This window comes from Pristis pectinata, chromosome 5 (genome assembly GCF_009764475.1).
Source record: "Pristis pectinata isolate sPriPec2 chromosome 5, sPriPec2.1.pri, whole genome shotgun sequence".
Lineage (NCBI taxonomy): Eukaryota > Metazoa > Chordata > Chondrichthyes > Rhinopristiformes > Pristidae > Pristis > Pristis pectinata.
Window position 1 is genome coordinate 77714000 of NC_067409.1, and position 144179 is coordinate 77858178.

The 144179-nt window shown below is 42.7% G+C and overlaps 1 protein-coding gene and 1 pseudogene across 3 annotated transcripts; one reads left to right on the forward strand and one right to left on the reverse strand.

The window, feature by feature from the left end:
• Window positions 1-22199: 22199 nt before the first annotated feature.
• ripor2 (RHO family interacting cell polarization regulator 2) lies at window positions 22200-98745 on the reverse strand. 3 transcript variants are annotated; one of them, XM_052016875.1, is made up of 22 exons: window positions 98686-98745; window positions 77013-77136; window positions 73775-73930; window positions 73294-73372; window positions 69692-69715; window positions 68462-68515; window positions 62351-62500; window positions 60288-60351; window positions 58768-58811; window positions 58298-58423; window positions 55517-55665; window positions 49227-49356; window positions 43127-43819; window positions 42157-42329; window positions 36618-36780; window positions 35198-35333; window positions 31949-32110; window positions 31225-31380; window positions 28387-28589; window positions 25414-25497; window positions 24365-24455; window positions 22200-23298 (listed from the first exon to the last, which is right to left on the reverse strand). In XM_052016875.1, exons 1-22 carry the CDS (start codon window positions 98699-98701, stop codon window positions 23198-23200), a joined length of 3078 nt encoding a protein of 1025 aa, XP_051872835.1. In that variant the 5' UTR covers window positions 98702-98745; the 3' UTR covers window positions 22200-23197. The 3 variants fall into 3 exon arrangements, with proteins under 3 accessions (XP_051872835.1, XP_051872833.1, XP_051872834.1); XM_052016873.1 differs by having other exon boundaries at window positions 42157-42389; XM_052016874.1 differs by lacking the exon at window positions 98686-98745 and adding an exon at window positions 87538-87558 and having other exon boundaries at window positions 42157-42389.
• LOC127571068 (uncharacterized) lies at window positions 62856-62964 on the forward strand (annotated as a pseudogene).
• Window positions 98746-144179: the final 45434 nt, after the last annotated feature.

Below are 144179 nucleotides of genomic sequence, written 5' to 3' on the forward strand. Positions count from 1 at the left end.
TTAAACACAATTCAGTGAACAGTTGAAAGCAGATTTCTTCCCGATACACCTGCCCCAGCTAAATCTAACAAAGTCTGTTCCTGACACGAGGGATCTATCTAACCTTTGTGTTACTGTAATGAGATTTATGTAGAAAGGAACAAAAACTGCAGTCGGCCTACTTGGCAATCAGTTAAGAATGCCCTAAATCTTGAAAGGTGTTGCATGTAGCCCCAAACGTTTTTTTATAACTGGTTGATTCTCCGCATGGAGTTACTTCCTTCCAGTGAGTGTGACAGCTGAAGGGAAATAATGAAAGTCTGAAGCATGCACTCATTACTGGAGGTGGTGCCAGTCTGCAGAGTTGAGCAATGTATGTGCAGACTGCAGCTTGACTAGTGTGTGTGATGCTGCATTAGTCTTTACCTCAGCTCTTGTCTCTCAGAGGTCCTGCTTTAAGGGCTTTATGTTTATTCATCTACTTGGCCCAATTGGCTTTGGTCTGGCAAACCACAGCAACCATCATTATTCCAAAGGCCGTCACAAGCTGTGATGAAGCAGCTGTTAATATATTCTGCTTTACTGCCGTTTCTGCTGTTCACATAACGAGGCAGATGGAGTCTGTTTGAAGAGATTTTTCTTGTACTTGTTTTTTCATCTTCTTCCCTTATTCTTACCCTCTTTCTTCTCAGTTATTTGAAGCAGATAACCCTTGCCAAATGACGAGCTGCTGCTGAATTTAATTTATTGTCCTCTAGTAGACTGTTTGCAGTGTACTGTCTCCCGTTACCAGCAGACGTTCTAAATCCCTGTGTCTGTCTATCCTATGTAGCAAATTTAATAACCATCTAAGAAAACATGAAGATCACCTTGATACCTGTGTCACAGTCAGACCCTGTCACCATGTTCTTAAGACAGGTTTGTTCAAAATATATCCATGACTTTGACTTGCCCATTATTTGCCTAAATCCATGAACACTTTGCGCTTCTGATAGCTTATCATGGGGCCAACATCACTCTTACATAATAAGCAAATAACAAATTAATGGGGGGGGGGGAACAGTAGTATTTGCAAGAAGCATGCTTACACATTCAGGAAAGAATCAAGTTGAAAGGTGAGGTCTTGCCCATAAGGGCTGTAGACGTTCAGTCACTGAGTGTAACCAAAAGAGAGATTGATGGATTATTAAATATTCAGGGAATCAAGGGATATGGTGTTAGTGCTGAGGTAAATAACCAGTCAAGATCTTATTGAATGCTGAAAGAATCAGGAGGGTCTAAATGGAAAACACGATGATGCTGGAGGAACTCAGCAGGCCAGGCAGCATTTGTGGAGAAAAGCAGGCGGTCAACGTTTTGGGTCAGGACCCTTCTTTGGGACTGAAGATAGGAAAAGGGGAAGCCCAATATGTAGGAGGGAAAAGCAGAGCAGTGATAGATGGACAAAAGAGGGGAGGCAGGTGGGCACAAGATGGTGATAGGTAGATGCAGTTAAGAGATAGTGATAGGCAAGTGCAAGAGAGAGCAGAGTCAAAGTTAAGGAGAGAAAGGGGAAAAAGGGGGGTTGAAAATAATAGAGGCTAGGAAAGGGAAGAGAAGAAGCATGGTGGGGGGATGACTTAAAGTGGGAGAATTCAATGTTCACGCCGTTAGGCTGCAAGGTTCAATATGGGAAATGAGGTGCTGTTCCTCCAGTTTGCACTTGGAATTCTCCTGCCAGTGGAGGAGGCCGAGGACTGATGTATCAGTGATAGTGTGGGAGGAGGAGTTGAAGTGACTGGTGACGGGGAGATGCAGATCGCAGTTACAGACAGAGAGCTTATCTCTCTTTTTTTCTATCTCCCTTTTTTTCCTCTCTCTCCTCACCTTTGACCCATTCCCTGATGGGTCTGCTCTCCCCACCTCCCCCGCACTGGGCAAACAAAGGTTTTAAATCATAATCAAAATTCCCCAGTGAAAACAATTTAAAAGGGAAATAGTCCTGGTTTGGAGGAGTGGAATGGTAAAGGATTGGCCATTGCATGATGCATGTGATATATTGCCATCTCACTTGAAGCGTCAGGGTTGATATTCTGTGTAATAATGTGCAGTCACATCCAATGGGAGCACATTGGTAACCAGAAGGTGCAGACCTATGTCGCTAGTTAAGAACCTGAAGGAATGAGAGGCCACTATCCATACAATGAGCTGTTGTGAATGCATTGCTGAAAGACTGATAGAAGCAAATTCCCTATTAACTTTCAAAATAGAATTGGATCGATACTTTTAGAGGAAAACATGTGCAATAGGGAGAGAATGGTGGAATGAGGAAAGAATGGATAGCTTTTTCAAAGATCCAGGAAATAAAAGATGGGCCAAATGCTTTACCACTGTTAGGCCATCTGATTCCACCCTAATGTCACAAGGAAGCATTGGATAATCATGAACTAGTATTTTCCAATTTAGGTTGTGATGGGTAAGCCCACAAATCTCTCCTAATAGCTTCTCAATGAGACACAAATGATGTCGTTGTGGTAAATGCATAGTGCAGTATAACAGATGACAGTGCCTCTATTATTTGTATATTTCATTAAGAATTAATCAATTAAACTTTGAAGCTACCTCTATATTCTAAGTTTTAAAATGAACTGTAACAAATCTCCCAATCTTATGGAGAATCATGTGAGAAGATTGCGCTGGAAACACTGACAATAGTTCAGTGTTAATACATAGGGCCACAGAGTCATACAACATGGAAACAGGCCCTTCAGCCCAACTCATCCATGCTGGCCAAGGAAGGAAAATATATGTGCACTAGGGAGGGAATGGTGGAATGAGGGAAAAATGGATAGCTTTTTCAAAGATCCAGGAAAGGAAGGATGAGCCATATGCTTTAGCACTGTGGGCTCTTCTGATTCCATCCTACCTGAGCTAGTCCCACTTGACTGCATTTGGCCCATATCCTTTAAACCTTTCCTATTCATGTACCTGTCCAACTGTCTGTTGAATGTCATAATTGTACCCACTTCTATCATTTCCTCTGGCAGCTCATTCCATATACCCGCCACCCCCTGTGTGGAAAAACTTGCCCCTCAGGTCCCCTTTAAGTCATTCCCCTCTCTCCTTAAACCTATGCCCTCTGGTTTCAGACTCTCTTACCCCAGGAAAAAGACAGTGGCCATCCACCTTATCTATGGGACCTCATGCTTTTATAAACGTCTCTAAGGTCATCCCTCGGCCTCCTACGGTCCAGGGAAAACAGTCCCAGCTTATCCAGTCTCTCCTTGTAACTCAAGGCCTCAAGTCCTGGCAACATCCTTGTGGATATTTTCTGCACCCTTTCTAGCTTAATCACATCCTTCCTGTATTAAGGCAAGCTGAACTTCACACAGAACTCCAAGTGTAGCCTCACCAGTTTATACGCTGCAACATGATATCCCAACTCTTGTACTCAATGTCATGGCCAACGAAGGGAAGTATGCCATACGCTGCCTTCACCACTGTGTCTACCCGTGCTGCCACTTTCAGAAACAATGTACTTATATCACTAGATTTCTACTGTACAACACTCCCTAAGGCACTGCCACTCACTGCGTATGTCCAGCCCTGGTTTAACTTCCCAAAATGCATCACTTCACATTTGTCCAAGTTAAATTCTGTCTACCATTCCTTCCGCTTTCCCAGACCTAGCTTTAGATCCTGCTGTAACCTCAGACAACCTTCTTCACTGTCAACTACACCACCAATTTTGGTGTCATCTGCAAAGTTACGAACCGTGCCACCTACATTCTCATCCAAATTGTTAATATAGATGAAAAACAACATGGGACCCAGCACTAGTATCTGTGGTACACCAATGGTTACAGGATCCCAATCTGAAAAACAACTCTTCACTACCTGAAACTGTGACCCAGTGTATTTGAGTACTGGGCGTGTACCTCTGGAACTTCATTTTGAATGGCTCAAAGAGTTGATGATGATATTTTCTCTCTAACAGCTGCTACGGGTCCTGTCTGCTAAATTCAGGCAATATCAATTTAGTCATTGGCAAACATACAAAAGAAATTTGCTTTAAAATTCAGTACTTGACTAACTTGGTGCATATTTGACTTTTACACTCACTGAGGATACGGATATACTGGGAGTGTCAGAGACTAACAGACCATCTTGATCATATGTGGGTGGCTAGGAATGTTTAATGAGCCGCATTCAGAGATTAAACCCGAGTCTGCGTGAGCTTGGTGTCTGAATTTCAAGCCATTGTCCACTGTTTACTGAAGCTTACAAGAGTTGGGCCTTGCATTCAATATGCACAATACCAACATCCTCTACCAGTCTGTCCCCACTGCACCACACAATATAGGTTCACAGCAAGATCCTAGAAAATCTGGACCCCTTCCTACATCACAGGAGCCACCTCTCAGTAGCATCAAACATCCACCAGCATAGCCTTTGGTGCATTGAGGAGAAGTGTGTTTAATGATCAAGAATTTGCTTAAGAGTTACCATCAGTGATGCCTGCCCTCCATTCTGCTTCCCTTTCCATTCCCACTGTGGCCTCTCAGTCTTTGGCATCCAATAATGCATAAAGAAAGCACAAGGTGCAGGACCTCATTTTCTGATTAGGTACATTAGACTCTTCTGGCCTCACTGTACTGTAAATGCTTTAGTATAAACAAATTTCTCCAGACTGCAGGTGATGGGAATGAATCTTTTGTGATTTACTCCTCTTCGGGAGCCACCTTTTATTTCTCTATGTATTTCATCATCACTCACTATTGTCTTGTAACATCATCCCTTCTGTTATTTGATCACTCGTGGTCTCCATACGATCTTCTCCCTCCACTCACTTTCCCTGATTCTGCACTTGCTTAAAAACATCTTGTTTTGATTTCTGCTGAAGGAATGTCGATCAAAAACTTGCTGCCTTGGTAGAGAGCCCTCCCACCCTGGACATTCTCTCTTCTCCCCCCTCCCATCTGGCAAAAGATAAATAAGCCTGAAAGCTCATAACACCAGGCTCAAGGACAGCTTCTATCCTGCTGTTATAAGATTATTGACCGGACCTTTTGTATTATAAAATGGACTCTTAATCTCTCAATCTGCCTCGTTATGGCCTTGCACCTTATTGTCTGCCTGCACTGCACTTTCTATGTAACTAACACTATAATTTGCATTCTGTATTGCTTTTCCCTTGTATTACCTCAATGTACTGATGCAATGAAATGATCTGTATGAATGGCATGCAAAACAGTTCTTCACTGTACTTCAGTACATGTGACAATAATTAACCAATTTACCAATTATTCTCTTCATGGATGTTGCCTGGCATGCTAAATGATACAATTGCTTCCTATTAGAATTGTGATCCTGGCTTTGCGCACATTTCCCTTCTGTTGTCTGTGCATCAGCGCAAGTATCTTTATTGATCCATTAACTTTGACAGAGCTTACATGCCGCTGGGTTCAACCTGAGTTGCCACGGGCCACAGAGGGTGAACCTTCACATGAGGGCATCATTCTTAATAGTTGTTCATTTGACCGTTACAGACTCACAAGATATGACTTTTCTTCCCTTGATAAAGGCTGGTAGCTGAATTCATTTATCATACTCTGCTGCCCTCTTGTGGTTCCATTAATTTCTTGGGAACCACAGGAATAGGAGCTTATGTTCTCAACCAGTTACAATGGTCTGAGGGTGGAAATTGGAGCAAAAAAAACTGCAAGTTCTAGAAATCCTGAGCAAAAACACAATGCTGAAGGAACACCACAGATCAAGAGGCATTGTTGGAGAGAGAAATCGAGTCAACATTTCGGGTCAAGGACACTTTGCCAAACACATCCATTCAGTCAACAGGGTGATTGTGACTCCCAGTCATCTACCACTTTGTTACTCCACCCCACCACCACTTTGACACTTCTGTCCTCTACACTGTTCCAAGTATGCCTTGTATAAGCTTAAAGAATAGCACCTCATCTTTTGATTAGGCATAGTACAAACCTCAGGATTGGATTAATAAATTCAGGTAAAAATCCCCCCTTTTTTCCAAGATGTGGTCGCATCTTCCAGTTTCAATTTGTTTTGTTTCAAATTGTTTCTCGATCATTTTATTCCAAGGGCCAGTTTTTAAAGTAATTGTTACCTTGGCAACTTTGGTCCAAACTGAGTCTTAGACAATCCCCCTCTCAGCAGCTTAAATCACACCATCTTCTCATTTTCCCAGTTCAAAAGGAGGGTCGTTGACCTGAAACACCAACTCTATTTCTCTCCCTATGGATGCTGCCTGTTGCTGAACATTTCCACCATTCTCTGTTTTGGTGTGAGGACAGTGTCGCTAAGGTGGACTGGGAAAACAGATTAAAGAGCAAAATGTTAGATCAGTAGTGGCAGGCATTTAAGGAGATTTCTAAAACTTTATTTATACAGCATGGTAACAGGCCCTTCCGGCCCAACAAGTCCGCACCGTCCATTTTAAACCCATGTTAACCTACCTGTACATCTTTAGAATGTGGGAGGAAACCGGAGCAACCAGAGGAAACCCACACAGACACGGGCAGAACATACAAACTCCTTACAAACAGCAACAGGAATTGAACCCCGATCGCTGGCTCTATAGTAACGTTGCGCTAACCGCTATGCTACAGTGCTGCCCCAATATTTCATAAATCATTGCAAAGGTATATTCCAGTGAAAAAAGAATGGTACAATGGGAAGGATGCATCATCTGTGACTAACTAAGGATGGTAACAAATAGAAATAAAATGCAATGAAAAAACACTGTGATGCTGGAGGAACTCAGCAGGCCAGGCAGCATCCGTGGAGAAAAGCAGGCAGTCAACGTTTAGGGTCAGAACCCTTCTTCAGGACTGACCCGAAACATTGACCACCTGCTTTTCTCCACGGATGCTGCCTGGCCTGCCGAGTTCCTCCAGCATCATAGTGTTTTTCATCTAGATTCCAGCATCTGCAGTCCTTTGCTTCTCTAGAAATAAAAGGCAAACGATGTTGTGAAGATTGTTGATAAACTAGAGGATTGGGACATTTTTAGAGATAGTAAAGGATGACTGAAAAGTAGCAAAGAAGGAGAAGACAGATTATGAGAGTAAACTCGCAAATGAGATAAATACAGATATAGGATCTTCTACGGGTATGCAAAAAGGAAACAAGTATCTAAAGTAAACATTGGTCCCTTCGAGGATGAGACTGGGGAAATAATAAATGAGGAACGGAGAACTGGTGGAGATTCTAAATAAATAATTTGGATAAATCCTCATTGTAGAAGACAATAAAATATCCCAATAATAATAGATAATCAAGGGGCTATGGGGAGGGATGATGAACCTAAAACAATCTCTATCAATAGAGAAAAAGTACCAGGCAAACTAATGGGACTAACAAACAAGAAGTCTTTAGGACCTGATGGCCTGCTTCCTTGGGTCTTAAAGAAAGTGGTGCAGAGATAGTAGATGCTTTGGTTGTAATCCAGCAAATTTCCCTGGATTCTGGGTAACTTCCAGAGGACTGGAAAACTGCAAATGTAATTGGCACTATTCAAGAAAGGAGGGAGTCATAAAGCAGAAAAATCCAGGCCTGTTAGCCTAACATCTGTAATTGGGACATTGCTGGAAATCATCATTGAGGAGGCAGTAGCAGGACATTTAGAAAATCATAATGCAATCAAAGAGAGTCAACATGGTTTTATGGAAGGGTAATTATGTTTGACAGATTTTCTGGAGTAACAAAAAGGCTGGATACAGGTGAACGAGGAGATGTAATGTAAGATAACCCACCAGTGCCTCCACTTCCTCAGGAGGCATGTCCCCATTGACTCTCACCAGTTTTTTATAAATGCACCATAGAAAGCATCCTATCCGGATGGATCACGGCTTGGTATGGCAACTGCTCTGCCCAGGACCGCAAGAAATTGCAGAGTTGTGAACACAGCCCAGTCCATCACGAAAACCACCCTCCCCTCCATGGACTTCGTCTACACGTCCTGCTGCCTCAGGAAAGCAGCCAACATAATCGAGAGCCCTCCCACCCCGGTCATTCTCTTTTCCCTCCCTTCCATCGGGCAGAAGATACAAAAACTTGAAAACACGCACCACCAGGCTCAAAGACAGCTTCTATCCTGCTGTTATAAGACTCTTGAGTGGACCTCTTGCATGATAAAGATAAACTCTTGATCTCTCAATCTACCTCGTCAAGGCCCTTGCGCCTTATTGTTTAACTGCACTGCACTTTCTCCATAACAATAACTGTAACACTATATTCTACATTCTGTTATTGCTTTTTCCTTTGTAATACCTCCATGTAATTATGTTTTGGAATGATCTGTATGGATGGCATGCAGATCACTGTATCTCAGTACATGTGACAACAATAAACTAATTACCAACGTATGTGGATTTCCAGAAAGCTTTCAACAAGGTGCCACATAAAAGGTTACTGCACAAGAGTGCACAGGGCTGGGGTCTATATGTTGGCATGGAAGGGGAAGCAGCTAACTACAGAAAACAGAGTTGGAATAATGTATCATTACTCATAACTCTATCATTGGCAATCAGTACCTTGTGGGGTGCCACAGGGATCAGAGCCGGGGCCTCAGGGTTTTGCAATCTATATTAATGACTTTCATGAAGGGACCCAGTATACTGTGGCCAGATTCGCTGATAATGTTAAATAGGTGGGTTGGCAAGTTATGAGGACACAAAGAGCTTATAAAGGTATATAGATAGATTAAGTGAGTGGGCATTGAAGCTGACAGACTGGGTATAGCATGGGGAAAAGTGAGGTCATCCACTTTGGGAGGAAGAATATAGAAGCAAGTTATTATTTAAACAGCGTAAGACCAGAATATGTGGTAGAAAGAGATCTGGGAATCCCAATACCCGAAAACAAAAGATTAGCATGTCAGTACAGCAAGTAGTTAGGAAAGGTAATGGAAAGTTAGCCTTTATAACATGGAAGAAGGTGTATAAGAACTTCTCATGCAATCTCACAAGATGTTGGTAAGACCACACTTGGAGTACTGCATTTAATCTCCATTTTCAACAAAGGATAAACTTGTGTTGGTGGCAGTGCAGAGGAGGTTCACTTGGTTGATCCCTGAAAAGAGGAGGTCGATGAAAAGAGTTTGAGAAGGTTGGACCTATACTCATTGGAGTTCAGAAGCATAAGAGGTGACCTTATTGAAACATATAAGATTCTGAGGGTGATCGACAGGGTGGACACTGAAAGGATGTTTCCCCTAGTGGGGGAATCTAGAACTATGGGGCACAGTTTCAGAATTGGGAGGGGGGGGGTGCCCAGTTAATATGATGAGGAGTTGTGAATTTTAAGCTTTCTTTACCTAGAGAATCGTGAAGGTGGAGTCATTTCTAAACTTTTTATGTCCAGAGTGGATAATCTCACATTGAAATATATTTGCCTTATTGTTTAATCTATTAATAAGTCTTTGTAACTAATATTAGCAACCTCAACTTGTGCAGGTGACAGAGTTGGATATGTAGATATCTATCCTGCTATCTGGTGTTTAGAAATTTAGCAAATAGCTGAGACCCCAACACAGATCCTGTGGACACTACTGGTCACATCCTGTGGATTCAAACACCTGTCCGCTTTCTCTGCTTTCTGTTACTTGCCACTCAGCCAACTTCTTAAGCAGGTCAATAACTTACCTTCAGTTCCATAACTTTACTTTATGTACCTGTTTGTTATGAAGAACTTGATCAAGGGCTTTCAAGGAGTCCATATCAATAACATCCCTATACGTAGAAGCATAGAAAAGAGGAGCAGGAGTAGGTAATTTGGTTCTTTAAGACTGTTCCACCATTCAGTATGACCACAGCTGATGCTCTATCTCTTGGTGCCTTTGTATCTAAAATTCTGTCTACTTCCACTCTAAATATCCCTTCCACTCTCCTCTAAGTGAAGATGTTTCTCCTCATCAGTCCTCTTAAAAATATCCCTTCCACTCTCCTCTAAGTGAAGATGTTTCTCCTCATCAGTCCTCTTTGTCATAACCTGTGTCCTGAGACAATCCCTCATTCACTAGTTTTGTCTCTTCTTCACACTATGTCAGATTCATCAGGTGTGAGCTGACCTTTAAAAACCCAACCTGCCTTTCCCCAAGCAGCTGAATGTCTTCAAAGCACTCAGACACTCTGTCCTTAATTAGCAACACTGGTAATTTCCCAACCACAGATGTTAGGCTACTTGCTCCATAATTCCCTGGTTTCCTGCTCTCACTTAAGTAGCAAATTCTGGTCATTTCATACTGAGCCCCTTCCTGTGACGACTGAAACACAGTGGAAATGAAATGTAAAAGTACATAGGGATTTCGTCTTGCAGAACAACAAGGTCAGTCATTTAAAGAGGATTTTTTTCCTTCAGATTCTGCTAATTCTGGTTCATCAAGTGCCAATGTATAATTTGGGTACTGTGTTGGTCACTTGTTTAGGGTGTTCATGAATCCACTGTGGGATACACCTGTGGGCGGTTGTGGAGATATCAATGAGGAAATGCCAGTTTGGACACGTTAGTTGGTGGTGAGAAAGACCCACCATGTCAGATCTTTCACGTATGCTTGGCATATTGCCCACATCACAGATGCCCTCTTGACAGCTGCACTGGATAGAAGGCTGTTGCCAATTTCCTTCTTGGAGGAGGAAGAACTCGGAAGAGATGCAAGGGTATTTGTCAAGGTTTGTTCTGAGCAGCTGCATTACACAGAACTCTGTGCTGTACGGGCTATTACCAGGGATGCATGCAGAGACAGATATCATCTACAGCCTGAGAACCATCAGCACAGTGATAGAAACCCTTTGACCTACCCAAAACTCACTGGTATTCCAGAGCAAGGTGTTGTCCATGATCAAGTGCTGCACTCTAAGGTTCAGGATCACATACATCACTACAAGAAGCAGCTGTACACTTTCAATTGCTACCTTTTGCCATTCAAATTACAAATCATTATCTTTTATCAAGGAAGAAATACTGCAAACTAACTGGCTTGCAGGTTTAGTTTCACTTTTAATACAAGAGACGTGCAGTGAGACCAACAGACTGCAGGCCAGACAACTTAAGGGGTCAATAACAATTTATTAACAGTATCGAAAATTGTATTCTTAATTCAGTTTTTAGTAAGAGGATGAATTATGCAAATGATATTAACGTCGACGGGCCTATTTCTGTACTGTACAACTCCATAACTTACTGAGTAATTAAGTGCAGTCATTAAGAAGGTTTTGTGGGGAAGAGCCACAGTTTAAGGTCCTCCTGTCCTTACACACAAATTAGTTGGAAACTGTTAAACCCTATGAGCTGTTTGCTCAAGCGTTGTACCTAAACGATAACTGATATTGTGCTAATGATAAGTAATTGGAATAATATGACTTGTGATGAAAATGTTGACTTAAATGTTCTGCAATGAACACATTTGAATTTTTTAATGAATAACATATATCTAAAGATATATAGTAAATTAGAATGTCTGTGTATCACACAGATAGCTCAGCAACAAAGCAGCCTGGAAATCTGAAACATTGCATGTAAGTTATGTTTAGCATTAGGATGTGCACTACACTCGTAGTGTTTCCAAAACTCCCATAGGAGGCCCTCCATAGCCCAAAGGGGGGCTTAATTTTAATTTTCCCTATTGAAAATTGATGAGATTATTTTTAGATCTATGTTTGAGGGACTAAGGGTTTGGATGGACCTGACCTTAGTACTTTTGGTCTACTTGAACAAAGAGAAACTGAACATTTGTGCACCGAGTTTCTACAGGAGACCAGCTACAATTTAAACCAATTAGACGAATATATATGAGAGAATGAACCAAGTTTAGCGAGATACCAAAGAAATGTCTTAGACACTATTACAGAGGCTGTTTACAATGAACCATTTTTCTTTGGGTGCTTCTGGTGGAATGGGAAAAACTTTCCTTATTAATCTACTTTTGGCTGACATTCAAAGACAAAACATGATTGCCCTGGCCCATTGCATCATCAGGCATCGCTTCAACACTCTTGTCAGGGGGAAAAAACTGCACATTTGGCTTTTAAACTCTCTTTAAGTTTGACAAATGTGGAAACGCCAACATGTAGCATTGGTCAGGGAACTGCAAAGGAAAACATTTGAAAAGATTGTAAACTTGCTCTCTGGTATGAATATGCAATGGCTCACAAAGCAGCCATTGAAGGATTAGATCGAATGTTGCAAGATCTAGACAAAATAATAAATTAATGGGAGGTGTTACTTTAGTCTAGCTGAAGATGTTTGTCAAATGCTGCCACGAGTTACTGAAGCAGGTGAATTGAAAGCCTGTATTAAGGCATCATAGAGTTAAGAGAGTGTTAAATGCTTGAAAAACAATAAGCTGGTGCATTTATCAGGCAATCTATCTACGAGAGAGCTTGTTTCGAAATTAATCATTAGGAAATGGGGAAATTAAGCACAAATACTAAACAGGAATGATTTTGATAAAAAATTTGGGCTGAATTTCATGATCTGATGCAAGTTGTTTTCCCAAATGTATTTGAATTACCAATGATTGCTTGAAAGATCAATTTTAGCACCAACAAATGACTCAGTGCAGGACATGAATAAAATCCTTCAAAAGCTTCCCAGACAACCTGTACAATATAGATCTATTGACAATGTGACAGACATTGATAAGGCCGTACATTTTTCTCTTGAATTTTTAAACTCTGTCACCACCTGGTGTGGCATCACATAACCTTGAACTAATTGTGCTTCTCAGGAATTTCAATCCTTGGAGAGACAGAGGATGAGGGGGGACCTGATAGAGGTGTATAAGATGATGAGAGGTATTGATAGGATAGTCAGAGGCTTTTCCCCAGGGCTGAATTGGTGGCCACAAGAGGACACCGGTTTAAGGTGCTGGGGAGTAGATATAGAGGAGATGTCAGGGGTAAGTTTTTTACTCAGAGAGTGGTGAGTGCATGGAATGGGCTGCCGGAAATGGTGGTGGAGGCTGATACGATAGGGTCTTTCAGGATAGACCGGTATATGGAGCTGAGTAAAATAGAGGGCTATGGGTAAGCCTAGTAATTTCTAGGGTAGGGACATGTTCGGCACAGCTTTGTGGGCCGAAGGGCCTGAATTGTGCTGTAGTTGTTCTATGTTCTATGTTCTATCTGCTACTATTATGAAATGGCACAAGATTATCAGTTCAAAAATGACCACCAGATGAAATTGCGGTTACAATGACTGGTAATGCTGTTGACAAAAATGTCTTTATCCCCTCGGAAACCAATTATCCCATCTGATCTACCATTTTACTCCCTGTTCAACTTAGTTTTGATATGAGCATTAACAAGGCATAAGGATAATCACTTGTTGGTCTTGATCTCGAAACTCATTGCTTTTCCCATGGTTAGCTACGTGTTGGTTGCTCCAGAGTCAGAGATAAAAATAATCTATACTTTTTTTACACTGGATTCAAAGAGAAGAAATAAAGTGTATTCTGAGGCACTTCAACATTGAAATCAAGTAAACTGACACAGTGTGCATAGTTACATAACTACTTAAAGAGAACTATATTAAATTCAATTTTCATATACATATTTATTTTCAGTGTCTGTTTTTATTGTTAGTCTATAAAATGTTAAGCCCTTAATTATATTATTCATGGAATATTTATTTTTTTAATTTAGATGTTATTTCATTTACAAGGAGTGTTATAAAGCCCAATCACATGGAAATAAACACAAACATCATGAATACCAGCATAATAAACTGAGCAAAACTGGGTATAGCAGCTAGTTTTGAAATAAAAAGAGGGAGAGCTAACCTCTTTCCTTGCACCACAGCGAGGAAGCAGAGAGGGCGTAACAGTGTGTGGGATGGTGGATTCTTTCCAAGAGGCAGACACAATTGTTAAGAGCAAATTGATAATTTTATTTATGAAAAACATTGCACTTCTCAGAAACAAACAGAAGTTTGAGATGTTAGTGACTTAATAGACCTTTTGTACATAATTATAAAGCTCTGTTTTGCTTTTCAAACCCTAAAAGATAGATCAGCACTTGAGCATAATTTTTTGGCCACCCAAACCATGAGATCTCTGATAAATGTATTAGGCTGGTGTGAAGATGTTTAGCTTTATTGAGACGTCTAATTACAGGAATGTTGTTGCAACACAGTACATTCAGCAAGTAACATGTCCAAAATTTGACCTTGATGCTCATGTGGTGAGTGTTTCTGGTGTTGAGGATAGCAACCAGTGTAATCAGTATTTGCAAATCTACTACCAGGCTTTGGTTGCTGGGATTATTGTAGCAGATCCCAGCCAAGCTCTGCAGGACAGTGATCTTGTCCTTTTCTGTGAACAATGTTCGATTCAGGAAACGAAGGAGATCTTCAATGTAGGCCTGTGCACAGTTCGCTGCTTCGGGTCCACCTAGCGGAGATAAGAAATTGATGTGATCTAAATGATGCCTCTTTCCAACAGCAATCAAGAAGCACATAAAGGAGGAAAACCACATCCTGCAGTTCATTATCTTATTTCATCTGGGTTTTGGGGTTCCTGATTGCAATACAGGCAGGATTCAAAGCAGGGAAGAAAGAATGCATGCCAATGGGCAGCCCACTTACACATCTAACAAAAATTGGTCATAATCACAGGAACATTGTTTCAGTGCAGTGCATTCTTAGAAGGCTGAGGAAATTTGGCATGTCCTCAGTGACTCTTACTAATTTTTATCGGTCCACTATAGAAAGCTTGGTATGGCAATTGCTCTGCCCAAGACCGCAAGAAATTGCAGAGAGTTGTGATTGCAGCCCCAGTCTACCATGAAAACCAGCCGCCCCTCTGCTGAGTCTGTCTACAATTCCCGCTGCCTCGGGAGAGCAGCCAACATAATCAAGAACCCTCCCACCCTGGTCATTCTCCCTTCTCTCCTCTCCTGTTGGGCAGAAGACACAGAAGCTTGAGAACATGCACCACCAGGCTCAGGGACAGATTCTATCCTGCTGTTATCAGACTCTTGAAAGGAACTCTCATACGCTATATGATAGAACATAGAACATTGAACATTACAGAGCAGTACAGGCCCTTCGGCCCACAATGTTGTGCAGACATTTTATCCTGCTCTATCTATCTAACCCTTCCTTACCACATAGCCCTCCATTTCTCTATCATTCATATGTTATCTAAGAGTCTCTTAAACATCCCTAATATATCTGCCCCCACAACCTTTGCTGGCAATGCATTCCACGCACCCACCACAGTCTGTGTAAAAAATGTACCCCTGACATCCCCCTTATATCTTACTCCAATCACCTTAAAATTATGACCCCTCGTGTTAGCCATTGTCGCCCTGGGAAGAAGTCTATGACTGTCCACTCGATCTATGCCTCTTATCATCTTGTACACCTTGAACACTTGAACTGTTGAGGTAGATTGGGAAATCTACCAGTCTACCTCATCTTGGCCCCTGCACATTTATCTAGCTGCACTGCACTTTCTCTGTAACTAACAATATACTCTGCATTCTGTTTTCCTTTTTACTACCTCAATGGATGGCATGATCTGTCTGAATGGCATGCAAACAAAAGCTTTTCACTGTATCTTGGTACATGTGACAATAATAAACCGATGCCAATAAACCAATACCGATACCATTCAGCAAGTAACATGTCCAAACTTTACAGGGAAGAAAACTGGGCCAATCTGTCTAGAGCCCCACCTTCTCACCTTCCTTGCATGCTTTGTGTTTCAGAAGGCCGATAAATCCAAGTGCTATGAATTAAAGCATTCACTGAGTAAACTTTGTTGCACTATTGTGTTCTTGCTTTAGGTTTTAGAGTTATGAGTATGATGTCTTGTCATCACTATCTTGAGCCAATACTTGTTGATCCATTCATAAACACACCACATTGTTAATCATCTGGGCTTCCACTCACTTGTAAACTGCCTGGTGTAATATTACATTGTCTTTGAATGTTGGTCTAGTGACCTCACCTCATTTTCTGGCATCAACCTCATTCACTTAATGTGGTCTTAGACATCAGTATTGCCCATCACTGGGTGCTCAGCCTTCAATGAATAGCAAAGCTGCATGGCTGCTGCTGGTTCAGCAGGTTGAAGAACAATTGCTGGTTCTGCACCTAAGAGGTCTAATACAGACATTTCCAGGAATACTGACAGGTGGCTATGTGTGCAATAGGATGTTCCTATTTTTGGATGGGGATATGGAGATGTGTAAGTGCACTTGAAGTGGGAGAGTTTACCAGAGACTAAATAAGCAGTGCCTTACTAGGGGGACCCATCATGGTTGCGCCAACTGTATCACTCAGCAGATTTACAGACTTATTGTACCAGACTGATAGCTAACTCCAACAATACACAACATATATAATTGCCCAACACCCAAAGTTTTAAGTTCTAGACATTAATCTGCCCCATTAACAATAAGCTAAAGGGTACTTCTCGGCATGCCCACAGCCATTTTGGTTATGGTTTCACCACTGCAGAAGTTAGTGGGAGCCAGTGACCTGGGCAATATTCTTTGCCTGCTGGATTTATTCCTATACACACTGTAATATTCACCCATAGTAAGTATATCCCACACAGAAGATTGCAGCACACTCCCTAACATTCTCTCTGCAACAATGCAACAGCAACTGTTGATCATTACAATTCTCCTCTGGTGTCATCTGACAGTGACACCTCATTACCCAGATAAGCCCTTCGATTTTGGGGCATGCAGCACAGTGGCAGAGCTGGTAGAGCTGCTGCCTCACAGCTCCAACAACCCCAGGTTCGATCCTGACCTCCAGTGCAGTCTGTGTGGCACTTGCCCGTTCTCCCTGTGACTGCATGGGTTTCCTCCAGCTGCTTAGCTTCCTCCCACATCCCGAAGATGTGAGAGTTGGTATGATAATTGGCCATTGTAAATTTCCCCTTGTGTAGGTGAATGGTAGAACCTAGGAGAAATTGATGAGAATGTGGGGAGAATAATATAGGTTTCGTGTTTAATGGTTTGTTCCTTGAAAATCAGGATGCATGGTAACCCTAGCTAATTGATCTGAATTCTCACTGTTGAGAATGTTTTGCATTGGTGGTTGAGTGACCGTGTTAAATTTTACGAAGTCCTCTTTGATAGAATGACTTAATTTCAGTTGCATTGGGAAAGTTTTTGCTGTCAACGGGGAGTGTGTTAGACTCAGACACCAGGCAGCTTGAGAACCCAGAGAACAATAATGGGCACATGAATGAGAGGAAAATGGAGGGATATGGGCGTTCTGTAGGTAGGAGGGATTAGCTATGTCGGCACAACATTGTGGACCGAAGGGCCTGTTCTGTGCTGTACTGTACTGTTCTATGTCCTATGTAATAATCATCTTCAAGTGGAAAAATTACATGAACTCAGGAAACATTAATGGATCTATTCAACAAGAACTAAGAATCTATGACATTGGCATCAGAAGGACAGTAGCAGTAAGTTGACAGACCTGTAAAGCTCATTATGCCTAAAGATGCTGCAGCCTGGAGCCTGATGCTCAACGGTAAATGGGTTTTCTGTAACGCCTCGCCATAGCTCCTAATCTGTTTGATATGAATATTGTCTTCCCGCAAGGTCTCTTCATTTTCCTCCGAGTTGACGAACATATGGTGCCTGACGTCCTTTCGTTGAAATACTCCAAACCACTTGAACATTTTACACAGCTGCCCTTACAGTGGCTGTTAAAAGTGTCAAAACAGTGGGGTTCAAAGCAGATTGTCTCAGACAATGCTAATGGAATTCAATCCAGGAAGAATATGATACAGACAGAGAAATAATAAAGGTCGGCTGTGATGTCTCTCTTTGTAGTGCAATTGCATTCTATTATAAGAATGGTTGCGTTTCTTAAATCACCAATTACATAGTAATGGTAAATTCTGTTACCTCACACTACAAAGGGTGATGTCACAACTGTTGGACTGGTATTGAAATTACCAGTTAGAACCACAACATACATTTATAGAATGCCTTTAATATAGTGCTGATGAGAGATTGACCCCAAGATACACAAGGAGATATTGTGCATAAACTGGAGTTAGGATGCAATTTAAATGAGGAGGGGCAGGCAGAGAAATAGAAAGATCAGGAGAGGCATTCCAAAGATTTGGGCTGAGGTAGCTGGTGGGACAACCTAATAGGCAACAACAAAGAAAACTGGAAATGCTCAGGATGCAGAATTGGAGGAAAATAAAGATCTTTGAGTATTGTATGACCATAATTTTCATGATTTTGACCGTGGTAATCTTTGCCTCTAATTCTGCATCCTGAGCATCTCCAATTTCCTCTGTCACTGCCTGTTAAGTTGTCCCCATCCTGTTCAACCTACCTGCGGCCTTCACTACATTTAACCACTCCATTCTCCTCCAGCACCTTTTCTCCCTTGTTCGGATGGGTGGTTCTGCTCCTGTGGGCCTCAAATCTTATTTACGGAATTGCAGCCAAAGTATCAGCCCAGATTGGTTTCTATTCCCAATCCCACCCTGTCACCTCTGGAGTTGCCAAAGGTTCTATCTTTGATGCTGTTCCACTTCTCCCCCTTTGCGCCACAAGAGATGCCACTTGAGTTGGGGCAGAGATGGGTTCCACCTCAGTACCATGACCTGGCTTTGCCCCTTCCTGTGACCATCTGCTGATGAAGCTCTCATCCGTGTCTTTGGATTCTACTATCCCACAGCTCTCTTCACGTATTTCCCACTCGTATCCAGGGGTGAAGGTCAGGGACAGGCCAACATGGCAGACTGGGAAGAGAGTGGCTGACGCTGCCCTTGTGATACAATCGTACACACTGTACCAGTGAGGAACTTAGTTACTTTCATCCTTGCTCCGAATCGACATTAACCCCAACACATCTAAACCTCTGTTGCCTGTACCTGGAGAGCCTAGTGGCATGATGTCAAGACAAGAACCTTTCCCTCAATGTCAGAAAATCCAAAGGGCTGGTCATAGCCTTCAGGAGGTGGGGCAGAGCACACACTCCTGTTTGTATCAATGGTGCTGTGTGGGAGATGGTTGAGAGCTTCAAGTTCCTAGGTGTAAACATCACCAGTAGTTGTCCTGCTCTGACAACATAGAGACCATGATCCTCTTGCACAATAAGGATGAACCCTTGGCCTCACAATCTACCTCGTCATGGCCTTGCAGCTTATTGTCTGCCTGAACTGCACTTTCTCTGTAACTGTAACTGTAATACTATAGTCTGCATTTTGTTGTTTTTCCCTTTGTATTATCTCAATGTACTTATGTTTTGAAATGATCTGTCTGGATGGCACGCAAGCAAAGTTTTTCACTATATCCCGGTGCATGTGACAATAATAAACCAATTACCACTTACTTTGACTTGTTCCAGGACCTGTTTTCCCATTCTCCATTATCCCAGCACTTGGACCCACACTGGCTGCTACATGGACAATCGTCCTGGTATAAATCATCTTTATTTCCAGGTCACCTCCACCATCGCCCAGCCTCACCCCAATCCACACCGTTCACTCCCCACCCATCCTATCCCCACCCCCTCAACCAACTCCCCCTCACCACACCCCACTCCACCCCTATTCTCCTACCTCAACCCACTCCTCACACTCCCCAACCCCACTCCCCTGCTCACCATGCCCCACCCCTCCACCTCACCCCATCTCCCCTGCTCATCCCCAATGACCCCACTCTACCTATTCCCCCAGCCACCCACTCCTCCAACCCCACTCCCCCACCTCACCCTACTACCCCCTTCTCACCAAACACCCCCACTCCCCCACTCAACACCCCACCCCACTCTCCCCACCTCACCCGCTCCCAGCTACCACTCAGTCCATTAGTTCTGTGTCTCCTCCAGCTCTCCCAGCCTTACAGACCCCTGTCTCCTCCATGCCTGACCTCCTCCGTTCTCCTCTTTATCTCCCTCACTAGCAATTTTTTTTGCCACGAAACCCAGAGATCTATTGTGAATACTTCCTAATAGCCAACTTGTGCAGATTCTTCAAGCACCCCTCACTCCTGTGACCATGTACTATTGATACATGAGTGGTATTGTGATGAGTTATTTGCTCCTGAACTCGTGTGCAGACCTCACAACTCAATGGTACACTTCGGCTCAGTGCACTTATGGAGAGATGGGCAATTAGTTTGATATTTAACTCCACAAGGTGGCAGTCAGTGCAAATGGTGAATGTCATTTCATTTTCAAGCAGAGTCAAGTGAACAGAAGACTTACTCTGTACACCTAGTCCATAATCGTCAAATATACTCTACTCTTTATGGTGACAAATCTATCTGAGTTTTAGTCCCAAATGAGATGGCACTGATAAATTTATATACTTGCCACAGTGGCATAGCTGGTAGAGCTGCTACCTCACAGCTCCAGTGACCTGGGTTCAATCTCAATCTCCACTGCTGTCTATGTGGGGTTTTCTCTGTGACTGCATGGGTTTCCCTCCAGTGTTCTGGTTTCCACCCACATCCAAAGGTTAATTGTCCACTGTGGATTATCCCTAGTGTGTAGGTGGATGGTGGAATCTGGGTGGGATAGGGGAATTGATGGGAATGTGGGGAAATAGTGGGTGAATAGGATTGCTTAATGGACTTGCTGGGCCAAATTACCTCCTTCTCTGTCAAAAGGAAATATGGCAATTTGGAAATCACTAGCTGCAGAACTAGTGTCCTGACTTGAGCCTTGAAGATGGTGAAATGGGTTCTGTGAAGTAAGAAGAAACAAAAGATGCTGGAATCCAGATGAAAAATACTATAATGCTGGAGAAACTCAGCAGGCAAGGCAGGCGGTCAACGTTTCGGGTCAGGACCCTCCTTCAGGGCAGTAAAGAGTTGTGTCTCTTGCTGCCTGATTCATATAATTCTCTGATGATCACCTAGATGATTCTAATGAGAAAAATGGGACCCAATGCCAAGGGGAAATGGGGAGACCTCCACTTGATGCAGATGGTCATTGCCAAGCTCTCATCTGGTACAGCAGTAACTTGTCACTTCGCTCAGAGGTGGTGATCTCTGGAATTCTCTACCCAAGAGGGTTGTGGAGCCTAGATCATTGGGGGTATTTAAAGAGGAAGATGCATAAATTTTGGAACGATTGGGGAATTCAGGGTTGTGGGAAACTGGCACAGAAGAGTAAGTGAGGCCTGAAGTAGATCAGCCATGATCTATTTGAATGGCAGGGCAGGATTGAGGGGCCAGGTGGCCTACTCTTGTTCTTATTTCCTTATATTCTTGTGTTCTTGGCATTCCAGAGCATGGCATTCAGATCGTTTGTGCCCTGAGTTAGTGGAGTGGGCTCATAGAGGCTGAGGGGAGGACTTTTATTTCTGGTGAGTTTGTGAAAAAGGTGTAGGCCATTCAGCCTGAGCTCCCTCTCCCACTCTGAGCTCCAGATGCTGCCTGACCTGCTGAGTTCCTCCAGTACTTTATGTGTTTCCCCAATTTAGTATTGTGTTGGTTATCAAAAAGAGAATGGAAATATAGTCAACACTGGAGACTATTCATATTATGATCTGCCTTATCTGGATTTTTCTAGTAAGTGTCAGTGTGATATGTGCTAATAACTTCACCAGGCAATGTGCACTATTGAGATGAATTTTTCACCCATTTTGCTTTGTTTGAGAGATAAATTCTCTCTGGGTTATTTGGGATGACCAGTGAACACACATATAAGGTAACTGACCAAGGAACCATAGGCAAATTCTACACATGGTAAGTTGCGATCTGGAATGAGCTGCCTGAAAATGTGGTGGACGTAACTTCAGTACCATCTCCCCAATAGAGAAGCAAAATTACATGGGTATGGGGAAAAACAGTAATCTTAGCAAGAAGTCTGCTTCTTTCTCTACAGATGATGCCTGACCTGCTAAGTACCTCTAGAATGTTGTGTTTTCAACTCAATAGACCAGTACTGATTGGATAGTTGTACCAGAGAGTCAGCAGAGACAGACTGAAAGGCTTTCCTCTCTGCTGCGTCATTCTGTTTGTCTAAATCCAAGACGTTCATCCAGGACCAGGATCCTTAGGTTAAATAAATCCTTAGGTTTAATTATTATATATATTATGTATACCAAGAAATCCATCCCCTGTCAGTAATGCTAACCATGCTCTATAGCAGCAGCTGTACATGCTACTCCATTTCTGAAATTAGTTTGTATTGTCTCCATTTAATTTCAAAAGGGGAGTAGATTGTACATTTACATAGGCAGTAGTAAGGAGGACAAAATGCATATTTAAATTTTTATTTTAAAAATGCCATTAAGGTAAACAAGAAGTTTCCTGCTTTTACTTCCAAAAGACAAGGGAACAAAATCAAATTTTAATCGGCTTACTTAATTATACATTATTTGAGTAGCTGCAACCCCTCTCTAGCCACTGTTCCTGTTCATTCATCGATGATGTAGTCCTCAGGTTACGGTCAATTTGATATTCCGCAGATAACCCTGCATCATAACATTAGAATCCTGATCTCACACAGTCACTGCTGAAACGTAACACTCAGTCTCCCAACTACATGTGCAGTATGGCTGGTGGAGAGATTGTGGCCTACAGGATAGGTATTTTCAACCTGTAACTGGAGCAATATCCGTAAATGCACATGATGATTGTCATATCCTGCGGAAGATACCTTGCTTCTAAATTCTAAAAGCTGAAGCACTGCATCTGCCGTAGATGTAACTTCAAAGACTAATCCCCATTGCACCAGGCACTCGCTATGTTTGTTTGGCTTTTGTTTTACCTGTTGGGCCAAATTACAGCTGTGGGATGCCAGAAAGCAAATAAAAAAGGAAGAATACTTTAACTAGAGTTGCTGTATGTACAATGTATACCCTGATAATCAATCTCAGAAATGTGCAAATAAAAAAACAAATAATACCAGTGTGATTTCAAAATTAAAAAGGGAACAGGAAATTCAGTAGTTAAAACATTTCGATTGACTCTAAATAAATTAACACAGAATAAAGTGATTGCTGTGGAGCATGAATAACTTTGGTAAAAAAAAAATTGAATAAAATGACTCTCTTGTTGATTTGTTTGCTTGCTCTTTGGATGGTGAGACATCATGCATACTGTAGTTTGAGGATAGTTTCTGCCTGGTTCAGGATGTGCTGTCCTGGATCGCTGCCATTTGCTACCATGCCACAGTGTTCAGCTCAGGGCAGACATTGGAGCTAGCACCAGTCTGAGTAGTCCCTAATACTGTGGTGTGTCGCAGAGTTTTGCTTTCAGAAGGCAGTGCTAACTGCATTTCCTCGTCTTCCTGCAAGCCGCACTATTTCCTGAGGGACTTTATCCAGCTGCTCATAAGCCAGGCGACCTTCTTCCCCTAGGAATGGAAGGAACATGGAATGTGAGAACGGCTGACTGATAATTGGGCTATGGTAAGGGTGCATGCACATCTTCAATATATCCAGCACTATATCAGTTCTTAGGCAGGTGGGCAGATCATAGAGTGACAGAAGTTAATTCCAACAGAAGAAGCCATCAGTTGGAGCATTGACCACATTACCTCAGCTGAATGCAGCTTTCCTGCAAATCTGAGTCTGAACAGAACTTGGGTCACTTTCAGTGTGATCCAAGTCTTCCAGACAGTGTACCCACCACCTCATTCTCTGAGATGGCTGCACCTTGCCTGTCATGTCTCTCCCAAACCAGCCATGCCACTGCCCCAGGTTATGATAGCGAAGTGACGTTTAGTCTGCCACCGCTGGGGTTGTCCCTGAGAGAAGAAAACAGCTTTACAGAAACATGAAGGCTGAGTTCCAACAAAAAATACCTAAGTAACCATTGATAGGTGGAAAGGTCACAGGGGGTCCAAGAAGTACCTGGTAACTATGACACATATAAATTCGTCCATACTGTCAAGGCCATCAACAACTTAAACATACAAGAGCCCACTTCACTAACAGGCATGAATCAAGGAAAGCCCATCAAGCACAGCAAGCCCAGCTGAAAACATCATTCTCTTGGACAGCAGTGATCCTCGTTCTTGGGTACACTTCTGAGATAAGGATTACCCACAGCAGGTCCCTAAATTGGACTGGAGAGATGCCATCAGTGCTCCATATCCATGGGCAGACTAAGCAAACCAATATCAGCACCCTCTCCCAGACCAACATTCCCAGCACTGAGGCCCTAATTACACTCAGTTGGATGGGTGTGACATTGGGAGAGAATATTAGTGTACCTGACTCCTAGCTCAACTGGATGGTCTCCCATGTATTCATTTCAACAACTGAGTAATCAGGTGGGCTGATAATCCCTTGCAATGACCTCTGGGCCAATGCTCTGTTGGTTCTGCTAGCAAAGAGGACTGTAAAATCTGGCCTTAATTGATAGTCTAACCATTCCTAAATGTTGAACACAGAGCCTTGTAGACTGACTGTACTCACCAAGTGAGAGGAGCGATTCAGCAGCTGCTTGTCGCAGAACCTCTCTCGTTGATTGGCACAGACCCACCAGGACATCAATACTTTCACAAGCCTGGAGAGAAGGATGGATTACATTGAATTCATCAAATATGCATTGGTAAATATCCAGCTACAACACAAGTGACATTGTTATATCCAATAAATGACACTTCAAGGAACACACATTTGGTAGCACTTTCAAACACCAAAATCCCATTCATTTGGGAAATTTCCTCCCTAACACAATCAGTTCTCCTGATTGTTTAAGATTCTCTTTTAAATTTCTAAACAGCAGGCCCATAGGCATCCTGCTGATCTCCCCTTCTGTAGACTGCCATTGGACTCTACTTCATCCGGACAACATGCTTTCTACCATTTAACATGAGTTCTTGTTGTTATGGGTACAGAGCTGCCAAATGTAGGTTCATCTTAGACAAAAGAATTACTAAACAGCAGCCAACATACTAAGGCACAGCAAATACAAACAATGGCAGAAAGAGTTGGAGAAGCCCTTGTTTGCTTTAAGTCCAGCAGGGTAGATCAGGTTAAAGTCTCTCACATAGAATCATGGACATTGACAAAGAGACCAGCAACCTGCTAGATGTGACTCAGCTCTTTACAAGAACAATCCAAAGCTAATTCCATTACAGTACACCATTCTCAAAGCCTTAACTTTATTTCCATTGCAATATTTCTCTAATCATCCACAGAAAGAAAACACCATCTGTCAGAATATACCTTGTTGAAAAGAATTCCATTCTCCAAAATTCCTCTCAACAAGGACATTCCTCTTCACATCACTTACTTGGCAAAAAAATACATGAATGATACCTAGCCACCTACTAACAAGTAGTTGAAATAAACCAACAAAACTCTTTGCTTAAATCTCTGTAAGATTTTAAAATGTTGCAAAAGCATGGGGACAGTGAGGGAAGGTGAAATGAATAATTCCAGATCTGAATTATGCATAAAATCCAGAACACGCTTTTGAACATTTTCACTATAGTGGATTTAATAGAAGCAGTACTTACATTGATGCATTTCAGTGCCGCACAAGCTGCCCTCTGGAGTTTGACATTGGGTTGGATGATAGCCTTGGTGTAATAAAGCAAAGCCTATGAAAGAAAGATAAATGATCTTTCAAATATGCACTTAATGACCCAGATTTTAACGTCAGCTGCAAAGTGAAGGTGTTTGCCATTGATCTGGCAGAAAATTACCCACAAAGATTGAACAAGCTGTACAGACATACATCCCCATTTCCGACATCACTTGTTGTCGGGCGTCAGCTCAATGAGATCCCAAGAATTCAGCAACTGTGAAGTTGTTAACCAACTAAGCAAATTGAAGAATTCCCACAGACAGGAAGGATAAAGCACACTTCATCAATTTTTTTTAACAGTTTACAAAGCACAGAATAAATACTGGGACATATACATGTGATTAAGGTTGAAGCTAACATATCATAATAAAATGTTTTCAAAAATAATAGCCCACAATTGTGGCCAGAGGAAGCTGACCAATATAAACAGAATATTTCTGAATGCTTCTGATGCATTTAATCAATATTAAAAATTATAAAAATTACTTTAAAAGTTACAATAAGTTTTGACATTTATGGCACATACTAACAGTTTTGTGTTTTTTTGATGCTATGTTTAAAGTTCCAACAAAGGCTCAGCGTTAGTGCTCTTTCTTCTGAGTAAGGAGGCTCTGAGTTTGTGTCCTCATTCTGGAACTTGAGTATAAAATGTAGCCTGTCACTTCAATACAGTACTGAGGAAATGCTGAATTGTCTTAGGTGGCATACTTTGAATGAGATGTTAAGGCTAGACTGCATCTGCTCTCTCAGGTGGATTACAAATTCCAGTTGGTCTAATTATTGAATTGTCCTCCTATGTGTCCTGGCCACTTCAGTTTTCTACTTTACTGAACAGGATAACCGATTTGAAAAACACTATGATGCTGGAGGAACTCAGCAGGCCAGGCAGCATCCATGGAGAAAAACAGGTGGTCAACATTTTGAGTCAGGACCCTTCCTCAAGACTGAAGATAGGAAAGGGAGAAGCTCAATATATGAGGAGGGAAAAGCAGAGCAGTGATAGGTGGACAAAAGAGGGGAGGTGGGGTGGGCACAAGGTGGTGATAGGTAGATGCAGGTAAGAGATAATGATAGGCTGGTGCAGGGGAGAAGGGGAGAGCAGATCCACCAGGGGGCCTCCACCAGGGGAGGCCGAGGACTGACATATCAGTGATAGTGCGGGAGGGGGAGTTGAAGTGACCGGCAACGGGGAGATACAGATCGTGGTTACAGACAGAGTGCAGGTGTTCTGCGAAACGGTCACATAATCTGCATTTGGTCTCACCAATGTAGAGGAGGCCACACTTGGAGCACCGAATGCAGTAGATGTCATTAAGGATAACCAATTTGTATCTAATTAAATGGTGTAGCTTCACATGCATGGAAAGAAAGTTGTGACTAACAAAGGAATTCAGACCTACTTGCACAGAAAGAAACAAGTCAACAACCTTGTTCCTCTCCACACAGATGTATCCTGACTTGCTGAGTATTTTTAGCACTTTTGATTTTATTTCAGATTTCTAACATTTGTAGCAATTTAGTTTTGAGACTAACCAACCTGACTTCATTTGAAAACTATACTTTTTTTAGGCAACAGTTTGACACTTAATTATTCTGGTGTAGAATCAAGAGGTGGAGGAAAGTCATGTTTAACTCGTTAGCTCATCAATTGCTTGAGAAACTAGTCAGAAAAATCAGCTTGTGAGCAGATAGAGAATCTGACTGCTCTCCCCAGACAAAACATTGAATAGTCGTTGGACTGAGTGGGGAAGAATTGTTTCCAATGGCATGAGGGTCAGGAATCAGAGGGCACAGAATTAATGCAATTCGTAGAAGAACCACATGGATCACTTGAAGCAATAACTTACACAGTTAGGAGCAAAGGAAGTGGATCTTCAAATATGAATAGATAAAAAGGAAACCAGAGTTGTGGGGAAATGGCAGTGACAGGATTAATACCTAGTTCTTAGAAAGAGCTGGCAGAGATATGTTGAACTGAAAGTCTACCTGTGTTGTTGGATTCTTCAGTTTCTTGAGGCAAGACAAATAGGTCAGCTTTGAAGAACTCTCTGCCGAGAGCCTCATCATCCAGATTAAAACTAATGGCCTGAACAGCACATGCACATTATCATGACATCCAAATTATATTGTCAATGAGGTTATAGGTAAAGTTAACAACAAATCCAGTGCTACCAGCTTAATGCTAGCTTGAAGATAATTTGAGGAGTGAATTGTGACATAAATGCAGATATCATGTCTGAGCACTTTGTTGCTCACTACTTCCCATAGATCATACTGTTGGCACTACAGTAAAACTTCAATAGCCTGGCACACTCAGGACTGGTGGTGTCGGACAGCAACTTTTCTGGACTATTGGATGTTATTCCATTAATGAGCCAACAAAATTTTAAATTCATTTTTTTTAGATGTTACACAGTATTACAATAAATTTCCCAGTGAACCAGTAAGTGTAAAGGGAGTGTGGGAAAAAGAACCCCGGACAACTTAAAGAGAGAGCAGAAACTGGGGCCTCAGCAAGTCAGAAGGGAGCTCAGGAACAGGGGCCATGACGAGTCAGAACGAAGTACAGGAATCATGGTCCGGTAAGTTGGAAGGGAGGGCAGGAACCAGGGCCCCAGTGAATCAAAAGGGAGAGCAGCAAACACTACCTGGTGAGTCAGAGGTTGGACGATGGGGATTTCTGAATGGTTGAATAGCGAATTATCAGAGTTTTACTCTACTTATTCATTCAAGTTCCAAGCACTCACGCAAATATAGGTGTGCTGAAGAAATAGCTGATGGTTAATTAATGCATCATAGATGAAATTTGATTGCAAGTGGATAATACTCATAACAGTGACTATAAAGTGAACTGGGCAATGAAGAAATTAAGTATTTCTCAATAATACACCAAAGTTTGTACCTTTTTTCTGAAGGTGTTGTCCATTGAAGCTGTGGCAAGGTAGGAAGTGGTGGCATGCACCAGGTCACTGTTAGCTTCCAGCAGAAGGAAAGCTATCACCTTTAATGTCTCCTCTAAAGGTTGAAGGTTCTGGGCTGGTTGCTCTTTCAACATTTCTAACTTCCTTTCCGGCTGCAAGGACCGAAGATTCTGCAGCATTGAGACTGGGTTTGAGAACAAAGAAACACCTTTTAATTGCTTGCCTTCATCACAATTCAAAGCTTGGAGAAACAGTTACATGTAATAAAGAGAGACCTTGCATTTATTGCACACCTTCAGGGTGTCTCAACAGTGTTTAACAGTTAACTAAATATTTAGAAACATAGTCACTGTAACATAAGAAACATGGAAACATAGAACATAGAACACTACAGCACAGTACAGGCCCACAATGTTGTGCCAACATTTTATCCTGCTCTAAGATCTATCTAACCCTTCCCTCCCACATAGCCACCTATTTTTCTATGATTCATGTGTCTATCTCAGAGTCTCTTGAATGTCCCTAATGTACCTGCCCCCACAACCTCTGCAGGCAGTGCGTTCCACGCACCCAACACTCTCTGTGTAAAAAAACTTACCCCTGACATCCCCCTTATACCTTTCTCCAATCACCTGAAAATTATGTCCCCTCGTGTCAGCCATTGTTGCCCTGGGAAAAAGTCTCTGACTGTCCACTTGATCTATGCCTCTTATCATCTTGTACACCTCTATCAAGTCACCTCTCATCCTCCTTCACACCAAAGAGAAAAGCCCCAGCTCACTCAATCTATCCTCATAAGACATGCACTCCAATCCAGGCAACATCTTGGTAAATCTCCTCTGCACCCTCTCTAAAGCTTCCATTTCTTTCCTATAATGAGGCGACCAGAATGGAACTCAATACTCCAAGTGTGGTCTGACCAGAGTTCTATAGAGCTGCAACATAACCTTGCGGCTCTTGAACTCAATACCCCGACTAATAAAGACCAGTTTGCAAACATGAGATCTCAAAAATGCCAGAGTAATAGCTGGCTAATTTCAGTGATGCTAGCTGAAGGATAAATGCTAAACCCTGGGTAAAAGCCTCTCAAACACTAGAAGTTTTGTATCACCACATGGATGTCAATGGTGTTTTATGTATAGAATATGCTCACACGACAAATGTTTAGAACTGATAACACTATGAATGTACAGACTGAACAATGCTATGAATGTAAAGAAAGTCATGCACTGTTTTTTATTGTATTTCTTGTATATATTTTTATGAATAAAATTTATTTTAAAATAAAAAAAACTGCCAACCAGAAGTAAAACTCTGCTCTTCTTCAAATAGTTTCAGTGGGTCCATTATATACACTGAGAGGAGGGACACAGCTTTAGTTTTATGGTACAATCAAATGACTGCACCTCTTCTCACTCAGCATTGCACTATGTTCTCAGGCCAGGCCAGGCCAGGCCAGACCAAGACAGGCCAGTCTTGCTCAGGCCAGACTCCAGTCTCTGGAGTGAGGCAGGAACCAGCCACCTCCCAATGTAAGAGCATTGCCATTGACCCATTTTCACCTGTCGCTAATTCTCAATGAATCACCTACTGTCATGAAATGTTAAATCTAGTGACAGCATTCCCAGACTTGTAGGACTGTCCACTGAGCTTAACAAGAGATGTATGTAAGAGTAGCAGCAATTCACGTTTGCTGTCTACATGGTGAACTCTCTTCAGTGGAGAACTGAGCCTTCCTTGTCACTCCAGGTATGTATTAAAGATCCAGAACACTTCTTGAAATTGGTAATCGGTTTATCATTGTCACATGTACTAAGATATAGTGAAACGGTTTTGTTTGCGTGCCATCCAGACAGATCATTCCATACAAAAGTACATCAAGTTAGTACAAAAGAAAAACAGAATGCAGAATATAGTGTTACAGTTACAGAGAAAGTGCAGGGCAGATAGACAAATAAAGTGCAAGGGCCATGACAAGGTAGATTGGGAATCAAGAGATCATTTTCATCATATAAAAGGTCCAACTGTTATGTTGGATTCCTGATGACACTAACAAAATTAACTGGCTGGTCACCTCATTAGTTTTTGTGGGCTCTTATTTGTTGCTGTGTTATCACAGAGATTACTAATCAAAAGTAATGAGTGGGCCGAATGATGGGATGTCCTGTGTATGTGGAAGGTGCTGTACAAGTTCTTCCTTTTATCCCAGAGTGGGGATTAACAACAGGACACAAACGGAGGGATAATAGGCTTGATGGCATAAAGGAGACTTGAAAATGCTGGAAAGAAATCAAGGAGGTGCTTTATTAAGAGGGTGTTGGGGGTCAGAAATCTGCCTTGCACATTGTCCAATTCACTCTACACTGGGGAGTGTGTAAGACAAACAACCAAGCGGAGTAGCATGTTCTATATACAGAGCACCATTGCCATCCATGTGGATTAAAATTTTCTCTGATAAAGCAGATTTAATGAATTAGTACTCTTGGGACACACCTTCCTGTAAACGAAGCCATATCTTTAGGGTAGCAAGCCTCACTTGATTTTCCATCTGATGACGATTTGCACATGCATGGAATCTGCCCGATCATATTCAGTATGTTATGTAGAAAATCATTACAGAGACATTTAAATCATGCAAGCATGCAAGGTATTGGGATAAGAAAGGGATGTCAAAAAGAACAGTAATAGAATATGAATGAGAAGCAGCAGCAGCATGACGTTGATGGTAAAACCACAGATCTGATACTTGAAAGAAGCTGATTGCTGCGGTTCATAGGATATTCATGCAGGGAAACAATAAACTAAAAATCATATTATACCTTCACTCGCCAGCCGCGTCAGGTGACTTCTGAGGTCAGATGTGTTGAGACTCGTCAGGTAGTTGGAAAACTGCCAGATGGTTATCACCTCGTCTACATTGGGGCCAGGTAACAGCTCAGGTTTATCCAGCATCTGATTCATGAGTATTTGAAAGACTGGGTAACAGAAATACTAAAATCAGCATGATTAGGCTTAATTACAAGAATCTTTACATGCATCTTAAAATACTTTTCCTATACCTCATTAGAAGCTAGGATTGCCACTTGATGCAGTCAGTAGCAATCACTCTGGTTCTTTCTGTACTGTTAAATACGGAGTTGTCACCTGATGATTTCGCAGAGTGCAATTCCACTTGCAAATCTTCAGATAATGAACTAAACTGTACCACAAACAACAAGGCTTGTCCAAGATCCAATCTTGAGCTAATAGATACCATGCATATTTTATGTGTGGTACTAAAGTCTGAAACCATCTCCAGAGAGTCCAATCAACTCTGCCCAAAATTCAGTGAGGTTGCCATTGTTGAATTCCCCCACCATCAACATCCCAAAAAACTCACCTAGTCCAGCTACTTAAGTGTCCTGAAAGGTTAATTCCCCTTCAATCTCCACTAATGCTGTCTAACATGCTGAATGTTTTATCTTTAAACTTCTTCATTCACGCACGATCATTTCCTTAACAGGCAGGTAAAAGTCTAACCAGAAGAGCGGACATTTGCTGTACCTGTTTCGCAATGACTTGGACTTGTCTTGTCCACATTTTCGCCAAACTGGATTCTTATTTGTTTCATCAGTCTGTCCACGGGCACATAAAATGCATTTCCTGTGGTGGAACTCCCTAACCAGCTGGACTGCAATGCCTGATGTCTCTGTAGGAGTGGAGGAACTGTAGGAGAAGGATTAAGTAATACAGGTCAGTATGAAAGTGGAAACATGATAAAATAAGAAGCAAGCTCAAGGACACAGAAGGACACGAGGAAAATAGGAGCGGGGTAGGCCAACTGGCCCTTCAAGCCTGTCCCCCATTCAGTGTGATCATGGCTGATCTGCCGCAGGCCTCATCTCCTCTTCTGTGACAGTTCCCTATTGCCCTCAGTTCCATGAATTATCAAAAAAATTATCTTCTTCCTCTTTAAATACCCCCAGTGACTCAGCTGCCACAACCTTCTGAGGTAGAGAAATCCAGAGATTCACCACATTCTGCAAGAAGAAATTCCTGAGCACTTCAGTTTGAAATGAATGGCCCCAAATCTTGTAACCATGGCCAATCATTCAAGACTTTCCCACTAGTGGAAATATCTCAGTTTCTACCCTGTCATGCCCACTAAGAATCTTATCTGTTCAATAAGGTCACCCCTCATTCTTCTAATCTCCAAAGGACACAGAGCCAACTTCAACAGAGAAGAATAAAGTGTGGCAGGAGCCTGTTTTGTCAGCAGCCACCATGGGTGTGAGACCATAAAGGAAATCGCCATGTGTATATACTGTATCCATCCTTCTGCTTTCCTGAAATGACCAGGTTCACAAATACTTTTCCCACTGGGGGATCCTACCCTTTGAACTTCCTCTGTGAGACTCTGGAGTGCACAAAAGGTGGCCTCTTACTTCACCAACACTTTTGTTTAAGTGGAATTTTTGAACTTAAAGAAAGTACATTTGGAAAAATAATCAGACCATCCTTCCTTGCGTCCATTTATCAAGTAGCTGTTTAAGCTCACAGAGCCTTTTCTAATGCATTTTTCATTTTCTTTACGGGCTTATTTATGAGGCACTTTATTTAAATGTTATTAGTGTGTGTTTCATTAATTCTTAACTTAAATGTAGATGGGTGTGTTGGGCAGATTATCACCTCATTTAAACATTAGATGGATGCTAATAATGCTATCTACTTACTTCCATGTTTAGAAACATATTAAATAGGTGCAGGAATAAACCATGCAGTCCTTAATGCCACTCACAAAGATCATACCTCAGTTCCATCTCAAGGGCTGATCTCTACATCTCCTTGAAATTGTTGATTTCAGCCTTTAGTATGGCTAATGTGCCTCCACAGCCCTCCATGGTGAAGATTTCTATAGTTTTATACTCCTCTGAATAAAGAAATTTCTCCTCAGCTCAGTCCCAAATGGCCCAACCTTTATTCTGAGACAATACCCCTGAGCTCTGGACAGTCCAGCAAGGGGAAGCCATCTCTCATCAGCCCCCTCCATCCATCCTTCTTAGAAACTAGTATAGCTCAGTGAGATCATTTCCCATTCTTCTACACTTTGGTGTTTTAAACCAAACTCTGTGCAATGAAGAGAAAACTGAGCAGTGAAATTTTAAATCAAAGTAGAGAATCCCAGTATCTGTAATGCAAAATGACGGGTCAACACCTGAGGTGTCAGAATCAGAATCAGAATCAGAATTGGGTTTATTATCACTGACATATGTCGTTAGATTTGTTGTTTTGCGGCAGCAGTACAATGCAAGACATAAAAATTACTATAAGTTACTAAATAATAAATAAAATAGTGCAAAAGAGGAATAATGAGGTAGAGTTCATGGACCATTCAGAAGAAAAGAAGCTGTTTCTGAAACATTGAGTGCGGGTCTTCAGGCTCCTGTACCTCCTCCCTGGTGGTAGTAATGAGAAGAGGGCATGTCCCGGATGGTGAGGGTCCTTAATGATGGATGCCATCTCTTGAAGATGTCACCGATGGTGGGGAGGGTTGTGCCCGTGATGGAGCTGGCTGAGTCTATAACCTTCTTTTGATCCTACACATTGGAGCCTCCATACCAGCCGGTGATGCACAGTCAGAATGCTCTCCACTGTACATCTATAGAAATTTGCAAGAGTCTTTGGTGGCATACCAAATCTCCTCAAACTCTTAATGAAGTAGAACCACTGGTGTGCCTTCTTTGTGATTGGATCAATGAGTTGGTCCCAAGATAGATCATCTGAGATGTTGATGCCCAGGAACTTGAAGCTGCTCACCCTTTCCACTGCTGACCCCTCAATGAGGACTAGTGTGTGTTCTCCTGACTTCCCTTTTCTGAAGTCCACAATCAATTCCTTGGTCTTGCTGACGTTGAATACGAGGTTGTTGTGACACCACTCAAACAGCTAATCTATCTCACTCCTGTACGCCTCCTCGTTGCCATCTGAGATTCTGCCAACAACAGTGAATCATCAGCGAATTTATAGATGGTGTTTGAGCAGTGCCTAGCCACACAGTTGTGAGTGCAGAGAGAGTGGAGCAGTGGGCTAAGCACGCATCACTGAGCTGCGCCTGTGTTGATTGTCAGCGAGGAGGAGATGTTATCGCCAATCCGCACTGTCTGTGGTCTTCTGATAAGGAAGTCGAGGATCCAGTTGCAGAGGGAGGTACAGGGGCCCAGGTGTTGAAGCTTGATTGGTACTGAGGGTATGATGGTGTTGAACACCAAGCTGTAATTAATAAACAGCAGCCTGACGTATGTATTGTTGTTGTCTAGGTGCTCCAAAGCCGAGTGAAGAGCCAGTGAGATTGTATCCGCTGTAGACCTGTTGTGTCATTGAGTTGTACTGCACAGAAACAGTCCCTGAGGTCCACCACATCCATGCCAGCCTTTAGTTTATCTACACTAAGCCCATTTGCCTACATTAGGACCATATATTTCTGTGCCTTACCTATTTAAGTGGGTGGATAACTTTCCTGCCTGGTGCCTGCAGAAGTTATGACCTTTTACTCCTGGCTAATGAAGGCCGTGTGTTCTGCATACATCCCCAGCACAGGCCCAGTACCGTGTGCAAGCTTGAAATGTGATGGATGCAAGACTCAAGAAGCTGGTAATGACCCCACTGAGCAAAGACCTTCAGTGGAGACTGAGGTGGTAAAGAGAGAAGATAGAAAAAAAACTTCTTTCTAAGATGAATGCAGTAATCTGTGAAAAGCTTTTGAAAATTCAAAGGGAAGTCTTTGTCCCATAAGGTATTTCTGCTATTACTGACCTTCTAAAACAGGATCACTGCTCCCCAATTTCTCCGTGCTGAGCTCAACCACATTTTCTAGCACACAAGCCTGTTGGGAAATCTTATCCAGGAGACTATCCCGAATGACTGGATATTCTTCAAATGAAAGAAGTTCCTGTTAAGTGCAAAAATGTTGTTAAGATTACTTTGTTCATTTTAATTAATCCTTGCTATAATGAGATTTATTAATGCTCCTCCAAAATTAGGAAGTCTTCTTTAATAGTGTAACAGGAGATGACACATATTACAATGCATATTTCCACTGTTTTTTCTTTCACATCTGATTTTGTTTCTCCCTTATCGGAAAGTTCACCAAAGCGGACCCAGCTTTAGTGCCTAGCTGGAGGCATACTCCCCATAAGGCCTTGCATAGGTGCCTCCAGTTATTTTACACCTGACTTAGTGGCTGTCTTGCACTTTTAGATGCAAGGTTGAAACCTCAGGATCTGTGTCCCTGTCAGTCATCATCGTGTGTTGATGAACTGTCTCAAGTGTCAGGAAAGAGCATGTTTATCCAAACCATGAAAGTTTTTTTGCTATATTTAGTTAGTAATTACTTAGAATCATAGAGCTGTACAGCGTAGAACTGGGACCTTTGTCCCAACTCTTGTGAACCAATTGTGATGTAGTCACTTGCACAAACCTTGGTCAAGTTTGATCAATAGCTTGAAGGAAAGACCAAAGATAATGACTTTCATTTGGTCATTCCCATTCCAGTCTATTGGCAAGCCAGGATTGCCATGCCAATGTAGTCATGCAAGGAAGTTACTGGTGTACCTTTCCATACACTTAATCAGTAGACTCTCCATGGAGTCCAGCAGAGCAGCTTCATCTTATTCAAATTCCCTAGCATCTACCCTGTGGATCCAGTACCAAATTCAACCTGATTTCTGTGGGAATAGTAGGGCAGAGGGAAGAAAGGAAGATGACTCGCATGTTCTTTTTTTAATTACTTGTGTTTTGTCTACTCTCTTTTAATATCCAATAGATTTTCATGTTTTAGTTGGTTTTATTTTATTTTATTTAAATAACTTGATAATTTTCAAGTTTTAACTTTCATTTTTAATAATTTTGAATGGAAATTCAGAAACATTCAAGAAGTGCCAACAGCTTTGTTAGCCAGCAAAACTGACAGTGGGGTTTTACCAGCCGTCAGACTTTCAGTGGAGTTTTGGGGCCAAGCTCTTCCATTACATTGTCTGAGGCCCAGACAACATTGAGAGCCTTGTTGCTGCAGTTGGGGGCACTTCAGGTCACCAAGAGTGGCCTTCCACATCCTGGTCAGGTAGGTTAGAAGTGGGATATGCACAGGCAGAGTAGATCTAGACCACTGCTGTTTAGTTAAACCATCAAAAGCTCCATCAACATACCAATTAATAAATGCAAGTGATTGCATTACCTGGAACAGATGTTCAGAGTGCTGTAAGTGCTTAATGATAGCCAGATCAAGAGATTCATTGCCCGTGGTCAGTGGTAATGGACTTCCTGCAACACTGGTACCAACTCCAGTGTCTTCTGTCAATGCCTCACTGAGGTGACCTCTGACATCTGGATGCACTGATCTGATTTCATTGAAAACAAAGAAAATTAATTATGTAACTCATAATGTTTTAATTATGCATAATAGAAGGTAAAATACAGCATTGGATAGTAGAAGACATCAATAAACACCACTGTGAACATAAGAAATTGAAGCAGGAGTAAGCTTTACAGCTCCTCAAACCTGCTCCCCCATTTAATGAGGTCATGTCTCATCTAACTTTATTTTTCCATCTGATCTCCATATCCCTGGAGTCCCTTAGTGTCCAAAGATCTATTGTTTTCTCTTGAATGTACTCATCAGAATCTGAGCAGTAAAGAATTCCAAATACTTACCACTCTCCAAGCAAAATTGTTCTCTACATCGCAGTTGTACATGAGCTGTTCCTTATCCTGAGATCCTGCACCCTCAGATACTCCAGATACTCCACCCTGACAAAACTGTCTCTCAGTGTCTACTTTCAATCCCTCACAGAATTTTGCATGTCTCAACAAAGCCACCTCTCATTCTTCTAAACTCTGGAAGGCACAGACAAATCTCATATGTCAATCCCTTCTTCCCAGGAATCAATGAACCAGCACTGCATCTGCTCCAAGACAAGTCTATCTAAGCAGTTACAAGATTGTACAGTGCCACAGCTTTGTACACTGCATAGTCCAAATTCTATGAAAAATAACATGAATGCAAATGTATCAAAAAGCCTGTGATTTTTATGTCCAGATTTTGGATTGTGTCTGATGTATAGAGCAAGGGGGAATGGAGTCATGCACTGTGGCATCCAACAATGTGCAATACAACACTTCCAGGATTTGCATTGGCATTGGTGTGCCCCCAACCATCTGAGGCTACTCAAATGCAGCCACTCAATGGTGCTGTTGAGGGAATGGTCCCTTGGGAATGTAGAAGGTGTGTTTGGTGATGGCATCCCACAGGAGATGCCTGGAATGATCTAGCGGTGTGAAAGTGAGAGGATAAGGGGAATCCTAAACTGGTTCTAGGAAGAAGATGAAACAAATGTGTAGATTCTGAACAAAGAGGGTCAGCTACAGCAAAGTAGACTCTTGGACACCTTACAGTAACATAAAACATAGAACACTGCAGCACATTACAGGCCCTTCAGCCCACAATGTTGTGCTGACATTTTATCCTGCTCTAAGATCTATCTAACCCTTCCCTCCCACAAAGCCGTCCATTTTTCTATCATTCATGTGGCTATCTAAGAGTCCCTTAAATGTTCCTAATGTATCTGCTTCCACAACCTCTGCCGGTAGTGCGTTCCACACACACACCACTCTCTGTGTAGAAAACTTACCTCTGATATCCCCCCATACCTTCCACCAATCACCTTAAAATTATACCCCTCATGTTAGCCATTTTTGCCATGGGAAAAAGTCTCTGACTTTCCACTCAATCTCTGCCTCTTATCATCTTGTACACCTCTATCAAGTCACCTCTCATCCTCCTTCTCTCCAAAGAGAAAAGCCCTATCCCCATAAGACATGCTCTCCAGGCAGCATCCTGGTAAATCTCCTCTGCACCCTCTCTAAAGCTTCCACATCCTTCCTATAATGAGGCGACCAGAACTGAACACAATACTCCAAGTGTAGCCTAACCAGAGTTCTGTAGAGCTGTAACATTACCTCACGGCTCTTGAACTCAATACGCTGACTAATGAAGGCCAACACACCATATACCTTCTTAACAGCCCTATCAACCTGCGCGACAGCCTTGAGGGATCTATGGACGTGAACCCCAAGATCCCTCTGTTCCTCGACACTGCAAAGAGTCCTGCCATTAACCTTGTATTCTGCCTTGAATGGAAGATGGCATCATAAGAACAGACACAACTGGGTGAATGGAATGGGAGACCACACAGGCAACAGGAAGAGAGGAAGTGTGGTCAGGACAGCATGGTGGTGCAGCAGGTAGTGCTGCTGCCTCTCAGACCCAGTGACCCTGGGTTTGATCATGACCTTGGGTGCTGTCTGTGTGGAGTTTGCACTTTCTCCCTGTGACCACATGGGTTTCTCCCAGTTTCCTCCAGTTTTCTCCCACATCCCAAAGATTAATTGGTTAATCTCAAGTTAATTGGCTGCTGTAAATTGTCCCTTAGCAACGGAGCAGAATTGAATCAAAGCAGATCTGAAGGGAAGGTGTGACAAAATACGCTGCAGGGGTACTGGAAAATGAGGAGAAGGGAAATGATGCTCCGCATTATTTAAAGCACTCACATGGCATGGACTTGGTCAGGCAAATTGTCTCCTTCTGATTCATAGTAAGTAAGGTAGTTGTGGAAGACAGTGGGCTTATAATGAAAAAGGTTGCTTCCCCAGACACAGAGACAGGAGAGATTTCAGTTTTGCCAAGTTCCACTCCTAGATCACTCTTGTCCTCGCTGACCTGTACTGGATCGTATACTTCAGGGCAGAATTCATAACCTTCACCTCACAGCTCCTGTGTGACCTCCTCCAGTCCTGTGAGTCAGTCTCTTTTCCCACCTCCCTATCCACTACAGTCCCTCCAACTGTCCTGCCTCAACAGTGTAGAATGCTCCATTGCCACAGCTCAGCCTCTCTTACCATTCTGTTTTGCCAATATCACTGCAGTCAGCACCATTGTAACCACTTCATTCCTCTTTTCCCACGCTTGACATTTGCCTTACTGCACTCCCACCTTCTTACTTCCATCAGATTTGTGTTGACATACAGCAGTCTTCCATTTCATATTTCCACATTAGAAGGAGGCCATTTCAGTCTATTGAGTCTGTACTGACTCACACAGCAATCCCATTCCCCACTAATCTTCCCTGCATCTTAATTTCCACACACATCCCTCAACTTGTTAACCTACCAACCTGCGTGACGTTGAGATGTGGGAGGAAACCGGAGAACCAGGAGGAAACCCACGCAGTTACAGAGAGAACATGCAAACTCCACACAGATAGCACCAGAGGTTAGGATTGAACCCAGGTCTCTGGAGCTGTGAGGCAGCAGCTCTTCTAGCTGCGTCACTGTTCCAAGCAAATTCTAATTTATCCTTTCCCAGTGCCAACTAACAGTAATCTGTAGGTTTATAAAATAAAATCATTCCTTTTTGTGCCTCACACATCAAATCCCTGTTCTCAAAATTTCCTGTCTTTAAATGCTGATCTTGCCCCTCACTGCACACCTCAACTTTTAATTTTATTTCTCATTTTGGTGAAAGAAAATCTGAATGACATTATAATTGCACCAGCGGCTGTCACAGTGGTGACTTGGCTGTATACAGGATAGACTTAGTAGAGACACAATACAAGTATTTAACATAAGTAAGTACAAACATTCCATTCAAGTAAAACCCTCTGAATGGACAAGAATGCTCTATCTTTCATTTAAAACCAAACTGGGCCATGCATACCATTCTTTCCATGTATAAATTGTCATTTTTTTTTAGTTTTAATGCCCCATATTAATTGTTCACATGAGATGTTCTTGCCTGTCAGACAATGACACTGGGCCAATAACTAGATGATTATAGTCACTGGGCTGTGTCTATCAGAGGGATAGGTCAGTGTTCCTAATGTGGTCTTGAGAGGGAGCCCTTGTCTCACATGAACTGTTTCAGAATGGCACCTAACATTCCCACTCTGGTTTCACTGATCACTGCTGATTATAACATTTGGAAAGATTTGGCACTTGACATTTGGAAAGATATACATTTAAGAGTCAAAACAAAATGAATTCTAACCCATCCCTTGAGAAATTTCTTAAGGACAGTCAAGCTGCAACATTGCAAACTAGAAAGGTATCAATGCCACTGTTTATTTTACATTGGACTCCTCTGCTAAGGGAACCTGCAAAGGATCTATTTCAGAGTGTGAATGCTTTAGATGTTCCTATTTCTTGTATAATTAGCACTGCAAAATAAGTTGAAATCTTTTGGAAATTATTGCATGTTTAAACATTACCCTGTTCTAGCACAAGATAGATGCAAACCTCACAGATAGGGACATGGGTAACATTTAACAACATACAGTTAAATAGCAATGTAAATAAGTTTATGTTTAATTTTTGGAAGTACATTAAGTTGCAAAGAATATTAAAGTAAAATACTGTTGTCTTTTCAATGCCATCTCTTTGAGGAGTGTGAATAAAGAAATATGACCAGATCCTAAGGTATTCACTGAGAGAAGTGTGACTGTAAGGAAACAGATCCAGACCTCTTGACCAGTCTAGACTTAATCTCTGATATTTGCACATTTTTTAACCATGACTTTTGATTCAAAAGTTCTATCAAATCTCTCAAGTCCTGTCCTGGCATGATATTGGTCCAATTTCCTACAAAGAAGTATTTTTTAAAAAATTCACGACAAATTATCGTTGCTGAAAATGTTTTGAAGTTTAAGTCATTTGACAGATCAGTATCTGTGGAATTCCAATTGGCCAATAAGCAAGACCTCATCTGTCCCACTTGAGAGGAGATAAAATATCTCATGACAGAAGTTGACGAGCAAAGATTTTTCTCAGTATCCTTGCCAACATTTTATCAAACAATATATAAAAAAACAGTAACTGAGCACGTACTTCAATTGCTCCTGTGGGACCACTCTTTGTACATTGACCACGCTTCAAAATTAATTAGTAGAATACTCTGGACATCATGAGAAACACTTTTTAAACGGAACACCTTTCTTCTTGAGTTTATTTCCAGCCTTCACTTATCCTTTCATTCAGGCAAGTGTCCGTTAATCAGTTGAATGATTCAGGCTAAAAATTCCACAAAGTCTTTTGAGACCAACTAATTACTCATACTGCTTCTTGATGTGAATTTAAGTTGTATAATTAGAATTGAGGTTGCTTTCTGTGATGGATTACACAAAAAGGGAAGTTGCTTAAGGTGGAACTGAAGTTATGAAACAGATAAAAACTAAGAATTGCATTGTGTTAAGATGTGTTTCCCAAAGGTGCAAACCATTACTCAATGAGACAGCATTTGGATGGGATGAGCAAACCAATGTCAGCATCCTATCCTAGGCTAACATCCCCAGCATTAAGGTCATAGTTACATTCAGTTAGCCATTTTGAACAGGCCACATTTTTCGCATGCCTGATAACAGACTCATGAAACAGACACTCTCTTCCGTGCTTTGCCTTGGAAGAGATAACAGGAGGACAGAGGAAAAGATTCAAAGATGTGCTCAAAATCTCCTTAAAGGAATGCAACGGCCCCACTGATCCTGGGGAGCACTCAAATTACTTTTCCACCCAGGAGTTAAAACGTCCCAACCCCCATTCACACCCCATCCTCAATCATTCAATTAAATATAAAAAAGATCAGATTAAAGTGACATCATCCTTTTGCTGGTTGAAAAGGAGATTAACAATCCCCATGCTCCTGAATTCCTTTCTCAGGAACTTACACAGTGTTCTTCTGAGCCTCGACATCAGAGCAATCAGAGCCATCATTGTCAGCATCATCACCACCACCATCATCCTCGAGGTCTGAGGTGTTCAGGAAATCAAAGCTTTCTAGAGCGTTTTCAACTGTGAGACTTAAGCTGGACACTCTGCTTTGGTTAGCACTTGGTTTGCACTGCAAGCAGAAGACATCAGAGAAGATCATGGAACCAAACTGTGAGTCCGTCTCTGTCAGCTAAGATGGAAAACAAGTAATCACTGTGTTGTTTTGAAAAGAAAAATAAGTAGCAAAAAGTGAACCAAAAATTTATTTAAAAAACAGGGCTAGAACTGCTGTAAATCTCCCCTTGAAAAATACACAAAGGAAAGGAGTTGTTTGGTGTATCACAGTATGCGATGCAATGGATATTGAACCAATAAGCCTACGTTTTCCCTTTTTATTTAACGTGTCCCTTCTAAGAGATGCTTCTTAAACCAAGTGCATAATTCTTGAGTGAAGAAAACTGAGATACTTAACCCCCTACTGACTGAACTTAAAGGACCACAAACACATTTTTTTCACAGGCCACCTTCCTGACCAGAGAAATAAAATGACGTAGTTTTAAAAATTTTGGCCAGTTATCTGATTTGCAGCATTCCAAACGTTCTGGATTTCTGAAATAGGACATTCTGTGCTCCATGAATCCTGGATCCAGGTAGGGGTGCTTGGACATCTGTTAATTTGAACCCGGATTGCCCTCCTCACTAACCCATCTTTGGTGGCATGAGGTTGCACTTTGAGAGACTTGTTCTCAATTGGATTCTTGCTTGGCTGTTAATCTTTGGAAATGCGTAACTAAAGAATAATCCCACATTTAGGACACACTTTATTAAACAAAGCCATTTTGGATGGCTTGAAAAACTAGGTTTTTCACTATGTCTTGGTACATGTGACAATAATAAACCAATACCACTATCAATGAATATACTGACCTTCAGTAGGTCCTCAAGTCGCATGACTTCTTGATCCAATTCTTGAAGTTCTTTATATTGCTCCTTGTGTGGTTCCAGTGAAAGAAGAAGACCTTGCAGAGCTTCCTCCAGACTCATCCCTGAGGTGGACCGTGTTCCTGCACAATCACTGGAAATGAAGCACTCAGGGTCCTGCCTCTCAGAAGCTAGCCCCATTTCTGTTGAAGTCAACCTCTTCACCAGTTGCTTGGTTAGATTACCTTCATAGGGATCCAATTCAACTGGTTTTAGGTCAGACATCTCATCCGAATCTTGAAGGATTGCCGCTGTGACACTGGGTTCTAAAAATACATCACCATCATGGTCTGACAGTGGTTGGTGGTATTTCATTTGCAGAGTTGACATGTCTCCAGTGTCTTTAATCTCTGCTACTACCTCTGATTCAGTTGAAGGAGGATCACCAGTTCTCTCTATTGTGTCTGTAGCTGCTGAGACACCATTTGTTTGTGTTGCTGAAGACTGAGATTCAGAGTCTTCATCTTGAGTATCAGGCAGAGTCAAAGTGATTTCAGGGTGAGAAGAGACTCGACTAGTGGATGTCAAATTGGGCTGAGTAATACAGTTGCCATTTGCAAGACAACAATGGCTAAGTGAGATGGATTTTTCACCAGTCAAGTTCCCATCATCAAAGATACCATTCTCAAGCTGTGAAGACTAGAACAAAAAATATATATCTTAGAAATCTATTGACTGAAACAGTTTACAGCATACTCTTCTGCAAATAAGATGGCAGCTTTGGCAAACTACTGATCAAAATGGACCATAAAATGTCATTAAAAAAGTGCATTAACATGGCAGTTAAAAGGCTCCATACTGCCAAAAACTGTTGGCTGGCAAGTTCTCATCGAAAGGATTGTTGGAGGCACCATTGGAAAGGTTCATTACATAAACTGCCATTGTTAGGAATAGTATAAGTTCCAAGCCTGCCTTATTTTAAATTTCTTTAGAGTTGTCAGGCTCTTTAAGCAAAACGGTTATTTGATGTCAGCTGCTTCAAAACCTTTGCAGTAAAATAGTGATGACATAAATTATGTTGAGCTGCCCTTTTGTTTACAATCATTGTTGAACCTGGAACTATTGTCCATTGGTCACCATTATGTCAATTGAATAAAGAGCCACTGGGATTAAAATCAAATCCCTAATCTTCAGAATGCATGTTCCCTTCATCTGACAGACCGCACTTATGTCAATGGGAATGAAAATCACAGGGGATGTATTATGTGCAGTTTCATTGATAGTACCTGCTTTACACTACCAGCATTATCTTGGTCAGAATTACCACTGGTACTCCTTAGGCAAAAGGAATGTTACAAATATTAAAAAGAAAGATCCATTTTGATAGTTAATATTGAGCTGCTTTTACACATTAGTTCTTAAATCCCATTGTAGAACTGATACAAAAAGACAAAAAGAGGATGCAATTAACAACAAACATTGCAACAATTCAGCATGCAATAAGTGTGGTGACTAATGGAGACTTCTACAAACAGGATGCAAAGATATCAAAATGTTTATTGTGATGTTACTGGCAATTAGGAACTGGAATACATCAATGCCACCTTCATTCTGTTGAATTTTATTCAGTATTACAAATTACAAGCAAAACAGTGAGCAAAATATTGAAATGTCTCCATCTTAAAATATGATCCTTTTAATTTGTTTTTTGTGTTATAAATTAAAAAGACAATGTTATTAATTTTACTCCTCATTAATTGAAACAAATTAAGCAGGAACTTTGGTCAAGATGGATTTGATTGTCATTATTAACATTTGAGGTCCAAATCATCTAATTTTGTTGAGAAATATAAGCAGCTGCCAGAAACAAAAAAAAAATCACCATCTACTTCTGTTGGCAAACAAACGTCTAAATGATTGGGCTCACTGATTAGAAGCTTCTTGAGTTAATACGAAAGCCAAACAAGCGGCTGACAGCTGTTGCAGGCGGGGTTGGTGTTTGATCACTCAAAGGTGGTCCAGGTTGGGCAATGTACATGTGCCGCTAATATGTGGGAGATACAGAATGGAAGCTGATCCAGGGATTTCAGATGCCACAGCCAATGGAAAAAAAATAAGGTTCCCTTTCTTAAAATATGCATTCCCTCATTATTTATGAGCTTGTTTTGTGGCATAAATAATGTTATTAACAAACTGTTTCTGACTTCTTGAACCAACACTTCAAAAAGTGCATACCTATCCCTGAAACTGGCACCTATTATAAATTGATCCAAAGACTAGCCTGTCACGCATGGTCTATTCTTTACATGCTCACCTCATACCAGCCAGTCCAAATTCTGAAAGACTGGGTAGATAACAGGGGTTTAAGGATAAAGCTCTTAGTCTTTAAAACCTCTTTCTCTTGGTTACTCTCAGCATCCAACCAATGGAGGGGGATTTAGATTGACAGGTGATCACGAGAAAGTATTTTAACTAAAAGTGGAAAGCAGATTAAATTTCCCTTGACCTTGCATCTGTTCAACACTCTGTTGTGGAAAGAATCAAGGGCTGGAAGCCTGTAATTCCACATCTCCCCCTCCCCTAAGCTGTTCAGAATTTCTGTGGATCTTGCAAGAGAGCTAGAGAACTTGTCCCTGCACCAAGTGTGCAAATAAGGAGAGCCTTAAAAGCATCTTCTCTCTCAGTTTCCTGCAAGTACATCAGGGCAGGAGGAAGGCTGCTCAGAAGAAACAGGGAGAAGCAATTGTGCAGGACCCTATCAGATAGGAGCTTTGGAGAAAAACAGGCAGCAATCTCATAAGCACCGAAAATTTGAAGTTCTATGGGCTCTCCAGAGACCTTTAAGGACCTGGAGGTCTCCTGGATTAACTTAGATATTTATACCAGCAGCTGGATTTCCATCCCAGAAATCTGGGGACAAGTCCTCACCAGGACCTGGTAACATCAGACCTTAGCCAATGAATACAGGTGATTTCAGATCATATTAGGCAGAAAAACTAACCAACTGACTAATCAGAAGGAAATCAAAGCCTATCCAGACTCTGATAGGAAGGAATATGTGAATTTAATAACTAAGGAAAATCAAAAGCTTTTATCTGATAGAAATTTGTAGTTGGGTTTTTCATCGTTTATAGTTGACTTGCAATGGTTTATTTAATACAAATTTGCCTATCAAGCTCAAGTTTTTGCTTCTTCACGATAGCACGTGGACGTGGAATGGCACACACAAGAAATCTGGAGAATCAGCAGTTGCTGAGAGTGGAAAACACACACACATGCAGCTGGCAAAACCTCATTCATGGAAAGAGATCACTCCCACAAAGGCGACTCACGTAGAGTTCCGGCCTTTCCCTAGGCCACAACCTAAGTGATGGTAGGTCACTGAATGAGCGACTCCGTTGTAGTTTGTCAAAAAACGTGTCCCGCAGAGCATCTATAAATGACAGCCGCAGTCTGTTTGCTGACGGCTTCAGGCATTTCTTGGATGTCAGAATTTAAAGAGTTAGTACATGTCGTAAATGCTTAATGGAAGAAGCTGAACAGTTAAAAATGGCCCATGCTCAGTTGGGAGTTATATAAGAGCCTGAGAAATAGTTGCGGGAGTAGGCCATTTGGCCCCTCTTGCCTGCTCCACCATTCAATACCTCTGCATTACTTTTCTGTACTAACTTCTTACCCCTCGATTCTCTCAATATCTAAATGGCTGAAATAAAAGACCATGTGTGTACTTCATCTTCCATAGATTTTGAAGCACCACTTAGTGAGGTTTATTGACCCACAGATTGCAGTTCCAAAGAGATTACATTCCAGATGTGCACTATTAGTTGTTCATGACTTTGGAATGTCTGAAGTAGTGAGAGATGACAAATAAATTTATATTCTTTGCTTTACCTTAATCAGAGGGGAAAGATTTCACAAATTTATGCAAGTCTCGTAATTTTGGAATCCATCAAAGCGTCACATGCTAAATCTATAAGTTTGTTCCTTTTGGAGTCCACAAGTTCAGTGAGCTTGAAGTGCCTGCCAAATGAGATTTATCTTAAGTTGTCTCAAGAAAGATTCCTCAAATTGTGAGTATGCTCCCATTGTGGATTATAATTCTAGGGAAGATGCAGAGGGTGTTCTATCTACTTGAAACACTTGCTGCTAAAATGGGAATTTATCAAAAGGAGCAATGCTAGGGATCAGGTATCATGACTTGGTTCTCAAAACATTGTGACCTAATCTCGGCTAGAACCTTACCCAAAACTTGCCTTAAAAACTGAATAAAACCTAGCCAATTTGTTAGCACTCAGTTAAATAGAGCTGAATCTCTACCTGTCATATTTAACTGTCTATACCTCCACACCAAATTTCATTCATGTAATCAATGAATAATGGGGGTGACTCTCTGTCTCTCGAGCACGACAATAAAGGTACATGGTCCACAGACTCCATTGGGTAGTGAAGCTTGGAGAAGCATCCTCTGCCAAGCAGAAGAACAAGACGCTGCTCAGGTCATAGAAAAGATTAAGCACTATCATTTCTTTACTTTACATCCTCTATATGTGGCCTCTGTCTGAATGGTAGCCAATCTTCTGGATGGATTACCATTTGACTTTTCATCTTGAGTCCAACTGTGGATCCACAATAAGACATGAATGTGCCAACAATAGACTTGGGTCCTGTACAGCCTAACAAGATGCATGTAGCCGAATCCCAATGAAAAGCCCAGAATTACATCCTACCATGAAAAACCAGCGTTCCCTCCATGGACTCTGTCTACATTTCTCTCTGCCTTGGAAAAGCTGCCAATATAATCAAAGACCCCCCCCCCCCCCACCCCGGATATTTTCTCTTCTCCTCCCTTCCATTGGGCAGAAGATACAAAAGCTTGAAAACACACTCCACCAGGCTCATGGACAACTTCTATACTGCTGTTATAAGATTCTTGAATGGACTAATTGTACATTAAAGATGAACTCTTGACCTCATAATCTACCTTTTCATGGGCCTTGCACCTTATGCCTACCTGCACTCACTTTCTCTGACAGTAACTGTAACACTATATTCTGCATTCTGTTATTGCTTTTCCCTTGTACTACCCCAATGTTTTGAAATGATCTGTATGGATGGCATGCAAAACTAGGTTTTTCACTGTATCTCGGTACATGTGGCAATAGTAAATCAATTCAATTCAATTCAATCACCATTAGTATCCTACCCAACATATTTTATTTGTAACTAATAGACATAATGTGCTGGTTTCCTTATGAAAAAATAACCTTCAAATATTTGTCATTTTGGGCAAAGACTTTGTATCGATGACTGTTATAACAAATTTGATTTTATTTGAAGCATTAAATTAAGAAGTACTTCTTTTGGAAGTGTGGGATGGGGTTTCACAAGTTGGCAGTCCTGGCACAGAATGTCACTCAGAGGAAGCAAGGTTTTAGAATGCAAAACATTTCATCCATTACAATCAGCAAGTGGGATTTTTTACCCCCTTATCTCATCTGCAGTCAGATCATAAAATTCAGCAAAAGAGATTGTATTGATCATAATAGGGAATGTAAATGTGAAGACTTCCTGCTTCTCATCACGTCTGTAGACAAGAGCTCTGCAGAACCCAGTGGAAGCTGGCTTCCATTCAGGTCCAACTTTAAACAGTGTCTGCTTTACCACTGCCATGTCCCTTGCACACCAATTGTCACCATTCTAAACGAGGCAACTAAGATCAAGCCACGATCAGTTTCGTTCTTGAATTCAGTAGGGAATAAACAGGTTTTGCATTGCAGCTTGACAGTCAGCAGAGAGATGAAATTTTTCATTCGCCCCTCTGTGCTGAGTTTTTACTGAAGTCCTAATGCACACTAGGCTACTCCTTCCTTATTGTGGTCAACTGAGGAGTCATAATATGACATCAGTGGAATAACCAATGTTCTATTGCCCTTGATGAATCTTCAAAATCATTGCAATGAGACACAACAATTAAAAACAGAAAACAAGGGAAGTTAGAATCCGCAAAAAAGCAACAGACATGCCCTGCTGTTTTAAATACTATATATAAACGTGCATAATATTTTACTTAATCTTTATATATTTCTTAAAGGAGCACATTACTTACAAAGAAGGAGAAGTCTTCAAAGGTCGGTGTTTCTGGAGTGCTTTGGCTATATATGGAACTACGCCTCTGTACACTGGTGGCTTTGTGCAGATTGCCAGTGGATGGAGTCAGGTCTTCTTTATCAAATGGACTGCAGATAATACACAAAAATAAACAATGTCATTATTAAGTGTCTGCTTGCCAGCAAAATGGAAGCCCCAGGAATAAACGTGGTAGTGACAGCACGGATACAAATTTGGGCAGGAGAGAGGGAGAAGTGGTTGCAGTGGAGTTTCTGCAGATATCAGTAATGGGACTATTGTTATTCTCAGTACATATCCTAGACTTGGATACACTGGGCATAACCGAATTAGCAGACCCGTCATACCTTTCTAAGTGAGACAAGTATAGTAAACAGTGAGGAGGATAGAGATGGACTGCAAGGAAATAAAGGAAAGTTGGTGGAATGGGCCGGCAGGTGTCAGATGAAATTTAAAGCAGAGAAGTGTGAAGTGACGCATTTTAGTAGGAAGAATGAGGAGAAAGATGGAATTCTAAAGAGGTGAGTGAACGCCAACGAATAAAACCATGGATTACAATGGCAGCAGAATGATGTTGAATCTTTCTTAAAAACTAGTCTGGTCATAAATGGAGCATTGTGTCCAATTCTGTGCATGAAACTTCAGAAAGGATATGAAGGCTTTTGAAAGGGAGACGAAATGATTCACTAAAATGGTCTGGTGATGTGGGACCAATTTTGTGGGTAGACCAGCGACAATGAGGTTATTCTCCTCAGAGCTGAGGGGATTCAATGGAAATGTTCAACATCCCAAATTGTCTCAGAGTAAGTAAAGTGAAATTTCTTATTGGCAGAAACCCAGAAAGTACAGATGTAAATTAATTGGCAAAAGTGTTGGAAGATAAGATAGATAAGATGAGATATCTTTATTAGTCACATGTACATCGAAACACACAGTGAAATGCATCTTTTGCATAGAGTGTTCAGGGGGCAGCCCTCAAGTGTCACCACGCTTCTGGCACCAACATAGCATGCCCACAACTTCCCAACCCATACGACTTTGGAATGTGGGAGGAAACCAGAGCACCCGGAGGAAACCCATGCAGACACGGGTAGAACATACAAACCCCTTAAAGACAGTGGCTGGAATTGAACCCAGGTCGCTGGTGCTGTAATAGCGTTATGCTAACAGCTACACTACAGTGCATTAGTAAACAGCTTGAAAGAGTGGAGGAGGAAAATTCAGTTGTGACTTTCTAAAAAAGAATTGGATAAGATATTAAAGGAAAATATTTGTTAGTCTGCAATGAGAGAGCAGGGGAACTTGAGCTCAAAAAACCTGGCAAAGGCTTCATGCACCCCACAGCTTTCTTTCTTGTAATGAGTCTATGATTCTACTTCTCACACTGCCATAAGTCAGGTGTCCAGTGTATGTTCAACACATGACATTAGCTGGAAAGGTAGGGCCCATTTTGGCATCCAATCAGCTTTACACGAAGACCTACACCACCTACAGTCTACTTTCATTGAGAGAACAACAGACACTCATGAAATGCTCTCCAATTTGTTCAGCAGCATGGGTTTTACTAAATTGGGCCTTTGCAATTCACAACAAAATTGAAAGTAAATCTGTACTTGTAGTGTCAAAAAAATTGCACAGGGCAGCCCGGTTTTGCAATCCTCGTGTTTTATTTACCAATTAACGTAGTTTATTATTAGTAGTATCTTTTCCATAATAGGAATAACTTCTCAAAATGTACGTTTAGTAAAATTGCCACTGAATAAGACAAAGACCATGTGTTGTTTAACAGGTGAAAAAGATACTAATGTAGCGGCTAGCTACACACCATGAAATGAAGACACAGAGTCGCTGGTTTCAAAATCAGAGGTCGAATGCAGACCCGGGGCGCGGTGCGCCTTTAATAGCTGAAACTTCCCGCGTTACAGTTTCCGCGCTGACGTCACGCGCGGGTCACCTGACCTTCCCGCGCGTGGGCTTTCCCAGTCCGACGCTGGCGAAGAAGGAGGGCCCCGCGCCATCTTGGATCAGGACCTCCGACGACATTGCGATGTCGGGAGCCAGTTCGATGCCGGTGCGGTGAGTCGCTACATAACCCCCCCCAAGAACCGGCAATACCGTCGCGAAAACCAGAATTAAATAAACTATGACTTGGGTGGCCTGCCCCTGCGCCACGTTCGCTGTACCACCATGAGTTGGTCCGAGTCTAAATGAGCGGGCTTCAGCCGGTCAACCGTAAACACCTCCTCACGCCCCCCAATGTCCAGCACGAACGTAGATCCATTGTTCCCGACGACCCGGAATGGCCCTTCGTGTGGCCGTTGCAGCAGTGATTGGTGCACGCCCCTCCTGACAAAGACAAACTTACAGTCCTGGAGGGAAGGTGGCATACGGGTCGGGACCTGTCTGTGTCGCAAGGCGGGAATCGGGGCCAGGCTTCCAAGCCGCTCACGCAGCCGGTTGAGCGCCGCGGCAGGTCCTTCCTCTGGCCCCCGAGGGTCTGGTAGGAATTTGCCCGGGACGACTAAGGGCGTTCCGTAGACCATCTCCGTGGATGAGGTATGCCGGTCCTTTTTTGGCGCGGTGCGTATCCCCAGCAGGACCCAGGGGAGTTCGTCTACCCAATTGGGCCCCTTAAGGCAGGCCATGAGCGCTGACTTCAGGTGGCGATGGAACCTCTCCACCAGCCCATTGGATTGCGGGTGATAGGCAGTGGTGAGGTGGATCCAGGAACCCCACAAGTCGGCGACGGCAGACCACGGGCCGGAGGTGAATTGAGCTCCCCTGTCTGAAGTGATATGTGCCGGGACACCGAAACGGGCCACCCAAGTTGACAAAAGGGCCCGTGTGCAGGACTGGGCAGAGGTATCTGCGAGGGGAATGGCTTCAGGCCAGCAGGTAAAACGGTCGACAATTGTGAGGAGGTACCGCGCCCCTCGGGAGACTGGAAGGGGGCCGACCAGGTTGACATGGATACGGTCGAACCTCCGGCGGGTAGGCTGAAAATCCTGCAAGGGGGCCTTGACGTGCTGCTGTACTTTCAAGGTCTGGCAGTGAGTGCAGGACCGGGCCCATTCGGAAATCTGTTTACGCAGGCCATGCCAGACGGACTTGTCTGACAGCATCCAGACAGTAGTCTGGATGGATGGGTGTGCAAGGCCGTGGATGGCATCAAACACCCGTCTGCGCCAGGCAGCTGGGACGATGGGGCGGGGTCTACCTGTGGAGATATCGCAGAGCAGGGTGCGCTCATCGGGGCCTACCAGAAGGTCTTGCAGTTGCAGGCCCGACACTGCGGTGTGATAGCTGGGCATCTCCGTGTCTGTTCTCTGTGCCTCCGCTAAGGCGCCGACATCCACCCCCTGGGACAAAACCTGGATGGTGGGCCATGACAGTGCATCCACGACCACGTTCTCTTTCCCCGACAGATGGCAGACATCAGTGGTGAACTCTGAGATGTATGACAAGTGCCGCTGTTGCCGTGCTGACCAGGGATCTGAGACCTTGTTGAAGGCGAAGCTCAACAGCTTGTGGTCGGTGAAAGCAGTAAACAGCCGGCCCTCCAAGAAGTAACAGAAGTGTCTGATGGCCAGGTACAATGCCAACAGCTCGCGGTTCAAGGTGCTATATTTGAGCTCTGGTGGTCAAAGGTGCCTGTGGAAGAACACCAGCGGTTGCCAACGCCCTTCGATAAGTTGTTCTAGCACGCCTCCGACCGCTGTGCTGGAGGCGTCGACCGTGAGGGCAGTCAGGACGTCCATGCACGGATGCACCAACATGACCGCGTCCGCCAAGGCCAGCTTGGTTTCGACGAACGCGGTGTGAGCCTCTTCCAACCAAACAATGTCCTTGCTTCCGCCTGACAGGAGAGCAAACAATGGGCGCATGATGCGGGCCGCGGATGGTATGAACCGGTGATAAAAGTTTACCATACCGAGGAATTCCTGCAAGGCCTTGATGGAGGTGGGTCTGGCCAAATGGCAGATGGCGTCGACATTCGCAGGCAGGGGTGTGGCGCCGTGTTTGTCGATCTGAGGGCCCAGGAAATCAGTTGTCTCCAGCCCGAATTGGCATTTGGCTGGGTTGACAGTCAGGCCAAAATCCCTCAGGTGAGAAAAGAGTTGGCGGAGGTGCGTGAAATGTTCCTGGCGGCTGTTGCTGGCGATCAAGATGTCGTTGAGGTATATGAAGGCGAAGTCAAGGTCGCGCCTGACCACGTCCATGAGTCGTTGGAAGGACTGAGCAGCGTTCTTGAGACCAAAGGGCATCCAGACGAATTCAAAGAGGCCGAAAGGCGTGATCAGCACCATCTTCGGAACGTTGTCTGGATGCACCGGGATCTGGTGATACCCATGGACAAGGTCGACCTTGGAAAAAATGGACCGCCCATGTAGGTTGGCAGCAAAGTCCTGAATGTGTGGCATGGGGTACCAGTGCGGGGTAGTAATGTCGTTGAGGCATCGGTAATCACCACAGGGCCGCCAGCCTCCAGCTGCCTTGGAGACCATGTGTAGCAGAGAGGCCCATGGGCTGTCCTACCTGCGGATGATCCCCAGCTTCTCCATTTTTTTGAATTCCTCCTTCACGAGGTGGAGCTTGTCTGGGGGTAGCCGCCAGGCGCGGGCGTGGAGGGGAGGGCCCTGGGTGGGGATGTGATGCTGGACGCCGTGCTTGGGCAAGGTGGTGGTACGGACGGGAACTCTGCCAGGACCCTGGCAAACTCGGTCGACGTGGTGACGGAGTTGAGGTGTGGAGCCGGCGGCTTGGCCTCACCCGACAAGAACGTTTGGAAGGTCCTGGCATGTATCAAACGCTTACCCCGCAGGTCAACCAGCAGACTGTTGGCACGAAGGAAGTCTGCCCCAAGGAGTGGTTGCATGACGGCGGCCAGGATGAACCTCCAAGTAAAGTTGCAGGTGCCGAACTGGAGGTGTACCAACCGGGCGCCAAAGGTCGGAATGGCGCTGCCGTTGGCAGCTCTGAGGGCGGGTCCTGGTGTGCAGTTGCGAGTCTCGTGGCCGTTGGGAGGCACGACATTGACTTCGGCTCTGGTGTCCACTAGGAACCGACATCCGGAACGCCTGTCCCACACATGCAAGAGGCTATCCGGGTGGCCAGCCGCCGTAGCCGTCAGCGGCGGCTGGCTCTGGCGTTTCCCGGAAACCTGCATGGTGGCTGGCTTGCTGGGCCACTGGGTACATGGCGTGACAACGCGCTCGTCGGGACGCCCCGGTCTCCTTTTTCGCCCGCCAAAGGACATCCTCCCGGGCGGCCACCTTCCAGGGTTCGCTGAAATCGGCATCCGCCAGGAGCAGGTGGATGTCGTCGGGTAACTGCTCCAGGAAGATCTGCTCAAACAGCAGGCAGGGTTTATGCCCGTCTGCCAGGGCCAACATCTCATTCATGAGCGCGGAGGGGGGTCTGTCGCCCAACCCATCGTAGTGGAGTGAGTGGGAGGCTCGTTCGTGTTAGGAAAGGCCGAAAGTCTCGAGAAGGAGGGTCTTGAACTTATCATACTTCTCCTCCTCTGGGGGCGCCTGGATGAAATCCTCGACCTGGGCGGCGGTGTCTTGGCCGAGGGCGCCCACCACGTAATAGTACTTGGTGTCATCCCTGGTGATCTGGCGAACCTGGAACTGGGCCTCGGCCTGGTCGAACCAGACACTGGGCCGGAGGGTCCAGAAGGTGGGCAGTTGAAGGGCTACTGCCTGTACCTCTTGCTGTGCAGACATCGTGGGTCCAAAAACGTTTGGGCCCGTCGGGGTCACCAATGTAGCAGCTAGCCACACACCACGAAATGAAGACACAGAGTCGCTGGTTTCAAAATCAGAGGTCGAATGCAGACCCGGGGCGCGGTGCGCCTTTAGTAGCTGAAACTTGCTGCGCTACAGTTCCCGCACTGACGTCACGCGCGGGTCACCTGACCTTCCCGTGTGCGGGCTTTCCCAGCCCAACGCTGGGGAAGAAGGAGAGCCCCACGCCATCTTGGATCGGGGCCTCCGACGACATTGTGATGTCGGGAGCCGGTTCGATGCCGGTGCGGTGAGTCGCTACACTAACGAAATATTTATGTTACAGATATGTTTGAAATTTGAGGGTTGTGAAACTGGGATGCCCAGTGCTTTTTGTGGTACTGCAGATCCAGATTTGCTTCCAATTTCGATGCCTATTTTTTTTAGTAAAACTCATGCTAATCAGCAACTTGAATAGTTGAGGAGCTCAGAAACACTACAGCAGTTTGTGGGATAATAAAGGTCAACAACCAATACTTACTACCAGGTGACCTCAAGGTTTAGCTTCACAGTTCCAAGGTCATTGATGTCAACGGCAACCATTTGAGGTTGGGCTGTGAAGAGGTCTTTCGTTTCACAAGTGACACTGCCAACCAGGAGATGAGTTGCCAGACCCTTCAACTCGGACACCTAGAGTGATGAAGAAAGAGACATTCAATGGAGAAAACAGGTCAGTTTCATGGTGTGATTCCCAATTAATAGATATATATGGCTTTACTAATATAATAACAACTACATGTTCTTTGGTGGCAGTTCTATAGTGCAGTGTTATTATCCTTAAGGGTACCTTTCTAGCAGCCACAAACTCTACCACTTCTTACTCTGCTCTCTCCATGTCAGGATTCCCCAGTCAGGTGTTGATGCTGCCAAGTGGCTGGACGTACAGCAGATTCCCACGTGAAAGCTAATGGTGCCCTGAAGGTCACATGAAGCAGAAGCCCAGAATGTATATATAATCCACATTTTCCCTTTCACCAGTGAGGCAACACCAAAGTCCCCACCAGCAATATTTCCAACACTGCAAACTTTTGAGTACAAAAGTTAAAGCAATATTCTTGACTCATTTGCATCACGGGTTGGTACTGCAAAGGGCGTAATGTTAGTTTTTAATCTCTGCATGAAAGTTTTTGCAGCGAATTTTAAATACTTGCTGAATTCAAACAATACCTGTATCTCCGCAATAATTTAAAATCAAGCAGTTTGCACCATGAAGCTACTTTGGAACATAATCCAGGTAAAGAAAGCTAGCAATCTGCAATATCATTATTCGTAAACAGCACTGAGTTAAGAAATCAATTAAACTGTTGTGAGTGACATTGGCTTAAGAGAAGAAATTCAGCAAAGCAATGAATTCACTGCTCTTTTACAAATAGTCAATGGCATCCTTCCTATCCAACTGAACTGGCAGACCAAGGCCAGGGTTTGACAAAAACTAGCACTAATAACATACCTTTTCAGTACAATATTAGCTTAACTGAGTGCTTGCAACCTCAACCTACTCAGCCAGAAGCCGCATTGGCAATTGAGCCAAGTGAGCATCTACTGAATGAATAGTGATGAAAAAGATACTGGATTCTTAAAAGAGATCATGCTGAATTTATTGAGAACAGCTTGACGTGAAGCAGAAACATCTTTCTAAGGAATTCTGAATTCTTCACCGACACAATTTCAATCTGATAGCTTAAAAGGCAATTACTTCAACCATAAAATTTACTGCTGGATTTCTGCAGTGGACTGATAAGACCATAGAGCCTGGAGCAAGTCATTATTTAGCTGCTCTTCCTTTTCTCCAATGTCAGCATCAAGACTTCCTTTTTAATTTACAGAGATAGTTGGGACCAACAACCCAAAAGGGCTATCCAGTAGTCTTATTGATAAAGGCTAGTGTAAATTCTGCTTCCATCACCTGGGAGAAAATTGCAGTTGAGTATTTCTCCAATTGTATGTTGTTTCAGCACGGTAGTGTAGCAGTTAGCATAACGCTATTACAGCGCCATCAACCCAGGTTCAATTCCGGCTACTGTCTGTAAGGAGTTTGTACATTCTCCCCGTGTCAGCATGGGTTTCCTCCGGGTGCTCCGGTTTCCTCCCACATTCCAAAGACATACGGGTTAGGAAGTTGTGGGCATGCTATGTTGGCACCAGAAGCATGGCGACACTTGCGGGCTGCCCCCAGAACACTCTACGCAAAAGATGATTTTCACTGTGTGTTTCGATGTACATGTGACTACTAAAGATATCTTATCTTATTTTATCTCCTAAGAGCTGCTTCCAATTCAGAAAAGTTTCTGAAAAATGATTGGCTTGGAAGAAAGGCACGAGGACATTTAATGAGCCACAGAGTAAACAGTAAGATAGTAAGCAAAATGCGAGGAAAGGACTTAGGTTATAGATACCCAAAAAATGTGAAATGAAATTACAATCTGTGCACAGGTTGCAAAGCGAGAAAGTCAGAACTCTGCTGGAATTCCTCTGTTCTTGTGGAATCACATTTCACTTAGTTGAAAAGGATCTCAAACAAAAACAATACTGGAAGCAGGCAGCAAGCCAGGCAAACCTTCCTGAATTGGAAGAAACTCTGTAAATGCAACTGTAAATCATCCAGTCATGGTCAGGTCTTCATCAGAACATAGTATTATTGGTGAGCAACTTGGAAGAAATTGAGTTGGGGCTGAGGACAGGGGTCTGGAATGAGGTCAAACAGAGAGTACAAACATCAGAAGAGAGGAAAGATATGAGCTGTTAGATTAAGTGGACCGAGAATAGGAGATGGATGGCATTGGACAGAAGAGGGATGAAAACCAGATCCGAGATCCAGCATGAGTTGTTGAAGTGCATAGGCTAAATTGTAGAGGAAAGCAGTGGTGTATCAGTAGTGTATCAATGCAGGGACCCCACCTCTAACCCGCAGGGTGCTCTGATCAAGTCCAGGCTATACCTAAAGTATTGTCATTTCCTTTCTTTACTGGTGCTGTTTGGCTGAGTACCACCAGCAGTTTCTGTTTTCAATTCAGATGATTTCAGAGAAATTTGACCACTTTTTGCATTGCTATGATGCTTTCACCCTGCATGTTAAATGACAGAGGGTGGAACCTTTACACATTTAATTCAATAACATTAGCAAGCCACAACATCACGTGACTAGATGTTGTGACCAAAAGGCACGTAATCGACCTTCAGAAATGGCAGCTGATGTAATGTCATTGAAAAGCACAGTAGTTTCTGAATTACCCCAGTGTCTATACACGTCTGTTTCATGTACCTTAATTGAGAATAATTCATTAATCAGAGGCAAGAAGATCATTTCTTCTCCATCCCAACTTTGCCGGTCATTTATTTCGATTCTGCCTTTTAATTTCCACCTTTGACGACCATAACGCATAAAGATCTTGGTAAAGATAAAATAAATCCATTAGCATGCATATGGATACTTTGAATTTTATTTCAGAACTCAGAAAATTACTTCTTATTCTGTTCTCACACCACCACCCTCTCCAAGACTTGTTACTGTTCTATTATCAGGAATGATCATTCTGAATAGAAACATTACTCAGACTTGAAGAACAGCAAGTTACATGAAAATATGTAGCAAAAGGTGTCAAACAGGTTTATTTTTACCATCGTTGAGCTGAGCTGACCCATTATCACCTCAATGAGGATCAATATATCCTCTCAAAGACTGAATTGCCATGTGTCACTTAAGAGACTAAAATTAAGATATAAACTACTTACCTCATATTGATCACCGGGACAAAGGCGGGCAAAACCAGCTAAACCTGTGAAGTCCAAGGTAGATCAAGACAACAGTTAGAACTTCATGCCTGTGTAGAGTCTATTTCAAAACCCTACACTTTAAGCGGCTGGAACTTCAGCTTGGGATATCAACTCTATTTCATAGTTAGTGAAGGAGCATCTCCCTGAACAACTATCAGTGCCAGTGGGATATTGGGAAATCAAACATTTAAGTTGATTTTATTAAATAATTAAAGAGGTGCCAGAGTGCCTTTAAGGTTAAAGTGAAATCCACAGAGTACTTAAATGCTTTAAGTCGAAGTATGTGTCAATATCATTATGCAGCATCTGAATCCTGTCACATCCAACATGAATGTAAGAAGTCAGATTTCCTCTTCATGCATGATGCTACATGCTCAGAAATTTGTTTTCAGTCTGTTGCAATCAACATGCAGAAGCAACTATGTATTATACTCAAGCTTCTGAGATACGTTGGTGTCATTCATTTAATTCTAGTGACCAAGGATAAATGTCTTTTAGAAATGTTGGTTGAGAGTTAAGTATTGAAAACAATAATCAGAAAGCTGCCCTCTTCACTTCTGCTTTTGAGAGCAACAGGACCACAGTTAGTTTTCAGCCATGGGCTGGGACTTCCGACAGTGTAGCACTGAAAGTCCACAGGCAAGATATGAACCACAGCAGTGTAGCTCAGAGGTGGGTTTGCTACCACTGATCCACAGCCAGGATCAAATTTCTCTCCTAGTTTCCAAATCTGGAGCTATATTTGTTTGAAAAGAAGAATTACCAATAATTTTGCAAACAGCCACCACAAAAATGGCAAGTGAGTTTTAAACAAGAAATTATTGCTATACTAAACCTGTTACTTGAACATAAAGGAAAGAGCATTCAAACTGTGGGATGGACAGGGAGTGATTGGTGAGGTTGTTGGGAAAAAAAGGACAAAAACTCTGGGAAATCAGTCTGTGAAATCTACTCAGATCAGTATTAAAGAACTGAAAAAGCAAAACTCTGCAGATGTTAGAAATCTGGAATAAAAACATAAAATGCTGGAAACACTCAGCAGGCCAGGCAGCATCTGCGGAAAGTGAAACAGAGTTAACGCTTCAGGTCAAAGACCTTTCATCAGCTCTACATAATCTGCTGAGTGCTTCTGGCACTTTGTTTATATTTCCATATTGAAGAATGTTATACAAGATAAATCTTATTGGGAAATTATCATTACGTTTTCCATATTTACTAGCAATATAAAAAAACATTCTTGACATCAGAGATCGCTTTGTGGCTATGCTATTGGCAGAGATAGTTCTTCGTTGGAGATACAATTCCAAAATACAAGCACAAGATTTTCAATTTTGGGGCAAAAGTCACGGATATTACATGTCAGAATTTCCACTTCAACTTCCATCAGGCAGTGCTGTATCAACAGTGCATGTAAAATTATCCTTTACCCTATCAACCCACAACATAACTCATGCCAGTTTGGTTCTATTAATACTTGCCTTTCATCTTAATGTGAAATTCTCCGAGCAGGTTTCCAATCTCTGCCTCCAGTGAGCACAGTGCCTGAGAATGAAAGAAGTTACTGTCAGTCCCAGATGTTTTAGGCCTACTTGTTTCAATACAAAAGACTAGTGCAAAGTAATAAGAGTAATAGATGTGCAAATGTTGCTTAATGAGATGTTTTCTCTTGGCTGTTCAAAGATTTCATGAAGAACTAGCAGTGCTTTCTTCTATTTAAGAAAAGAACGCCTACCTGGGTGCCAAAGACAGCAAGTCATGAAACATACAACTCCATTTTCACAGGAAAGGGGAAAGAATTTGCAAGGAATCCAGTGGCTACTAATAATTTCAATTTCAGCGTGAAAAGCATTATTGTATGCTATACAGAATAAATCCCAGACTTTCCCCATTAAAGCCTCAGTTTGGATTTTGATGTTACCTTTGTCATTTCATAACTATTTATGGGAAAATCCTTCCACAGTGAACTATTTTGATATTGGACTTTGGGAACGGAGAGTGGTCCTTGCTCAATCTTTCAACAATTACAACAATGTGACAATGATCAAACGATCTAGTTGTTACATAAATATAGGTCGAAGTTCTCTAGTCCGGCATCCTTTGGACCTGACCAGTGCCGGACTACAGAAAACTCCACATCACAGAAATTGCCCTTGTTCATCTTCCTCTGAGAAGGAGAACTGTTCTTTTAGACACTCCCTGGGTCACAGAAGGGTTCTGAGAACTGTCCATAACACAAAGTTTCCATAAATTGGAAATACTCTCAGCTGAGATCATAAAGTTGCACTGGCAGGTTAATTAGCTGCAGATTAGTATAGATCTCAGATCATTTTAGATCTTAGTTAGAATTAATTAGTATAGATCTATACTACAGATTCAAAATGTGCCAGACTGTAGGAGTTGCCAGACCACAGAATGCCAGACTAGAGAGTTCCAATCTGTAATGGTGATTTGAATGATTTCTAATAATATGTAGAAAAAGCAACTGCTTCTCAAACATAAAGTTAAATTTGAGAGAGTGCATTTAGTATATCCAGAACCTATGGTTTTGTATTCAAATTTTGCATTGGTTGTACATAATGTCTAGTGAGCTAATCAGGCATGGTTTCCCAATGACGTCCATAAAAGACTGGGTATACCACTAGGGATTATTGATTAAGCAAAGGCATTCTTCAGCACAGAGTCTTTCAAGTATACATTAAGCATGCTTCAGTGGTTCAGTGGAATAGCTAAGAAAAGGTCGGCAATACAAAATTAGCCTTGCAAGATTATTCACAAGTCTTCAACTTCACACAATGTTCTTGTACGTTGTGAATACTATTCCACTGCCACTGGCAATCCTTCACACAAAAAATGATGGACCAATTAGCTTCAACTCTTACCCCTCTACTCTTAGCCATTTAGCAATACTCACCCTTCTTTCACCCTTTATCTTTGCTAGGTTAAAACCAAGAATCTTTACACTGTTGCTTTGTCTAACTTGGCCTTCACAATCACAGAACCGCTTACCTTGCCCACTCCTCAAGATTCTACAGTCCATAGGCTTCTTAAAAACCATTAAAACTTAATCATTACAAATTATGACCAAAAATCTTATCAGTTAATTCATCAGTATTGATAAGGCTAAATTAGTTACACACAAAAAGATGGAGGAACTCAGCGGGTCAAGCTCCCTATCCAAAATACCATGCTAAAAATGTTTCCTATCAGTCTTATACTCTGCATCCTCATGAAACTTCTTATCTCTTATCTGCTTGTGTCAAAAGCCTGGTTATAATTTATGAAGTTGTTGTAGTGATGGGGGTCTTGATCTAAGTAAATTCTTCTGAAATCTGCTTTGCCCATCACCCATGTTAGTACAACTGACATGTGGTCACTTGGTCAATATCTTCCCCCGACCATGTCATCCATTTTCCAGACCAGAGTTACGCTTGTTCTCTGGGTTTTGCATTCTTGCTAAGCGTACTGTTGCTGCTAAAATACACCACACTTTTCAGTCCTATTGCAGATCCAAAAGCTGATGCCATTAAAGTAAAGGCCATACCTCTGTGTTTTCTTTGTAACTCCTGTTTATTTCTGAAAGGCTTTCTCGGGCACCTTTAGTCGAAGGCGACATCTCAAAAGCCTGTTTCATTTTGGAGGCTCCATCTCTGAGTCTTTTCTGGATGCAAAATGTCTCATACAACTCATCCACCTGCCAAGGGAAGATGCAAAAACATGTTAATCAACTGGGTTTTCATGAGCTGACTTATACAAAACAAGGAAAATCATTTGGAATCATGGTGGAATTTTAATCACATGTAAAGAGACTATTTATCCCTTATGTCGTTATTCCGTCCATTCAGAGAATCACATTCAAGTTGTTCATTATTTTTATTTCATTTATTTGAGTGGATGCAAAATCATGGTCAGTGCTCCCAGTATCCTCAATCTTCCAAACACTCTGCTGGGACAATCTGAAACACAGATAAACCTGAAAAGCAATCCCCTTTGAGTCACCTTGATTCAGAAAATGGTTATTTCTACACAAAGTAGCATAATTAGCCTGAGCCTACGGCCATACTAGCCCGAAAACGTCTGATCTCGGAAGCTAAGCAGGCTCAGGCCTGGTTAGTACCTGGATGGGAGACCGCCTGGGAATACCAGGTGCTGTAAAAGGGGCGGCACGGTAGCATAGCGGTTAGTGCGACGCTATATCAGCGCCAGTGATCGGGGTTCGATTCCCGTCGCTGTCTGTAAGGAGTTTGTACGTTCTCCCATGTCTGCGTGGGTTTCCTCCGGGTGCTCCGGTTTCCTCCCACATTCCAAAAGACGTACGGGTAGGTTAATTTGGGTTTAAAATGGGTGGCGCGGACTTGTTGGGCCGGAAGGGCCTGTTACCATGCTGTAAATAAAAAAAAACAACACTTGGAGATGCTTGGATTAGAGGCCATGTGCTATAAGGAGGGACTAGACAAACTAGAGTTGTTTTCTCTGGGGCATCGGAGACTGAGGGGAGACCTGATAGAAGTTTATAAAATTACAAGAGGCATAGACAGTCAGAATCATTTACCCAGGGGAGAAATGTCTAATACCAGAGGACATGCATTTAAGGTGAGAGGGGAAAGTTCAAAGGAGATGTGCGGGGCAAGTTTTTTTACACAGAGAGTGGTGGGTGCCTGGAATGGCTGCCGGGGTGATGGTGGAGGCAGATATGATAGAGGCACTTAAGAGGCTCTTAGATAGACACGTGAATATGTAGAGAAAGGAGGGATATGGACCATATGCATGTAGAAGGGATTAGTTTAATTAGGTGTCATTAGCTTAATAAGTTCGGCACAACATTATGGGCAGAAGGTTCTGTTTCTGTGTTCTAAATATTTCTTGCTCTGTGCCCTTTTAGACAGTCATTTGGTCATTCTGATTCAAACACTCAGAATGTTGTATCTAGTGGCAGGAAAAGGACTCTGAATTCTGTCTCTGTGAAGCTTCCTATCAGCAGGCCACTCTTTCTTGCAATTGCCCCTGCCTGCATGTGTTTTCATTGCTTTCATGTATTAGACACCAAACTAAGAGTCCTTACATCATCATCTTCATGGATCTTTGGCTACAGTTTGCAAAGGCTAGCTTTCTATACAACTCGCATTTAGCTGTACAGCTTCACAAAACTGCATTGCGGAGAACACTTCCCAAGAGTTTGTCCATTGCACCACGGAATGATACACATGACATAACTGGAAGTTAAATAAACCATGCTGGCATCCAAATAACCACAGATTATGGGGTAAAGCTGCCCATTAGCCCAATAAACTTGGAAACAGCACAGGAAATGAAATAATGTGGAACTTAATTAGATCCTCTTGTCAAGTAGCTATTTGAAGAAGAACTGTACAAATAGTTTTGTTTTGTAAACAGTTTTTTTAAAATACAAATTTAAAAAAACAAGATCTAGGCTGACCTCCTATGCTAAAATATTGAAGGGTTACAAGGTGTGCACAGAATGCAAAACCCGGCAATGTGGTTGATAGTGGTAAGGGTAACTCTGGAGTATGTATGGATGTTCAACATGGAATCAGACCAATTCACCCAATCTGTCCTCTTAGCTTTCATCATCTAAATCTATCAGCATAACTCTCTATTCTCTCCTTCCTTAAATTCTTGCCCAGCTTCCTCTACATTATTTGCTTCAACCATTCCCTGTGGGAGTGATTCCACATTTTCATCTTTCTGTGTGTAAAGAAGTTTCTTCACTGTTGGATTTCATGGTGACTGCCTTATATTGGTGAGATCAGCTTACACTCTTGCCCACAAATGAAAACGTTCCCTCTGTGTCATCTCAATCAAAACCTTTCATAATCAGGACAATGTTTTCTTTTTCAAGAACAATGAGACCTGGACCGTTCCTCTTTTCTTGATAAGTATATTCTGGGGTATCATCCATGTGGATCTTCCGTACATTCCCTCTTGTGTCCTTGCACTCTTTCTACAAGATGGGAAGCAGAACTGTGTGCATTTCTCCAAGTGTTGTTTAACCAAGGTTTGACACAGGGTTAGCATAACTTCACTACTTTTCAATCGTTTTCTTACTTGAATAATTACCATGCAAAATCATGCACTTTGGGAGAGGTAATATCGAGCAGCTGTATGAATGACATTATTTTGAATAATGCAGATGAGCAGAGACATCGTGTTGTAAGTTGACAAAGTGGTTAGAAAACTATATGCCAGGATTTATAAACAAAGAAATGAAATATAAAAGCTAAAGATCATGCAAGTATTAAGGGAGACACAAGAGATTGCAGATACTGGAATCTGGAGCAAAAAAGGAAATGCTGAGGGAACTCCGTGAGTCAGGCAGCATCTGTGGAGGGAAATGGATAGTCGACATTTCGGGTCGAGGCCCTTCACCTACAGTTCATTTCCCACTCCATGAGTTCTTCCAGCAGCTTCGTTATTGATGGAAGTATAAAACTATTTTTAGACATCAGCTGGATTATCCAGGTCAATTCCAGGCATTTCACCAGAAGCAATTTAAAGACCTTAGAAAGGGTGCAGAGAGGTTACCAAGGATGAGTTACAAGCAGGGGTTGGAACATCCAAGAATATACTTCTTGGAACAGAGAAGGTTAAGAGGTTTGCAGCACATTGACAGAAAAATATATTCCCTATGGTGACTTAAATTCAAAACCATTGGCAAAATATTCAGAGAGCAGAGAAGGAGAGATGTTTTCACTCAAAGTTGGTGGAACCTGTAATATTTTGCTTCAAATATGAAGTTCAGACAGGAGGATGCCACATATAATTTACCGAGTAATTGGAGGTAAGGAATATGCAGGGTGACTGACATAAAGCAGGAATGTGGGACCAAACATTAATGCTCTTTCAAACAGGCAGCAAAAGCCTTTCCCTGTAGGTGTATGACAATTTAAGAACTTTTCTGGTAAATAACCATAAGGGAATAAGACATGTCAGCATTGCTTGAGGATCTGAGCAAGAGCCATACACTTCCCCACAGATGGCAGTGAATAGTGGGAGTTTAGGTCTTCTGGGAATCTTTGTTCGTCTTCTTGGAGCTAGCATTTGAGCAAGGCAGGTCTCCAACCTTCTATTCTGCCAACTAAAAGTGAGCAAAGAACTCCAAAAAGAGAAAAGGTAAGCCAAAATTTAAGCTACTTTCAAAGGTTCAAATGGGCATTCAGACAGTCAAGACTAATTTACATTATTGCTAATAGATATTTGTCAAATATTGCTTTTGCATTTAAGTTACTTCTATTTTTGATGATGGTCAGTAACTAACATAGGTTTCCTCTGGGTGCCTCAGTTTCTGTCCACATCGCAAACATTTTTGTAGGTTAATTGGCCACTGTAAATTGCCCTAAGTGGGTAGGTGAGTGGTAGAATCTGAGGGACTTTGATGGGAATGGAAGAGAGAATAAAATGGAATTAGTGCAAATCAATATGGATTCATTGGGCCAAAAGGCCTGTTTCCATGCTGAATGCCTCTATGACTGTATGACATTTTCTTTCAATTTACCCCATAAAAGTCCACCAATCTAGTAACCTAACACTAACAACTAATAATTAAACATTTCATTTACAATGATAAATGTGGACAGACTATGACCAGAGCAAGTAAGGGTTGGAGGTAGAAAACATATATTCTATTCAGTTTTGAGATTTCTCTCTTGGTGAGAACTACAGCAGCGTTCAAAGGCTGATTTGACTCAACTAAAAGATCAAATTAGTTTGGTCCTTTGCTTCAATTCATTAGCTGGTGTTAAATCCAGTAGGCCGGTTTCCTGCTCATTAATAATTAAATCAGGAGTGATTGTATTATCCAGAATATGCCATTGGGTTGAATTTACATGGGAGTTCTTTGGGGTTCCTGCCGTATGTCATCCAAGATGCCTGGGGTCATGGAATAAATCCAATATATTCACCATAACACTGTTAACTGCACCTTAGTTTTAAATACTGTCGCTGTTCTCCAAACCAGTACCAGCTGCAGCCTTGTATTATTAAAAGGAAATTATAAAAGTGCAATGAGATTTAATCTTCTCATTCAATCTGATTTTATACTGAGAAAGGAGCAGAGGTTTTGTTCTGAATGGCAATGGTGAGCCCATCTCACTTAATAAGAATGTTATTTAAAGCTTTGTCATGAATTGGTTAACTTCAAGTCGCGAATCAACTGCTGTCAATCATTAGTAATTTCTGCCACCTATTACACCATTTCCTCTTAGCCGCAGCCCTCTTCCTGTCACTAATTCTACTAGGACACTTGTTCCTTTGGTTGGGTCTGCTGAGTACCGATATGAACAATGTGAATCTTGCACAACACACGCTGACGCCACATCCTAAAAGCAATGCTTTTCCCAATTCATGAGGTCAGGAAAGGGTCATTATGATTGGGGCAACCCAAGCTGAGAATTTTAATGAGTGCTGGAAATGCATTAAAAAAAATTATCAGCACATTTGATAAAAATTTTAACCAGAAGAAATTAGTGCTGAAGTAGAAATTGATTATACTTATGAGTTGAGCAAGGAGATGGTGAGGGGAAGGAGCTGCAACAGGTCACAAGGGAGAAGACACAGGAACATCATGGAGGGAGTAGTGGATTGATCTACTTGAGAATTACTTCCTTTTCCATGTCCTGTTTATTTTACTGCCTTGGCTCCGGTGTTATGAATTCCCCTTGGTCCATAAAGTATATAAAGTAACAGCACTTCTGTCAGAGGTACTGAAACCCCCAGTAGATCCTTTCTGCTTGGTGCATCTAACTACCATCAATAAACATAAACAGCTTTTGCTGGAGTCACATTGGTCTCATTACCATCCTTGGCCTAAGGCTACTGCCATGCCAACTCTTTACTGTCTGCTGTGCTTAATACAAGTAGAAAATTGAGAGAAAAGGAGTAATGCTCCTCCCACATCTTTATTTGTCAAGTTTGGTTAAAGTGTCTTGATAAAATTAGCTTAGTTGTGTTATGTTTGTGATATTTACCACACAAGTCAAACTGACATTGGCATGATCTGATGTGTGAAAAGTTGCCCATCCCTTTACTGAATGTGGCCTGTGGTTTATTTTGCATCTTATTTGTCTACCTGCACAGCACTTTTTCTGTAACTGCAGCTGTGACACTACATTCTGCATTCTGTTATTGCTTTTCCCTTTGTACTACCTTGATGTACCTATGTTTGGAATGATCTGTATGGATGGCATGCAAAACTAAGTTTTTCACTGTATCTTGATACATGCGACAATAATAAACCAATTACCAGTTTAACTGAGACATACCTAAGATGTTGTTGAAACCCTTCCCGTTGAATGTAACCATGTAACAGACTGACTAAAGTGAAAATTAATTCCCTGCAAGTGAAGTTTACCAGGTCTGTTATATGTACCTAGATTAACTTCAGTTGGGCAGGCTACTGGAGAGAACCCCTTGCTTTTACTACAGCTGAATTATTCTAAAACTAATATAGCCCATCTTTTCCATCTTCGTGCTTCTCTTGCCACCTCATTAATACAGCCTCATTAATGATACTGTAAAGGAAATGTCTTCCTGTTAGCCCATTGACTTTCAATATACATTATTTTTTTTCACTTGGATGAGAATTGCATTCTTACTCCAAGGTCAATTTAAGTTGAACTGTACCGCTATTTATATCTACCTTACTGATGTGGAACTCCAGCCTTCTCACGTATCTCTCTATAGCTTTGATTTGCTGCAAAGAGAAAAAAATATGTCATTAGATTCCGCAACCTAACAAAAAGGACTGAACAGCAGATGAAATAATCTGTATCTTTGAAACATGAGCAGAAAATGGAGACTACAAGAGTAGTGGGGCATCAGAAGGCTGCTCACTCAGCTTATTGGCATGGTTGCCTACAGTGCCTCGAGATTAAATTTGCTTAGTTGAAATACTTACCAGGTTTTCTTTCATAAAACCCTGAACGTTAATGATTTTAAAATCTTCAAACATTAAAGCCAAGTAGATTTTAAACCACTAAACATAAATTTTCACAATGTTATAAATACCATGTGCTACTATAGTATCTCTTCTTATCAGTATGTTACATCATTATAGGGCTGGATATACTCTCCTGGCAAGAAAATTACAATCATACACAGTTTAGGTAGGAAACAGAATTTCCTCCAGGGCTTCTCCTGAATGCTACGAGATAAAAAACCACAGAGGAATATCCAAGCAGCCAATCCTCTGCCAATTAGGGTGATTGAGATTGTTGGCAACACTAACAGGTTCCCACAGTCTAGGATTACCGTATTGGTTGCAAACCCTGCAGGCACAGTTCCCCAGTGGGAACCCAGGAGTGCATCTGGGATGTTTTTTTTTGGCACAAACACTCCAATAGATGGTTCACCACCAACCAACTTCCAGGAACAATTACAGGGGGAGCAATGAATACTGGTCTTGCCAAGGATATCCACATCACATGAGTTAATAAAAGAACGCTGATGTCATTACCATTCTGCATGCAGTTATTCAGCTGTTGGAAGTCAGCAGGAATGTTCAGTACAGTGGGAAGTGAGCCATACTATCTCATATGGGCAGATCCTGCAACATGACTTGCTTTGTGCTGTGCCAATCAGGAATTGGCTGCTGGAAGCACACACGGAGTTTAACCTAAATGGCTTATTTAATTTCAGCAGAAGCTCCTTTTGGGTATTTTCAGGGTTTCTGTCGTTCTTGAAGTTATGGAGGCCCATCAGGACAAGGCTCATCACCCACCCCACAAGCTGGTCCGCCAGCTCGCTGGGCGCTGTATCTCCACCATGTCAGAATGAGGTGCCCTGAAGCAGGATACAATATCTAGCTGTACAACACCATATAAACAAAACCTCATCCCACACAAAGAAGTTACGCACTGTAATTACTCACCTTATCAAGTTCATACAAAACTCCCTGTAAAGAAGAGACATAAAGCATTAACAGAAAATCACAAAAAAAAGCCCTACAGATGCTGGAAAAATCTAAAATAAAAACAGAAAATGCTGGAAATTCTCAGCAGATCAGGATACATCTTTGGGAAGAAACAGATGTGGCCTGACCTGCTGAGTATTTCTAGCATTTTTTATTTTACTTTAAAATATTAACTGATTGTGCGCCACATTCAGTTTTTATTTTGCATTGTGTTGTTGCAGTGTTTACCATTGCATGTTTTACATATTTAAGCATACCATCTACAATGGCATTCAACTACTTCAACCCTGGTTGCAAGGACACTGGCTGATAGAGAGAAGAGAAAGTCATCAGCAGCTGACGGTAAAGAAAAAATAGATCATGCGGATGTAGCCTGGAAAAGGACAGCCAAGTGGTAGTCTTACCAGAATGGGCTCACCCATGGAACATAGAACACAGAACAGTATAGCACAGGAACAGGCCCTTCAGCCCACAATGTCTGTGCTGAGTATGATGCCAAATTAAACTAAGCCCTTCTGCCTGCACATGATCCATATCCCTCCATCCCCTGCATATTCATGTGCCCATCTAAAAGCCTCCTGAACACCACTATTGTACCTGCTTCCACTACCCCCCTTGGGTTTGCGTTCTAGGCACCTACCACTCTGTGTAAAAAACTTCCCCGCACATCCCCTTTAAACTTTCCCCTTCTCACCTTAAACCTATGCCTTCTAGTATTTGACATTTCTATCCGGGGAGAAAGATTCTGACTGTCTACCCTACCTATGCCTGTCATAATTTTATAAACTTCTATCAGGTCTCCCCTCAGCCTCTGATGCTCCAGAGAAAACAATCCAAGTTTGTCCAACACAATCCAGGTTTGAGTGGTGTGCTGTGGCCATTTCACATGGTTTATATCCAGAATGGAATGGAAATTGTAGCATATTACAAGAAGCATGCTATGTAGTCCAGATCCCAGGAGTGGGGCAGGTGAAGAATGGGCTGGCCATAGAATCCCAATCATAATTCAGAGGGGGGGGGGGGGGTGGCAGGAAATTGGTGTGTGTGGGGTCAGTGAATTTATGGACCCCAATCTGGTAAATATGTGAGTTCAAAAGAGCCAAAGGCCAGGATTTCAGGTATTTTGGGGGATCAATTTATTCGAGACCAAGGATGATCGGGAAGCAAGGGATTAAAATCTGTTGGCGAATGGATCTGCGGTTCCAGCACAGATACATACTGGTTCGAGGAATGACCAGTGAACGTCACCCTCAGAGCAACCTGGTCTAACCTCAGACAATTTTCAAAAGGAGTATCGCATGGGGAACAATACGCATGGTTGCATCACAAGCACAACTCATACCGTGAGGTGCCTGTTCAAACATACAGAACAATGTAAAACAACCCAGAAATAGCTGATATTGGTTTACATCCTGGGCATTTATCAGCCCCAACATGCCAAAAGGACACCATCTAACTGGATTTCTCAGCATCGCTATCAATTTACCAAAGGAATGGTTTCCTAAAAGAAGTTTCTTTAAAGAAGACAATACTTTCAAAAATTGCAAAGTTTACCTCTGTTTAGCTCCATGGGAGAATGCAACCTTCTATGTCAGATGGACCTTTCCTGATCTTTGCTGGGATTATTGTGGGGCAACATTTAGCTTTGGAGGATAAGATTAGATTACTTCTCCTCATCCCTATCAAGTGAGCCCAATTGCAAAGATCTTCCAGTGATGCCTTTCAGTGTTGGTACTACAATCAGTGTGGTATTATGTTGAAGATCTGCTGGGGCTTGTGAACTGTACTCTAGTAAGGAGCCATTGTTTTCAGGCAACAAGAAGAGATTTTGTTTCAAAGGGAAACCCTTTATTTGGTTCTCTCAGTACAATTTTGAAAAAATGTGATTGGATGCTGCTTTTCCCACTTCTCCTCAATGCACGATCCTGTACCATGCATTGCTGGTGTGAGTACAATATGGAAAACAGTTTTGTCTCAGAAGACACCACTGCCTGTCAGCACCAAGTAAAACCTTTGCAAACAGTAAACAGCCAGCATGAGATCAGTTACTGCTGGAATGGGCAGAGAGACCTTTGTTAGAACTTCCCACCCCCTATCAGTTTCAGCATTAGATTTTTCACTTCTTTTCCTGCAGCTTTTTCAATGACTGAGGAAAGAACAAAGCATGAAAACAAAATTTCAGAGCTCATAAATTACAAGAATCACGATTAGCTTGGTTATTTATGTTTGCCATGTTTACTAAGGTGGCCTCAATCTCCCAACTCACGGGATGAGGGTGAGGTATAAGGCTAGAACATTGGAGTCCAGGTTCCCTGTGATTAATGAATCCCACTGAGGTCACAGAATATCACCTAATATTTCAGTGGCAATCTATCTGGCTTTAATTGAAAAATGGAGGATTAATGTTGGCTGCACATTATTCAATATAATTGGAAGATATATTATGAGTAGAATGCTTCATCTTTTACTTAAAGGAGAAAGACTTGCCCATAGAGTGAGCTGAATAAAATATCAATGCGTTTCTCACATGTCAAATAGAAGGTAGTGCATTTTCCTTTTCCGCTGATTGTCTTAAATTACTTTACCATCACTCACTGTATTTCAGTAATTTTTCTCTAAATATAGACATTGTATTTTGAAGGTCAGTGATCATTTCACAGTGTGTAGAGGAGGTATCAGTTTTCATGGGATAATGACCTTGCATCATGTGAGATCCAGATGTATTTTTATGTTGACATGAGGCTATGAATAAAATGAGAAACTGTTCCACTCATTTGAGTTCCAAAATTAATGCACCCCAGGATCAGTCACTAGTTTGTGTGAACTCAGATGGGCACAATAATTGCATTCAACACCATTTTGTTAAAGGGAGTGAGGGTTGTGTGGGGAGGTATCAGCAGGGGCTGTGCCTCTCTGTATATATATGTGTGCATGTCTGTGGTCTGTTCATATGTGTGTGTGTACATGGTGTGTGTGCATGGTGTGAGTTTAGTGTGTATGGTGTGTGCATGATCTGTGTGAGTGCTTTGTGTGGTGATTGTGCTTAGAGTGTGTGTATATGTGTGATTTGTGCATTTATGCTGTGTATGTGGTATATGCAGTGTGTGTGCATGGTGCATGTGCATGTGTGTGATGTGTTTGTATATGGTGTGTGCTCTGTGTGTGTGTGTGTGTGTGCATGGTGTGTGTTGTGTGTTAATGGCATGTTTGTACATAGTGTGTGTGAGTGTGCGGCTGTGCTGTATGGATAATACATGATTTGGTTGAGAAACCCACTCATTAATCACGGTGGTAGACATGGTTCTCTAGATACAAAGGAAGCTGACAATGTTTCCAGTACCAGATTTCACAAATAAGTGGTAAAATAAAGAGGAAAATCTAAAATAAATCTAGGAAATGAAAGAAATAGCTGACTGATCTGTTAGCACCTGCTAACGTCCTCTGTTTCTCAGAAAGGGAAATATTGTTAATGTTCCTGTTTCTCTCTGTATGCCAGCTGAACTGCGCTGTCTTTCCATCACTTTCATTATTTCATGTTGGGTTCTCTAGACCCCACTCACCAATCTGGAGTTGCGTTTCATATCCTTCAGTTGAGTGGTGAGCTTGTCCAGCTCTACTTGGTGCACTTCCAGGTACTCGCTGTTCAACAACAACAAAAAAAAGTGATTTACAATAGGAAATAACTTTCAATAGTTGTACTACTTCTCGGGCCCTTCTGAGTGACTGCTCAGATCTTTTAATGCAATGAGTATTAATCTACTCCTTGGATGGAACTGTGCAAAACCTGACCGCAAGGCCTTCTGATTACATCTTACGATCAACACATTAGATAATTGGCTGCATGCTACATCCTTGTCTCTTAGAAATTAATCGATCCATTGTTTCTAAGTAAGGAAATGATGATAAACATTTTTGTGTATGCAGTTCAAACATGTTACTCATTGATGCCCAATAGACTTGAGAACCAACAAAATCTATAACTGCTGATCATTAATCTTTAAATGATTAATTGAGGAGGGTTTAATATTCATAATTTCTTACGTTAGTCCCTTCTTCAGTGCTTCATACATTTCATCCATTCGCTTTGGTTGTACATCCTTGGGTGTGCTGTTGTTCTTATGGACTGAAACATTCATTTTCTTTAATTTTCCCTGTGGTTTTTTGAGGATTCCGTTATTTCCAATGAAGGAGTGACTCCTGTTGGGAGATTGGATCAGTGAAATTGGATTGTTTGGGGTCAATTTACACATAACATTCCAGTAAAAACCAAGTAACTTGGGTGCCAGATAACATATGATTCCAAATGCTGAATGAAACTATTTTCTGGACTACATGTATAAATGATTTGCAACTTCACAGAATAACCTGCAACTTCAGGTAACCTGACTGTGGTCTGTACCTGTTGCCAACTGTGATATTGGAGCTTGTTTTTCTTTTTTCCCTCTGGCAGTGACGACATGCCCACTTGACCTGCTGGGCATGTCTTCCTGCTCTGCATTTCACAGCTCCCATATTTTTTTGTCTGTGTTCTATGTTCTCATTCTCTAACTGCTCCCATCGATGAGATGACCCTGTTTACAGCTTAGCCCCATAGTCCCCCTGATTTTACCCTATCAGAGACATACCTCTCCCCTACCCTCCCTACAGCTTAACAGCTTCTTTCATCTCCTTCTCAGTTCTGACAAAGGGTCTTCAAACTGAAAGGTTAGCTCTGTTTCTCTTCTCACAGTTGCAGCCTGACCTGCTGAGTATTTCCAGCAATTTCTGTTTTGATTTATCTTTTAAGATATTACATTCATTCAACAGCTTCACTGATGAGGAAAGCATTGGGAGCTTGACCATGGAAGTCAGCAGGCTCAATCCACAGTCATAGAATGACAGAATTATACAGCACGGAAAGAAGTACTGAGTCTGTGTTGACCATCAAACAGCTGTTTATACAAGGTTTATACAAGATTAATGGCAGGACTCTTAGCAGTGTAGAGGAACAGGGGTTCTTGGGGTCCACATCCATAGATCCCTCAAGGTTGCCGTGCAGGTCGATAGGGTTGTTAAGAAGGCATATGGAGTGTTGGCCTTCATTCGTCAGGGTGTTGAGTTCAAGAGCCACGAGGTGATGTTGCAGCTCTGTAGAACTCTGGTCAACCACACTTGGAGTATTGTGTTCATTTCTGGTCACCTCATTATAGGAAGGATGTGGAAGCTTTAGAGAGGGTGCAGAGGAGATTTACCAGGATGTTGCCTGGATTGGAGAGCATGTCTTATGAGGATAGGTTGAGTGAGCTAGGGCTTTTCTCTTTGGAGAGGAGGAAGATGAGAGGTGACTTGATAGAGGTGTACAAGATAATAAGAGGCATAGATCGAGTGGACAGTCAGCAACTTTTTCCCAGGGTGACAATGACTAACACGAGGGGACATAATTTTAAGGTGATTGGAGGAAGGTATAAGGGGGATGTCAGGGGTAAGTTTTTAACACAGAGAGTGGTGGGTGTGTGGAATGGACTGCCTGCTGAGGTTGTGGGGGCAGATACATTGGGACATTTAAGAGACTCTTAGATGGATATATGAATGATAGAGAAATGGGGGTGGGGGCGACATGGGAGGGAAGGATTAGATAGATCTTAGAGCAGGATAAAATGTTGGCACATCATTGTGGGCCGAAGGGCCTGTACCGTGCTGTAGTGTTCTATGTTCTATACTAATTTTATTTAGAGTTCAGAGTTTTCCAGTTAAGACAGGAAAAGTCATAATGCTCAAGCTGTTGGCTGCTCCGACCTCCACATCTGATCTCCCTCTGTCCATTTCTATCATATGACGCTCTGCACTAGACGCTGACTCATGAGATGTGCCTCTGGTGTCCCGTTGACCAATAAATGGAGCAGGGCAGGTAATGCCTTCTGCCTCACATGTGGCTCTTTCATTTCTGAAGCTCTGAGCACCCTCCCTCTACCATTGTCTCCCTGACCCACCAAACTATATCCTGGAGTCTCCCATCACCCCAGTCATCCACCCAGACCCCCAACCACTCCAGTCACTGTGATTCTCCCAACTTTGCTGGGATCCCCTCCCCATTTCCTACGCTGCTTTCTCACTGCCCTGCCAACCTCTCCCACCCTTACGAACCTCCCCCATCCCATCAGCCTTTCCCACAAACTTCCTGAATCCATTGCCCAAGTGCTTCCTCTGCTGTTCTCTGCTCTCCATTGTGGCAAGAGGACACAAAGGAAGCGTCTTTATGTGCACCTGCACATGAATGGCCTAATCTTTTACCCACGACACAAAAGAATATTGGAACCCAGGAACATGAGTCAGACCCACAATGCGGTATTTATAAACCATCATTATCTTGTGGTATTATTTTGAAAAGTACAGATGAGTGAAGAGGCATTGTTCTCCATACACACAAGCCCAGAGAAGATTTACAGTTATCGTGACCCTGCCTCAGTTTGAGTACCTTTGTATTGTTTTTGCCACTTTATCTGTCTTGGTCCATTAGGTGCTAAACATCTTTGTAAGGGTGAAAAGCTTCTGGCTGTCTGTGAGCTCCAATGTAACATCAGAAATTTAACTAGCTCTCAAGGCTACTGAGCAGAGCTCTGCATATGTATAACTTCTACAGATGTATAGTGGAAGGCATTCTGACTGGTTGCATCACAACCTGGTATAGGAACTCCAACGCACAGGAACGCAAGAGGCTACAGGTAGTGGTGGACTCAGCCAGTTCCATCATGGGTACAGCTCTCCCCACCATCGAAGACATCTGCAAGATGCATTGTCTCAGGAAGGCAAGATCCATCGTTAAACACCCCCGCCATCCAGCCCACACCCTCTTCTCGATGCTGCCATCAGGCAGGAGATACAGGAGCCTGAAGACCCACATGTCAAGGTTCAACAACAGCTTCTTCCCCCACTGCCATCAGCTTCTTGAACTAACCTGAAGAACCTTAATTCTACCTTGGACTGGATTTCCCTCAATTTGCACTATTGTAGTTATGTTTACTATGGTTTATTTTGTCTTGTAAATTAAGCATAATTTATGTTAATTTATGTAATTTATGTTTTTAATGTACTGTGCTGCTGCTGCAAAAACCTAATTTTCATGGCATTTATACGCTGGGTATGTATGCCATGATAATAGACTTGAACTTGAACATATAAGTGTAGATGTAGTTATCTGTGCACATGATGCAGTGTGCGGACACAGAGTTCTGATTGTATGTCTGTGTGTGAAGAGAATCCTCTACCACAGAAGAACAATTACGCCTTGTTGCATACACACCTGGACCTTCTCTCCTGTTGAGTACTGAAGCCGGCAAAGGACTGACTTCTAATGATACCATTGGGTCCACCTGGGGAGGAGGGTGATCCTGCAGACATGATGATCGGTAACCTGGAGGAGATTTCTGTTTAAAAGAAAAGTAGAACTGAGCAAACCTGAAAGGCACACAGGGTGATTCAAATCATGTTATTGCTCAATCCCTGCTACCAAGGGGGCATTTCCAGGGATATTGGACTGTGTTGATCCAAGGAGTGGCCAACATTCCTGGAAATAAGCATCTTAAATCCCGGTTCATGTCTCCGATCCTTCAGTATATCCCCACTCCCTTTATGGGGCAGCTCCATAACCCACCACTCTCATCCCTGATCATCTTGATACCGTAATCATTGACCTCCCCCACTGAGCTCCCCAACCCCTGAATTCCCCAATCCCAGCAACTCATCAAAGAGCTAGCCAGGTTCTCAGAGCCCTTGAACCTCCTGATCATGGCTCCAGCATCCAGCTGGGACCCCCAGCAGCCAGGCACACATCTCCAGCTGGCTGAGCCACCCCTTCCCCAGGTCCCCAGTGGCCATTACCACATCCGCATTACAACTCCAATGATTGCATGCCACCCTCCCTGAGCCTCAGTGAGACCACCAACCAAGCACCCACTTTCGCCTCCAAATCCTCTAGATCTAGAGAGGGATAACCATATTCTCCTTCACACTCTGCAGCACATGAAATGAAATCGTTTAAAGGTAATTCAATAACTCTTGAGCCTGGTGCCTCATCCACTACTATAGTTACTGTGGCAGGCCCACAATCAAAACGGTCATTGGCGTTAGGCAACAGTCATGCCCTGCCTTTAATGGCACACAACAATATCTTGTCTCGGTACCCTTGAAGAGACAATTTTCCTCAATCACTCAAAGAATGATGGGATGCTCTTTAATAAGGAGTACATGAGTGTGGAGTGAGGAATAACACTGAGAATGTCAGGATTGCACGATTTATACTTAAAGTAAGCACAAATGAGAGGACAAGGCAGAGTATTACTGAGTACAGGAGATACAGATGCCTGAAGTCCCACACCACTGGGTTCAAGAATAGCTACTTCCCTTCAACCATTCGGTTCTTGAACCAACCTGCACAACCCTAATCACTACCTTAATATAGCAACGCTATGACCACCTCGATCACTTTGCACAACAATAAACTTTGTTTTTTTTTGTTCTACTTGTATTCTTTCTTGTGTAATTTTGTGTAATTTATGTTTAATTTGTTTTTCTTGTGAATGTTGTGTCTCTAATGCTATGTGCCTGTGATGTTGCTGCAAGTAAGTTTTTCATTGCACCTGTGCATACCTGTACTTGTGCACATGACAATAAACTTGACTTTAATTTTGAGTGAGGGAGAGACCGAAGGTACACCTGTGAGTAAGACAGGTGGATAGACTGAGTGTGCAATCCCACAGCTGTTGTATTATGGAATGATCTGAATGGAGATAAACTTCAACTTGAAACTAGCTGGCTAATTAGAAATGCAAAAAATCCACACATTTTCAAATTAAAGTCTGAGATAAATAAAGCAGCACCGTGAGATGGTATAATGACATGGTGATGAAGGAATGTGGATTCAGGCCAGCTACAATTAAAGATCAATTATAGTTCACATACACCTTAAAATTAATGTTATATTTGATCTTAGCTTATAATTTGATAGGAGACACTTATAATAAACATAAGAGCACAAGAAGTAAGAAACAGAAGCAAAGTAGGTCATTCAGACCCTTGTGCCTGCTCTGCCACTCCATGAGATGATAGTTAAACTTTTTGATATTTGATACACCACCTTTCTGCACTAACCTCACATCTCTTGATTCCCTTAATACATAAAAATCTGTCAATCTTTTTCTTGAATATACTCAGTCACTGAGCCTTTCCAACCCTCCCAGGGAGAGAATTCTAAAGATTCCCTACCCTCTGGTGATAACGTTTATCTCAGTCCTGAATGACTGAACCCTTATTCTGAGACTGTGACCCTGGCTCAGGACAACTCCTTCCAAAGGAAACATCATCCCTTCAACCAACCTCAGTAATGAGTCATATAGCACAGAAACAGGCCTTTCAGCCCAACTGGTCCATGCCAATCAAGATGCCCATCCAAGCTGGTCCCATTTGCCCACATTTGGCCCATAACCTTCTAAACTTTTCCTATCCATGTACTTGTCCAACTGTCTTTGAAAAGTTGTTATTATACCTGCCTCAGCCATCTCCTCTGGCAGTTCATTCCACACATGAACCACCTTTTGAGTAAAAAAGTTGCTCCTCTAGTTCCTATTAAATCTAATTTTAAACCTATGCCCTCTAGTACTTGATTCCCCAACTCTGGGAAAAAGACTGTGTGCATTCACCTTATCTATGCTCGTCATGATTTTATACACCTTTATAAGATCACCTTTCAGTCTCCTGTGCTCCAAGGAAAAAGTCCTACTGACTCCAAATGAAAAATTAGAATTTTCTAAGATTCAATGAGATCGTCACTCATTTATCTGAACTCTAGAGAGTAGATATCCCTACTCTTGTACTTGAATCTTCTATAAAGGCCACATACTGTTTGCTTTCCTAATTGCTTGCTGTATCTGTGTATTAATTTTCATTGTCTTGTGCACAAGAACAATCTCTGAACACTGTCACTTTTTAATCATTCAGTATTTGAAAAATATTATGCCTTTCTACCAAAGTGAATGACTTCCTATTTTTCTACATCATATTCCATCTCCATTCACGGCCTAAGTCCACCACAAATCCTTTATTTACACATTATTTACACATGCTCTTGCAAACCTAATCATGAAATTCTATCGTCATCTTGCATTGGGACTGTTGCTGGAAGCTTCATCCAGGCCTTTAGCAACTCCAAGGTTGACTATTCCAACATTTTCCACCTCCTTGGCCAAGGTTTTGATTATCTTCCTTTGCCCAGCACTTCATTATACCTCTCTGGAGAATTTTCACGACTAAATAGGTGCTAGTTATAGTTGCTGTTGAAATTTCTGCCTCTACTTCCACAGTTCTTGGAAATACTCATGGGTAGCGCTTTATAGAGTGTTGATTTTAGAAACTAATGCCAATGGCAATGCCTGAGAAGGTTGCCCTGTTTTCTGAAACATGCAAACCTGATGCTTCAAAAATTGCACAGTGCAGCCCACTATTTCTTACAATTGCATCTTTGTTTCATTTCAGGGATAGAACTCTTTTTAACATTTAATGTTTAGCAAAGCTCATGCTGTAAAAGAACTGAAAAGTTGATCTTCTTTGTGGCAGAACTTCCCAATGGCTGCTATATGTCCCTCATATGGAATTGGATGGATTATTATTGGATACTGAGCTCCCAATCACTTACAATATTATAAACTGTCAACCTTGATAAGTTGACATAGAATCCTCTAGCAGTGAGCTAGGTGAATAAAACAGCATCTTCCATTTACACTCCCAGCTCTGAGTTCAACAACCTCCAGTATTTTAGTTATATAGGTACTTCCTGGCCCATCTGTGGCAGTGTTTGTGGTTCCCATGTTGGCCCCATCGGTCACCTTAGAGACCAGAAGACCAGAGCGGAATCGAGTTCTCCTCATTACTGAAGAAGGAGGAGAGTTATATGGCACATTCCCCTGTTTACACTGTGAATCATTTCACTGATAATCAGGAACTCTAGATGTGACAGGTTCTGCAATTAATGCAGCACCAGAAACTGTAACAACACAGCACTGCATGGGTGCAAGAGCCAACACAAATGAGTAGTGTGCATTTGTGCTAGACTGAGCAACAATGCAGCACCAATTCACATGTGGAGACACAAGAGAATGCAGATGCTGGAGTCCTGATGCAGGGTTTCGACCGGAAACATCAACATTTCCTTTCCTCCCACAGATGCTGCTCGACCCGCTGAGTTCTTCAAGCAGGTTGTTTATGCTACCAATTCACACGTACCAGTTTCAACAGCACTGTCTGTGCATACAAATTGACAACACAGCTCAGCCGTATGGATGCCATAAGGCCCAAACCAAAGAATGTACATGTACTTTTAGTATAGAGTTAATCAGTTGTCTAATTAATTACAATTTTATGAATGTTTGTTGTTGATAGAAAGTCCTGTTGAGCAGCCAGGCATCCTAAGTAAACATGGACATATAAACACCATGGTCTAGAAAGTATGGAGTGTCCGAATGGATGCACTAGGTAGCCATAACAGCAGAATGTCACCAACTGTTTCAGCTGTGGGCCTGTTGCCACAAACTTCAGTAATCCCTGAGATGTGACACGACAAAGTTCAGGGCAGATGGGCAAGGCTATTCCCAGTGGGAGCTCACCTGTCAAGTTTCTGGAGCAGTGCAAAATGATCTGGAAATGGTCATTATCATGTTTCATTCACTGGCACATTAAACTTTCAATCACGTAATCCTGAAATAAGCAGCAACATATGTTCTCATCACTAGGCTTACTTTCCTCCATTAAAATGAAATGGGCTGAAAATTATGGCCACTGCAAAAGTACTGAAGAACACAGCCAATATAAGCAACAGACATTTGTATAACAAGTTCTCGGCAATCTTTAGATGCACCCATAGACAAATATTTATTCCATTCATTAACAATCGCCTCAGTATGAAGAAAAGTATCTCAGCAATTTTTAGAATACACAAATCTCAATCTTCAATTTATCTTTTGAGTAATTTTTCCTTTCAGTTCTGCAATTGAATTAAAAACAGCTTGAAATCCAGTTAAGCAAAGCTGACCATTTATAGGACTAGGGCAACAACAGAGAACTCTGCAACACCAGAATTAAATTCTAAAGTACTTAACCAGTCATTTTAATTAGATAGATAGAAAAGGCGTAGAGGGATACAGGCATAATGCAGGCAAATGGGATTAACATGGATAGATATCACAGTCTACAAGGAGGAAGTGGCCCATTTCTGTGCTGTATGATCCTATGATTCTGTAATTCAACATTCCCTGAACCACGTTATTGAGGTCAAGGACAGGTCAAAGTTGCATCAATAATCTTATTAAAATTAACACGTGAAACTCAGTAAATCTTTCTTGTTACATATTAGCTTCCTATTGTCAGCTGGACTCATTCTCTACACCTAAGGTAGAATCCATTGTCACCTCTGACAGCACAATAGGTGCCTTTTGCTGGCAATAGGTTAAATATATTCCAGTGCAGAACATACTTTCAGCAATGTCAAGGAGTGAGATTCCCTTGAAGCTTTCTTTAGCTGAAGACACTCAATGGTAAAAATTGGTGAATGTTGCACACTCTCCCCGGGCATTAAAACAAAATAAATCTGAGCAATTTAGTGATGAGGTAGTCTGGACCAAGACAGTATAGTTGTTGGCTCCAATGCCGTTGAGGGAACCATTTTCTAGGGAGCTCGAGCACTTACCTAAAATAGACATTTGAACCCTTAAACATGTTACTGAGAGGTCTACTGGCTGCTGAAGGACACAAAGACGCAAGAAAATAGGAGCAATGGAAGCCAGCTGGCCCTCAAGCCTGCCCCACCTTTCAATACAATCACGGCTAATCTACCTCAGGACTCAACTCCTCTTTTGTGCCAGTTCCCCATAGCCCTCAATTCCCTGATCTTTCTTATTTCTTCCTTACATGCTTCCAATGATCTAGCCTCCCCAAACTGTAGGATAGAGAATTCCAGAGATTCACCACCTTCCGCATGAAGATTCTTCATGTTTGTTCCCCCGACTGGGTAGGAATCAGGTCCAGATTTCTCAGGATACTTTGGCAGTGTCTGTGGCAAGCTCCAGGTATGATTTGTACTGAGTAACTCCTGTGGAGCCAGAATGGCTAGGAACATTCCTGATGTCTAAAAGCCCTCCAGCCCTCCCTCCCCCCACCTAACCTCCCTTCCAGACCTTGCATGAGGGCCACTAGTAGGGGATCCAACATTAAATTGGCTGGCAGGGTGAGCTGTCTGAGGGTGCATCTGATGCAGACAGTCTATCAAAAGGTTGAATTTCAAAACAGCCCTCCAGTACTTGCCCAGACTATTACTTGCTCCTAATGCCTCAATCTCAGTATAGGTTCTGGGATACTTAACTAGAACTTCCATCATCAAATACTAGAGAATACAGGGAGGTTTATTAATGTTGGTGGGTTTTTTTTGGCAACTCCCCATGTTGCTATGTGTGCATCTCAGGTGCCTACCAGTGGGAGAGAGGATACATAAGTAGAAGTGGCAAAGGATGTTCCTTGGATTAACCATAGCCAGAGCAGCAGAGATAGAAATGTTCAAATGGCCTTTTGACGACACTTTGAAGGGGCAAGATCCAGCCTGGATCAAGGATTCAGGTCGTGATCCAGGTCTGTACCACCCAAGATGGACCCTACATCCACTTAAGCCAGAACATTTCATGGGATTTTGTTAACATCTTTTGGTACTCTGGAATAATATATGCTTAAGAAATGAGGGGTTACTATTTTGCCATAAATATCAATCCAAAAACTCTCATGTGAACACTTTTACAATGTTGCAAAACCAAGCAGAGTGGAACATCCCCCAAATGTGAGTTCATATTCCACCACCTTTCAAACTCCTCAAACCTTCTTCTCTTTCTGGACAAGCTGTTTTCTATCATTTTTGACATGAAATTAGTTTACAATTTGGTTGTTCTTATCAATTATTTAATAAAGGTCTCTTTGACCCATATCACAAATGACTCACAAGAGTCAATAGCATCACAAGGTCAAGTTTACAGCATTAAATGCATTTATTGTTCTATTGCTTGCACCATGTGACAATGTCAACCAAACAGCAGGGAATGCCAGATTAGTAATACGAACAGGATAGATGATTTCAGGACAATGCAATGAGAGCAATTTGGTAAAATGGTAAATTAAATTGGTAAATTTAATTTGCCAATTTACCAAATTGTTCTTATTGTTAAATTGGTTTATTATTGTCATATGTACCAAGGTACAGTGAAAAACGTGTCTTGCATACTGATCACACAGATCAATTCATTACAACAGTGCATTGAGGTAGTACAAGGTAAAAGCAATAACAGAATGCAGAATAATGTGTTACAGTTACAGAGAAAGTGAAGTGCAGGTAGACAATAAGGTGCAAGGTTATGATGAGACAGATTGTGAGGTCAAGAGTACATCTTATCATAGTAGGGGACCGTTCAATAGTCTTATAAAAGTGGGATAAAAGCTGTCCTTGAGCCTGGTGGTACATGCTTTCAAGCTTTAGTATCTTCTGCCCGATGGGAGGGGGCAGAAAGAATGTCTGGGGTCGGTGGGGTCTTTGATTATGTTGGCTGCTTTACTAAGTCAGCGAGAAGTGTAGACAGAGTCCATGGAGGGGAGGCTGGTTTACGTGATGTGCTGGGATGTGTCCACAACTCTCTGCAGTTTCTTGCGGTCCCGGGCAGAGCAGTTGCCATACCAAGCCGTGATGCATCCAGATTGGATGCTTTCTATGCTGCATTGATAAAAATGGGTGAGAGTCAAAGGGGACATGCCAAATTTCTTTAGCCACCTGAGGAAGTAGAGGTGCTGGTGAGCTTTCTTGGCCGTGGTGTCTATGTGGTTGGATCAGGACAGGCTATTGGTGATGTTCACTTATAGGAATTTGAAGCTCTCAACCCTCTTGATGTCAACACAGTTGATGTAGACAGGTGTGTGTGCACCGCACCCCTTCCTGAAGTCAATGACCAGTTCTTATGTTTTGCTGACTTTGAGGGAAATGTTGTTGTCATGACACCATGTCACTAGACTCTCTATCTCCTTCCTGTACTCCAACTCATCATTATTTGAGATACGGCCCAATAAGGTGGTATCATCTGCAAACTTGTAGATGGAGTTAAAGCAGAATCTGGCCACACAGTCGTGAGTGTATAGGGAATAGAGTAGGGGGCTGAGGACGCAGCCTTGTGGGGCACCAGCGTTGCAAATAATTGTTGCTGCCTATCCTTACTGATTGCAGTCTGTTGGTTGGGAAGTCAAGGATCCAGTTGCAAAGGGAGTTGTGGAGTCCCAGATCTAGGAGTTCGGAGATGAGTTTTCTTGGAATTATAGTATTGAAGGAGGAGCTGTCCTCCACCCTTTTCAGCTGACAACAATTGTAGCAACAACTGCTTGCCTTCAACAAGCACCTTTAAGAAGGCAAACATTTCTGGTGGTCGGGAAGGGTGGATTCTTAAGAAATGAGGTGTTACTGTTTTGCTATAAGTACCACTGACCCGTGGTGCTGTCTGTATGGAGTTTACGCATTCTCCCTGTGATTGTGTTGGCTTCCCCCAGTCTCCTCCTGCATCTCAAAGATGCGCAGGTTGGTAGGTTAATTGTCCATTGTAAATTGTCTCTGGAATGTAGGAGAGTGGTAGAACCTAAATGGTTGACGGGAATGCGAGAATAAAGTGGGATTAGGGTGGAATAGATGCTTGTTGGTTGGCATGGACATTGTGGGCTGAAGGACTCATTTCTAAGCTGTATATCCCTAAGACTAGGACTAAAATTTAACAGTGAGTCCATTTGTGATAGACTTGAATTGCTGATGAACTACTTGGTCAAACAGGTAGATTTTGAAGAATATCCTAATGAAGAAGGTCGAAGTAGACAAATGGGAGGTTCAGGGATGGAACTCCCACCAGCTCTACCCAGGAAGCTGTAGGTATTGCCAGCAATGGTGGAGGGACCAAGATCAGCTAGGACTTAGAAGTCAGTACTGGGCAAGCAATAGAAACTTCATGCTCTGTAAAGCAGAAACTGGCATCAGGTTCCATAGGCACGAGCCACGTTCCAACAACTCATTTGAGCCGTCACATGCTGGATTTCTGGAATGTGATCTACCTGCAAGGAGCCTCACCAGGCAAGTCCAGACATCATCAAATTCTGGACACAGTTTGTGTAATTTCCCAGAAAAAAAATGTGTCAAATGGATTTCAGGGTAGGCGACTGTGACTTTGGACTTATAAAGGACAGAACTGAGAACTTTCTAAATGTGAAAAGCTAGAAATAGAAGCCTGAAGGAGGTTTAGTAGTCCAAGACAGCAGAGTAGAAGGCCATTTGGCCCTTGTGGATACACCAGCTCTTTGAGGGAGTTATTGAATTAGCCATACTGGTTCCCTTCCTGATCACCTTCATAGACCAGCAAATATTCCCTTTCCAAGAACACATCCAATTACCACTTAAAAGTTGCAAATGAATGTGACCCAGCTGTCCCGTTTGCAACCTCGGCCACACTGGCAGTGTTCCCACCTCCAAGTCAGAAGGCTGTGGTATAAAGTCCTTCTCCGGACTCTCTGACACGTTAAGAGTATAATACTGAGAGTCCCATAAAAGCAAAGGCAAGGATCTTCTTTCTTCAAAACAGGACAGACTTCTCCATAACAACATGACAACAAGATTACTAAAAATAATCTTTGCAAAATTGTCCAGGGTTAGATGTTTATGACATTGCAAGGATGTTGAATCCAACATCCGTAATCTCCTCTACCCTCCCCCTCTTTCTTCTGGTCCTGCTGCATAAAGGCAGGAGGTACTGACATAGTGAACCAGAGTCATGCTGTAGGACGAGGCAGCTGGGTCAAACCCCGTCTTTTCCCAAAGTCACCATCGCTGCAATCTCACAACAGCCCAGCACACCTGCTGACACATTGGGTCTTTGTACGGATATTGGAGGGACAATACTCAATGAAATACCAAGTACCCAATTTTACATTTTCTAAATGTCCACATTTTTGATTTGAATTCTATCAAATTAGAATCCATCGAATATAAGCAGTTGCAAGTGTTCCAACAAGAACAGAGCAAAAATAATCCTAGGGGTTTATAGGATGGTGTGGTTCTACAGTAACTTGGTGCTGTTAGTACAAAATGTACCATGCCCAAGGGTATGGACAAGTTGTCCCAGAAGTATTGAAAGGAGCGATCAGATAATAATTACGTGACTAAAACAGACTGAATAACAGACACGGATCTTTCTACAAATCTTTGATAAAGGATGTTTCAGTTAGTGGGGGTCCGTTCTATTTTACTTTATTGTTAAATTGAAATTGGCATCTCACTGAACAGCACTTCATGGATTACCCCATTTATTGAAAATTATTATCAACCCTAACATAGGATCAACACAGCAAACTCATTCTTGAACTGACCTGCACAACCCTAACCCTACCTCAGCAATGGAACACTACGGACCACCTCTTGCACTACCATGAACTTGTCTTTGATTGTGTCATTGTTTTGTATTTCACTAAGGTCTTGTTTTTGCACTTTTTTTACCCTGCATTGTATAATTTTTATGTATAATTTATGTATAATTGATATCCTATGTGTTGTCTGTAACTACGTGCCTGAGGTGCTGCTGCAAGATTTTATAGTACTGTACCTTACTGTACTTGTGCACATGACAATACACTCGACAACACTTAATGCTTAGTTCTACTGAAAATGTAACAGGAACTATTGGCACAGAGGGCATTCATTCCCTTTTGAGCAGAGTCATGCTTACCTTCAGTATTTGCACCCAGCAGGAATTCTGAGTCTCATCCTTGGAATAGTGTGTACAGTTTAACAGACATCTTCAGAGTGTGGGCATCTTGCTAGCCAGGAGACTCCTTTTCATGCACTTCATAATAAGAGTTGGCTGGTTAGTTTTCTGTGGTGTTCCCTCACTAAAATTCCTTTGCTTGTGCAGATGGTGAGACTCTGCTACCCACAGCAGGCACCAGCAAGTCTGTCTACAACCACTCCAGACAAAATGTCTAAAGAAGATTTCCTTTTGTCTTCTTCACCCAGTTGCTGGCTGTGAGATGACTGGTGCTAAAAGTAGTTGTCTCAGGGGATAATTTAGAGAGAGAGAGAAAAAAAAATCCCTGGGTGCAGCCTAGGATTCTGTGTCATGTGTTAACAAAAAGCAAGCAACTGTCAGCTGCTACACAGTGTTCAGCTTTCTACAGCTGTTTATTCAGATATTCCGACTATTTAAATGGTTTCATAACTCACAAATAGATCAATCCAATACACGTCCCTGTATCAGACCTGCAATCAAAAAAATATTTGTGTACTTGCCTCTTATGAAACTGCGGTGACTATTACTGACCAAATCTCAGAGCCTCATTAGTTGTTTCAATTTCTTGTAATAAATTATTCGGTTGTCTTAAATGTTAATCAGTCGTTATTTGATACAATTGGGTAATAAAAAGGGAAACTTCACAGTCTCCTTGTCACCAAAGTAAAATAAACACTTGGAAAGATATGACCTCTGACTGCCATGCAAGGTTAGCAGATTGCCCATTATCTGCACAGGCTGACATTTCACTGAAAACACTGCCCAAAGTTGTCATGGGGGGAGTCACTCAGAAGATTCTTTCACGGATCATCAGTCAAATAGTCGTGGTCGTGGTATAAGTGAAAACTTTATTCTCTTTTTTCCTTGATAATTATTTTATATTTGATATGATTTATTTTGTTACAGAAATAATGACCAATCATTTTAAACAATTATTGGGAGCTGATGCACCAGTGTTTGAAATTAGTACCTGTGAAATTCTGAAATAATGATCTATAATTCCATAAAGTTGCAAGAACCTTCCTGTTTTTTTATAGGAATATTCACACTGCCTCATCTCACACAGGATTCTGTTTAAACTCTGCCATTCATATCTCAACACAACGACCACAGCAACATTTTTCAAGGGAAGGCTCAGTTACACAGTAACTAGATGCTCTTTAATTCACAGCCCTTGGATAAAATTAGGGTACTTAAATAAATAATTTTGTGTTTCCGAGCTAATTTTGGGTAACTATACATGATTTCTACAGATTTGTGTCTTGCTATGTAGCTCAAATCATGGAAAATATCTATGAATTATGGCCACAGATCAATTAGTCTTTCTTTACAAACAATACATGTGTATGAATAGGATATATCGGAATGACTGGTGGAAAACCAACCAAGCTGCAGTACACAAGAGTCAAGATGCACCTGATGGTTTGTTTTCTGAAAACCCCGTGTCTCTGATGTGTTCTTACTGTATGTTTAAACAACTAAAAATAATACAGTGATTGCCTCACCTGGGATGGTGACTTGTAATTCAACCAAACTTACCATAACATCAGCGTAGCACAATAGCCTTTGACACTTGTGGATGAATAGCTTTGTCACCATCAAATGGACTATTTCTACACTCACAGTTCTCGACAGAAACTTGGGGATGTTATTTCTTTTTCCCTGATACTGGAATTTGGTTCAATTACCATTGGCTCTCAGTTGCTTTGCTGATAAATTATCAGCAAAAGCACCTTGTATTTTGATCGTACATTTGCCATAATAAAAGATCCTAAGGCACTTCACATGTGAATGTTAACATAGAGCTGGGCCATTTAGACCCTCCAGCCAGTTCCGCCATTCAATGCAACCATGGTTGATCACTAGAGCATTATTAAGTCTAACAAAGCCACATAGAGGGATATTAGATCCTCTGACCATAAGGTTGTTCAAAGAGGGAGGATTTAAGGATAATTCTAATGGGGGATGGAAAAAGTGGAAAGAATTGCAGGAGTGGAATTCCGTAGTTAGGACTTGGTCAGCTGAAGGCATGGCCCTCAATGATTGGGAAATGAAAATCAGGGATATGCAGTAAGTTAGAATTGGAGGGGTGAAGAGATCTCAGAAGGTTATAGGTGTGGAAGAGTTTAGAGAGATAAAAAAAGGTAAAGCTGTGGACATGTCGGTGGACTGACAGTGATCCTTTGTAAGATCTGGTGGAAAACACTAGGCTCCATTAAGAGAAGTTATTGACATCTAAGAAAGCTTCCTGTTCTCCTCCAGCCAACAGGCCACTGAAATATCATCAAATGAACGCCCCCCCCCCCCCCCCCCATTTGCACATGTTCATTTAAAAGCCTTTTGGTCCTGGCAGTTTTCTTGACATCACTTAAATATTTATATTGACTTGGAGGCCAATGGGAATCCTGTTGGGTGGGATGGTCACATGTCCAAATCCATTTCAGCTGTCCACTCATAGGCTGAAATAGATTAAAATTCTCCTTTAGCGTCTCATCTAAGTTCTGAGATGCATCATAATGAATATTCATATTCAGGAGCCTCGAGTAAATGATCCTTACAAGTCAAGGAGGTCTAGGAGGCCTATTCCTCTCCTGGCAGTGCTAGGTAACAAGAGGCTATTTAGAAATGCAATAAAAGTTCTGCCTGTGGACTGGAAAGAGGGTTTTCTAAAGCTTCAGATCTTCATCAGGATGCCGAGTTGGGATGACAGGTTTATAGAAGCACTGCCAGGATCCATTTATGCTATTATTCTTCTGTTATCAGTCTTGGGTATGTGTTTATACAAACTAACACACATAATTGAAGAACCAATTTGTTACCTTATGCCTATAATTCTTCCAATTCTTCCTTAAGAGATAGAGAGCAGTTTTATCTGTAACAAGCCATGACTTCATATAGTGGTTAGATGATAAAGAGTTAGTTGAGTGACATATTGATCAGCCTTTGTCTTTATACCACATCAATTATTTTTAGAAACTAGCTAACTCCTAAGTTACTTTCCTCTATCTAATCAATCTAAATTCAAATAAACATTTGTAAATACAGTATATTCTTCCAAACAAAAGGGCATATTTGAAACAAAAAAAAATCAGTGGCATGCTTCAGTCCAGTAACATTGAACAGATTTGGTGCTAATCTGGGTGAAGTTGCAGAGAGACAGCTGAGTTATTCCTGGCTGTGTCCCTGGTAACCAGCCCCTGTACCTATAGATAACACATGACAGATGAGTTAACTCTTCAATGCAGATCTCAATTCTCTGCCAAAGTCTTTTACATTTCTATACCTGTCCAGTAAACAAAATAACACAGAATGCAGCAAGTTTAGCTTCATTTTTTTCAGTTAATTTTCAAGACGGAGAAAGAAAGGTTCACATTTAATTGTGCCTTTCACAATCTTGAACAAAACTAGGGCTTTACACTTATTGTTGTGCATTTTTGAACTATGGTCATTGTTATAATATAGGAAACATTGCAGTCAAATAGTTTTTTTGAAGCACTTTCAAATGTTAACTAAATAAATGACCAGATCACATTTTTTTAGGTATTGGTTAGGACATAAATATTGGTTATCAGAATTCCTCTGCTCTTTATCAAATATTGACAGCTTTTATCTCCATGAGATGGTAGTTGTAAGCATTGGTTTGGCACATCGAATGAAAGGTAGTACTTTCAACAGTCCCTCAGTACTGAGTGAGCTGCCATTCTCAACCATGCACTCATGCTTCGAACAGAACCCAAGCAACGACCTTTGGTCCCATTGGAGGTGTTCTACCACTGAGCTAGGGCTGCATCAACAATTCAGAATTGGCTTTGGTAATTACCTTCTTAATTAAACGCACAATATCTCCTTCCCATTGCTTTGTGACTGGAGAAAATGTTCTGCATATTTATGCCATACCTGCAAAGCCTTTTTGCCCCAGATTACATTGAACATCCCAGCACCAACAACGAAAGGCAGTTTACTTTCTTGAGATGGCAAGGTAGGCAGCACAATGCCATGGCCAATTTTGAATTGCTGATGCAGCCCTAGCTCAGTGGTAGAACACCTCCAATGGGGGCCAAAGGTCCTTGCTTGGGTTCTGTTCAAAGCATGAGTGTGTGGTTGAGAATGGCAGCTCACTCAGTTCTGAGGGAGTGTTGAAAGTACTACCTTTCATTCGATGTGCCAAACCAAGGTTTACAACTACCATCTTGTGGAGATAAAAGCTATCAGAGCAGAGGAATTCTGATAACCAACATTTATGGCCTAACTAGTACCTAATAAAAGGTGATCTAGTCATCTATTTAATAGACATTTGAAAGTGCTTCAATAAAACTATTTGACTGTAATGCTTCCTATATTATAACAGTGACTATACTTCAAAAGTTCATAACAGTAAGTGTAAAGCCCTGGTTTTGTTTAAGGTTGTGAAAAGCACCATTAAATGTGAACCTTTCTTTCTCCCTCTTGAAAATTGACTAAAAGCTAAACTTGCTGCACTGTGTTATGTAACTCCAAACCACTCTCGTTGTTGATTCCTAACTGCCTCAGTTCAAGAGCAAATAGGGACGGACAATAAAAAATGGTGGCACTGGCAGCGACGTAGCCATCCTGTGAACGGATAAACAATAAAACGTTCCTGCAGGGTGAATGACAACTCCGGCAGTTGCTTGGAAGATGAAACTGAAGACGTGGGTTGGGATTGAGTGCGGCCAGTTGGAGCGTGGGCGGTGAGTGGGTGGGTGTTATTTGCAGCATTGCCAAGTGGCAATGAGGGTGGGAACAGAGCAGGAGCAAGGAATGTGATCATTGCTTTGAGCCAGGATGGGATCCCTGGCATCCTCAGCATCAATACAAGTGGCATCAAATATAGCATCAGTTGGCCATCCAACCTCACCTTCCTCCTTATTGTCCTTGCAATAGGAACCTTCATCAGATGAAGAGCACTGAGCAGCCTGTTCCTCCTCCACCGCCCCAGTCCTTGCTGCTGTGCTCTGTTGTGCAGAACACAGCCCGCCACAAGCTGCCCGCCAGAGACTGTCACCAGACCTGCTCAGGCACCTGAAGGCACCTGCTGAGTCATCTGGCAGTCACCGTACTGCTCCTGCTGTTTAGGTGCTGTGGGCTGGGGAAGCTGCCGGGACACGCTCGTGGAATGAGCTGTGCTGAGGTCAGCACTGACTTGCCTACATCACTGGAGATCCATGCTTCATCCAACATATGCCCTTAAAGGCACAATTGAAAATGCTGTGGATAGAAGGAAAAAGCCCATTGCCACTGCTAGTTAAAGGGGACATCAACAACCTATTGGTTACTTGCTGGTTATTTCCTGCCAACTGTTGCTGCATTTCTACACATGTTTGGTGTTGTTCACAGCTATTTCCAGCTGCAGAACTCCACAGGGAGCTGTGGGCAGGTGCTCTAGGACTCTTTGCTGCCTTCAAGGTTTCGGCACCAACTGGCTGCTTGTAAACACGGGTGCATAATCAGGAACACCTCTTGCAATGCAGCAAAGCAGGGTAGGCTGCACTGACAATATCAGCAAGCTGCCAAAACATGCTGTCAACAAGCAGTGTGGTTAGTACTGGGTGGATGCTGAGATCTTTATAACTAGCAAGGAGCAAATGGGCACACAGCTTGCATTTCACTGAATGGGGACAGCTCATTTGCAGTCCTCGTGGTGATTTTCAAGAGGTATTAAATTGAGTCATCCTAGAGTCATCAGACTGTTAAAACCGAGTTTGCAGGAGAACATCCTACTCAACAACTCTTAAAGGGTGGTTCCAGGTCCAAAGAAATTTTCAGTGTTGGTCATTGGGGTATGAAAGCATCATGGCAATTCCCAAGGGATTGGGCAAAGACCAGCATGAACTTCTCCAGAAGGCAACTCCTTTGCTTCCAGGAGGCTGCAGGTGTCTGACATGGCAGCCCCAGGCCGACATGGCAACCCCTGCCTATACACAGTGTTAAAGGAGTACAGCTTGTGTTAGAGAGGTACAGCTTTCTGCAGACTTGGTTGCTCCTTTCTCTGTCGACACTGCTGCAACATCCTCTTGCCTGGTCTGGATGTCAGACTAGCTGGCATTATCCTCTGAAGTCCAACCAAAGGTCTGCATGGACCATGGTGTTAAATTAAGCAAATAAATCTTTTCCAATTAGTGCTGCTTCCACAGGGAACTGAGGAAGGCAGCTGTGGATTCAAAGCCTTTTATCATTCTTAATACTCCTGACTGTAAAACATTTCCACAAAACGGCACTTCATCATGCCTGCATTATTGTGTCAATGTTCACTGACAAAATCTGAAGCAGAGTCTATTTAAATATTATAATTACTGACACCTCTCTCAAGAGCTTTAACCCCAAACCTGCTGCAGTTAGTTATGGGGAGAGAGGAAAAGACTAAGCTTGTTTTCCCTGGAGCGAAAGAGGCTGAGGGGTGACCTGAGAGGCAGGTATATAAAATTATATAAGGCGTAGATAGGGTAGATGGTCAAAATCTTTTTTGTATGTTAGGGGTATCAAGAATAAGTCAGCATAAATTTAAGGTGAGAGGAAGGAGTTTTAAAGGGGTAAGTATTTTACACGGAGAGTGGTCAATATCTGGAACTTGCTACCAGAGGAGGTGGTGGAATCAGACACAATTAATACCTTTAAGAGGCATTTTGACAGACACTTAAAAAGGCAAGGGGTAGAAGGATACAGACCTAATGCAGGCAAGTGGATTAGGGTAGATGGGCAAAAAGGACGGTATGGACATGGTAGGCTGAAGGGTCCGTTTCTGTGCTGTACAACTCTATGACTCCATGGAAGTAGACATTGGAGGGACCCAGGTTTGCCATTTCTACCAATTAAACTTTCTCACGGCCCTAAAGGTGTCCTGTCAGTCCTGTGTGAGATGTGGAGAGAGGGAAGGGAGCAAGTGGTGGTGGATGGGGCTGCATTTGAAGTTCTCTCCTCAATTTTAAAAACAGGAAAGACAGGAAGCTGTGGAGTGTCAAGATTTAGAAAACAACCTCTAATTTATTGTGTGAAACCTTTATTTCAACACAGTGAGGATGTAGAAAGGAGGAAATGTGTGTCAAACAGCATATTTTCAATTTCAACAAAGTAGGGGAGATACCGTCATCCACAGAGGTATGGATGAAATAGCAAGCGATAACAGCACTGTGATGGAGGGAAAGGCTGATAAAAAGCGGCTCACCAGTTGGGATCACAAGTATTTGTGCATCTGACTGTACATCATGAGGGAAATGTTCAGGAAAGGAGCAACTCAATGGTTGGAATACAAATAAGAACAAAAAATAATGGGGTTACAAAGCAGATCAGGCAGCATCCAGAGATAGAGAAGCAGAATTAATGTTTCAGGTCAAAGACACCTCTACAGCTGCTGCCTGACCTACTGGGTATTTCCAGTTCTTTTTGCGTTTATTTCAATTTCCAGCATTTGCGGATTTTGGATTCAGAATACAAAGTGGAAGAGTAAGTGACTGCACACTCACGGTGAAGACAGATAGAAACGCTTTGCCGTCATGTGGTCTTCAGAGCAGCAATCATTGCATCATTAATATTAAAGGAAGTCAAAGCACTTGTGAGACAAACTTTTGATGTATAAAACATCTTTCATGAATTTTTAAGTCGACTCTTATGAATTTACTGAAATGATCTCTGACGTTTGAACTCAATCACAGACTGTAGATATATTCATTTGTCAAAGTTGTACAAGGGGTTAAAGATTTAGGTGTGGCATAAATATTAATGACCTTTACCTCACCTACATTTCATGAATTAATGAATTAATATCAGAATCCAGATGCAGGGGTATGGCATGCCAGAGCCCTGCAGTGCTGAAAGATAAACATGCACAGTGATCGTCCATGGATACATCCTGGTATGTACAGTGGATGAACAAGCTCCTCTTCTCTCTGCCACGTTGAAGACCTCCTCTGCCCCTGCAATGTTTTGAGTGCCTGGGCCCCAAGCTCCAGAATGTTATCCCTTAAAGCTTTCTGGCTCTCTCTCCTCCTCTTTGAAGCCATCGGCTTTCTATTCCAACAGTGCTCTTTGTGTTAGTCTCAAATTTTGCCTGATAATGTGAAGTGTCTTGTGATGCGCTTTTATTTCATTTATGTGTGAAATGTGGGCATTGCTGGCATGACAACAGTGAATTGCCTTTGTAAACCTCTTCAGTGCTTGTGGCAATGAACTGTTGGGTAGGGAATTCCAAGGCTTTGGTCAGCAAGCAATGAAGGAACAATATATTTCCAAGTCAGGTCAAGGTGTGACTTGGAAGAGTGGGCAAATCAAGAAATGTTTCCAACGAGCTGATCCCAAGACCCACTAGTTTCAAATGGCCCATGCACAGGGCTGAGTTCAGGTAACCAGGAGTTTCCTCCAAAGTCACTACAGACCTGCCAATTTTTATAATTACCCAAGACTCAGGGTCAAACGCAGAGAGTTCCCAAGTTTAGTAGTGGTGTTCCATTAACCTGTCACCCTTTGCCTTCCAGGTTTCAGAGGTCAGGTATAAGGTCCAGTGCATTGAAAACTTAAAGTGGTGAGTGCTGGAGATGCCAAGCAAGTCAAGAGAACATCACCCTACTCTCTTGTCTGTGGCTCATCCCGTTAAATTTGCAACTAACATTGGACTCCTTGAAATTGGTGGTAGAGAATTTGATTCTGGAAAATGCTACTAGACGCCCTGGGAAGATGCATGGACTCTTGATTGCTTTACAGTTACCATTACCTGTATTATATTACAATTATTAAGATTCAATCTTACCAACTGCTATAATTAAATTTGAACTCGCATTTCTGGAATACTAATCCAGACTTCAGGACTTTTGGCCCAGTAACATAATTGCTATTCTACATATCCTATTTGTTCATTAAAATTGGTCATTGCTTGGCAGTTGTCTGGCAAAAATGCTATTTCCTGCTTAAACACCCCAAGATTGAATGTTTCCGGGATTGGCTGTATGATGCAGGTTCATTACCTGAAGAAATAGGAAGTGAACAGTGTGCAGCCTTCTCCAAGTACCCTCACCTGTGACATATAATGGAGGGAAGATCAATGATTAATGGGATTTAATGGGATGAGCCACAGACAAGAGAGTAGGGTGATGTTCTCTTGACTTGCTTGGCAGCTCCAACACTCACCACTTTAAGCTTTCAATGCGCTGGACCTTATACCTGACGGCTACAACCTGGAAGGCGGTGTTCCATCCTGAATGTGCCACACTCTTAGTAGGACAAAATATACACAGGGATACAGGAATCTGGAACATTGGGTGAGGAATATGGCAGCATGAGCAGCAACTGATTTGGCCACTGCTGTGAGGGAACTCTCCCAACTGTGGGACACGCCTGTGGTGTTATAGCAAGGAGGAGGGGGGAGGTTTGCGGCTTCATCTGATTTTATCTTTGTTTTGCTTAAAGTGGCAATTTCTGTTGATTTAGATCTCCAGATCAGGTAAGGTTAGCAGCTTCTCTTCACTAAAAGGCATCATGTTTTCTATTCTCAGGACCGTTAAATAGCTTCACATTTACCATTACTGGTATTACATTACAATTATGTAAACTCAATCTTACAATTTGCTATAATTAGATTTGAACTCACATTTCTGGAATATTAATCCAGACTTTAGGATTTCTGGACCTGTAACATAATCACAATTCTGCATATCCCATTTGTCCTTTAAAGCGGTACATGAGTGCTGCTGCACATTCCATTGTTCTGGAGAATGGGACTGCTGTAAGCTGTGGATAGTAATTGCCTCAATATTTCCGGGAATTCCTGCCCTCGGCCTGCAGTTAAGTCCCATTATCCAGCGGGATAGCAGTGCTGGGAGACACCGGGGAGAGAGAGAGAAAAGTAAAATGTCAGCGCTAACCAGGGCTGTGGGGATTCAGAGGGAGAAATGTGAAGCTCAGACTGAAGCAGAGGGTCGGCAGAACACATATATGAATTGTAGAACGCAGGAGCCAGAATGGACCATCCAGCCCCTCCATTCTCCATGTTATCTCTCTTACCCTTCTGCATTAATTGGAAGTTCAATGGAACTGGAGAAACACCTGAGACCATTCATTTTTCCTTTATGTTTAGGGATTCCACCCATCTCACACCCATTGCAGCTAGAAGTAGGTAAACCCCCATCTCCTCAAGAACATTCCCATGATAACACTTGCAAACTATGAGGAACAGTGATGCAAAAAAGCATTATTGGAAGGCAATCATAAAGGAGTATACACACATACGTACATATCCTAAAATCCCTGTTAGACACCATTATAGGACCACCATTGCCATAAGGAGTGGAAGGATAAGCCTCACCAAGAACAGGAAATAAATGTCACCTTGTCATTGCTATCCATATGCTGAAAGACTGTGAAGATAGCACGCACACACACACTCACTCACGCACACACATTTGTACACGCACATACATGCAGCTATGCACACTCATGTAAATAGTCAGGCACTTTTAGACCCACAAGCACAATCAGACAAACCCACGTGCACACAAATACTCCTCTGCAGTGCAAACATATGCTGTAGTTGATTGCTCAAACTACCCTTAATAGAATTGAAATTGCAGTACTAGGATCTTACTGCCTAGCCACATTGCAATAAATAAATAAATGTCTCATATTATTAACAATATAACACTGTTAATTGTCTCAAAAAGGCCCAAGAAGAATATGATTTGCACTTTAATGAATTATATTCCAGCACAATGCTTCTTTTCAAAATTTTCCTAACCTATCTAAATATTTCTCAAACAAAGACAGGATTAAGGAAACATTAGACATCAGAACAATCATCTGATCACCAAATGCAGCGAAAGCCCCTGTCATACTGTTTATTTCTTGGGTGCCAAGCTACTCACAATCTCAAAGGGTTAAAATACAGGTTACCGAGGGTGCACTTTCATATTGGAAAACAACAGTTGATGCAAGATAGCTTAGAAGGCAAAATTACTTTTTTCTCTCTACTTTATCTTCAATACTTAATGCTACCATAGCAAAGACTCTCAAAGGTAAATAAAAAGTGATTGAATTGAGATCTATCACTGGCCAGATGACGACAACAAGATGTTCGCACTACGTTACCAGAAATGTCATCCATGTCTTCACGATCTCCTCTGCATTTGCACTTGGTGCAATGGTCTGCAGCTGCCCTGCTAGCTGAGACACTTGAGTTATTTATAGTGCTAAAATTATCCATTCATCGTCACTTCCTCCTCACAATTTCAGCAGATCAAAGATAACCAGGACTTCTGCTCCTCGTTGTTTTATAACTAGAAGGTGGTGAAAACGAAAACAAAATGTTTTTTTTCTCTCTCAGCAGGTAGTCACTAATATGCTTCACTAAAACTGGTAATCACAACTCATCTTTTGCTCCTTTGAGAGTTAAAAACTTTATTTTCTGCTACAGTGTAATTTGAGTGACAGCAAGTTGACAGCCCAGTTTGCATCTTTCCTTGATTTTCAGTGATGTTGGTAGATCTTAGATAGGGTTGTTGATTTCTAAATCTCATATTCTACAGTCAATACATTCTCCTGGGCACCCAGAGCAAAATTCTAGAAGTAGAGTCAAACAGCACAGAGACAGGCTGATTAACTGAGACCTCACTGACCATGAAACACCCACTTACACTAATCCTACACGAATCCCATTTTATTCTCCCACATTCTCATCAACTCCTCCAGATTCCACCACTCACCTACTTGCTAAGGGCAATTGACAGTGGCCAATTAACCTACCAACCCGCACGTTTTGGGATGTAGATGGAAACTGGAGCACCCAGAGGAAACCCTCATGGTCACAGGGAGAACATGCAAACTCCACACAGAAAGCATGGGAAGTCAGGATTGAATGTGGTTCGCTGGAGCTGTGAGGCAGCAGCTTAGTAGTTGTTCCATTGTGGCACATGGATGACTGCTTGTGACCAGTAACAATGGGACAATGAACTTGCTTTGATGCAGGCTTTCTGTGTCCTTTTTTCCCAATATAGGCTTCCAGATGCTTTGTTGTCCATTTTCCGTACATTTCCTAGGCTAGAAATGGTTATCCAGTAAATGACAAAAATCAAAGACTCCACAGCAAGACATTCCCAAACAATGAAGCATAGGCACCAGTAGATAGGAAATGCCGCAGTCAGTTTGTTCACAGACATCATCCATAAACAACTATGAATTTGGCTACTATGTCATCACTTAAGAATTGCTTGAAGGATAAATATTGACCAAGACAGCAGGAAGAGTCCCTTGTACTTGTTCGAATAGTGCCAAAAGATCTCCTATATCCACACATGAGGACAAAGTCTGTAATAGTGCAATGCCACACCATAAGTCCCCAAATGAAAGGCAAATTACCAGCTCACCATAATGCTTTTATATAAATTATGCTGGAAGGTGCTGATTTCTGAGTGAAATGAATATTACGTTCTTTCAATAATTTGCAAAGATATCATTTTATAAGTGGGCCAACACTCACAGTTCCCATGGCACAGAGAGGAACAAAGACAGCTGAATTGTTGGCCATAGCTATTATCAGCCTGTTCCTAATTTTTCCAACATGCTGTCACGTTTGCCAATTGCTGCTGTGATTTAGAATGCATGGACCACTAATACTTTATCACACAAAATACTGAAAGAAGTCCTGCTTTGTGCAATGTTATATGTGTTCCAATCTACATGTAGGGGGAGCATTTGAACGTGCCGATCTTAGAAGTTCATTTGGTATTGCCAACAGAAAATCCCATCACCATATGACTGCAGTTATGGTCACTTCAAGCTTCTGCAAGAGCTGGTGATCAGTTTTATTTCCATTAATATTTGAATTACCTACAAAGCCAACACAGGATGGAAACAGCAGGAAGGAGTAAACCAGGCGGCTCACCTCACTGCAACACACAAGATACTGGAGCAGCTCAGTGGGTCAGGCAGCATCTACAGAGGGAAATGGACAGTCAACATTTCATGTGGAGACTCTTCACCTGGACTCAAAGCTAGAGGGACAATAGCCAGTATAAAAAGATGGAGGCAAGGGGTGGAGCAAGAGCTGGCAAGCAATAGGTGGATCCAGGTGAGGAGGGATGATAAGGAGATGGAGGAGGGAAGAGTGGAAGTAGCGACAGAAGCTGTAAGGTGATGGGTGAAGGTGTTAAATGGCTGAAAGGAGCGGAAGGTGGAGCATGGAATCAAGTGAGGGAGGTGGGGTGGGCAGATGGGAACAGTGGGGGGAGGGCACCTAGTGGGTGGAGTGTGTGGGTGATGGGCAGGTGGAGGAGGGGAAAGAAACAGGGTGATGGGGGGCTGGGGTGAGTGTAGGAAGAAATGGGTGGATCAGGAGGAGAGAGAAAAGGGACAGATGGGGAACAGTTTACCGGAAGTTGGAGAATTCAATGTTTAGGCTCCACCTTCCCCTCCAATCAGATTCCATCATCTTCAGCCCTTTATCACCTCCACCCATCACCTCCCAGCTCTCCCCTCTCTGCTCTTTCAGTCCGGCTGAAGGGTCTCAACATGAAATAGTGACTGTCCATTTTCCCCCACAGATGCTGCTCGACCCGCTGAGTTTCTCCAGCAGACTGTGTGTTGCTCCAGGTTCCAGCGTCTGCGGTCTCTTGTGTCTCCATTCAAGCTCAGCTCAGTAACTGGGATCTGTGAGGGGGTGATTTCCATCAGACTCCTGGTCACCTTACACCATGTGCCTGGCTCATTTAAGCAAAGGGGCTGGGTGTCATCAATATTCCGCCAGCAAGTTGTAGGAATCCTGCCGCAACCATGTAGAAAGAAAATATATATTATTGGGGATTAAATTTAACCCAGAGGTAAGCAGAAACTGCTCAGGTGGGAATTCAATATTTAAGGGGTATTTTAGAACTGACTCAATCCCATTACAACCTCTCACATTGCTATATCAATGATGAGAGCTGGAGGTGGTCTGGGCATTTAATATGCTCTTAGGATCAGTATCAATCACTGAAAGCTTCCAAGGAGCTTGCATGCCCTCATTTGTACAGACTTTCTTATTAACTAATGTCAGCAAGTTGCCTGGATCTCAGGAAACTCAGCAGGTAGGAAAAGACGGTAAGAATTGAATCGATAAGATAATTGGCCTTGCAACACTGCTTGTGGGCAAAAGAGTAGGGAGGGTCTTTCTCCCAGGCCAACTAGCCAGCTTTGTAATTCTGATGACCCCAGCTCCACCGCCTCTGACCATTTCCTGCCAACCTCTCCCTGTCCCTTTCTAACCATATTGTGATTGACCACACCAAATACCCCCTGACCATGAGCTCACCCCAGTCCACCACCTCTCCCAAATGGCCGTCATGCCTTCTCCACAACACCTGACCTACCTGTTCCTCTGCTGCACTTTCTGCTGCAGGCTTTCCCACCTCACAGGTAACCGGCCTACCAGACCAGTCAGCAGGAAATTAGAGCAAAAAAATTAAAGAACACCCCACAAATTGAAACATTCTTCAGAGTTTCCTGTCCGTAATTTCTCTCTCCCCACCCACCCACCACTCGTGGCACCCACCTGAGGGAATGTTCAGGACCGTATGTGCCAACTCTCACTATCTCAGGAACTTTCCAAAGTGCTTTACAGCCAATACACACTCAATCATCTCCAACAAACATCATCTGAAAAAGTATCAGGTAACTGTTTGATTTAAGTGAAGTATAAATTCTGACCTGCATAGCACTTTTGTCTCTTCTATCTCGAGGTAACATTATGGAATTTCTTTGCATCCATCTGCCAGGGCCATGCTATGCTGGGTCTCATCCATAAGGTGACAACTCCAATGTTGTTCTTTTCCCTTGTCACAGTGATAAAGTGTCAGGCTGGATTTTTGTCTCAAGCCTTCGGGAGTGAGTCTTGAACCCACAACCTTCAAACTTTGAGGTTTAAGGTGCTACTTACTAGGCCAAGGCTGACTCTATCTGAACCATCTTCAGGACTGGAGGCTGACCAGGCATGTGTCAGGGGGTGAGGGATGGGGAGAGACCGCAATCAGTAAGGATAGGCAGTAACACCTCCACCACGATTATTCTCAACATTGGTGCTCCATAGGCTGTGTCCTCAGCCCTCTACTCTGCTCCCTTTACACATGACTATGTAGCCAGATTCTGCTCTAACTCCATCTACAAGTTTGCAGATGCTATCATCGTAATGGGCCGTATCTCAAATAACGATAAGTTGAAGTACAGGAAGGAGATAGAAAGCTTAGTAAAATAATGTCATGACAACAACCTTTCCCTCAATGTCAGCAAAACAAAAGAGCTGGTCATTGACTTCAGGAAGGGGGACGGTGCACATTCTTCTGTCTATGTCAACAGGGTCGCGAGGGTTGAGAGCTTCAAGTTCCTAGGAATGAACATCACCAAAAGCCTGTCCTGGTCCAACCACATAGACTCCACAGCCAAGAAAGCTCATCAGCGCCTCTAGTTCTTCAGGAGGCTAAAGAAATTTGGCATGTCCCCAACGACCCTTAACAATTTTTATTGATGCACCATAGAAAGCATCCAATCTGGATGCATCACGGCTTGGTATGGCAACTGCTCTGCCCAGGACTGCAAGAAACTGCAGATAGCTGTGGACACAACTTGGTGTATCACAGAAACCAGCCTCCCCTCCATGGACTCTGTCTATACTTCTCGCTGTCTCAGTAAAGCAGCCAACATAATCAAAGACCCCACTCACCCCAGACGTTCTCTCTTCTCCCCTCTCCCACCGGGCAGAAGATGCAAAATCCTGAAATCACGTACCACCAGGCTCAAGGACAGCTTCTATCCTGCTGTTATGAGACTATTGAATGATTCCCTAGTACAATAAAATGGATTCTTGACCTCACAATCTACCTCATTATGACTTTGCACCTTATTGTCTACCTGCACTGCACTCTCGCTGTAGCTGTTACGTTTTATTCTGCATTCTGTTATTGTTTTACCTTGTACTACCTCAATGCACTGTGTAATGAATTGATCTGTATGAACGTATGCAAGACAAGCTTTTCACTGTACCTCGGTACAAGTGACAATGATAAACCAATACCAATTCCACTTCCAAGAAATCCAGGGTGCAGTGTTCCACTGTATTTCTGTACAGTTCAAAGGCTTTCCTACCTCTTAATAAAAACAGAAGCTGCTGGAAACGCTCATCAGCATATGTAGATACAGATTATCTTTTGTTGTTTGCTACATCTCAGTTCACAATAAATATAATATCCTCAGCAAATGAAGCAACCAATGCCTGCATGCAGCAAAACCTCAACAAGGTTCAGGCATGGGCTCATTCATAGTAAGTAACACTTGTACTGCGGAAGTGCCTGACTATGACCACATCCAACAGGGGAAACTCTAGCCTTGATTTCAAGTGGCATTATTATGACCAAGCCCACCACCCCCACCCCACCCCACCACCTGGGGATCACCATTGACCAAAAACTCAACTGGACCAGCAGCATAAATACAATGGATATAAGGGCAGATGAGAGGGTATCCTGTGGACAGTGGCTCACCTCTCCACTATCTAAACGGCACAAGACCGGAACGTTTTGGAATACTCCCCACTTAAAGAGAAGCTCAAGAAGCTCAACACCATCCAAGACAAAGCATCCTATTCACTGCTGCGAAACATTCACTTGCAGTGGCTGCAAATGTTTATTATCTGAAAAATGCACTGCAATTTCTTGCCTAGACTACTCTGAGGGCATCTCCCAAACCTTTGACTCCTACCACCAAGAAGGACAAGGGTCTCAGGTGCATGGGGACACCATCTGCATATTTCCCTCCAAATCATACACTATCCTGATTTGGAATGGTGTTGTAGCAGTGCCTTCCCCAGAGAGATGGCAATGGTTCAAGAAAGTGACTCACTGCCACTTTCTCAAGGGCTGTTGGAGATGGGCAATGAATGTTGGCCTTGCTTGAAAAATGAAAAAATAAAAAGCTGTCCAATTTACGCATGAGATCTCAACCAAACAACAATGTGATAATGGACAATTGATTTGTTTCTCAAGTGTTAGTTGTGGCATAAATGTTGGTCAATTGATTGGAGGGAATGTCCCTGCTCTTCATTGTATTACTGTCAAGGGATCTGATATGTTCATCGGAGAGGAAAGTGTTTAGTAAAGTGCATGGAGAAGATGACGTGGCATTACTTTATTAGCTTGCACTTGTGGCGTGAAGCTTCATAACAAACAATTTAACATGGGAAGTTTTAAGTCTGGAGGACACTACCTTTCAAAGGTTGTTGCTCAAAACTGAGGGGGTGCAGACATTTGAAAATGAATGGGTGCCCACTGAGGGCAACATTTTGGAGCTCCTAAAGTATTAAAGTGGTCACAGTAGTTTTCAGCCTTTGAAACATATTGAGAGGAACTGAAAGGACAGGGAATCGAAAGCAGAGGCAGAAACAAAGTCTGTGCATAAGAGGTAAAGAGTTGCAGCCCCTAAGCTCTTAAATGCTTGACAAATTGGATATTTCTGCTCAGCAGCATAAGATGTGGTCAAGAAAGCTTGCTGTGTGTGACTTTCACCCTTGGAGAGCAGCACACTATCGTAAGTGGGAACTGGTAGTTGAATGATATCAAAAGGGCCAGGGATAGAAAAATCTGCCAAGCTTAAACAAACCAAAGGTTCCAAATTTACAGCTTTCTCCACATTAAGCCTTCACGTACAACCATGTTCTGTACCACGAGGTTGCCGTGGTGGCCCACAACTTTCGTGACCGAGGTTCAATCCTGACCTCCAGCACTGTCTGTGTGGACTTTGCGTGATCTCCCTGTGACTGAGTGCTCCAGTTGCCACCCAGATCTCGAAGGCATGCTGCTTGTTAGGTTAATTGGCCACTGTAAATCACCTCAAGTGTTGGTGGGTAATAGGAGAATCAGGTTGGAGTTGATGGGCAAGTGAGAGGGTGCATGACGACAGGTTACATTGAAATAAGTGGAGGGATGAGATTTTTCTGAGAGCTGACATATACTCAATGGGCCAAATGTCCTCCTTCTATGCTGGAAGAAAATATGAAGTATAAAATATGAGAATACCTCATCAGAACTCAGACAAAGCCACAATATACAGCTGCAATCCTAGTCACACTCACTCTTCCAAGGTCCTCAGGCTGAATACTCGGTAACCATTACCTATCTCCTGTAGCTTAGCAATTATACCAGGATCATCCTGGCTCTAAATGAGTTATTGAGCTTGGCAGGTGATACAAATTATTGCAGGCTGGAGTAAAAATGGGTATAGGCAATAGGCATATTTTTGTAGTGCCTTGCATTACTGTGGGACAGCCCAAAATACAATGAAAAGATCTGACGTGTTGCAATATAAGGAACATAGCAGCCAATTTGTGCAAGGTTCCTCAAACTGTAACATCACTCTGGCCAGAGAGGGTCAGCAGGGACTCTGCAGAGAGCTCCATTAGTATTCTTAGGTATATTGACAATGAGTTCAGGGTAAAAGCAACTCAAGCACTGATGTATCAACCATCCCTATTGATCCCTGTATGTACTGTATATTACATCAGCAGTGAGTAATAATGTTGTCATTCTTACCTCTACGGATAACTATTACTGTTTCTCCCTCCACATGTGCTACCTGACCTGTTGAGTGTTTCCAGAATGTTCAGTTTTTATTTCAGATTTCCAGCATTTGCAGTTTTTTTTATTTTCATTGACTATTCCATTGCTGTTCTGGTAAGCTACAGACCATCATTGAACTGAGCTCCTCTGAACACTATCTTTCCAATTGCACACCTTTAATTACCCTGTCCTTTAGCTACTGCTAGACCTCTAACCTCAGCTGCTACAATGCTCTGGCCAGCATTCCACTGTAATGGATGTGCATGTGCACATGTCCCTTATTCTAGTCATGGTTACTGCAGAGAACATACAGTGGTTCGGAGAACTGCAGGACCATGTACTACACAGGTTTCTTTCACTCCCTACAATTACACCAATCATGTGTGCATTTCTCATATATTTATATACACATGATTACTTTCTTATTTTTGAAGAGAAAGAGTGACACAGATTTTTAAAGATTTAACTTATTTACAGGTTCTATAAGCCTCTTAGATCTTCTCAAAGGAGCTTGTGTCAATGGCAGTGCATCACTTCTTCAGGAAGGTATCACTTCTTAACTATTTCAGTATAATCTTGCATTATTTCCTTCACTGGATCAAGTTCTGCCAGAACATGTGCACATCCGATTTATTCCACTCTCTAACTCCACTGAGAAATGTGCACACATTATACATGTACGTCATACATTTCCAAACATGACTATCACCATCCATAAGCGAGGCAGGCATAGTGACCCAGCTTAGCAGAGCTGCTGCCTCACAGCTCCACTGACCCAGGTTCAATCCTGACATCCGGTCTGGAGTTTGCACGTTCTCCTTGTGACCATGAATGTTTCTTCCAGGTGCTCCTGTTTTCTCCCACATGTGCGGGTTGGTTAATTGGTCACTGTAAATTGCTCCTAGTGTGTAAGTGAGTGATAGAACCTGGGGAGAGTTGATGAGAATGTGGGGAAAATAACATGGGATTAGTGTAAATGAGTGGTTGATGATCAATGTGGACTTGGTCAACTGAATGACCTACTTCTGTGCTGTATTCTCTATGATTCCGAGAGTTTATCCAAAGATCTATGGATTTCCTCTTCTCTCCCTAGTCCTTTTCATGCGCCACATCCAATCATTCCCACAAGTACGATAAAGTCCGATATGACATGGTCATTTAAGAGTCTCTTAGATAGGCACATGGATGAAAGAAAAATAGAAGAAAAATAGAGAAAAACATGGGAGGCTAAGCAGAGAGGGGGATAGATTGAATATGGATAAGGTTTATATAGGTTGGCACAACATTGTGGGCCGAAGGGCCCATACTGTGCTGTACTGTTCTATGTACCTATGTACCATTGTGATTCTGCAATGGGATATAGATAGATCAAGTGATTGGGCGAAAACCTGGCAAATGGAGTTTAATGTGGGGAAGTGTGAGGTTGTGTATTTTGGAAAGAGGAAGCAAAAGGCAGATTATTATCTAAATGGAGAGAGACTGCAAATGAGTGAAGCTCAGAGGATCTCAGTGTTCTAGTGCTTGAATCAAGAAGTTAGCAGGCAAATCCAACAAGTAGTTGGGAAGGCAAGGGGCATGTTGGGCTTTACTGCAAAGGAGTTGGAGTTTAAGAATAGGGAGGTTTTGTTACAGATGTACAGAGTGTTGGTGAGGCCACACCTGGAATACTGCACCTAGTTCTGGTCCCCAAAAGGATATAATAGCATTGGAGGCAGTCCAAAGCAGATTCACCAGGCTAATTCCTGGGATGAGAGGGTTGTCCTATCAAGAGAAGTTGAATAGTTCCTATGAGGGACCTTATCAAATGCATTTTGACAATCCAATTACACAACAACCAGTGGTTGCCCCTGATCTATTCTACTAGTCTCATCCCCAAAGGCAGCAGAGAGGTGCAGATATATAAGATGGTTAGGTTTAAGATGGGTTGTTGTGGACTTGGTGGGCCAAAGGTTTTGCCATGCTGAATGACTCTATGGCTCTATACTTCACGGTCAGGTGGTGTGTGACCTCAATCCAAATCTACAGGGAGAATGTTGCCATGTGATTGCTGTCCTTACACTAATAGGTGGCAGATATCACACATGTGTTTTGCATGTGCTAAGGCAAGGTCCTCTTGTGCATTTCCTGATACTTCACACTGTGGTTGTTATGTGTAGTTAGTGGAGGGAAGAAAGTTTCAGGTTAGTGGATATCACACTTATACACAGGGTTATTGAAAACTCTTCCACTTGGAATGTTTGAATTCAGGACCATTGATTCTTTTAGGAAACAACTGAACGAATATTTGAAGCAGACTAAATTGTAAAACCATGGAGAGAGCACTAGTGTTGGATGGAAGTGGCAATGAGATGTCAGGGAAGCTTTGAAATCAATGCTCACTTTATCTACTGTCAAAAAACAAATGACTGGAGGAAGTCAGTGGGTCAAGCAACCTCTGTAAAGGCAAAAGGATGGCCGACGTTTTGGGTTGAGACCCTGCATTAGGTCTTGAACCAAATCATCAACCATTCTTTGACTGCACAGATGCTGCTTGACCCTCTGAGTTCTTCCAGCAGTTTGATTTTTGCTTCAGAGTCCAGCATCTGCAGTCTCTTGTATTTCTGTTCTTTACTGTCAAACTCAGTGTTTCTAATTTACTCTCACCAGCATACCGATAATGCTTGCTTCTCTTTATTTCATCCATTTATCCCAGTTGTATAAAATTGCAAAACAGATGTACAAGATTAATTTGCTCTCCTTCAGAATTACAGCAATGTATTTGTTCCTCTTTACTGCTCACAGAAGTTTACACAGAGCATGAGAACGGAATTAGTGGTTGACTTTACCTTACCACAAGCGAACCCCACCCTTGTACCATGCTGAAAAGGTCCTGTTTATAATGTTATACCACTTAAACGATTGCTTCACTATCACTCAATATTTTGGGGCTTGTGCAATGGTTTTCTTCATTTCTTTAAGCCAAGATAGTTTAGCAGTTTTTGCTGTGGGGCAAAAGGCTGCATTTGACTTCCAGCCTCGTAAGAGTACGAGGAGAGGCAAACAAAACACTGGAAATGGTCAATTTGATTTGATTTTAACGTAAGTGAGAGGCTAAACAGACAAAAGTGACAGCTGACAGATTATTGTGAGGACTGAGGAACTAATCCCAATCATTTCTTTCACTGAAATTGGCATGATTAGCAGGAGGGTTTATTGGAAAATGTCAGAAAACAAGAGTAAACAGGAAACCTTTAGCAGATTTCTCCACCTCTAAAGCCAGCATATAAACCTCCCCGTTATTCCTCTTTATGCAGAGAACATAGCAGCAGAATTAGTAATTATCAGTGAACATATGAATGAATTATTCTTTCTTATTACCTTATGTTATTTTCAAGCAATCCGCATCAAAGTCAGCAGCTGTTGTGTGAATCGTGAAGCTACATAGAAAGAAAAGTCCGAAATAAATGAATTAAATATAGACTACAATCAGCTTTTGTTTCCTCATCATTTATTTCAAAGCTTGTCCCCATCGGCAAGCCAAAGATAATCTTGTGATGTTTCAGCCTGTGATATCTGTGTATGTATTGGTCTTTTAAATGCCTATTTTTATGCTTATGGATGTTTCTGTTATTAGTGCTTTATTCGTATCATGTAATCTGCCTTATGAGCAATCTTAGTAGAACTGAAACTGTTTAACTGGCCATCAGGAAACCACTTTTGTGATGCTCCAAATATTGTTTCAAGACTCTCCGAGGTAGTCCTTTTTCAAATCATGTTTTCTCTCAAATCTCTTTATTCCTATTGTCAATAAGGTATGGTTTACAGTGGAAGTTCTCTGAAACCAACAGACAATGTGCCCATTGAATGTAACAACCTACAATTAACATGTACCCTAATGGCAGGTACTTTGCACTGGAATTTACACACCTTGCCTACCAGATTTTCCAAGAGACAAGAAATAACTGTGGAGACACAAGAGGCTGGAGATGCTGGAATCTGGAGCAGCACACAAGATGATGGAGGAACTCAGCAGGTCAGGCAGCAACTGTGGAGGAAAATGGACAGTCGACATTTCGAGTCGAGACCCTTCATCTGGACAAAGGATCTCCAGATAAAGAGTTCCGACCCAAAGCAAGAAATAACTGTGATTGTGTTTCTCAAGCTAAAATTATTAAAGATTCATTTACATGATCTTTAATTACACAAGAGTTTATTGTTTTGTGTAGAGTGTCTCTGAGTAGACTCTTACAAAGCATGAACTTACACATACGCCGCCTATTAACTTTTATCCAAGGTATTTAATCTTCTTAGCCTATGGAGCATACAATGTTTGCCAAAACTGGTGGGGCTAAAACTGCAGGTAATAGTGTCCATATACCTCCTTACACTTCAGTTCCCCCTCACCAGCAATCTCTTCCTAATAGAAGCTACAGAGAGTGTGAACGTTAATCTTTTGCTTTCCCTTGCTTCCCTTATCAAAATGTTAGCCTAGATCACTCCTCTTTTAGGATGGCCAAGAGATAGCCAAGTGGGCAGCACAGTGGCACAGCTAGTAGAGCCTTTGCCTCGCAGTGCCAGAGACCTGGGTTCAATCCTGACCTCTGGTGTTGTCTGTGTGGAGTTTGCACATTCTCCCTGTGACTGCATGGGTGTCCCCGAGTGCTCTGGTTTCCTCCCATATCCCAAAGTCATGCAGGTCAGTAGGTTAATTAGCCACTGCAAATTGCCCCCAGCGTAGAGGTGAGTGGTAGAATCTGAAGGGAATTGATAGAATGTATGAGAATGGTATCAATGTAGGATTAGTGTAAATGGGTGATTGATGGTCAGCACAGACTCAGTGGACCGAAAGGCCTGTTGCCGAGCTGTATCTCTCCAAACCTCCAGGATTCTGATGGCAAACTGCTCAGCTGGCAGTAGAAAAACAAGAAGAGGGTGTCAAAATGATTCACCAGGACGTTGCCTGGGATGGAGTGTTTCAGTTATGAGGAGAGACTGGAGAGGCTAGGTTTGTTTTCCTTAGAACGGAAGAGGCTGAGCAGGGACCTGATGAAGTATACTTATATACTGATAAAGGTATACAAAATTATAGGTTAGATAGTAGGAAACTTTTCTCCATAGTAGAGGTATGAAAAATTAGAGGGCATAGGTTTAGGGTAAGGGATAGGAGGATTAGAGAGGATCTAAGGAAGAATTTTTACACCCAGGGAGTAGTTGCAATCTGGAATGCACTAGCTGAGTGGATGGTGGAGTCAGAGACTCTCACAACATTTAAGAGCACTTAGACAAGCACTCGAATCACTGAGATTTGAAACCAAGTTCTGGTAAATGGGTATAGTATAAATAGTACATTTATTCTGGGCAATTCTGATTGCCCCATTACAGGAAGGAATTGTGTGCAATTCTGGTTGCCCCATTACAGGAAGGATATGGAGGCTTTGGAAAGGGTGCAGAAGAGATTTACTGGGATGCTGCCTGGATTAGAGGGTATGAGCAATGTTGGACAAATTGGATTGTTTTCTCTAGAGTATCAGAGGCTGAGGGGAGACCTGATATAACGTTATAAGATTATGAGAAGCATAAGTGGGGTAGGCAGTCAGATTTTTTTTCCCAGGGTAGAAATGTCAAGTACTATAGGACATGCATTTAAGGTAAGGGAGGAAAAGTTTAAAGGTGATGTGTGGGGCAAGTTTTTTTTACACAGAGGGTGGTAGGTGTCTGGAACAGGCTGCAAGCGGTAGTGGTGGAAGCAGATATGATAGTGGCATTTAAGAGGCTGTTAGATTAGACACATGAATGTGCAGGGAATGGAGGGATATGGATTATATACAGGCAGAAGAGATTTAGTTTAATTTAGCATCATGTTCCGCACAGACATTGTGGGCTGAAGGGCCTGTTCCTGTGCTGTACTGTGCTATGTTCTCTGTTGTAGATGAATACCCGATGGTTGGCAAGGACACAGTGGGCTGAAGAGCCTGTTTCAATGCTGTATGACTCTGTGACAGTGAAGGTGTACAACCACTCAATTTACCACACCCAGCATCAGCTCAGATGCAATGCTGGATTGACTGGCATACCCCAACAGATGTAATGAAAGAAAAATCCCAGAAATCAATTCGGAAGGAGGTGGGAAGGTGTGCGGGGGTTGGGGAGAAGAGATGGGGTTTGTACCAGAGAGAGACTCTGGATGGATCAATATTAACATGATGTTGAATTAAACTACGTCTCTTCTGCCTGTATATGATGCATATCCCTCCATTCCCTGCACATTCATGTGTCTATCTAACAGCCTCTTAAATGTCACTATCATATCTGCTTCCACACTACCCTTGGCAGCCCATTCCAGACACGTACCACCCTCTGTGTAAAAAAAACTTGCCCTACTCATTTATAACTCTTCAAATTCAAGCATAATTTCTCCTACCAATTTCTCATGTCAGACTTTGCATATTGACCAATCCAAGCATCCTCAGAATCCTAAAATTAGCAATGGAAATAGTTTGGGCCCCAGAATGTTTCCTGGTTTCCCACAACTTCTGCAGTTTCCACACGGCCCCAGTACCTGGTTCTCCTGAAAATATTCTACATGAGATCATTGTGCTGTTGAACCTTGAGCCATGGAAACAATTCCCACAAGCTATTTAATAGCTCAACAACTAAAAGCACCTATGGTGGGAAGTTACAACAGCTAAGAAAAAAAATGAACCCACAATTCTTTGTTTTCAACAGAGAATTCTGATTGAACCATTGGGATTTCCTAAAGGTCGCATAGAGAATAATCAGAGCTTTACTGTACTCCCAATCACAGATGCTTTAATTTTGCACACTAATCTCTCATGTAGGACTTTATCAAAGCCTTCTGAAAATCCAAATACAGGTCCTCTCCCGGTTACGAACACTGTTTCTGTTCATTTCCGACTTACAAACAGTTCGGGTTATGAACAGTTCCGAGGGACAGAACCCTGGGGTAACCTGGGTTCTGCCTGTACACTACATCCACTGGCTTTCCCCTACCTATTCTACTAGTTACATCCTCAAAAACTCGAGTAAGTTTGTCAATCGTGATTTCCCCTTCAATGTTGACTTCCCATGTTGACTTTGACCAATCCCGCTGATATTTTCTAAGTGTCCTGTTATCACATCTTTTATGATAGACACTGGCATTTTTCCTACTTGCTGTTTCTTGTAACAGTTGTAATCAGACAGATTGGCTCTTTCACCATCAGGTTAGCTCTCTGAACAAGGAGCATTTCATCAAATAATTTTAAACAACTTGCATAGAGCTACTCAAAAATTAAAAGCAAATATTTTCATTTGAACTTCCCGAAGTCATTAAAGAAGCTATGGATTGTTTGCTGCCATTAAACTTTACAACTGCTTCTCCTGAATAACAACTATATTTACAACGTATTCCTATGAGTTATAAGAGCATTGTAACTTCAAAGGGCATAAGTATACAATAGTTAAGCTTCAAATCAATTCTTTATGAGATACCTTAATTATCTTTATTAGTCACACGTACATCAAAACACACAGTGAAATACATCTTTTTGCGTAGTGTTCTGGGGGCAACTCGCAAGTGTCGCCACGCTTCCGGCGCCAACATAGCATGCCCACAACTTCCTAACACGTACGTCTTTGGAATGTGGGAGGAAACTGGAGCACCTGGAGGAAACCCATGCAGACATGGGGAGAATGTACAAACTCCTTACAGACAGTGGCCGGATTTGAACCAGGTTGCTGGCACTGTAAAGCGTTACGCTAACCGCTACACTACTGTGCCTGCCCTGAGCATGTGACTATAGAATAAATGTAGGAGAATCAGTAGATCCTATGCATTTGGATTTCTGGAAGGTTTTCACCAGAAAGGCTGTCTATTCTCTCAGAGTTGTAGATCAGTGGTGTGGATGGCATGTAAAACCATAAATTAACGGGGGAAATCTTCCACTAAGGTGCAAGTGCTCTGCCAGACTAGCTCACTTTTCTCTATGGGAAAGTCCAGAACTGCCACCAGCTTAAGTTGGCAGTGACAGATTCCACTGTGCTACCTGTGCTGCTAGCTTCTCCCGTGAGTGGATTCTCCATGGAGTTCGACAGAACAACACAAACCTTCACAGACCCCTGGGCCTGTGCCAAGCTAAACCTGGCAAAATGGGGAGAAACTGCTATCTGAAACCTCATCAAGAAGTATGGGGAGAGACTGAGAATCTGGTACTACAAGAGGATGATAGTAAATAGACCTTTTAAATTGAGTTATGTCAGTAAGTTTAATTACGCATAACAGATCTATATACGGTATCTGAGAGTGTTCCTGAGTGTTTTTATTTTTAATAGTTCTAATTGTTTTAAAAACTTGTTCCTGGATATTTTTAAATGTGAGCATCAAAAGCTTTCAAATTTAGCGCCAGTTTTATCAACCAGTGAGTTCTGAGGGTGGGACCTTCTCAGCTGGTCTCTCTGGGAGGGCTACTGGTCACGTGCTGGGAGAGGCCCAGCGCTGAGGTACATTGCTCTGGGCAAGGCCAGGCCACACTGAAGTGCTAAGAGCCAACTCCACCCCCCCCCCCCCCCCCCCCCACCCCACTGATCCAGGAATGAGCTCCAGAAGTAGTTCCTCACACAAAGGGCAGTGGAAATCCCTCGTTCACAAAGTAGCTGAGAGTGGGTCAACTCAAAATCAGAAGCGAGACTGACACTCATTTTGAAGGTGAGGGTTTGAAGGATACGGAACAGTGGTAGGTAATTGAAGCTAAGTTACAGATCAGTCATGTAGCATCACCAAAGGAAAATAAGTGCTCTCAGGAGCTTCATTAAGATGCTGGGCAACAGAAGCTCTCTCACGCACTATTTTGCACCAATATTCCCATAAAACATTAGCTGAAGGTTTAATAATATATCCCATGTGCAAAGTACATCAAGTAGTCTCATTACTTTCTTCTCATTTTCAAGCAGCACCTCAGGATAGAGGATGAGTTGCTTCCATTCTCGTTCAATGGGATCTGAGATAACTGATAAGGCCAATGTGGGAACTGAGGACGTCCATAGAAGGGGCAGGAGATGGCTGAAGGGATGGATGGGTGGGTAATTTGTGAGGAGGTGTGCTCTTTCTGTCCTTGACATGGGGCTTCTGTCTACTCCTAATGCACGGATTCAAGGTTCTCAATACCTTAGAGTCAAAGAGTCATAGACACATAGAGCACAGAAACAGGCCCTTCGCCCAACTGTCCTATGCCGACCAAGATTCCCATCTCTACTCCCACTTGCCCATGCTTAGCCCATATCCCTCTAAACCTTTCCTCTCCACGTACATATCCAAGTTCCTTTTAAATGCTGTTATTGTACCTGCCTCAACCACTTCCTCTGGCAGCTCATTCAATATACTGACCACCCTCTGAGTGAAAAAGTTACGCCTCAGGTTCCTATTAAATCTCTCCCCTCTCACCTTAAACCTATGTCCTCTAGTTCTTGATTCCTTACCCATGGGAAAAAGTCTGTGTTGATTCAGCCTATCTATGCCCTTCTCAGGTGTTGTGCCTTCCCAAATGCTCCATCTCTACTTTAAATCAGTCACAGGCCAGAGATTCCCAGGAGTCAGTGGGGATTACTCTAATGCTTAACAAAATTCCCGCTTGTGCTACATCTCGGACCCCATGTAATTCAAGCACCGAGTCAGCACTCTGTGCTGTTTTCCCATGACAATTCTGTGTCTGGGTATGTAATCTTAATGTATTCATTCAAAATGACAGCACCTGTTACCCAGCCTTGAGTGCCCCTGAACACATAAGACATTTAAGAGCCAACCACATCAGTGGGTCTGCAGACACACATGGCGTCCAAGTAACTGTGATAAGATTTCCTTCACTGAAGGCCAGGTGGACTTTTATGACAATCTTATTGTTTCATAGTAACTGGGACCGGGACTAGCCTTTTATTTAAATCCAGATGAGATATCTTTATTAGTCACACGTACATCAAAACACAGTGAAATGCATCTTTTGCGTAGGGTGTTCTGGGGACAGCCCGCAAGTGTCACCACGGTTCCGGCGCCAACATAGCATGCCCATAACTTCCTAACCTGTACGTCTTTTTTTCTGGAATTTGGGAGGAAACCGGAGCACCTAGAGGAAACCCACGCAGACATGGGGAGAACGTACAAACTCCTTACAGACAGCAGCCAGAATTGAACCCGGGTTGCTGGTGCTGTAAAGCGTTATGCTAACCGCTACACTACCATACCTGATTTAATTAATTACTTGAATTTAAATTCCTCAGGTAGGATTCAAACTCATGTCCTTTGATCAATAGTCCTGAACTCCAGCGTAACTTAGGCTTTGCGCTACTGTACCTTGGCAAACATTTGACCGCCTTGTAAATGGGGCACTGGGCAAGGGCGATGAGTGGAGAGAACTGGATGAAGATTTTTAGCTTCAACATCTGGGATGCAAACTGGGGGTTGAGAAGGGCCGGTGATGCCATGGTGGGAAATGGACACGTGCTCAGGGTGGGGAAGCGGAGAAAAGTTCCTTAGGCCCACGCGCACTGTTGAAAAAGTCATTTCTTTAGTGAGAATCCCACTCTTCTTTCAATGCCAGGTCTCTAGACGGCTGGAAACCAGTTGTATTAAGTCGGTTACCAACTTCACTGGAGGATCTCAATTTAAATATGCTAATACTGTATCCTGCCAAATAGATCTCACAACAGTAGAACATCCCAATATCCAGCATTGTTAAAAAGTTGGTGGGCACATGGGGATTGCTGATGGTTGAACTGTGATATAACAAAATAAAACCATTTCCCCAATTTTACCAAGTGAATTATAGTCATAACCATGGAATTATCACCAGCCAGAGCAATGATTTAGTGATAATCAAAGTTTTATTTTATGCATATTGATACTGCAATGTCTTTTGACTCCAAATTCTGATAGTTGGGGGCTAAAGGAAAGCAATATATTTTTGGTGATTTTGAGATTGTAGGATTTTGATGAAAAGGTATGCTGTAACTTCGGCCAAAAAAATCTTTAGAAAACTGGAAAGATTTGCCAGTCAGCCTACATGCTCTCAGTCTTGTGACTAGGAATATAGTGTTTCTATTAACAAAGGTTACAAGAGTTTGGAACACTGCTCTTATTTAGAGGCTGTCTGTTTTTGATGTATCTAGCTTGCAGCGATTTTCTCAGAAGGGACAAATGATTTAGTGAATTAACATTTGTTTTCCTATCATAACAAAACAGGAGATCTTCAGGACTGCTGGCACTGTCTGAAGAGGCATTGCTGCCTTGCAGATAAACTTCATGATTAATAATTCATCTGAAAGGGCAAATGGTTACCAAATCACCATCGGTAGATACTCCACTGGTGGTAGATGGAGATTGGTCGAGCTGTAACTAATCTCTGGAAAACAAGTAATACTGCACATGCTGGGATCTTAAAAAAAACAGAAAACGGTGGAAGAACTCGGCCAGTCAAGCAGCACCTGTGGAAAGAGAAACCTGTTAAGATTTAGTGTCAATGACTCTACCTCAGAACTGCAGGAAGAGTGGACGGGTGTCATTTTTCTGAGTAAAGCTGGGGGAAGGAGTGAAGTGTAAGACAAGAGATCACATGGGGGTTGGTTAAGACAGATCAGGTGATAACGAGCACGAGTGCTGACCATTAATGAGAAACTTCAAAGAAATGGCATGGGAAAGGGACACGAGCACAAGCACAGGAAATGATGAGAGAGCAGTGAAGTTGGAAAATTCAATGTTCATTTCAGAATGTTGCAAAGTGCCTAGACAGAAGATTAGATGCTTTCTTCTGGTTTATGATGGGCCTCACTAAGGCAGTGGAGGAGGCCACAGGAAGGTCGGAACACGAGTGGGATTGAGAATTAAAGTGGCATACAACAGGAAGCAAGGCAATCACCCAGTCTGTGTTTGTTTCTCCAAAGTAGAGGATGCTACACTGTGAAGACCAAATGCAGTGCACTAGATTGGAAGAAGTGCATCAGACACCAGCTTCCGACACCGGGAGAACCAAGCAAATACACCCGTTAAGTACAATTGATCATGATTATATTACTTTAAGGTCGAACACTCTCTTCAGCGGTTTAAAGGTAACCGCTATTAGACAAACACTATTTTACTGGGGTTTGTGACCAGTTACATCAGTCTAGCCTCTGAAAGGCTGCTTTGCAACTGAAATTACAAAGACATTACCACACAGCAACAGGCCATTTGCCCCATCTAGTCTGTGTTATGTTATTCACCCACAGAAGCAATGACCAAATTCTTTCTCTTTATCTATCAACATGGATGTTGCTTTAGTCATTTTCTCAGGCAGCGCATTTCACAGTTTCACAACTTTTTTTCTTCCACACTGCCCTAAATCGAATGTTATATTAACATTTAATAATATGTCTGGGCTCCCCTATCACATAGATGGAAAGAATCTGTTTCTATCAGCTCCAAATTAGCCATTCATAAATTAAGCGCCTCTGACACATCACCCCCTTTTCAATTAAGAAAAGGTCTAACTTTTCAAGTATTTTTTTCAGTTCTGTTTCATCATATCAGCATCTTGATAAATTGCACTGTACACAATACTTTGGAGCAACATTTTCCCTTAATATTTGAACCAATAATTGTGTGCGAAACTTTAACCAAGCCATTTTCTCAGAAGGTGCAAGCAACACATTGCAATGAATGTCTGGGGTGTGAGGTATAAATGTTAGACGAGGCACTAGGTAGAATCACCCTGAACTTCTCCAAGGTCTTACACTCGGACCTTTTATATCCAGTTAGTGAAGGGGCTTGAACCTTAACTCTGCCTCTTCTCCCACAGATGCGGCCTGATCTGCAGAGTGCTTCCGGCATTTTATTGTTTATCCTGCAGAATAGGATTTACACTACACTAACCATTATTGCTCAGATGCCTGATTTGGCATGGCAATCAGATACCATCCACTCTAGGGTTAATAAGTAGTGAAAGTAATTGTAAACTTTGCAGAAGTATGGGAGGCTTCAGACAGGTTATCACAATCAATGCATGCAAACCTGCATTTGAATTGTGATACTGTAGTGCCATCAGGCAGTCAGCAGAGATAAAGCAGCTCTCCTAGGATCAGCTTCACATCTCTTTAATTCACCATACCACTACCACTATTCTGTCTGTGGCCTCTTGCACCGTCACAAGGATCAATGCAAGATTGAAGAACAGCACCTCATCTTCCTTTTGTGAGACTCAAATGCAGGCTCTGTGGCACTTTCTCTGCAACTGTAACACTATATTCTGCATTCTGTTATTGCTTTTCCCTTGTACTGATGTGATGAAATGATGAAATGCAAAACAAAGATTTTCACTGTATCTCGGCGCATGTGACAATAATAAACCAATTTATCAATTTTGAATTCTCCAACACAGGTAACTCTTTCTTTCTGTTTCAGAACCGCCTATTTCTGTTTGTCATCATTTTGGCTCAGTTTTTCCTATCGTATTAGTATAGCCTGGCCTCTGGGGACATCTACGGCCTCACTACTAACAACACATTATACAGACAAAGAAGCACATTAAGCTTGTTACTGTCCCTCCATTATCCCACTTGGTCTCCCCCTATCAGAGATATTCCCTTTGTTCTACTTTCTCTACCTCAAAGCTTGCCCCAGTCTACCCAGATCAGTTCTAAACAGGTATTATGTGCAGCTTGCCAATGCAAAAAGCAACAGATGCCCCAAAACCACTCAGTCCTGGAGTAATTCCAGAATAATTGAGGCAGGGAAGGGAAGGTTGAGGGAGGGGGAAAGGGGAGCTGGAAAGCAATCCAGAAAACTCTCATCAGTTCATCTTTAATGCCCAGAAAATCATTGCTAAGAGCTGGCAGTCTTCACTCTGACATCAATTTCTGGGGGCAGAAGGCTTCCTCTCGGTTTTCATCAACAATGATAACTTCAGCAACAAACAAGGTGCTGGAGGAACTCAGCAGGTCGAACAGCATCTGTGGGAGGAAAGAAATTGCCGACGTTTCGGGTCGAAACCCTGCGTCAGGACTGAGAGTGGAGAGGCGAGATGGCCGGCATAGAGAGGAGAAGGAGAGGTAGCAATAAAGGATCCTCAGGCGATTGGCGGACGGAGGAGGGGCGCGAGATGACAGGCAGGCAGTGCCAGGTAGGGGAGGTGAGTGGGGGTGGAGTTAGAAGACTGGAAGGTGAATGACAGATGGAGGCAGATAACGAGAGAGAAGAGAAACAGCAGATTTTGCAAGGTGGGGGGGAAGGGACTGTGAAGATAGGAGACGGCTGCTAGAGGGAGATCAGCAGGAACACACAGCGCTACCAGAGCTGGATTCGGAGAAGTAAAGGAGGGGAGAATGGGAACCATTAGGGGTGAGGTGAACGACAGTCGGAATAAGATGTCAGTAGATGGGGGGGGAGCGGGTGTGAAGTGGGTGGTAGAAGAGGGAAGGGGACAATGACGAGCGAAGGGGGGGAGTGGGAGGAGGAACAAGAATGGAAAGACCGGAGGTCAGAAGGAGAGGGAGAGGGGGTGAAAAACAAGGGGGGGGGGTAGGAGGGGGAATGGAAAGGGAAAAGGTGGGGGACGGGTTACCTAAAATTAGAAAACTCAGTATTCATGCCATTGGGATGTGGACAACCCAGACGGAAGATAAGGCGCTGCTCTTCCAGTTTGCGTTGGGCTTCATCCTGGCAGTAGGGAAGGCCAAGGACGAACAGGTCAGTGTGGGAACGGGAGGGGGAGTCGAAATGCTCCGCTACTGGGAGCACGGGAGGGGCATTGCGGACTGAGCGTAGGTTTTCTGCAAAACAGTCGCTGAGACTGCACTTGGTCTCGCCAGTGTAGAGGAGGCCACATCAGGAGCACCAAATGCAGTGGACAAGCTTGGAGGAGATGCATGTGAACCTTTGCCTCACCCGGAAGGACCGTTTAGGTCCCTGGATGGTGGTGAGGGAGGAGGTGTAAGGACAAGTGTTACATCTACTGCGAGGGCAGGGGAAAGTGCCAGGAGTCAGAGAGGGATGGGTGCGGAGGGATGAGCGGACCAGGGAGTCACGGAGGCAGTGGTCCCTGTGGAAGGTGGAAAGGGGTGGGGAGAGGATGTGGCTGGTGGTGGGATCACGTTGCAGCTGGCAGAAATGATGATATGCTGGATGTGGAGGCTCATAGGGTGAAAGGTCAGGACCAGGGGAACTCTATCTCTGTTCTGCCTGGGAGAAGGCAGGGTGAGAGGAGAAGTACGAGCAGATGTGGCAGAGACAAAGAACCCGGGAGAAAGGAATGGCAATGACAACTTAAGCCTGTTTGTAACATACTGGAGGTCCCAATCATGGGATCAAATGTTCAAAAGGCAGAAGTTTAATTGATACAAACAGAAAATACTTGCAACATTCAACCAGTCAGGTAGCACCTAACAGAGTTAACATTTCAAATCAATCAGAATGGTAGATCGGTAGAACAGTTCTAATAAAAGGATACTGACCCAAACAGCTAACTCTGAATATTTTCTATATTTGCAGTTTTAGTTCAGATTTGAAACAAATGTATTTTTTTCTTTCTGAAAAGTTCACTTGATCCCTCCTTATTCACCAGCCCAATCGGTCATTTTATGGAGCAGTCAGATGCTGTTCTGCTTTTTCTCGGTACCTTTGGAAAGGTGTAAGTTCTATCTCACTGCATTGCCAAAGATGCAATGATAGGAAGATTCAGGTAGGAAAAACCCAACAAATGGAAACTTGTTGCACTTGAACACTCTTGCAATAGCTGTATGTGTCAATCATATTTCAGTTTACCACTGGTAACTCAGGGGTGCAGCTAATAGAGCCGCTGCCTCAGAGAATGGGAGATATGGGTTCAATTCTGATCTTGGGTGCTGCTTGTGTGGAATTTACATCCTCTTCCTGTGACCGTGTGGGTTTTCACTGGCTGCTCCAGTTTCCTCCAACAACCATGTGGGTCAGTGGTTTAATTGGCCCCTGTAAATTGCACCTAGTGTGTAGGTAAGAGGTAGAATCCTTGGTGGGGGGGGGGGGGAGTTGCTGAAAATGTGGGAAGAATAACATGGGATTAATGTAGAAGTAGTGTAATCTGTGGTTGCTGGCATGGACTTGATGGGCTGAAGGGCCTGTTTCTGTGCTGTATGGCTCTAAGCAGTCAAAACTCTAGATACAGCCTCCTGGAGAAGCTACCAAGCAAAGATCTCCAAAGATTTCACAAGGATTTTACATTGCTCTGAGAATAAATCCACATAAATTAAATAACACATTTGTGTATATAACTTTTTCTCATGCAAGTTCAATTTGTATTTTAACCTGATATACATTGTCTGATGCCATGTGCTGAACTTTTTCCACTTCTTTCTCCCACCTTGGTTGCAAACCAAGGTGGCAGGCACGGTAGCATAGTGGTTAGCACAATGCTTTACAGCGCCAGCGACCCGGGTTCAAATCCGGCCACTGTCTGTAAGGAGTTTGTACGTTCTCCTGTGTCTGCGTGGGTTTCCTCCGGGTGCTCCGGTTTCCTCCCACATTCCAAAGACTTATAGGTTAGGAAGTTATGGGCCTGCTATGTTGGCGCCGGAAGCGTGGCGACACTTGCGGGCTGCCCCCCCAAAAGTCACTACGCAAAAGATGTATTTCACTGTGTGTTTCGATGTACATGTGACTAATAAAGATCTTATCTTATAAACCTTGTTTGCATTGACCATCACACAGATAGTGGAGCAGAAGCATAGTGCCACCTACTGGGGATTGCTGGTGGCACATGGCAGCATCTTGTATTATTTCCATTACTCCTTTCTTCTTCTTAGGCAGTCCCTCAGGGTTGAGGATGACTATTCTCCACTCCATCCTGCACCCCCTCAGCCGCCCCAGCACCCCAAACCCCCATTCAGCTGCCTTGGCTGAAGTTTGCAGTCTAGCCCAGAAGCTCCAGACCTCTCCCAGAAAACGTCAGGGGAATCTTTGGCTGTCGCCCAATAATACCCCATATCACAAGATCATAGTCTCCCCGTGGTAATGAGAAGGTATTTAGCTCAGAAACACCCTCTATTCTTTGCAATGATATGTAATTTTGCAATATAATCAGTAAAACACTACTTATAAAAGCTGCCTTTTTTCAAATCTAAAGCATTGTAATGTTATCCCTATGTTCAATTTAATAAACGAATAATAAATGTCTTCAGAAATAATGTCCGCAAATAACCTCGGCAAATTCATTCAGACATATTAGCATTTTTTTAGCTGTTGGGATTGATGTTGTAGATGTACAAGAGCCAAAAATCCACACGGGCCTTCTGCAGAGTTGTTACAATAATGACTAGAGTGCCCCAGAAAGGCTAGAAGCCTTGCATGAAAGTGTTTGAATCATTGACTTAACTTGGAAGTCTTTGCCCCATCCCTAACAATGTTAAGAGGGAGTAGATTTTCTCACCTGGGACCTGGTCAGCATCAGAAGTGGCACCTACAGTGGGCTCACTGCTGTGTTTGAAATCATGTCAGTGGTTTATATCTGTTTCTTATGTTTTTTTAATGGATTTTCATCCACCTCCTTCCCAGAGAAGTGAGGAACATGTATTTCAGTAAGTGATCTCTGTATACCTAAATCATAATCAGTCTACTAACATGTACATAAAATAACATAAACATGGCCATTCAGCCCATCATGCCTATGAGGGCTCCCAGGTGAGCAATCCAATTAGCCACGTTCCCCTTCTCTTTATTTCCAAGTAATCCTGCAACTTATTTTCTCTCTCACCTGCCCCTCAACTCTCCTTTGAGTCATAGAGTTATGCAGCATGGAAACAGGCCCTTCAGCCCAACTCGTCCATGCCGACCAATATATCTATCCAATCTAGTCCCATTTGCCTGCGTTTGGCCCATATCCCTCTAAACCTTCCTATCCTTCAGATTCCATCTTCAGCCCTTTGACACTTCCACCCATCACCTCCCAGCGTCTGTCGCTATTTCCACTCTTCCCTCCTCCATCTGCCTAAATTCCCTCCTCACCTGGATCCACCTATCACCTACCAGCTCTTGCTCCACCCCCTCCCTCCACCTTTTTATACTGGCTATCTCCCCTCCATCTTTCAGTCCAGGTGAAGGGTCTAGACCTGAAACATCGACTGTTCCTTTCCCTCCATAGATGCTGCCTGACTCGTTGAGTTACTCCAGCATCTTGTGTGTTGCCCCAGATTCTAGCATCTGCAGTCTCTCATGTGTTTCCTTCTAAACCTTTTCTATCCATGTACCTGTTTAAATGCCTAACTACTGTAGCCAATTAACTTATCAGCACATCTTTGGGATGTGGGAGGAAACCAGAACACCCAAAGGAAGCCCACGCAGTCACAGGAAGAACGTGCAAACTCCACACAGACAGCAGATGAGGTCAGGATCAAACCAGGGTCTTTGGATCTATGAGTGTACAGCAATAACCTCACCAAGAAGGAGAGAAAATAACCAGTGCCTGTGGTCTTAACAGAGCCTAAAGTCTAACAATGCATTCACACCTCAGCCTTAGCCTAGTTGAATCCCCATCAATCTGGTACAATTTCTGCTCTTCTCCTGCCCCAGAATCATTAAATGTAAAAGTCCTACACTGTATTCTGTAATTTTATTGCATCGGTTTATAATGCATTTCTTAATTACATTGAAGATAAAAAATATTCAAGAATCAACTATTACTTTTCCAGATAAACTTGTTACAATCATTTCTCAATCACTAACTTTTCTATATAAGTGTCCTTGTCTACAAATAAACAGATTTGGGAATATGCTGACAGACACCGGCAGCACCAAGAGCAGGATCAGTGAAAGATTCAGCCAACACACAGAAAAAAACAACTTCCCAAAATCAACGAAACAAAATACAGAAGAAATAACTTCTAGTTTAATCTTGAGAGTGAATATTAAGGTTGTTTCTCTGGACTTGGAATCTCAACAAAGAACATTGTTTGCAGAAAATAATACACAAAATAAATAAGTGATAGTAATGAGTAGTACTCATAACCTTTGCAAGTTCCTCTCTGATAATGGAAACTAGTTTTAGGGTTGGAAAGAATGTGGGATAAGTTGGTGTCTGTGTTTCCTCCTGATGTCCATTTTGGTGCTGTGATGATGTTCTGTTGCTCCTTCTTTAGCGTGCCCAACCTATCCTTGGTTGTATCCTCCCTGGTTGTCAATCAAGCATGGTAACTGCATCTGATGCTCAATGCAGTCCTTGCTGCAGGGTCTTGGAATGACTACCATTCTTATTGCTGTTTTCAGATGGTAATGAGAGGCATTTAGCTCAGAAACACCCTCCATTCCTTGCAGTGATAAGTAATATAAGCCATAGAGTCATAGAGCACTACAGCACAGAAACGGGCCCTTCAGCCCATTTAGTCCATGCCAGCCTAGTTTTCTGCCTAGTGCCATCTACTTGCACCCAGACCATAGCCCTCCATACCTCTCTCATCCACGTAGCTATCCAAACTTCTCTTAAATGTTACAATTGAACCCGCATCCACCACTTCCGCTGGCAGCTCATTCCACACTCGCACCACCCTCTGAGTGAAGTAGTTCCTCCTCAGATTCCCCTTAAATATTTCACCTATCACCCTAATTCTATGAACTCTAGTTGTAGTCTCACCCATCCTGAGAGGAAAAAGCCTGCATGCATTCACTCCATCTACACCCCTCATAATTTTGTATACTTCTATAAGCTCTCCCTTCATTTTCCTGCACTCCGGGGAATGAAGTCCTAACCTATTCAACCTATCGCTGTAACTCAGGTCCTCAAGTCCTGGCAACGTTCGTGATTATTCAAAGATTAATTAGAATCTGTAAATCACTCTTAGTACATGCAGGTTAGAGGAGAATAGAGTGGGGGAGTTATTGGGCATGTGAGAGAGAATTGGTTACAGGGAAAATGCAGGGGAATGGGACTATTGGGAATGCTCTGAGGGCTGGTATAGACTCCGGAGCTGAATGTCCACCTTCTGCATTGTGGAAAAATATGAGATATCATAAAACTGATGCTCCCTATGATCACCACTCACAACTAGGAATACCGGATCAAAAAATCAGTCTCAACTATTGGATTCTTTCTCACCATTGATAATTTTATCTATTTCCTCTGTACTCTTGCCCTGAAATCACCAGCATTTATTTACTGAGTATCACTTAAGATTTTGTTGTAGTTTTAAATGATTAACCACATTTATTGAAGAAAGAACAAACAACTAGAAAATGACAATTGTCCCTGGAAGAAGTTCTATTCATCTTCTTCAAAGGGAAATAACAATTGGGATTGATGCTCTAACTTGTTCCATTAAACGTTACATTTCTTTATGTTACATCCTTTGAGTTGCTCATCTTTTTAAGCAAGTGCAGCAGGGTATATCTATCAGTGCTGCTGTGAAGATTTTGATCTGTTATATTCAGCTCTAGTCATAGCATTCTTCCAAATTCATATTACTTTTTGGCCCCTAACTGTCAAGGCACGAAGTTCATAACTGACAACCAAGGCAACAAAAATAGGCTGCCATAACTTCAACTGAGACAATTATGAGCATTGTGTACATTTGAAATTGTGCATTAAACTCCCTTCCAAGACAGTTACCAGGGAAACATAATGATAAACTTCTCAACATATGTCATGACAAAGGCTGGAGTTGCAGAGACATCTCTTGAATTCTTGACTTAAGTAGAAAGACAGCAGATCAAAACAAGGCAAACTAATTTCTATCTGTAATGGTTACTATTGCATTATATTACCAGCTGCTGCACCGGGTAATTCAACATTAGAAATAAACATGCAAAACCAGTCAAATTGCAAAGGATTGTGAAAAATTTGTTTTCTGGCTAGTATCTTTGAGATCAATGCCCCCATCTTTAGACGAAGGAAGTTCCCCCAAAGTCTGTATCATCTTCCTTTGAACCCAAGATAAGTAACATTGTAAGCAGTTTATTCATCTTCATGGATGGAAATTCTTACCTTTGCACCCAAACAGTAGAAAAGGGAGTGAGGTAGAACGAGAGTTTGGGGAAGTTCCATCAATTTGAGAGAAGATGATTAAAGGGAGATCTCAAAAAAAACTGAGTAAAATATTACATAAAATGGAGAAAGAAAACAGAAATTTATCTTCAACATATGGAATTTAGCAACAAATAGATATAGAGGAAGCTGAAAGTAGCTTTTCATTCAATGAGATGCAACTATTTGGAAAAGGACACAATGATAAAAGAAAAGCAGACTGATTCAACATACAATTAGATGGGACAGGTAATGTGCTGGAGTGTTTGGCTTCAGTGGTTGGAATAACCTTTTCTTATCCTTGACTATATTTTATTCCTAATGTTCTTCACCACCTGTGACATCATTGTGAAAATGCTGGAGACAGCAGTCAGGGAACACTCCTACACAAATGACAGATTTCAGCCTGGAAATTCATCCCTGCCGCACCCAAACAAACATCATGCTAAATTGGCAGCAACTGATTTTGCTCACACGAACTAACACCAGTCATTAACAGAGTCATAGGCTCATGCAGCACAAAACAGCCCCTTCGGCCCACCATCGAGCACCCACCCATCTATACTAATCCCGTTTACTTGGTCCATAGGCTTCCATACCTTGGTGACTCAAGTGCCGGTCCAGATACTTCTTAAATGTTGTGAGAGATTTTGCTTCTACCACCAACTCAGACAGCATATAAAAAAATCTTCCCCCTGTCCCCTCTAAACCTCCTCTTACTTACATTAAACCTAAGGTAATTTTTCCAATTTTAATGCTATAAGTTTCACTAATACTTTATCCCTCGTGATTAGGAGTTTGACAAGTTCATCCATGTTTTTTGAAATTAGCCAATCTGTTATTTTAGGGATATTTGCTATGTCCTCCATGTTGAAGACTATGCAAAAAATTAATTTAACAGATCTGCCATTTCTTTGTTTCCTGTTATTAATTCACCAGCCTTGTCCAGAGGTCGCACACTTACTTTAGTCAACTTCTTCCTATTTATATATCCAGAGAAACTCTTACTGTTTGGTTTGAATTTACATGCAAGTTTTCTCTCAAAATCAGTTTTCTTCCTTCCTATTGATCTCAGCCTTAACAACTTCTGTTTTGGCTCCTCCCACTTTCTCCAGACCAAAGGTGTAGCCATGGGCCCTGCCTTTTCGTCGGCTACGTGGAACAATCCATGTTCCAAGCCTACACCGGTAACGCTCCCCAACTCTTTCTCCGCTACATTGACGACTGCATTGGTGCTGCTTCCTGCACCCATGCTGAGCTCATCAATTTCGCCACCAACTTCCACCCCGCCCTCAAATTCACCTGGCCCATCTCTGACACCTCTCTCCCCTTTCTTGATCTCTCTGTCGCCATCCGACATCTTTTACAAACCCACTGACTCCCACAGTTACCTTGACTACACCTCCTCCCACCCTGTCACTTGTAAGGATGCTATTCCCTTCTCTCAGCACCTCCATCTCCGCCACTTCTGAGGCTTTCCATTCCAGGATATCCAAGATGTCCTCTTTTTTCAGAAGCCGGGGTTTCCCCATCACTGCTATCAATGCAGCCTTCACCCACATCTCCTCCATTTTGTGCATATCTGCCCTCACCCCATGCCCCTCCTGACATAATAGGGATAGGATTCCCTTGTCCTCACCTACCACCCCACGAGCCTCCGTATCCAATACGTCATTCACCGTAACTTCCACCATCTGCAACGGGATCCCACTACCAGGTGCATCTTCCCATCCCCTCCCCTCCCTGCTTTCCGCAGGGGTCGCTCTCTCTGCAACACCCTTTTCTGTTCATCCCTCCCCACCGATCCCCCTCCAGGCACTTACCCCTGCAACCATGCGAAGTCTTACACTTGTCCCTACACCTCCTCCCTCACACCATTCAAGGCCCTAGACTATCCTTCCAGGTGAGGCAGCGCTTCACCTGTGAATCCACTGGGGTCATTTATTGCATCTAGTTGTCCTGGTGCGGCCTCCTCTACATCAGTGAGACCCGATGCAGATTGGGTGTTGCTTTGGCGAGCACCTTCACTCCGTCTGCCGCAACAGCCAAGAGCTCCCGTTGGCCAGCCATTTTAATTCCACTTCCCACTCCCACACTGACACGTCTGTCCACGGCCTCCTCCACTGCCAAGCTGAGGTTAAACGCAGATTAGAGGAACAAAACCTCATACTCTGTCTTAGTAGTCTCCAACCTGACGGCATCTAACTTCTGGTAACCACTCCTCCCATTTTCCTCCTCCTCCTCTTCCCCCCCCCCCCCCCACTTTTGGTTTTCCTTTATCCCTTTGGCACCTTTACCCCATCTCTTTCCCCTCCCCCACTCTCACGACCTGCCCATCACCCACACCTTCCTCCCTCTGGTTCCCCACTTCCCCACCTCCTTCCCGTTATTCCATGGTCTACTATCCTCTCCTATCAGATTCCGTCTTCTTCAGCACTTTGCCTCTTCCACCTATCACCTCCCAGCTTCTCACATCAATCACACTTCCCCACCTTGCCCCCTCACCTGGACTCACCTATCACCCCGACAGCTCATGCCCCTCCCCCTCCCCCCCACCCTTTTAGTCTGGCTTCTGCCCTCTTTTTTTCCAATTCTGATGAAGGGTCTTGGCCCAAAATGTCGACTGTTCATTTCCCTCCACAGATGCTGCCTGACCCGCTGAGTTCCTCCAGCATTTTGTGTGTGTTGCTCTAGATTTCCAGCATCCGCAGTCTCTCTTGTATCTCCCTTCTTCCTTCTCATGAGCTTTTTAGTCTTTAGCTGCTGGACCCTAAAAACTTCCCAGTCCTCTGACCTACCACCAGCCTTTGCCGCTGTATAGTGGACAGATTCAAAGCAGAGCCATTTTTTAAAAATATACTAGCAGATGAACTTACAACTTAAGATGGAAATAGATAAATATTTGAAAGATCAAGGAATTGAGGTTATGAGGAACTGGGACAGTAGAGGAGTTGATGCCATCATAGACCAGACATGATCATACTGAATGGTGGAGCAGCCTTGAGCGGCCTGGGGGTCTACTCCGGCTCTTATTTTCTTGTGTTCCTTTATCCTGAACTTGACACAGCAGTGTCCAACGCCAGATAAACAATTAAAATTTATTATCAGCCATGCTTCTCCAATTTATTTTAGGGGTGCAATGTTAAAATAATTTCAGGTGGCCACATTTTTAATCATTATGACAAAGTCATAAAGAGAAGAATATTATTTGCAATGTACTTGGATGGATTTTTATGTTGTGCCAATCAAACTCAGGAGGCCCAAGTCATTTTCCTGGTTGTCTATCAATTAATTATGATTGGCAAGCTGCCAGTGCTAATTATACCTTCCAGTGCAGATCGGGAGTCCTTAAGGGGGAGCTGCACTTTTAAAGTCATTGTGCTGTGGAGTTGTACAGCACAGAAACGGGCCCTTCTACCCACCACGTCCATGCCGACCTTTTTGTCCATCTCCCCTAATCCCATTTGCCCACATTAGCTCTGTATCCACGCCTTGCCTATTTAAGTGCCTGTCTAAATGTCCCTTAAATGCATCTGATTCCACCACCTCATCCAGCAGCAAGTTGCAGATGTCAACCACTTACTGTGTAAAAAAAACTTACACCTCAAATCCCTTTTAAAACTCCTTTCTCTCACCTTAAACCTATGTCCTCTTGTTCTTGATACCCTACCATGGGAGATAGATTCTTACCATCAACGCTATCTATGTCTCATCATTTTTTAATACCTCTATCAGGTCACCCCTCAGCCTCCTTTGCTCCAGCCTACCCAATGGTATTTTCTGGATTATGAATCAACAAGCAGCTTTGTGGTACACTAGCCTTCCAAATGCTCTGATACCACCACAGCGGTATTCACAGGTAAAAAGCCAGTCCTCTTCCCATTCAGGTTGGCATCTCTTTTCCTCTCTACACAATCCTACTGCATCCTTTATGGTTCCTGTACTATTATGTTCTGGGAATCAAGGAGTAGGAACTAAATGAAGGTACTTTGATTGACAGGCCATGATAAGAACCGTACCCTGGGGCTTCACTTTGCACCCTTCTTTGTCGTTGTGGAATTACTTATAAGTTCGAGCTCCACGAGAGGAGGCTTACTGCAAATACCTTCATTAAGTTTGTGTGGAGGAAAGGGTGTGACGATTCATACTTTGATCTGGTTGTCACATTCACGGGCAAAGGAGAGTTTAATTCAGTCTTGATGCAGGGTTTTGTCCCGAAAAGTTGACAATTCTTTCCCCCCCACACAGATGCTGCTTGACCCGCTGAGTTCCTCCAGCAGGTTTTGTGTTGCTTTCAATTCACCACATTTGCATTAAGTGGCCACCTTGCCAGTGGATCCTGACACTTTTCATCCTACGGAGCAACTACCTTTGGTGAAGGAATTAGAGGATAGTGGATCCACGTTTTGAAATGGCATGAGGTTAGAAGGAAGAGTAAGTATGGAAGTGGGAGCAAAGGAGTGAGTGGGAAGATGTGAGTTCATCCATCGGATTCATGAAGGACATTATTTTCACAGGGACCTTCTGCTACTGGACATTTTGGCTGAGTCAGGTGGGGAAGCCCCTCAAACAGCGAAAGGGTATATCACCCCAAGAGGCCACATGAGTGGCAATGGTGCTATGTAAGTAAAAAAATGTTAACACTACTGAATATATTGACCAAATGACACTAAGAATGTGAAGAGGTTTTCTGCTGTGTTTATTCTTTTTGTACATATATTTTATTATGAATAAAGTTTATTTCTGAAATAAAATAAATAATGGTGAGACAGTAGGGACCATGAGGCAAAGTTCATATACACCATTCACTCATGCACAGGTATAAACATTAACTTAAAAATGCTATTCAATGATTGTGCAAAAAAATTGACATCACTTGGCACTGAAAACTAAAAGACTGCAGATGCTGGAGATCTGCAATAAAAACAGGAAATGCTGGGAATGCAGGAGAGGGAGCAACACAGGTAACAGTTCAGGTCAAAGACCCTTTGTCAGCACTGACACTATTTTCTTTGGCTCACGGTGAAGTCAGAATTCCAGTCACAAATGAAAATCACTATATTAAAGCCCTTCATGGTACTTAGCGGTTGATGGTGCTTGTTCCTGAATATTGCACATTCACACGCCACAGGTGAGCAGAGTGAGGAATTGGTGATGCACTGATCTGATACTACCCCTGGCAAGTTGGGCCTTGTGGATGTCCTGTTTATATACAGAAAACCAGAACTGAACAACAGGAAGAAAAGCTCAGCATCTGTCTTCACCCTGCCCTCCGCTCCCACCTCTTAGCTCCATCTTCCCCTTTTTTTTGCCTGCCTCCATCTGCCTCTGCCTCCCAACTCCACCTTTCCCCCTCCCTTACCCAGCTCGATCTGCCCATCATTCTTTATCCTCCTCCTCCCGGCCCCCCACCCCCAGTCCACCAATCACCTCTGGCCTCCATCTCACTGTTCCCCCTCTCCTCTTTCTACTGGACACCTTCCCCCTCCACTTTCAACCCAAAACGTTGACATTTCTCTTCCTCCCACAGATGCCGCTCAACCTGCTGAGCTCCTCTAGCTGATCATTTGTTTCTCCAGATTCTGCGGTCTCTTGTGTCTCCAAGAAAACTCTCCACCTCTGCTACTGAAAGGGATTCTCAGTCACTGCTTTGCTGGGAACTGATTTGGAGGAGAGAGCAGCACAGTGCAAAGCTGGTAGAGCTGCTGCCTCACAGCTCCAGTGACCCGGGTTCAATCCCGTCCTCTAGTGCTGTCTGTATAGAGTTTGTATGTTCTACCTGCGACTGCATGCAATTCCCACGGGTGTTCCAGTCTCCTCCCAGATCCCAAAGCCATGCAGGTCGGCGGGTTAACTGCAAATTCCCCTTGTGTGCAGGTGAATGGTGCCAGGGAGTTAATGGGAAATTGGGGAGAATAAAAAAATTATGATTACTGTAGGCTAAGTATAAATGCATGCTTGATGGTTGAAATCAGTGGGACAAAGGTCCCTTCTCCAAGTCGTATGAGTCTATGAAATCTCATTATGTCCACTGGGGCTGAAGAAAAGTACCATAAGCTCTGCTTACCCTGACATTAATGACTAAGGTATAGGTTTAATCTTTGCTTTGAACATCTGGACACAATCCCCCAGGTCTCTAAACATCTGGTTGGGGGTCTGGTTGGGCCACAACATATCAGGTTGTGGTCTTCCAGGGCCACTAAACATCTGGATGCCATCCTCCTGGGCATCTAAACATCTGGTTGTGGTCCCTTGGGATTCTAAACATCTGGATGTGGTGTCCCTGGGATGGTAAGCACCCAGCTGTGGTCTCCTGGGATGCTGAACATCTGGTTGCGGTGCTCCCAGGCCACTAAACATCTGGTTATAGTGGTCCTGGGCCACTAATCATCTGGTTGTGGTCTCCTTGGGCCTCCAGCATGATGGGAACAGGGGGGAGAGTTTGAAGTCAGGGCCTCATTACTGGAGGAGGGTGGCAGATGAGGGAGAGAAGGACTTTCGCTGGGAAGCCATACCAAGAGTCTTCTGGAGTTATGTCCCCATGCCAAGCTGACAAAGACTCAGGAGATTCCGATTCTCAAGGAAAGTGGTCATCGAGATCTGCCACCTGCAAAAGGTCAGGATGCAACTCTGACACCCACCTGGATTGCTCTGCCTGTCACTGGTCACAATGAACCAAGACTGTTAGCCTGCGCCTCATGGAGTAACACAGCACACAAACAGGCCCTTCAGCCCAAGTCATCCATGCCAAACAAGGTACCCAACCTAAACTAGTCCCATTTGCCCACATGTAGCCCATATCCCTTTAAACCTTTCCTATCCATGTACTTATCCATATGTCGTTTAAGAGTTGTTATTGTACCTGCCTCAACCACTTCCTTTGGCAGCTTGTTCCATATACACACCATCCTCTGCGCAAAAAAGTTGCCCTTCAGCCCTCTTTTAAATCTTTCCCCTCTCATCTTAAACCTATGTCCTCTGACTCGGGGAAAAAAATCACTTTAGGCAGGAGCAGCCTCCATATACCAGATGACCCAGACTTCACAAAGGCTCGTCATTAACTTCATTGCCTTCTATCCAAATAGGCAGTGCAGGCTTGTGGACTTGCCCAGATGAAAGGTTCCTCCCCTGACAGGGAACATTGGACTGTATCTATGTGGCTCCACATGGGAACACCAACAGATTAAAGAATAGAAAGGGCTATACTCCTGTGGCCCTAATCAGACCTCATTGGTCAATGCCACAGAACTAGAAAGCACACTTGACCGCTTAATTCCAGGCACCAATGGACAATTCTTGGGTGACTACAGTTATTCCCCGAATCCACAGTTCCAACACTCCAGTGTGGAATCCTAGTCACCGCTAATTGCGCAAAAAAAAACGAATATGGGATTAATTCATTTGATTTCTATCTCAACCTGAAACACTGGCTTCTAATTTGGGGCCCATATAAACATCAAAACAGGCAGACAATCGATAATTGTCTCACTGCTATTTTGTTTTTAGAAACAAAGCTGTAACTAGATGGAAGTCCCCCTGCTGCTCTCCCAGACTGTGCACACGGTCTGGCATTCCTACACAAATAAATTATTAATGAACTTTCAATATATACATCTTGAAGTGAATAAGTAAAACCCCATTACTGGACCTCCACACCCGAGGATACCATCTTTTGTCAGTTATTAACCCGAGAGAGAGGCTCATAGAAAAAAATATTAATTTATTACAAGCGCAGACTTCATATAAAGGGATGGTCTCAATGAACAATACGACCATATTTTAATCAAAATGGGGAGATTTGATTCAAGTGGATTCGGGTTTCCATTTGAGTTCTTTCACAACCCTGGTATACCGGAATAGAAGAATACAGAACTACATTTATTGAAGCAGCACCGTCAATGTTCTGCTAAAGTTTTGAAGAGCCCTGTGTGTTTCTTGCTTTCTGCAGCTCATGAAGAGCCCTTCGACAAACTCCTGACCTACAGCGCAGGGAGAACATATTTAGTTCCCTTCGCTCGATTATTCGGTTTGTTATCCCACACATTCAGCACCGCTTCATCATTTGAGTGGAAGAAGGCAAGGCAAATGCTGGCGTATCAACATCATAACGCCCTCTCCGCACCATGCATGAAATTTCAGACACAATTCAATCGCCAGGCAAAGGAGCTGTTCAACTAATATCGTTGATTAGTTCCAATCTGATGAAATGCCTATTATTATCACTGATTTTGTTTGACCTATATTCCAATAATTCTCCCAATAGTTCATCCCTCTACTCCAGTCACTTTACACAAAAAGAAACAAAATAAAACGAATGCCTTTCATTCATCGGCGGAAGAGTACCTACCTGAATAAATGTATAACCATGTCGCCTGAATTTTCTCTGTTCCTTTAGAATGACATTTCCTTTGTCCGAAAGCACCTCACCACCGGCGCTTTATTTCTGTGCCCTTCTCAACACCCGAGTGGCTTCTAGACTGAAATATGCTCTTTTTTTAAACAACAAAGCACACAAGCCGAGCACACAGCAGCTTCTAATTGGCTGTCTCGGAGTACCGTGTTTCGAAATGTGAGGCAGAAGAGGGAATTGCTCTCCTTCGTGTTCCCGTGATGACAGGAACAGGCTGAGAGCGAGATGAGCACTGCCGCTCTTCAGTCACTTTGCGCTATAAATTACTGTTCTTGATGCTCTCTCTAAAACTTAACACTAAATCAGACTGTAAATTTTCAGCCTTGGCTTCCTAAAACGGTAAACTTAAAGGCCATGGCGTCTCACACTTTTGGATGTTCTAAAAAAAAACTTAAAACTAAGTGGGATGGAATAGTGGAGACACAAGAGACTGAAGATGCTGGAATCTGGAACAACAAACAAACTGCTGGAGGAACTCAGCGGGTCGGGCAGCATCTGTGGGGGGAATGGACAGTCGACGTTCAGGGTCGAGAACCTTCACCTGGACTCAAGTTCCTCCAGCAGTTTTTTTTTAGGAATCTCACTGCTTTTGTCAAACATATTTTACTTTGAACTACGAAGTTGACAGTGGGTTGGAAATAAAAAAGGTTGATGAAATAATAATTGGGCTTAGTTTGCAATTTTGGGAGGTATTATCATTGCAAAATTACACTTAATGAAATGTATTCTGCATGCTAATTACCTCAACTCATAACTTACATTAGCTGCTGATTTATACTAAAATTTGCATTGCTCTTCAGAACCATTTGACTTTGATGGATCTGAGCTTCAAAAACGGGGCCCAACATGCAATTACTTACACGGGTGTCCATCCAGCACAAACAATATGGATGAATTATTTTATGGAAACATCATTTTACATGAAGCTTGATTAAAACTGAAGGAATTGAGGGTAAAAGTAGATAGCGCTGGAAAACAGGTGTTAGGATCATAGTGCTCAATTAATTGTCTGAACCTACATGCCTGTGATGCTGCTGCAAGCAAGTTTTTCATTGTACTTGGACCTCACCTTACTTGTGCACATGACAATAAACTCGGCTTGACTTGACCCATGACCATCTGAGCTGGCGTGGGGAGCAGACAGAATTAGTGCCGCTGAGAAAGTCTAAGTGAGTTACAACATTTCTCAGATTTAGTTGTGACATAGAAGGAGCCCATATGGTCTATCAGTTCTATGCTAGCTCTCAGAGAAATCCCATCAATCTCATTCCCTCACTTTTTCCCCTGAGCCTATTCTCTCTCACGCTTCCATCAACTCCATTCCCACTTCTCCTGCCACCCACTTCCACTACGAGTAATTTAGAGTAGCCAGTTAATTCACTAGCAGATCTTTGAGGTGTGAGGGGAAATCAGTGCACCAGCGGGAAACCCACACAGTTATAGGGAGAAGGTGCAAACTCCACACAGGCACCTCTGGAGGTCAGGATTGAACTCAGGATGCTGGAGCTGCGAGACAACCACACCAACTGCACCACCACAGTGCCTTCTGGAGCTGGTACATAATTCAGCCGTGGTGCACTGATGGAGGAGGCAGCAAATGTTCAGGGTGGTGTGCCAATCAAGAAGCCAGTTTTGTCCAATCCTATGTCAAGTTTTTTTGAATTTTGTTGGAACTACATTCATTGAAGTAAGACAGAGATGCAAGAGACTGCAGATGCTGAAATCTGGAGCACCAAATTGTTTACTGATTGTTGATTCACCGAAGCAAGTTGCAAGAATCCCATCACTGTCATGTCTTACACTTCTAGATGGTGGAAGGTTTTCATGGAGTCGGGATTTGACTCACAAGCCACAGAACATTGGCTCCACACCTTAAGCCATCTCTAGAGTAAGCCAGGCAGCTGTAACTTTGTTCAAGGATCCTGATGATTTGCTTTATGGGTGGCAACAAGGGTCATTCTTTTGTATTTGTCCTTTGGACTGGTACAAAGAGTTAGAAGCAAACATTTCTTGTCTCCAAGTAGCCACACTTGAGGGAAACATGGTCACTAAGAGATAGTGAGTAGCATGGATTATCACATGTTTAATGAGTTGTGACTGCCTCTCTAATTCCCATCCATTCTCCATTCCTCCCCACCTATTGAGAAGTCATCATCATCATTTCTTTTTGCTCAAGGTATTGAGGTAGTGATATCCCTTACAGTTCCTTCTTCACTGTGGTATATCCATAAGAATGATAAGAATGCAATTGATGGCTGTTTGCTCTGTTGGTTATTGGTTTATTATTGTCACATGTACCAAGATACAGTGAAAAACTTTGTTTTGCTTGCATCCATACAGATCATTACAAAGCATAAGTACATAGTACAAGGCAAAAGCAATAATAGAATGCAGAATATAGTGTTACAGTTACAGTGAAAGTGCAGTGCAGGCAGAAGTGCAAGGGATATGATGAGGTAGTTTGTGAGGGCAAGAGTTCACCTTTAACATACAAGAGGTCCATTAAAGAGTCTTATAACAGCAGGATAGAAGCCGTCCTTGAGCCTGGCAGAGCGTGTTTTCAAGCTTTTTTATCTTCTGCCCGATGGAAGGTGGGAGGAGAGAGAATGTCTGGGGTGGGAGGGGTGTTTGATTCTGCTGGCTGCTTTTCCAAGTCAGTTCGAAATGTAGACAGAGTCCTTGGACAGGAGCCTGGTTTTCATGACGCACAGTAGGCAGGGGATGATGAAAGTCCTCACGCAACAGTGACTTGATGGCAACAGAGCCAAGTTGTACTACACCAATCCAACTGATGTCATCCATTCAGCACACATGGAGAACCTGACATCAGCAACAGCTCTCAATTAGCAACACTACCCTGGATTAGGAAAGTAATGGATTCTATTGAAGACTTCTCAAACTTTGAGAATCCTTGCACTTAGTCCGCCTGTTGCTCTCAGAGAAAGATGAATCCTTTTGTGTAGAGAGCATCCATTACTTCCTGGATGCATCATGGCTTGGTAAGGCCCATGAATGCAAAGAACTGCAGACTGTTGTGGACACAGCTCAGCCTCTCCTTTATGGACTCTGTCAACACCTCTCGCTGCCTCGGTGAAGCAGCCAGCATAATCAAAGACCCCACTCGCCCCAGACGTTCTCTCTTCTCCTCCCTCCCATTGGGCAGAAGATACAAAAGCCTGAAAGCACATACCACCAGGCTCAAGGACAGCTTCTATCCTGCTGTTATAAGACTATTGAACAGTCCCCTAGTACGATAAAATGGACCATAGACCTCTCAATCTACCTTGTTATGACCTTGCACATTATTGTCTACCTCCACTGCACTTTCTCTATGACTGTAACACTTTATTCTGCATTCTGTTATTGTTTTACCTTGTACCACCTCAATGCACTGTTGTAATGAAAAAATCTTATGAACAGTATGCATGACAAGTTTTTCACTGTACTTTGGTACATATATCAATAATAAACCAATGTACCAATTTACCAAGTTATTGATCCTATTATTGTTTAACAATAAATAAAACTGACTAATTAAATTATTATTTTTTTAATTGCCTGATAGCTCTAGTAAAGAGAGCTAGTTAGGTTAATTAAAATAGTTGGTTGAATTAACGTAGTGTCATAATTCATTAAGTGCACCTAAATCCTTTACTGGTGTAAATACCCCTATGCAAATTAGATATTAAAATTAAAAAAGGGGCTTACCTGTAATGACATACTGAAATCATGGAAAATTCCAGAAATGTCCAGGCAATTTTTTGATTCCTCACTTGCATTCCTTGTGCACCCCTCATTACTGATCAGATCTCCACTTCCCTTGGTCCTACTCCCTGAAAATCCAAACCAACAAGTCTTTACCTCAGACACAGGACACTGCCGATGTTGGAACCTGGAGCAATAAACCAATCTGCTGGAGGAACTCAGCAGCTGGGGCAGCATCTGTAGGGGGGGGGGGGGGTAAGGAATGTCAGTGTCCATCTGATAGGTTGTTGCCCCTTACCTCACTTCTTCTTTCACCACCTATTGTCCAAGAGATAGGATGTGGGAATTGCCCTTTGATAGAAACACAAAACAGGCAATAAAGAGATGGCAGCCTCATTTATCTTCTGACCATATTCTTTATCCCTCTTGAATTAGAAAAGAAAATTGATGTTGATGACATTAGAGGCTGATGGTTCATTATTCTAAATTTTGCCCTAGTGCCAAAGACCAATTTAACATTCACCTCCTTAATGAGACCATCTTCTGCTTTTGCTGCATGTGGTCCAGGATGCCTGTTTAGGACTCTTAAGTATGGATTAATGTTTGGGTGGGGATTAGGAGGTGATGGATCAGTTGGTTTGTGGAGAGGTCAATTCTAGTTACAGTGATCATGGAATCCTTTGGGTCCAGTAAAATTATACCAAAATTTGCAGGCTTGGGTAAGCATAATTTTAAAAGGAGCTTGGAAGTTATGAAAGGTATTTAAAACATTTCTAAAATTTAATTGTTTAAGAAATAAAAGATAAAACTCAGCTAGATAAAACATGCTGCAGCTGGAGTTCAACACAGATTCTGTTAAGCCTCATATTTCAGGGCTGCCAAATAACACTAAGGATGACACATGATCCCCACAGGTTATACTAACACCAATACACTCTCTATAGCATCTGAGTTCCACACAATCACCAGGCACAGCTGTGACATGGCCAGTCAGGCTTGCTGATTAGGCAAGACTATTAGTCGGTACCTTCCACCCCATCCTTCATCTATATGCATTAAATTGGTAGATTGGTAAATTGGTTTATTATTGTCAAATGTGCCAAGGCACGGTGAAAAACTTGACTTGCATGCCGTTCATACAGATCAATTCATTACAACAGTGCATTGAGGTAGTACAAGGGAAAACAATAACAGAATGTAGAATAAAGTGTTACAGTTACAGAGAAAGTGCAGTGCAGGTAGACAATAAGGTGCAAGGTCATAACAAGTTAGATTTTGAGGTCAAGCGTCCATCTTATCATACTAGGGGATGGTTCAATAGTCCTATAACACCAGGATAGAAGCTGTCCTTGAGCCTGGTGGTATGTGCTTTCAGCTTTTATATCTTCTGGCCAATGGGAGAGGGGAGAAGAGAGAACGTCTGGGGTGAGTGGGGTCTTTGATTATATTGGCTGCTTTACCAAGGCAGCAAGAAGTGTAGTCCATGGAGGGCAGGCTGGTTTCCGTGATGTGCTGAGCTGTGTCCACCTCTAAAAATTGGTAAGGGTCAAAGGGGACATGCCAAATTTCTTTAGCCACCTGAGGAAGTAGAGGTGCTGGTGAACTTTCTTGGCCTTGTATGTGGTTGGAGCAGGACAGGCTATTGATGATGTTCACTTCTAGGAACTTGAAGCTCTCAACCCTCTCAACCTCAGCACCGTTGATTTAAACAGGAGCATGTTCACTGCTCCCTTCCTTTTTTGTTTTGCTGACATTGAGGGAAAGGTTGTTGTCATGACACCATTTCACTAGGCTCTCTATCTCCTTCCTGTACTCTGAATCATCATTATTTGAGGTATGGCCCACTACGGTGGTATTATCTGCAAACTTGTAGATGGAGTTAAGGCAGAATCTGGCCACACAGTCATTAGTGTATAGGGAGTAGAGCAGGGGGCTGAGGACGCAGCCTTGTTGGGCACCAGTGTTGAGAATAATCATGGCAGAGGTGTTGCTGCCTATCATTACTGACTGCGGTCTGTTGGTCAGGCAGTCAAGGATCCAGTTGCAAAGGGAGGTGTTGTGTCCCAGGTCAAGGAGCTTGGAGATGAGTTTGCTTGGAATTATAGAACTGAAAGTGGAGGTGTAATCGGTGACTGTGGGTTCAGGTGCATTGGAGGCTGTCGGGGCTGGTGGTGACATTCCAATCCCTTCCTGTTCAAAATGTGCATAGAATACATTCAGCTCATTGGGAAGGGATGTACTGTTGATGGCAATGCTGCCTGACTTCGTTTTGTAGCCCGTTATAGCATATAAGCCCTGCCAGAACTGACGGCTGGTCTGGGACTCAATTTTGGACTGGTATTGTCTCTTGGCATCTCTGATAGCTTTACGGAGGCTGTATCTCGATTTCTTGTATAGGTCAGGGTCACCTGATTTGAACGCTGCAGTACTAGACTTCAGAAGGGAGTGGATCTCTGGATTCATCCATGGTTTCCAGTTTGGGAACACCTGGATTGCCCTCTTTGGTACACAGTCCTCCTCAACACACTTGCTGATAAAGTCTGTGATGGTGGTGACATACACATCTAGGCTGGCAGCTGAGTCTTTGAACCTGGACCAGTCTACTGACTCAAAGCAGTCGTGTAGAAGCTCATCTATTTCCTCAGACCAGCACTGCACGACTTTCTGTACTGGATCCTCCCGTTTCAGCTTCTGTTTGTATGCAGGGAGAAGGAGCACAGGCTGGTGGTCTGACTTTCCAAAGTGTGGTAAGATGATATTTCACTTCCTGTAACAACCCACATAGGCACATCCTGAAATTAGCTTGCAACTGTAAACAGGCAGTGTCACCTAAGAGATGCTAATTAGTTCACAACAAGTTTTGTGAGTGAGAAAACAAAATAAGATGTTGACTACTTCTTGTGGATTGCTATTCAAGAATTATATGTTTTTCTTTAAATGTACCGTGAATGGGCAATTTAAGGCCATTGAATGTAGTTAGCTCTGATGACCAGATATTCCGTCAGGAGGCACATCAACCCCACATTCAGAATATAACAAAGAGACATGGGATTGGAAATTCTTCTGGTCTTTAAAGTGAAGGTTATCCAGAGAGGCTCTTGCCAGGGATTCATGTCCTGGCAGCTACTGAGAAGCCCCTCCCCTGCATGCCCCTCGTCCTCCAACCAAATGTGGGTAAATGGGACTAGTATATTGTATACATCTATATCTATATCTATCTATCTATCTATCTATCTATCTATCTATCTATCTATCTATCTATCTATCTATCTATCTATCTATATATATATATATATATATATATATATATATATATATATATATATATATATATATATATATCGGTATAATATATACTAGTAGACATATGGATAGGTTAACATGGGTTTAAATGGGTGGTGCAGACTTATTGGGCCAGAAGGGCCCGTTACTGTGCTGTATAAATAAAGTTTAAAGTACAATGGTCAGCATGGGCATGGTGGGCCAAAGAGCCTGTTTTGGTGACTCCTCCACCACCTCCTGCTGCAGCATGCCTTCAGGCAAGGGCAGAAGCTCATGGTGGCCAGACCGTGGACTGTGCAGTAGATTCGGATAAAGCATCCAACCCTTACTGGGGAGAAGTGCAGGATGTTCCCAGGGGTGTGCAGACACGAGGCTGCTGGTGATCAATGGCTGCCATTATGCCAGCAATCAGCTGCACGTACCTGAGAATGACCAAGGAAGGGAGGCATAGCTGTTGCCTTGATGAGTCATCTCTTTTGTGCTGTAGTGTGACTGAAATATGACAGCTCTGGACCTCTGCAGGGGTATAACATTAAAACCCTTACACGGCCAGTTGGAAGCTGACCCGAGCCCGAGGACTTGTGATTTTTATTCCATACCTGACCTAAACTGACCTGACCAAACTCAGGAACCTTTTCAGAAATGGAAGAAAAAGACTTATTGTATGGAACAAGCATTGCTGCTGATCAGGACCAGAGATTACATGCAGAATCCTGATCTGGATTGCAGGTTATTGACCTATTGGGCTCAGGTCAGGTACTTGGGCTCTTGTGACACTGTGGGTAGCCTGAGAAGAAAGGAGTCATGTGAACATTCCAGGAAAATGCACTGACTTGCAATAACCTCTACTCTCATGTTGCCCACCAAATGGACATTCAGGAAGTGGGAGCCATTGCAGTAGACATAGAGGTCTGGAGTGTCATGCAAGTGCAGTCTCTCAAGCCCTTTGCTGGGCTACAACCCTCACAAATCCATGTGCATGCTCTAACTGATACTGTTCTGGAAAAAGGAGGTTATCAGTGACCAGTGACAAACAGGGAAATGTGGCAAAGATCAGCCACCAGTTCCTGGAATGATCAGGTCAGTAGGAGGTTTAGAATGACAAGGAGAGCAGTCCAGACAAGCATGCAGGGTTTGGTGACTTGTCTGCAGAAGGCACCAGATCCCTGCTACTCCTGCCTCTAGATACCTTCCAGCTCAGAGAGCTGAAGGAGAGAGCATGGCTCCTTCATTACTCTTGGGGGATGAGCCTTTCCTCCCCTCTATAAGCCTGTGCCCAAACATGACTGCCTTGCTCGTGATACTTGGATAGAGTGGATGTGGAGAGGATGTCTCCATTAGTAGGAGAGTCTAGGATCCAAGGACACAGCCTCAGAATAAAGGGACACCTCTTTAAAAGTGAGATGAGGAGGAATTTCTTCAGTCAAAGAGGGTGGGGAATCTGTGGAATTCACTGCCACAGAGGGCTGTGGAGGCCAAGTCATTGGGTGTATTGAAGGGAGAGGTTGATAGGTTCGTGATTGATAAGGGGGTTAAGGGGAGAAGTCAGGAGAATGGGCTTGGATAAAAAACAATCAGCCACAATTGAATGGCGGAGCAGACTCAATGGACCAAATGGCCTAATTCTGC

What these genes read in the sequence shown, in the direction of transcription:
- ripor2 (XM_052016873.1), bottom strand. An exon ending in GAGGCTCAGAAGAACACTGT is followed by an intron (nt 36,781 to 42,156) that starts GTAAGTTCCTGA and finishes CAATGAAATCAG; the next exon opens with ATCAGTGCATCCAGATGTCA. An exon ending in ACAACACCTTCAGAAAAAAG is followed by an intron (nt 25,498 to 28,386) that starts GTACAAACTTTG and finishes TTTCTTTCATAG; the next exon opens with GCTTTGCTTTATTACACCAA.